The sequence below is a fragment of the Onychomys torridus genome, chromosome 9 (genome assembly GCF_903995425.1).
Source record: "Onychomys torridus chromosome 9, mOncTor1.1, whole genome shotgun sequence".
Lineage (NCBI taxonomy): Eukaryota > Metazoa > Chordata > Mammalia > Rodentia > Cricetidae > Onychomys > Onychomys torridus.
The window spans coordinates 82,841,673-82,985,851 of NC_050451.1; positions in this window are offsets into that span (position 1 = coordinate 82,841,673).

Below are 144,179 nucleotides of genomic sequence, written 5' to 3' on the forward strand. Positions count from 1 at the left end.
GCATTAGGACATCTCTTCTGGGAGCCAACAGGAAACTTTCCAAACTAGCAGTGGAAGGTTGGAAGGTGTTTTCTGTCACATATATATATATATGTGTGTGTGTGTGTGTGTGTGTGTGTGTATAATATATATATATATGTATGTGTGTATAATATATATATATATGTATATATGTATGTGTATATATATATATATATATATATATATATATATATATATATATATGACTTATGTTCTTCCCAAAAGCAAGGAAGTGTGTGCTGACAACATTGCAGCCTGAAAAAAAAAAAAAGAAAAGAAAGGAAAAAAAAAACTAAGCCAAAATTTGGCATTTTATAAAACTTTATGAAAATAGTATTTCAAATTGTATAGTGGCCATGCGTTCTAAATTATCCAAAGTGCACACCTTTCATTTGGCATCTCCAACCCCTTAAGTCTTCTATGTCTGAGCTGTTTTGGTGCCTTCTTTTTCTACTTTTCCCTCTGGGGTAGCTTTTCTACCTTCTTTGTAAGAGGCTTTTAGGCTTGGGCTCTGGCTTTGGAAGAAAAGGTTTAGCAGATAGCCTTGCAGATCTCTGTGTCTAGTCCTTAACCTTGGTTTATCTCCTGTACCATCTCCTTCTACCTTTCTTTTAGACATGTCTGTGGCAGGGAATATAGGTGCTTGTAGTGGTTTTGTGTTTGTTTTTTGTTTTTCTTTTCTGCTTTTCAGCTGTCTTCCAGCTCCCAAATAAATACACTTATTTGTCCTGGCCCACAGTCAGGACAAATCTCTCTCACCTGCCAGGCCCATAGACACTCAGACCCAACCAAGTAAACACACAGAAATTTACATTGTCTACAAACTGTATGGCTGTGGCAGGCTTCTTGTTATCTACTTCTTCTATCTTAAATTAACCCATTTCTATTAATCTATACTTTGCCATGTGGCTCGTGGCTTACCAGTACCTTACATCTTCCTTGTCATGATGGCGGATGGCAGTATCTCTCTACCCAGTCTTCCACTTCCCACAATTCTCCTCCTCTTTGTCCTGCCTACTCTATCCTTCCTGCCTGGCTACTGGCCAATCAGCACTTTATTTATTTTAACCAATCAAAACAACACATTTGACATGCAGAACATCCCACAGCACTTATTCATAGTCATGAATTCACATCATTATCTCCCTTAACCTTACCTACGTTATGCCTCTGAGATTTTTACCTTTCTTATTCTATATAGCTTTCTTCCTTCTTTCTCCATGGCTGGCTGTGTGCTGGTCCCTGGCAACTTCCTCTCATTCTTTTCTTACTCCTCCCTCTTTTCCTAGAATTTTCCTCCTGTTTATTCTCTCTTTATGTGAGAGCCACCTGTTCTTTTGCCTGCTTACCTAATGGCTGTTTGTTCAGCTCTTTAATAGACCAATCAGGTGTTTTAGACAGGCAAAGTTGCACAGCTTTGCTGAGTTAAACAAATGTAACGTAAAAGAAGGGCAACACATCTTTGCATCATGAAACAAATATTCCACAGCATAAATGAATGCAACGCATCTTAAACTAATATTCTGTAACAGTTGCTCAATGCAGGGATGCAGTGGTGAGCACATTTGGTTCATCTGGGGGGCCCTACTTGCTGTTATTTCATACTGCTCCATACAATTTTCTTATATGATTTTCTAAAAAATAAATTATATATTTTATAACTATTTATTTATGTTTTTATAATTATATCTGTCCTAAGGTAGGAAAAGAAACCATATTTTCTCCATCTTGTAACATTTTTTTTTCCTTTTTATTAAGAGATTTTTCTATTTGTTTACATGTCAACCACAGATTGATTCCCCTGTCCTCTCTCCTCCCACCCGCCAGCCTTTTCCCCAAACTGACCCCCCCATTCCCACCTTCTCCAAGGCAATGTCTCCCCTGGGAAATCATCAGAGCCTGGTACATTCTTTTGAGGCAGGTCCAATCCCCTCCTCCCTGCCCCAAGGTTGAGCAAAGTATTTCAGCATAGGCCCTAGGTTCCAAAAAGCTGGCTCATACACTTAGGACAGGTCCCAGTCTCCCTAAACAATTCAAGCTAAACAACTGTCTCATTTATCCAGAGGGCCTAGACCAGTTTCATGATGTCTCCTCAGCTATTGGTACACAGTTCATGTGTTTCTACTAGTTTGGCTAGTTGTCCCTATACTTTTTCCAAGCATGGTCTTGATATCTCTTGTTCATATAATCCCTCCTATTTCTCATAAATTGGATTCCTGGAGCTCCACCTGGGGCTTGATCATGGATCTCTGCATCTGCTTCCATCAATCACTGGATAAAGGTTCTATCATGGCAGTTAGGATGTTCAGCTATCCAATCATCAGAGTAGGTCAGCTCGGTCATTCTCTCAACCATTGCCAGTAGTCTATTATGGGAGTATCTTTGTAGATTTCTGGGGCCTCTCTGGCACTCTGCTTCTTCTTATTCCCATTGTGGTTTCCTTTATCATGATGTCTCTTTCCTGGTTCTCCCACTCTGCTCTAGACCCAGCTAGGACCTCACGCTCCCCTAAGCTCTCTTTCCTCCAACCCTTGCCCTCTAATAACTCCCCACCCCCAGTTTGCTCATATAGATCTCATCCATTTCTCTGTTACTGGATGATCCCTGTGTGTGTCCTAGGGTCCTCTTTACTAGGTAGCCTCCCTGGAGTGTGAGTTGCAGTCTGGTTATCCTTTGTTTTACATCTAGTATCCTACTATGAGTGAGTTTATACCATGTTTGGCTTTTCTGAGTCTGGTTACCTAACTCAGGATGGTATTTGCTAGTTCCATCCATTTGTCTGCAAACTTTATGATGTGTCAAACTTCTACATTGTCCAATAGGATTAACAAAGGTGGAATCCAAAAGCTTCATAGGTACCTAAAAGTTATTTCATAACAATATTTGATAACATTAATCCTTCCTTGCAGTCTTTCCCTTCAGAATTATCAGTTTTTAAAGAGAACTGTACATTTTAAAGTGCACAGTAGTGTAGGTACAAAACAATGCTTTGCCTTCATGACAATACATGGTCTAATCCAAGCGTTTCTCTTTGCCATAGATCTGGAGCTCAATTTGTAGGATTTTTCCATGTTGTTTGTTTTAACTTATATGACAACAACAGCACAAGCCCAGTAATTCTAGTGACTATGGATGTTTAAATCTGTGGCTTGAGAAAAATAATTTTCAAATTCTACTATAGAATTCTACCTAATATATATATATATATTTACCTTCATTACAAATAGTAAAAATAAAAATCAGCTCACCATAATATCTACAATTTGATAAGTTCCTAAATTTATAAAAGTCTATATTTTTTAAAAAAAATGACTCATTTATAAATTTAAAATGTGATTTGGCAATATATTTTATTTTTAGAATACTGAATATAATTATGAAACGACCTAGAACTTTAAAAAATAGTAGTGTGTTTCAATCATTGGGGGAAATTTCAGAGTTACAAAACTGCAAACATGTATTTGTAAACATCTGTCTAGGGCTAGAAATATAGAAAAAAAAAAAACAAGGTATTTCTTTTAGGCAAAAATTCACAAGATCTATCCCAGAAATGTATGGAATGTATAAATGTAATTATAGATATATCATATATGACAGTCTCCTAAATGATTAATGGTGTCCAACATAAAAGAAATCTATATAACAGTTTCCTGTCTAGGGTACTTTCCATCATCTAATTAGCTTTGTAGAGAACTAGTGTTAAGACAACCATCTACTAATATTACCACATTTTTGTTTTAAAAGAACTTTGTACCCCATTAATTTTTCTGTAAAACACGTTATTTCTCTAAAGAATAAAGATCTTTAGATTTCTGGTCATTTAACAATGTAGCTTAAGTTCTTTTTTTTTTTTTTTTTTGAGCTGAGGATCGAACCCAGGGCCTTGCGCTTGCTAGTCAAGCACTCTACAACTGAGCTAAATCCCCAACACAATGTAGCTTTTTAACATACATAATTACCCTTGAAGTAGACAGGATCTTAATATTTTTTTTTCTTTTTCTTTCTTTCTATTTTTTCTCCGAGCCAGGGATTCTCTGTGTAGTTTTGGTGCCTGCCCTGAATCTCACTCTGTAGACCAGGCTGGCCTTGAACTCACAGAGACCTATCTTGCTCTGCCTCCTGAGTGCTGAGATTAAAGGCGTGCACCACCACTGCCTGGAATAATATTTTTTTCAATACACTGTAAACAGAAACAGAAAATTATTTTAGGCAGCATTGTGATTTTTCCACATTTATTTTAATTCAGACAAATATATAAATGATTGAGATGGAATCATAGCTCAGAAACATAACAAAAGCCAATTCATCATTATTTTCTGTAGACAATAAAAAGTTGTTCATAATTTTTGTCTTTTCTAAATCTTAAATGAAAATAATACTGAACACAGCAGTTTGACAAAAAAAAAAAAATGACCCCCAAGTGAGTGACATTCTTAGGACATGTGACCTAATTGGAGGAAGTCTGTCACTGTGAAAGTGAGATGTGAGGTCTCTGTTTCTCAAGCTCCCCTCACTGTGACAGTCAGTTCCTTCAGGATGTAGCACTCTCAGTTACAGCCCCAACTCTATGGGGTTCTGTCATGTGCCCTTTCATGATCATAATGGACTGAACCTCTGAAGCAACCCCCAATTAGATGTTTTCTTTATAAGAGTTGCCATGATCATGGTATCTCTTCACAGCAATAATAATACCCTAAGACATTTACTAAATTTATAGTTGTAATTTAGATGAGCTTTCTATTGAAGACATTTAGAATTGGAAAATGGTTCTAATTTTGATAATTTTCCATGTTCAATTGCAAGAATAGAGAAATATTTCATCAACGAAAATATGAGAAATTATTGAAAAAAAACCTAATGCATTCTAATTTTAGTTGGTCATCAACTGAAGAGTCAAAGTCCAGGAACTCTCCTCCACTACTGGTGAGAATGCAAGCTTGTATAGCCACTTTGGAAATCAATACAGTGCTTCCTTAGAAAATTGGGAATCCATCTCTGCCAAGACCCAGCTATAGCACTCTTGGGCATATACCCAATGAATGCTCAATCATACCACAAGGGCACTTGCTCAGCTACGTCCATATCAGCATTGTTTGTAATAGCCAGAACCTGGAAACAACCTAGAGGCCCTTCAACTGAAGAATGGATAAAGAAAATATGGTACATATACAAATGGAGTACTACTCAGAAGAGAAAAACAATGACATCATGAGGTTTGCAGGCAAATGGATGGTTCTAGAAAAAATCATCCTAAGTGAGGTAACCCAGACTCAGAAGGACAAACATGGTATGTACTCACTCATAGGAGGATACTAGATGTAAAACAAAAATGACTAGACTGCTATACAACTCCAGGGAGGCTACCTAGAAAACGGGACCCTAGGAAAGACACAGGGATCGCCCAATGACAGAGAAGTGGATGAGATCTATATGAAAAACCTGGACCACAGTAGGAGTAATGAAGGGCAAGATTCGAGGGAAAGAGAGCTTAAGGGAGCAGGAGATCCCAGCTGGATCAAGAACAGAAAGGGGAAACAAGGAATAACAGACTATGATAAATGAAGACCACATGAGAACAGGAAAAAGCAAAGTTCTAGAGAGGTCTCCAGAATCCACAATGATACATCCTCTGTAGACTACTGGCAATGGTCCAGAGAAAGCCTGATCTGACCTAGTCTGGTGATCAGATGGCCAAACACCCTAACTGTCGTGCTGGAACTCTCATCCAAGAACTGATGGAAGTGGATGCAGAGATCCTCGGCCAGGCCCCAGGATCTGTTCCAGGAGTTCAATTGTCAAGAAAGATGAGGGACTGTAAGAGTGTGAATTATTGAGACCAAGATTGGAAAAGCACAGGAACAAATAGCCAAACTAATGGAAACACATGAACTATGAACCAAAAGCTGTGGAGCCCCCAACTGGATCAGGCCCTCTGGATAAGTGAGACAATTGAATAGCTTGAACTGCTTGGGAGGCACCCAGGCAGTGGGTCAGGGACCTGTCCTTAGTGCATGAGCCGGCTGTTTGGAACCTTAGGCTTACACAGGGACACTTTGCTCAGCCTGGAAGGAGGGGACTGGACCTGCCTGTACTGAATCCACCAGGTCACCAGGTTGAATTGAATCCCCAGGGGAGTCTTGGCCCTAGAGGAGATGGGAATGGAGGGGAGGGGCTAGGGGGAAGATGAGGGTGGGGGCAGGAGTGGGGAGGACAGGGGAACCCATGGCTGATGTGTAAAATTAAAACACAAATATAATAAAAATAAAAAGGAGAAAAAATAAAGAGTCAAAGTCCATCTAAAACAATGTCAGAAAACAGACATGAGATGCTCCCTTTTGAGTTTCCAGTCAGGATTTTCCAATAGATCCCAAATATAAACTTTTACTATTCTACTTGGTTTCCCCCATGTAATTCCATATTACTTAAGACATGATACACTTCATATACTTGGACCAGAAGCTCTGAGTTTGGACTGACTTAAATATCTTCTATGTGAGTTGTAAATTTCATGGTATGTGAAGACACTCTACAACCTTACCCCACCCCACAAAAAAAGAAAGAAAGAAAATAATCAACAGTCTTACTAAACTATGACATTTATGAAGTACAGTAGTAACTGACATGGCCCAATAATCCTAATGGTGTAAGTGTGTTAAGTATACTTTGTTGATAACCAATCAATCTCTTATTGTGTTTAAGACCTACTTAACAAGAGGGAAGCCATTCTTGGTACTGGAAACCCAACCAACTATCCAGGACTAGTGAAGCCATGAACCTTCAAGGAGAAACTATTATTACTTTTTCATTAAAAAAAGCATAATTCATATCTACATTGTAATATTCATTCTTATACCCACAAATAAATTTATTCCCCAGACCTCATCAGGGAAAATTCTCTTTTGAATAGAAAGAGACAATTGCTGAAAACTACAACAAATACATAGAGAGTTGTGGAACACAGTAACAAGGGACATATGTGTAAAACAATTCACACATTATATGTTGGGGATTATGGTAGATGAGAAAGTGGAAAGATTATAAAGCAAGAGGATCTGGGAATATAGTGTGTAATTATTTCTCCTTTTTATTTAGAAGCTACACCCACAAAGTCTTATCAACATAATTGCCTAAACATGAACAACAACCTTAAGCATGCTATGTGGATCAAGAAGCCTCAGCCTTACACACACTGCTGTAGACAACTAAGGGATGCTGGGACTGGAATAAAGTCTTCTCCAGGGATGCTCATATGAATTGGTTTTCCAATACCAATGGGTTAGTGCTGCAAACAGACATAAAAGTAACATATAGCAAATAGACTAAGTAGAATATATATATTTGAACATGTAACAACACCCATTTGAAAAAATAAGGCCATGAATTTGAAACAGAGCAGGAAAAAGTCTTCTCTAGGGAAGCTCAAATGAATTGGTTTTCCAATACCATGTGGTCAGTCCTGAAAACAGGCATAAAAGTAACATATAGCAAATAGAATAAGTAGGTTATATATACATGTAATAACACCTGTTCAATAAATAGGGACATGAATTTGAAACAGAATAAGGAGAGTACATGATAGGATTTAAAGGAAGGAAAGGGGGAGGGAAAATAATTTGGTAACAACCAAACATAACAAAATAAAATATAAGATAAAACAGAAACCATCACATTGAAGTTGGACAAGGCAATATGACAGAAAGGAAAGAGCCCTAAGAGTAGTTACATTTAATCAAGACTAATTCATTCACATACTCAGGAGTATCATAAATATACTAAGATGAAAGCTGTAATATATGTTCAGAGGATATGGTACAGACCAGCATAGTCTCTTTGCTTGCTGTTACAGTCTGTGTGAGTTGATATGAGCCTTGCACAGTTGATTCAGAGGGACTTATTTTGATGTCCTCGATTCCTCCTGGCTCTTAACACTACTTCTGCCTACTCTTCCATGGAGTGCTCTGAGCTCTAAGGGGAAGACTTTGAAGGAGACATCCCTCATTTAGAAATGTGTGTTGCAAGGACTGTCTGTGTGTGTGTGTGTGTGTGTGTGTGTGTGTGTGTGTGTGTGTGTGTGATGTCTGACTGTGGATCTCTGCAATTGTCCATGCCTCCTGCAGATGGAAGCTTCTTTGATGGTGATTGAATAAGTCACTGATCAATGAGTATAGCAGAAAATTATTAGTAGTCATTTATTGTTATGTTGTTTTTTATGTCTAGTAATATTTGGTCTTTCCCTGGGATCTGACATTTCTAATTTCTGGTTCTTGGTCACCAAACAGTGTTGGGTACTGGTTCCATATGATCCAAAAGATATTGGTTGGTCACTCCCACAAGTTCTGTGCTAACTTGACCCAGCATATCTTGCAGGCAGGGCAGACTGTAGGTCAATGGTTTATTGTCTGGGTTGATGTTGTTACATTTCTGTTTTGGTACCTTAGATAGTACCTTCCATCAACAAAGACAATAAAATGTAGGGGTGACTACTCCATGTAGGCACTGGCTTAACATTTTAATGTTCAATGAGTTGTGTGGGCCTCGTCTTCAGCAATCAAGCACTGCTGTTAGTTTGTCTTGGCAACTACAGCCTGGGTTGTTCAGGAATTTCCGTGAGATCCCCTTATGCTACAATGAAACTCAATGCAAACCAGCCTTAGTACTTAAAGCCTCATTTGGTGATAAGAAATTACCTGTTGGGACTCTGTCTCCCCAATTATTAGGAAAGCTTAAAAATAGGATGTCAGAATGTCAAGCTTGCAGAAATATATTATATAGTTTTCTTACCATGTGAGAGCATGTGTAATTCTCAGACCAGTAAGCATATGTCCTTTTAGGGCTATTAAGTTTACTAAAGGCATTTTGCTTACATTTTTATGGCAAACCAATCAAAGATGAAGAAGTTATAGATTTACATTTTAATATTAATTTATTTTCTAGAAGCCACTTTAAAAAAAAAAAAGAGTACAATTACTCTGGAAATCAGTGTCTGAGTTCCTTAGTAAGCTAAGAATCAATGTACCTCAAGATCTGGCTGTACTGCTCTTGGACACACCCCCAAGGGACTCTACACTCTCTTACAGATATACTTGATCATTCTTGGTCATTGCTGATCCATTCATAATAGTCAGAAATTGGAAATAGTCTATATGTCCATTGATGACTAAATAATAAAAAAGTATTACATTTCTAAATGAAATGTTCTTCAGCAACTAAAAATATTAAAATATGAAATTTGTAAATAGATGGGACTAGAAAAAAATCATCTGAATGAGGTAACTTATACCCAAAAGTAGAGAAGCACTTTCTGACTTTTACTATTCTTCTACTTGCAAAGTTTGATATGCCAGAAACTACAAAATGGCCTGGGGATAGACCTTGAGTGTGTTTTATAGAAAAAAGTCAATCATGTCATTATTAGGTATAATCTTGTATTTGCAATGCTATCATATGAGGAGATACCTAAGATGTGATATAATTTAGAAAAGAAGGAAATCTCTCAAAGCATTATTATAAGCTCAGCACTTGTCTCGGAAGAAAGGAAAACAATTAGAGTTAATATTGTTGAACAGATAAGAAATTTTAAGTTTTGCAAGGCAAGGATAGTATGACAGTAATTAAGGCAAAACATCAAAAGTGGTTGAGAGGAAATGTGTGCAGGGACTAAAGTCACACTGGGCCACAGTGCAGAATGCCCATCCTCACTTTACCTTAGACTTTATTTAGTTCAGTCAGGAGACCCCATCACATACTTTGGCATTAAAAAAAAATTATTAAAAATCGTTCTGTCCTTGGATGTCTTCTTATGATTCCTTTTGGTCATGAAGAGCCACATATCTTTGACAACACACACTTAAAACTATTTTCTGCTGCCCTTTCATTCACTTACTTTCATGGGGGTTTAGTCATTTTCATGCTCTTTGCAAACATGCAATCACTGTGCTATGTTTTAGGTGACACTGTGACATTAAAGAATTTATTTGTCAAGGAGCAGAAGCACTTTCTTGCAATTCCATCTTCTAGCTTAGCCTTGAATGAGCAAAGAGAGAGAAGGCTCATACATTCTTTGCTAATCTACCTGTTGGTATTCACTACTTTCCTTTCTTTTTTTTAAGCCACAGTTCTGACTGCATTGGTATCCCAGAGCTGATGCTGATGAGCCTAGCTCCTGCAGAGAGAATAGGCAACACTTGAACTCATTATATATCAAAATAAGTATTATCAGGTGTTGAAGATTGGAGGAAGAGTATGTTTTTGTGAAAGACATGTTAATAAACTCAGATAATACCTTGCCTGCTGATAATTTTTTCAGTCCCGGTATAGTTCAGGTCAAAAGTTATTTCTTGAAAGTGGACCTGTGCCTGGAAAAGGTCCTGTCTCTTGATTGCATTTTATGCATGTATCTTCAGAAAATCTATTGTTACAATTTTGAGCACTATGTTTCTTTGAATCAGTGTTCCTTCTCATGCATCAAGAAATTAAGAACCACAATGGTTATCTTTACTAAATTTTCTTCCAGAGTATAGTTTCTGTGTATGGCTCAAGGGAAAATAAATATTTTGAATGATTTTCTTCTTAACTTTTTCTTTTCTGTTTTATATAGGACCTTCTCGTACAGACAACAACTCTACTCCTTTAATTTTTTAGTATATGTTATATGTTGAATATTGAAAGGAAAAACTAAATTATACATAAAGCATTATTTCACTTTTACATTGTATATTTCTATACTCTATTTTAATTGCATTTTTTATTCATTGGTTATTCTTCTATCTACAGTTAGTCATTAAAAGTTAATGTTACTTTTTACTCACCTCTAGAAACTTTTCCTAATTAGCCTTAAAGCTAATAAAAAATAAGAAAGTTAGCTCGAGTTTTGTATTACATTCATTATAGTTTAGGCTGTATTTTCTTTGTTTTATGTTAAAGATGCTTTTATTGCTTTCTATTTGTGATTCTGATTCTTATCAAGACTCAGTAGAAGTTACATTATCCTAAGGCCTTTTTAATTAGGGCTGAGTACAATTTAACTGCACATTCCTTTTAGTTACAACATACCTGAGCCTCTGAAATGCTTAGTTGAAAGTTGTTGGCCCATTTTCTTTATGGTTGAAAAGTTCTACTAATTTAGAGAAGTACCAATTTTAACTTAAGAAATTGGGAAAGTTTTGTAATTAAAAGTGAAAATGCTGTCTAAATTTCAGTCTAACTTTGCATGAATTTCTTTTATTTTCTCAACAAAAATATAACACTATAGATTCATCAATAAGAAGTAATGATATTTTGTTTTCATTTGAATTTTCAAGCCTATTATAGTTAATATTTAAGACTTCAATTGTATTAAAGAATATTTATCAATTCTAGGTATATGTTAAAATATAAGAAAAATATATTACAAGAAACTATTTTGATATGAATGAAGATACCAATAATTTTACCATCATTACAGTATATATAACACTTTCACTGGTATTTTGAAGTAAATAAGTAAATAGATGTTTTGCAAGCTATACAGTCCTTTTTTTGTTTGTTTGTTTGTTTTTTGTTTTGTTTTGTTTTTCCAGACAGGGTTTCTATGTGTAGCTTTGCACCGCACCTTTCCTGAAACTCACTCTGTAGCCCAGGCTGGCCTTGAACTCACAGAGATCCACCTACCTCTGCCTTGTGAGTGCCTCCTGAGTGCTGGGATTAAAAGCATGCACCACCACTGCCTGGCCCAAGCTATATAGTTTAATATTACTTCTCTGAAAGGATAAACAAATAATTTAACTCTCTTGAGAAAAACTTTATCTTAGTTGAAATTTATTTAAAGAACAAGATTTCTTGAAATTAAAATAAGCTGAAGCATTCATGTTGCATCACTATTTTTATATGGTTCCTTACTACATAACTTTATAATTAGTCTGAAAAAATGTATAAAAATAAGAAAGACAGTTACACCAAGGTATGACATTGCAGGTCTTGTGAGTACAATTCAAATGTAGAGTTCATATTTATACTCTCTAGACCAAAGGAAACCTGTATTCCTATAGGCTTTATTCTTCTACTTACTGCTTACCTTATGCTGTAGCACATCTGCACTTGTTGACCTGCTTTCTAACAGGGTTTCTGTGGTCAGATTTTCTGACTAGATGGAAAGCTGAATGTTGCAAGGCCTTTATTTTTTTCCCCTTTAGTAAATTGTCTTTTGAAATCCCAGGATCTAAAGCATTACTGGGCACATGTTTAACATAATGGACATACTTATCTTGTTAAGAACATTGTAGATAGGGAAGGTCATCACCATTGGATTGAAAAGATGCCTGAAACTGAAAGAGGGTAAATGCTATGTTCATGACCCTGCAGGCATTAAATAAGGACATCACCAGAAAAATGTCAAAGGGATTAATAGAGTCCATCCTGTGAACATTTGAAAAAGTTCAGGCTACTTATATAAAGCAAACAGTCAGGTGTGTTTGTACACTTCAATTGGGCTATGATGTTAAAAAAAAAAAAAAAAAAAAACAGTTTTAAAAAACTAACAAATAATATTTCCAAGACAAAAGAATGTAAATAACCAGGGAACTTTGAATATAAAATAACAAAGTGTATGTGGATGTAAAAAATGTAGATTGACTGCTACTTATGCAAATACTGTGAAGTGGCCTTTCTCTTGGCAACACCAACAGCTGCTGGTGAAAATATTAAATCCTTTTAAATGCAGATACACAGGAGCAAGAAAGAGAATAAAGTGAATATGGTAAGTCAAAAAGTTATTATAAGCACTGAAGCAACTGTCAGCCTAGAAGGCATTTGGCAATTTTATTGAATTTCACTTCAATGTTCAAGGTGTACATTCTTAATACATAGAAGAGAGAAGCCAGTGACCCACCCAAAGTGTTTTGTGTAAGAAAAAGTTAACCATAAAGCTGGAATATCTAGTGAGAAACTAGCTGATTAAAAGAAAATAGAGGACATACAGTTCTCTTGAAGGGGAAGTAAAACAAAATAGTTTTCTCAAATTGGTGCTTAATAGACTGGATCTTACAAAAGCCCATGAAATTTAGGAAACAACTTGGCCATTCCTTTGGTTTTCACCTCAACCTCAGGGAGGTAGATGTCCAATTTCTAGTGTTATGATTTACATCATGAGCCAATGCAACTTGGGGATAAAAATGTTTATTCCATTAAACAGTTGTAGTCCATCATCAAAGAAGTTAGGACAAGTACTGAATATGGACCTGGATGAAGGAAATTAAGTTTAAAAAAATGGTGCTTACTGGCTTGCTCTCTGTGACATGCTCAATTTGCTTTCTTTATTTGATATATCAGATGCAGTTTCCCATTCCTCCTCTCCTCCAAGCCCCTGACCCTCTGTTCCCAGCCCTACAATCCACTCCCCCTCCATTTCTGCTTAGGAAAGGGAAGGTCTACCATGAGTATCAACAAAACATAGCATATCCCATGGCATATCAAGTTGCAGTGAGACTAAACATATCGCCATGTATTAAGGCTGGGGAAAGCAACTCAGTATGAGGAACTGTAGGCTGTGAATATGTGTTGCTCTGATTGGTTGATAAATAAAGCTGCACTTGCCTAAGGAAAGTCAGGAAATCCAAACATATAGACAGGAAGACAAGAAGAAGAAAGGCAGAGGCAGAGGAGACATCATCACCTATAGGACAAGAAAGATATGAAAATGACAGTAAGCAATAGCCATGTTCCAATGTATAGATTAATAGAAATGGGTCAAATTTTAAGAGCTATCTATCAAGAAGCCTGCCAAAGGTCATGCAATTGGTAATTAATATTAAGCTTCTGAATGGTTATTTTATTAGCAGCTGTGGAATCATAGGGCCAGGAGACTAGAGAAACCATTCAAGTAAAGTTCCATCCTTGAACCAGGTGTCCTTCCATGAACCCTCTTTCTTAACTAGTGTCTCTGGATCTGTGAATTGTAGCACAGTTTATTTTACAACTAATATCCACTTTACCTAGGACCAGCTGCCTAGATGTAGTACTGCGTATGGGGGGTTGGACTCTCCCACATCAATCATTAATCAAGAATATGCCCTATAAACTTTCTTGTTGGAAATCTGATTAAGATTTTTTACTCAATACAGGTTCCTCTCTTAAAATAACTCTAGCTGATAATCAGAGAGGCAACTGTGCCTGGGTCCCACCACAGAATAACACAGGCCACTCTGGGAAGACCTGACCAACTTGGCCCTAGTTTCCTGCCAATCTGTGGCAGGCCCTGTGGGAAGGCTCCCCTTTTCCAAGACTGCAGGCAGACACTGCAATCTCCACACCCTGCCCCCACACCCATTTGCCCAAAACCCCAGCCACTTCCTGAGACTCAGAGACCAGTCCCCACCTTCTGTCCACCCGGAACTCCCATCTGGACCAGAGGTGAGTGCCTGGGTTATAATCAGAGAGGCAACTGCACCTGGGTCCCACCGCTGGACACAGGCCACTCTGGGAGAACCTGACCAACTTGGCCCCAGTTTCCTGCCAAATGGCGGGCCCTGTGGGAAGGCTCCCCTTTTCCAACACTGCAGGCAGACATGGCAGTCTCCACACCCTGTCCCCACACCCATCTGTAGGAGACCACAGCCACTTCAGAGACCAGCCCCAAGCTTCCATCATGCCCTGAAACTCCCATCTGGAGCAGAGACCAGAGGAACTCCCATCAGGACAAAATAAGGAGACATCAGGGACTTCCCAAGACTCAGAGTCCAGCCCCCCAGCTCCTATCCAGCCAGCACTCTTATGTGGACCAGTGCTCCCATCTGGCCCAGAGCTTCCATCTGGACCAGAGAGAGGCTCCCTAAATCTGTCAACTCTCTCTGGACCCAGTACACTGATAAGACCAAGAACGAACACAAGAGGAGATGGGCAGACGTCAAGGCAGAAGTACCTACAATAAAATAAAGAGCAATACAGTATCAGCAGAACCTAGCCCTTCTCCAACAGCTAGACCTGAACATCACAGAATGGAAGAAGAACAAGAAAACAACCTTATAAGTAACATCATGAAGAGGCTAGAGCCTTATATAGAAGAAATCAAAAATAAAGTAGAGGAACCAACAAAAAAAATGGGAAGAACGCTATAAAAAACTAGAGGAAAGGACAATTAAAGCAGAAGAAAACAATAAGTATCTGAAAGAAAATCATGAAAAAGCAAGGGAGACAATCCAAGACCTGAAGAGGGAAATAGAAAAAATTAAGAAGACACTAGCAGAAGGAATGTTGGAAATAGAAAATCTGAGTAAACAAATAGGAACTTCAGAGGCAAGTATAACCAGAGGATCTCTGGTGTTGAAGATACAGTAGAAGAAATAGAATCATCAGTCAAAGAAAACACTAAAACCAACAAAGTCATGACCCAAAATGTCCAAGAAATTTGGGACACCCTGAAAATACCAAACCTATGAATAATAGGGATAGAGGAAGGAAAAGAATACCAACTCAAAGGCACAGAAAATATATTTAACAAGATCATAGAAGAAAACTTTCCCAACTTAAAGAAGGAAATGCCTATGAAGATACAAGAAGCCTATAGAACACCAAACAGACTAGATCGCCAAAAAAGTCCCTTGGCACATAATAATTAAACAACTAAAAGTACAGAATAAAGAAAGAATATTAAGGGCAACAAAGGAAAAAGGCCAAGTGACTTATAAAGGCAAACCCATCAGAATAACACCCAATTTCTCAATGGAGACTTTGAAAGCCAGAAGGACCTGGACAGATATAATGCAGACAATAAGAGATCATGGATGCCCGCCTAGACTAATATACCCAGCAAAACTTTCAATCATCATAGATGGAGTGAACAAGACCTTCCAAGACAAAACCAGAATTAAACAAAACTTATCCACAAACCCAGCCTTGCAGAAAGCACTAGAAGGAAAATTCCAACCTAAGGAAGTCAGATACACCCATGAAAACACAGGCAATAGATAACACCACAGCAGTAAACACCAAAGAAGAGAAGTACACACACACACTACCACCAAAAAATAAAAATAACAACAGGAACAAACAATCACTGGTCATTAATATCCCTTAATATCAATGGAATTAATTCACCTATAAAAAGACACAGACTAACAGAATGGATACAAAAACAGGACCCATCTTTTTGCTGCATACAAGAAACACACCTCGAATTCAAAGACAGACACCTCCTAAGAATAAAAGCCTGGGAAAAGACTCTCCAATCAAATGGTCTTAAGAAGCAAGCTGGTGTAGCCATCCTAATATCCAGCAAAATAGACTTCAAACTAAAATCAATCAAAAGAGATGATGAAGGACATTGCAAACTCATCACAGGAAAGATCCACCAAGATGAAGTTTCAATTCTGAACATTTATGCCCCAAACTCAAGGGCACCCACATATGTAAAAGAAACATTACTAAAGCTTAAATCACATATAAAACCCCACACATTAATAGTGGGAGACTTCAACACCCCGCTTTCACCTGTGGACAGATTGGCCAAATTGAAACTTAACAGAGACATAATGGACTTAACTGATGTTTTGGCTCAAATGGACTTAATTGATATCTACAGATCATTCTACCCAAACAAAAAAGAACTTCTCCTCAGCACCCCATGGAACCTTCTCTAAAATCAACCACATACTTGGCCACAAAGCAAATCTCAACAGATACAAAACAATTGGAATAAACCTGTGTTCTATCAGACTACCATGGTTTAAAGTTAGATTTCAACAACAACAACAACAAAACAGTATAGAAAGCCTAGAATCTCATGGAAACTGAATAATGCTCAACTGCATCTCCAATGGGTTAAGGAAGAAATAAAGAAGGAAATTAAAGACTTCCTAGAGATCAATGAAAATGAATACACCACATACCCAAACTTATGGGATACTATGAAAGCAGTGCTAAGAGGGAAATTCATAGCTGCATTCTCATGCTAGTGACTTGGCAGCACACCTGAAAGCAAAGTCTCCCAGGATAACAGATGCCAGGAAATTATCAAATTGAGAGCTGAAATCAATAAAATATAAATAAAGAGAACAATACAAAGGATTAATGAAACAAAGAATTGGTTCTTTGAGTAGATCAACAAGATAGACAAGCCCTTATCCAAAATAACCAAAAGACAGAGAGAGAGAGCATCAAAATTAACGAAATCAGAAATGAAAAGGGGGACATAACAACAGACAATGAGGAAATCCAGAGAATCATCAGGTCATACTTCAAAAACCTCTACTCAACAAAACTGGAAGATCTAAAAGAAATGGATAATTTTCTGGATAGGTACCACACACCTAAGTTAAATCAAGAACAGATAAACCATTTAAATAGTCCAATAACTCCTAAGGAAATAGAATCAGTCATTAAAAGTCTCCCAACCAAAAAAAGCCCTGGACCAGATCTTCAAAGAAGACTTAATACTAATACCCTTTCAATTGTTCCTCACATTAGAAGCAGAAGGTATATTACCAAACTCCTTCTATGAGGCTACAAATTCCCTGATTCCTAAACCAAACAATGATGCAACAAAGGAAGTGAACTAAAGACTGGTTTCCCTCATGAACATTGATGCAAAAATACTCTAAAATTCTGGCAAACAGACTCCAAGAAAACATCAAAACAATTATCCACCATGATCAAGTAGGCTTCATCCCAGGGATGCAAGGGTGGTTCAACATACGAAAGTCCGTCAATGTAATACACCATATAAACAAACTCAAAGAAGAAAACCACATGATCATCTCACTAAATGCGGAAAAGGCATTTGACAAAATCCAACACCACTTCATGATAAATGTCTTGGAGTGATCAGGAATACAGGGAACATACCTAAACATAATAAAGGCAATCTACAGCAAGCCAACAGCCAACATCAAATTAAATGGAGAGAAACTCAAAGCAATATCACTAAAATCAGGAACAAGGCAAGGCTGGCCACTCTCCCCATACTTATTCCATACAGTACTTTAAGTTCTAGCCAGAGCTATAAGACAACATAAAGAGATTAAGGGGATACAAACTGGAAAGGAAGAAGTCAAGCTCTCCCTATTTGCAGATGACATGTTAGTAAACATGAGTAACCCCAAAAATTCAAGCAAGGAACTGATACAGCTAATAAAAACCTTCAGCAACATAGCAGGATACAAGATCAACTAAAAAAAATCAGTAGCCCTTCTATATACAGTAGACAAAAAAGGTGAGAAAGAAATCAGAGATACATCACCCTTTACCCTTTACAATAGCCAAAAATGTTATAAAATACCTTGGGGTTGCGCTTAGTAAGCATGTGAAGGACCTATATGACAAGAACTTTAAGTCCCTGAAAAAAGAAATTGAAGAAGATGTCATAAAATGGAAAGATCTCCCATGCTCATGAATAGGCAGGATTAACATTCTAAAAATGGCGATCTTACCAAAAGCAATCTACAGATTCAATGCAATCCCCATTAAATTACCAGCACAATTCTTCACAGATCTGGAAAGAATAATACTCAACTTCATATGGAAAAACAAAAAATCCAGGATAGCCAAAAGAATCCTGTACAATAAAACAACCTCTGGAGGCATCACAATCCCCAACCTCAAGCTCTACTATAGAGCTACCATAATAAAAACAGCTTGCTACTGGCATATAAACCGACATGTGGACCAATGGAATCGAATTGAAGACCCTGACATTAACCCCCACACCTATGAACATATAATTTTTGACAAAGAAGCCAAAAATGTACAATGGAAAAAAGAAAGCATCTTCAACAAATGGTGCTGGCATAACTGGATGTCAAGTGTAGAAGGCTGCAAATAGATCCATATCTGTCACCATGCACAAAACTTAAATCCAAGTGGATCAAAGACCTCAACATGAATCCAGCTACTCTGAACCTGATAGTAGAGAAAGTAGGAAGTACTCTTGAACGCATTGGCACCAGAGATCACTTTCTAACTATAACACCAGTATCACAGACACTGAGAGAAACAATCAATCAATGGGACGTGTTGAAACTGAGAAGCTTTTGTAGAGGAAAGGACATGGTCAACAAGACAACGCGACAGCCTACAGAATGTGAAAAGCTCTTCACCAACCCCACATCTGACAGAGGGCTGATATCCAGAATATATAAAGAATATATTAAGAAATTAGACATCAAAATGCCCAACAGTCCAATTAAGAAATGGGCTATAGAATTAAACAGAGAATTCTCCACAGAGGAAGTTCAAATGGCTGAAAGACATTTAAGGAATTGCTCAACATCCCTAATTATCCAGGAAATGCAAATCAAAATGACTCTGAGATACCACCTAACACCTGTCAGAATGGCTAAGATCAAAAGCACAGAAGACATGATGGAGAGGATGTGGAGCAAGGGGAACTCTCCTCCACTGTTGGTGGAAATGCAAGCTTGTACAGTCAAAATGGAAATCAATATGGCGCTTCCTTAGAAAATTGGGAATCCATCTCCCCCAATACCCAGCTATAGCACTCTTGGGCATATACCCAAGGAATGTTCAATCATACCACAAGGGCATTTGCTCAGCTATGTTCGTATCAGCTTTGTTTGTAATATCCAGAACCTGGAAACAACCTAGAGGCCCTTCAACTGAAGAATGGATAAAGAAAATATGGTACATATACACAATGGAGTACTACTCAGCAGAGAAAAACAATGACATCATGAGGTTTGCAGGCAAATGGATGGATCTAGAAAAAATCATCCTGAGTGAGGTAACCCAGACTCAGAAGGACAAACATGGTATGTACTCACTCATAGGAGGATACTAGATGTAAAACAAAGATTTCTAGACTGCTACACAACTCCAGGGAGGCTACCTAGAAAACGGGACCCTAGGAAAGACCCGAGGATCACCCAATGACAGAGAAATGGATGAGATCTACATGAACAACCTGGATGACAGTGGGAGTAATGAAGGGCAAGATTTGAGGGAAAGAAAGCTTAGGGTAGCAGGAGATCCCAGCTGGATCAAGAACAGAAAGGGAGAAAAGGGAATAGGAGACCATCATAAATGAAGACCACATGAGAACAGGAATAGCCAGAGTACTTGAGAGGTCCCCAGAAATCCACAATGATATATCCTCTGTAGTCTGCTGGCAATGGTTGAGAGAAAGTCTGATCTGACCTAGTCTGGTGATCAGATGGCCAAACACCCTAACAGTCGCCTTGGAATTCTCATCCAATAACTGATGGAAGTGGATGCAGAGATCCTCAGCCAGGCCCCAGGTGGAGCTCCAGGTGTCCAACTATTGAGAAAGAGGAGAGTCTGCAAGAGTGTGAATTGTTGAATCCAAGATTGCAAAAAGCACAGGGACAAATAGCCAGACAAATGGAATCACATGAATTATGAACCAAAGGCTGTGGAGCCCCCAGCTGGATCAGGCCCTCTGGATAAGTGAGACCATTGAATAGCTTTAACTATTTTGGAGGCACCCAGTCTGTGGGACAAGGATCTGTCCTTAGTGCATGAGCTGCCTGTTTGAAACCTTGGGCTTACACAGGGACACTTTGCTCAGTCTGCAAGGAAGTGACAGGACCTGCCTGTACTGAATCCACCAGATTTAAATGAATCCCCAGGGGTGCCTTGATCCTGGAGGACATGGGAATGGAGGGGAGGAGCTTGGGGGGAAGGTGGGGGTGGGGGAGGGAGGGTGGAGGACAGGGGAACCCATGGCTGATGTATAAAATTTAAAACACATAATAATAAAGAAAAAAATTTAAAAAAAGAAAAGAAATGGTAGGATACAGATTAGAACCCAGATTTAATTGTGTGTGGCTGCAAGCATGATTTTTTAAGTGTATCATATCTTACCAGGGTGGCAATTGTCATGAAAGAATTTTTAAAAGCTAGAGAATCCTCAGTAAGGTGGTTGGTTATTGCTGATTTATGATTAGAAAAAAAAAAAAAACTCTAGGTTATGTCAATGTGATAAACTTATCAAAGTAAGTTTATTATTTGTTAATAAGCATTTATTAAAAAAAAAGCTAAAGAGATAAACTTGATGAAATTTTATTTCAGGTAAATCAGTGCCGGACAGGGACATACAAAATGCTCTTTTGTGCCTGGTGATGATGGCACAAGCCTATAGTTGGGAAGCAGAGCAAGGCGGATTTCTATGAGTTCGAGGACAGTTTGGTCTACAGAGCAAGATCCAGGACAGGCATGAAACCTACACAGAGAAACCCTGTCTCAAAAAAAAAAAAAAAAAAAAAAAAAAATCCCAAAAACAAGAACAACAAAATGGTCTTTTGAAAAACCTATGTACCACAAAAAAAAAAAGAAAGAAAGAAAAAAAGACTTAAAAGCCCTATATCACCCAAGGAAATGACATATGAGCAATACAAAGGTCTCATCTATTAATGTTGAAACTAGTGGTGTTCTTGATTTAAGAATACATCATGCAGGCTTCAGAGCTTAATGATTGTAAAAAGAAGCCAACAGGGTGAAATACTCAAGAACTAGCCATCGTTGGAATCAATAACTGATAAATCAAAAAACTGATAAATCAATGAATCAAATTAACATCCTTTAAAATTGTAATCAGTTACCTAAAGGAATAAATAACTATTGTATGTATAAAAATAAGTCAGCAGATTTACCAAAATCCTGAGAGTTGGATAACCAAAAACAAGAGATTGTTAGAGTTATGCTACATAGAGATTAAATGGATAAATTTTATGGTAGAATATTGCTTGTTGGTTTCTTCAGGTTACCAGTGTACACTGAGTAATTAAAAGCAAGTAAGAAAGTGATGTCCCTCTTGGATTGACCTCGCTAGTACAATTCCCTGCAGTTCCAGCAGAGTCACCCACACCTCTGTCTATCTGTTCTCCTCCTCCTAGAACCAGCTGTTCCTTGAGCAGAAGGAGCAAAAGCAGGATTAAGTGAAACAACAAATGGCTGAGAATAATCAGCAAGTATGTTCATGGCTTTCACCAGGAATCCTTTTCCACACCCTGAGAGATAAAGATTTTTTTCTTTTTCTTTTTTTTTTTTTTTTTTTTTTTTTTTTTTGTGTGTGTGTGTGGTGTTTTGTTTTGAGACAAGATAAGATTTAAGATTTCTCTGTGTAACAGCTCTGGCTGTCCTGGAACTCACTCTGTAGACCATACAGGCCTTGAACTCACCAAGAACTGCCTGCCTTTGCCACTGGAATGCTGGGACTTAAGGCATGGTCAAGTATCATTAATAGTACAATAAAAAAACAATATATAGCTGGGCAGTGATGGCACACATGTTTAATCCCCGCACTTGGGAGGCAGAGCCAGGCAGATCTCTGTGAGTTTGAGGCTAGCCTGGTCTACCAAGCAAGTTCCAGGAAAGACACAAAGCTACACAGAGAAGCCCTGTCTCAAACAAACTAAAAACAAAAAAACAAAAAACAAAAAAGGTCAAGTATCATAATAGTACAATAAACTATTCAACAGAAGAAGCAGCATATTGCCCAATGTAGGATGTGTTTGTTATCATGTGCTGAAATATCCCCCACTAATAAGAACTTGTGACCAGTGAAACCCTTTTGTATTCTCTTACATAATACTAAAAACTATAGGAAAAACTCCAAAGGTAAATATTCCTTTTAAACTTTTATCTCAGAAATAAATAAAATATACATGAGCAACTGAAAACTAATGGCTATCTGAAAAATCAAAACATTTAATAGGGACTCAAAATTAATAAAATAATTATATAGTAAAAAGCACTCACCCTACAATGAATGAGGCATAAAAGACAATATGGGAAAATCAATGAACAAAAAATACTGGATAAATCATGCACTGAAATTATCTGATGAGGATTTCTTCCCCCCACCGCCTTTACTGTAGTACTACAGACTGCGGTTAGTGAATGGGAAGCACGCTACTATTGAAGCATATTTCTAGTTCTGCTTTGTAATTCGACACAGTGTCTCACTAGGCTTGCCCTGAACTCACTCTGTTGCCAATATAGACCTGAGATTGTCATTGCCTTGACAATCTGGGATTAAAAGTTTGTGCAAGGACCAGCATCTAATTAGGATTTTTAAAAGAAATTCTCATAAAGATGCTTAAACAAAAACTTTTTTTTTTTTTGATTTTTCAAGACAGGGTTTCTCTGTGTAGCTTTGCACCTTTTCTGGAACTTGCTTTGTAGCTCAGGCTGGCCTCGAACTCACAGAGATCCACCTGCCTCTGCTTCCCAAGTGCTGGGATTACAGGCGTGTGCCACCACTCCCTGGCTAAACAAAAACTTTTAATATTCATTTTACTTTTGTAATTCACTGTTTTATTTTTCTCTTAAATAGAAATTATGTATGTTTGTATGTATGTGTGTTAGCAGTTTATACACATGACACAGAAGTAAAAATAAGATTTATACACTTGAAGGGATACTTCTGTAAAAACCTAGTTTTATTTCACTTGCAATCCATTCCACAACATTACCTGCTTAAATCTCACATTCATCTTATTCCTAGATACTAAGCATTTTCCCAAGCCCCTACCTACTTTTTCTTAATGTCATTAGTTCTTTGTGAATTTTGTGCAATTTGATTTAATCCTATTTACCTCTTCACTAAATACTCTGAAATTCAACTCCCTTGTTCCTACTCACCAAACTTTGAATTGTCTTTTTTTCCCCTCACACTTTCACATCCAGATTCTGCTGCCCATATATTTATTCTTGGATGTGTGGCCATGTAGTACAGTGTAGTCATCTTACAAGGGGCTAAAAAACTAACTCTCCAACCCTATTAGCTATCAACTGCCAGTAGCTCATTAGCTAATGGGCTCATCTGCACCTCCCCTCTGTGCTAAAATATTGCCTAGATCTAATGATCTAGTCATTTATAACTACTGTGAGCTCCCATGTGCAGCTGTGTTATTGTGTCCAGAAGATGTTCTTCTTTTTTTTTCTGCAACACCTGTAGCTCTTTTACTGTCTGTCCTCCAATGATCCCTAAAGTTGAGAGGGGTGTATGTGATAGAGGTCCCAGTGCTGAGAATTCTTCATTCTCTTACTCTGTGCACATTGACTGGTTATACTTCTGTCTTAATCTCTACCTACTGCAATTGGAAGCTGCCCTGATGAAGATCAATAGATTTATTAATCAATGGATGGATATACTGAGCAGTCTTAGAAACTGGATTAATACTATGTCCATTTTGCAGTATAGTAATCAATAGGTTTCCCCCTAAGATGTATGACAAATCTAGCCAGAGTTTCTTGGTCTTAATACAATTCACAGAAATCCATGATAAAGTATGTGCATGCTGTATGAATATATGTATGTGTGCATGTTGTATAAATGGTGAATGTTTGTGCACATGGTGACCAAAGGCTGATACTGGGTTTCTTCCTTGGTTATTTCACCCTATTTTCTAAGACCATGGCTTTCACTGAATGTACAGTTTACTAATTTGTCTACAGTGTCTGGCCTGCTGGTTGAGGGAATCCCCCATTTCTGTATCAGTGCTAAGGTTACAGATATATGCTGTCCTGCTTGGTCTTTTAACATGGGTATAAGGAATTTGAAACCAAGTTCCTGTTTGAAGAACAAGCACTTAAGCAACTAGGCCATCTCCCCAGATTCTGAAAACTCATTTCAAATGAAACATGTTTTCTGCCCACTTTTTGACAAAGATAAATTCATATAATTAAATAATTAGTAATGTGCTGATTTTATTGAGACTTTGTGTTAATTTATATAATAAAACTTATGATTATCTTAAAGAGATGGATACATGTGTTAATAACTAGACAATAACTAATCAAGGTGATCATTTTATCATGATAACTAAGGAACTAGCATACCTCAACAAAGAAAGACACTACATTGGTAGAGTAGAGCACATATTTTTCTTAAGTGTTTGATCTTGCTTCTCTATAAGATTTTATTTAAGTACTAGAATAAATTAAGATAATAACAATAAGTACACAGAGAATTTAGGTGAAAATAAAGCAATTGTATGTAAATAATTAAAATATGAATTCTTTCATGTTTTGGTTATAATGCCCCTGTTGCATATTAATCTACCAAAACATCTTTTGCAATATCTTAGAAAAATGTTTATTATTCTAAGGTCATTTGCTCAAAGGAAAATATGTTAAATAACACTATTTAGTTAATTGTACTTGATAGAATTAATTAATTATAATTGATGGCATAAATGACATTTTAAAAACTCGTTTCAGTTATATTTCTGGGCCAATATCTTTCTGAATAATTATACTAGGATTTTATTCATTTTAGGTTAAAATTTGAAGGCTTACTACACCTTTTTAAATTTTAGAGTAGTAAATCAACATTACTTAAAATCAGTATTTAAACATTCTGAATTCAATGTCATTCAGTTGACTATATCTTTCACATAATCAGCAGATTGCAGTTTATAATTGAAAATGTGCCTGTGTTTTCTTTATTCCTTGTCACTTTCTCTGCTTCTTACTCACTGGTCTGGATACTTCAAGCACAAGCTCACTAACCCAGGTTCATCAACTAAATGTTCAGTAGAAGACCAGAAAATGGATAAAGCAGATGTAGCATATTCTATTCTTTAGATTTTTACTGCTGTTGGGTAGTGAATATGCCAAAGCTTCTTGTCACTTGCCTTCTACATAGATGAATTTCTGACACTCACATGGTTTGATGTACTCTCTTGAGGTCCTTCAGAAACATGGGCATTGACAATAGCCCACCATTATCCATAAATATCCCAGTGACTAACTTCCACTGGGCTTCTGATAACAATGCCATGTCAAGCCCAGTATAAATTGCAATTAGAACTATTATAATAGGAAATTAAAGCCTTTTGAGACTTTAGCATTAGTATTATTAGATTCACATTAAAGTGAACTGCCAACAATCTGTCATCTCATGGGTTTTTAAGTAAAAAGGAAAAAATTTCAAATTATACTAAATATGAAGCTATTCTGATTAGGTTTTTGCTTTAACTTGATATTTGAAAAGAAATTCTTATTTAGTGGAAAGACTTACAATATAGCCTAATATATTATTTTCTTTATCATCTAATAAGTATATATATATATATATATATCTTCAGTTAAAATTATTCATCATTTCTTATTATATAATGTGATACAAAGTTAATATTCTCTTTGAGTTCCTCTCAAGGGAATCAAGGAATCTTTATATCTTGGTAAGTATTAGGAGCCATCCTAATGGTTTTGTCCTATTTGGTCTCAACCCAAATTTCCTGACATAAGAAATTATAAGACTATTTGCATATCTGGGTTGGTAAAAGTGTCCTTTTACATATGAATAATGTAAATTATGACTACTTATCTTTAGAATTATGAATGTATTCAAGTAAAACCAAGAGATGCATAGAGGCTTCAAAATATCAACACAAACACCCAAGGGCAGATGGGCTACTGATACATTTAATGATAAATGACTGCTTATTTAAATAATCAGGCTTGCATTGTGAAGACTTTCTTAATATCTTAAATGATGATATACCTAATGCTTCCAGGTCAGTGCACCCTAGCTTTACAGATGCAAAAGCATCTTTGCGTAGTTCCTTTCTAGACCCCTCCTATGCCTGTCTGCCTGCTCTTCTGCATCCATTTCAATATCCTTAAAAAATAAACATATCCAAAACCATTCAGAAACTATTGGCCTCTTCTTGTATCATTCACTCTGGAAACCATCACCTCATTGTGAGGAAGTTAAACTGCTTAGTAGAGAGGCACTCAGATAGAGGATGACCATCAGTGACACTTGACAGATATGGCTGATCTCACTTTGAAAGGGACTTTGCAGCTCACTGCAGTTGCCATAGCCAATATGATGGGACAAGAAATTATTTAAATTCATGGCACTCTGCAGCTGGAGAGGATGTGGAGCAAGGGGAACTCTCCTCCACTGCTGGTGGGAATGCAAGCTTGTACGGCCACTTTGGAAATCAATATGGCGCTTCCTTAGAAAATTGGAAATCCATCTCCCCCAAGACGCACCTGTAACACTCTTGGGCATATACCCAAGGAATACTCAATCATACCACAAGGGCATTTGCTCAGCTACGTTCATATCAGCATTGTTTGTAATAGCCAGAACCTGGAAACAACCTAGATGCCCTTCAACTGAAGAATGGTACATATACACAATGGAGTACTACTCAGCAGAGAAAAACAATGACATCATGAGGTTTGCAGGCAAATGGATGGATCTAGAAAAAATCATCGTGAGTGAGGTAACCCAGACTCAGAAGGACAAACATGGTATGTACTCACTCATAGGAGGATACTAGATGTAAAACAAAGATGACTAGACTGCTACACAACTCCAGGGGGCTACCTAGAAAACAGAAGTGTGAACCAGATAACAGATTACTGTTTGAATCCAATACATTGTAGTGCGCTTAGTCTATGCAACACAACAAAATCTAAAATATAAACTTCAGATGGGTTCACCTTCTTTGACCATTTTTCACCCCCTTTCGTGTTTTTCTTTTATTAGTAAACACCCTGCAGCAGCTTTTTTGTGTCTTTAATTTATTTTATTTTAATGAAAATATAATAACATCTCTCTCTCTCTCTCTCTCACACACACACACACACACACTCACACACACACAGATACTCCCTAGCTTTAAGCTTTCATGGACTCATTTTCTTTAATTTTTATTGTTGCAAGCAATACAAGTTATGCTAAGTATACTGTTCAAGTTATAGCCACTTGTTTGTACATGTTTTTAGGGCTGACCACTTTTTTTGTTTGATGACTAATTAGAGGAGTCATCCATCCCTGGGAAAAATTGTTTTGAGGGGTTTTTTATTTTTTTATTTTTTAAGAAAAAAGGAGACCACCACCAACAAAAATGCCTGGCAATGCTGGCACATGCCTTTAATTCCAGCACTCCAGAGGGAGAGAGGCATGAGGATCTCTATGAGTTCAAGACCAGCCTGTTCCATAAGGTGAGTTCCAGGACACACTCCAAAGCTACACAGAGAAACCCTGTCTTAAAAAAAAAAAAAGAAAAGAAAAAAGAAGAGAAATGATAATTGGCCATAAACTTCTACCTGAGAACGTTTACTGACTTCTGTCAGTGGGAAAGCACACCTCCCCAAAGACCTTGGCAAGACTCTGAGCTTCAATTAGCAGGATACCTAACTGCTTAATTATTTATGGGTGCCTTCCAGGTTTGGGCAGAAGTTTAAAGTTCTAACCTGAGCTTGGAATTAACTTCTTACCGTAGATATCCCACTAGTGAAATAGATAGGTAGATGGGTGGGTAGATAGATAGATAGATAGATAGATAGATAGATAGATAGATACATACATACATACATACATACATACATACATACACACATATGTGTATATTCATACATATATATGTAGTACAAACTCACTTTTGTATAACCCTATAAATATCAACACTCATGGAACACGTGTTTGTATTACATCAGAAATTAGAAAAAGAGACTGTATGTCTGAGTTACTCTACACTGTCTTGCAGAAACGAATGTACAGCCCACTAGATAAACTGCTGGTTGAGAAAAAACTTATCATTACATACTTTGTAGATACAACAGGGTGGTTTAAGAAACCAAAGCCCAATAATCAAAGCTACTTATACCTAGGAAGTGTATGTGTTTCAGGTAATTGCTATATTTATATTGAATGTATCATAGTGAGCAATAAGGATATAAATATGCTATGCTCAAGGAATGGAGAAGCATAGAAGAAAGCCATATCATAGATGCAGCTTTTGTGGCTTCAGTGAGCTGTAATCAATATTAAAGTTCTGGGAATCATGGCAATTTAATTCAGACTTCACTTTCTGACACATTTAGAGTTCAAGTTAAGATGTCAGTTTGTCAGTGGGTGTTTGATTCTGAAAGACAAGTTTGGATTTTGCTTAGTCATGCAGATTTCTTATGTGTTTGTATGAGATAGCCACTAGAAACTGAGAAACCAATTTCTACCCCTTAAGGAGAAACTATGGACTAAGAAGAAAAGAAATTCTTGCACAGATATTTTAGAAATTTTTGACACTCAATGTATAGAAAGATTATCATGTGATATATATATACATACACACACACACACACACATATATATATATATATAATGACTATAGCATGGGATAGAAGTCAAGAGAAAGAGGAAGAGAGAAAGAGAGCCCCCAAACAAAGGAAAGTACAAAGTAGTTGGACTCATTTGAAAGAATTGAAGCAAAGTTAGGGGAGCCTTACAAAGCATTTGGACATCATTCATTTTCTAGAAGAAGAGATTGCTAATATCACAAGGAAGAAAAACATGATAGAAAGGGTTGGCAAGTGGGAGGCATGTGAACATGTAAATGGGCATACATCACTAAGCATTTCAGGTATAAGTCTGTGTCATTCCATATCCTGTGACATGATAGAAAGGATCTATCCAGTGGTGGGCATGGGTGCAAGGGAAGGGAAAGATGTGTTTGTAGTGCTTATCTAACAAGGAAGAAAAGAAAGGTAAAATGCAGCATGTGAGCATCTTAGGTTGATAAAAGGAATGGAAGTTAAATTGTAAGTAGGAAGTATTAGATTACTTTCTGCAGTAGCTCAGCTCCATCCTGGCACCTTGATTAATTAGGACTTTGAAAGTAATACTGTGAACCCAAATCATGTACTCCATATGTTCCCATGTAGGGATCTCCAAGTGCATTTGGTGTTTTCTCCTTCCTTGTTCCAGATCCATTTTGTTCTTTAACATATATTTCAAATAGAATAATGAAATATGATAGGTCTTTACTGTTTAATTACAAAGACCTTCTCTTCCTGTTTGTTTTCTATTGCTGTGATTAAATATTATAATCTAAAACTACACAGGAGAGAAAAATATTTATCTGAGTTTGAGGTCATAGTCTATCATTGAGGAATACCAAGACAGAACTCAGTGTTACGACCTGGAGTAGAAACCGTGGTGGATAACTGCAAGCAGACTTACTCTTTGACACAGTTGACCTCACAAGCTTAGCTGGCTTTATTTTAAAACCCAGGAACACCTGCCCAAAAAAGGTGATACCTACACATGGCTGGAGCCTTCACTGTTTTGTTTTGAAATTTTCTGGGGCTGGAGAGATGGCTCAGTGGTTAAGAACACTGGTTGTTCTTCCAGAAGTCCTGAGATCAATTCCCACCAACCACATGGTGGCTCACAGCCATCTCTAATGAGATCTGGCACCCTCTTCTGACCTGCAGGCATATGTGCAGGCAGGACACTGTATACATAATAAAATAAATCTTAAAAAAGAAAAGAAAAAAGGAATTTTCTACTCACTTCACATACCACCACCAGATCCCCCTCCTCCCTCCTTCTACCCCTAGGCCTCTCTCCCAAGCCACCCCGCATCCCCACATCCCCCCAAATCAAGGTCTCCCATAGGGAGTCAGCAGAGCCTGGCACACTGAGCCTAGGAAGGTCCAAGCCCCTTCCCACTGCACCAAGTCTGTGCTAGGTGTCATACCACAGGCACAGTATTCCCAGAAGCCTGCCCATGCACCAGGGACAAATCCTGATCCCCCTGACAAACAGTTCGAGCCAAACAACTGTCTTCAGTATCCAGAGGGACTTTTCCCGTCCCATGGGGACTCCACAGCCACCAGTCCGTAGTTCATGGGTTTCCACTAGTGTGTATCAATCCTTCAAAGAAATGCCCATAGACAAATCTGATCTTAGTAATTCCTCAGCTGAGGTTTGCTTCCCAGATCACTCTCTCTCTCAAATTCATGGCCTGTTTGTATTTAACTGAAGGGTTCTAATTCTGAGTTATTAAACATTCACCATGTGACACTGAGTAGTTTATTTACTGTCTTGATATTAAGCATTTTTTATTTAAATGGGAGAAATACAGAATTTATCCAAGTAAGTTGTACATAAAGACTCTTTCAACTATATCAACTTCAGACAAATTGCTTTCTGATTATGTTAGTATGATTTCCATTTTGTAAGCTTTTACAAGTTTTGCTTTTTAAAGTATAAATATTCTGCCACACTCATTCTTTTTAAAACTTCATAATGACTTTATGTGTATGTGTATGTGTGTCTGTCATGTAAATATGTAAGTGCATGTGCAAATACATATGTATATGTATGCATGTGAAGACCAGAGGTCAATGTAAGATGTCTTCTTCAGTGTTCTCCTTTTTTTTTTTTTTTTTTTTTTTTTTTTGAGATAGTATCAATCACTGAGCCTGGAGTCCAGGTTCTACTAGGCTAGCTGTTCAGTAATTTCTAAGGATCATGTAGCTTGTACCACTAGCACATTAGCATTATATACAAGCACTCTGGAATGTAGCTTTTTTCCGTAAGTGAAGTGGATCTAAATTTCATACTTAACTTTTTCTGCCAACATTTTTCTGACTAAACCATGTCACCACCCCATCTTAGTGGCTGTGTTAAGAATTTGGACAGACTCATTGAAAATCAAGAGAAGCAGATTCCATATCTCCAAGTATTTATGGGAAAGTGGGCACTTAACTGAGACTGGTGTCAATTAGCAGTCACATAGAGCACGTTTATGTCCTTGGACTTTGGTTTGTTTCTTCATGTGTGTATCTAATACAAATTCAAGCACCCATATGAACCTGCACACAGTCAATACATGTCTATCATTCCATCAATATTTCTGAAAATGTCCATCTATTTATTCTCACTCTGGAAGCCTTCCTTCTTAGCAGCACAAAGAATATTAGATGCATACATGAATAAAAATTTTTGGTCATTAATGTTTTTCTCCTTCAGTAAGGTGTAATTCCATGGTAGACAGGAAAAGAACTGCATTACTAAAGTGCTTGACACTTTAAAGGATAGGTTGTATTTGTGAGTGCCAGCCTTTGCAAGTCGTTTCATTATTAAATGTAGAGTGATGTTTTGTTTCAGAGAATATTATGTGTCTCACAAGTGTGTCACTGTATAACATAGGATTTTGTTTCTTTTGTCTATTTAATTTGAGACACATATACATCTATAGTTATGTAGACATATTTATATATCAATATACATGTTTTATTCTTTATTTGAGGTGATATTTATTATTGTTTTTTTATTTACATTTAGAAATAACAGCTCAGATAACTTTATAATAGCATTGTGTCTGTTGAATTCTGATGCTGTAGAACAATTTGAAGGTCAGTATTTTTCTCTTGTGACTAACATTTTGAAAGATTTAGAAGAAGATGAAGAAGGAAAAAAATGTTTAAAAATCTCATTGCCTCAGGCTGTTTCTTTCTGTTTGAATTCCTATGGCCATTTGAAATGTATCAGCTTTGCTTCTATTAGTTTTATTGTGAAGAACTTGACAAAAAAGAAAGACATAGCAATAAAGAGTTGAGAATAAGCCTTGTGAAAACACCTGCTAAGAGAGGTAGTATCAAATCCCTAGACTACATTTACTCTTAAATTTGTGGGCATATGTTCAGCTTTAGATAAAAAAGGCTCCTTTCAGTAATAAAGTAAAATTTATCTAGTAGAGACCCAATGTTAGGAGTAGTTTTAGGATTCCCAAAATAAAATATGAGGGAGGGATTCTTTGATCACTGTATATCTATAACTAATCATTTTATCAGTATTTTCCAAGAAATACTATGACATTGCTTGGATTCAAAAAATATGAGTTATATATTAAATTTATCATCTCTTTATAGTTAATTAACAAAGCACCTGATTTCTATGATAAATTTATACTTTGAAAGACTATTTATATGTGTTCAATCATTGTGGCAAGTAGCAGAAACCTTGAGTATGATAGATTAAATGTACATGACTGTTTTGATTAAAGTCTATTTCTGTCTATAATATTTGGGTTAATGAATTGTATTTACAAAATCTTGTATCATCATTGCTGTAAATAATGAGCATTCTTAATGGGTTTTTATGTCACTTGAACAGTATATTAATTAAAATACTTTAGTAAATAATGTCTTAATACATGGGGTTCTTCCACTGACTGTAGGTGTAACCAGCTTGTTAAATAAGAAACACAGAATCAATTGCAGAGTTAAAAACCATGAGGTCAGAGCAAGAGCAGAAAACCTTACCTTTCACTGCTTCTGCTGTTCTTCCTCTCTGCCAGAGACCTACTGCTGTGTGTCCTATCATTTTTATAGACTTTTTGTTCTGTTTTCTCATTGGTTGTAAACCCAGCCACATGACCTCCTTGTTACTGCCTGTCTGTACAGACCTCCAGGTCTTCTATGGTTGGTATTGAGATTAAATGCATGTGTCTGCCATGCTGGCTGTGTCCTTGAACACACAGAGATCTACCTAGCTCTGCCTCCCAAGTGCTGGGATTAAAGGCGTGTACCACTACCGCCCAGCTTCTGCTCTGGCTTGCTCTGACCTCAAGGCAACTTTATTAACATACAAATAAAATCACATTTCAATACAAATAAAATATCACTATAACTGACTCTAAAACATAAGTGATGATATTATAAATTCTTTCTTTTTTTTTTTTTTTTTTTGGAGAGACTGCACTTTGTTGATGGTTTGCAATTAAAATGAACCCCCTAAGCTCCTTTAATACTTCTGAATATCTTGGATGAAGATTGTGAGTGGAATTTCTCAGTGTTTTGAAATCTGAGTTAGATGAGGAATTCTTTAACAAGAGAACTTCATTTTTCTTTGAAGGTTCCTCCTTGGTTGGATAATCCAGGGCTTATTACTATTTGGAATCTATATACATACAGACCATGAAGTCTACCACTTCATTGATATAGCCTAAGTAGTTGTGATAACCAAAAATTTTCTGGACTAAATGGTCATTCATAAATGTCAGATCCAGCATCATAGGTAGGAAAGAAGGTGAGGCTGTAAAGTCATGGGAGACAACCTGGTTCACAGTATAGTACAGAATGCTCCTACAGGACATTCTTATTCCCATTTAACCATATTCTTGATGTTATAATACTTGGCAGCTTTCTATAAGCAACAGATCAGATCCATGGCTTAGAAATGTTAAGGGTAGGTGGAAACCCATGATAATGAGCTTCTTCAGATTTAAAATGATCTTTATCACAACCATGGCAGTACTTTACGCTGATTATGACATTATTGTTTTAGGTAGCCCATAGCTATAACTACAGAAATTCCCAGGATAGGGGCATCTATGAAGTAGAAATGGCTTGGTCTATGGTCATGAATCCCTTTATGATGTTGAATGGGATGTTAAGAAGTTGTTAAGACAGAAGGCATTGATGTAAAATTTGAGGAAATTGTCTGAGATTTGGTAGTTCATGCTAATTAGAAACATGGAGGCTTTAGAAGAGGAGACAGGTGACAATGACCATTTTGGCCACAAAGTTCAAATGGGGCCTCTTATCCTCCAAGGTAATAAAGACATTGTAGATTTCACAACTTATTTCTACAACATTAGTCTATGTGATATTGGTAGACTTAGCTGTGTGAAAATGTATTTGACCTTCCTATTGAGGACAAGCTGCTCATTTCAGCCTTGACCATGTGGGTCAGCCTCTATGGTTAGAATCGTACTGGTGCATACAAACTATGTGGTTTTTATTAATAAAGTGGTCCTTGACATTGACAGCATTCACTTTGACAGAGTTGAATGTAGCCCTGCTTACCACACGATGTAAATAATCAAATAAACTGTCTCTGACAATTTTCATATAGTCAAAGAGATGAGGTTTGCAGTGAAAGAGGAGAAATGACTATCTTCAGGAAAACAGGAAGAACAGAGAGCTTATTATCAAGTTACATTTTTTTAAAGTTTGGGGAAAATTCTATCTGTGTATAAGAAAAATCATCTGTCCGTGGATGAGAATGAAAAACTCCAAATGGGTTGATCTGGCAACATGATAAGGCACAAAATGTATGAACAGCCATTTGGAAGCAAAGGGAGCTTTAGAGAAAAGAAAAGGGAAGCCCAGAGTCATAGAATAGCACATAGTAATAGGTAAAACATGGTTAGGATGTAGCCAGAAAGGAGAAAAGAGTAAGTTATGGCTTCCTGAATAATGTAGAAAAGATAACAAATTTACCAAGCTGCATGGAGTTGGCCAGTAAGCTACTGTCCCATTAAATCTGATGGAGTACCCACTGTCAATATCAGAAGTATTCTAAAAGCTTTACATATATAATTTATTTATTCATCATTTTGAATTACATAGATTGTTTTCAGGTTCTGACTCTTATGAACGATGCTGCTATGAACATAGTTCAGCAAGTATCCTTGTGGTATGATTGAGCATCATTTGGGTCTTTGCCCAAGAGTGGTATCATTAGGTCTTGAGGTAGATTTATTCTGAATTTTCTGTGAAATACCATACTGATTCCCAAAGTGGCTGTACAAGTTTGCACCCTTATTAGCAGTGGATGAATTCTCTTCTTACTTCAAATCCTCTCCAATATAAGCTGTCATCAATGTTTTTCAGCTTAGCCATTCTGACAGGTGTAAGGTGGTATCTCAGAGTAATTTTGATTTGCATTTCCCTGATGGCTAAGAATGTTGAGCAATTTCTCAAATATCTTTCAGTCATTTGTGATTCTTTTGTTGAAAATTCTCTTTTTAGATCTGTACCCCATTTTTGAATCAGTTTATTTGGTATTTTGATATCTAGTTTCTTTTTTAACTTTTTTTAAATTATATTTGTGTTTTAATTTTATACATCAGCCATGGGTTCCCCTGTCCTCCCCCCTCCAATCCCTGTCCCCACCTTCCCCCCAGCCCCTCCCCTCCATCTGATCTCCTCCAGGGCCAAGACTACCCTGGTGATTAAGCTCAACCTGGTAGATTCAGTACAGGCAGGTCCAGGCTGAGCAAAGTGTCCCTGTGTATGCCCAAGGTTCCAAACAGCCAGCTCATGCACTAAGGACAGGTCCAGGTCCCACTGCCTGGGTGCCTCCCAAACAGTTCAAGCTATTCAATTGGCTCACTTATACAGAGGGCCTGATCCAGTTGGGGGCTCCACAGCTTTTGGTTCATTATTCATGTGTTTCCATTAATTTGACTATTTGTCCCTGTGCTTTTCCAGTCTTGGTCTCAACAATTCACAGTCATGCAGTCCCTCCTCTTTCTCAACAATTGGACTCCTTGAGCTCCACCTGGGGCCTAGCCAAGGATCTCTGCATCCACTTCCATCCATTATTGGATGAGAGTTCCAGCACAACAGTTAGGGTGTTTGGCCATCTGATCTAAACAGAGAATTCTCAACAGAGGAAGTTCAAATGGCTGAAAGACATTTAAGGAATTGCTCAACATCCCTAATTATCCAGGAAATGCAAATCAAAATGACTCTGAGATACTACCTTACACATGTAAGTATGGCTAATATCAAAAACACAGAAGACAGCTTATGCTGGAGAGGTTGTGGAGCAAGGGGAACTCTCCCCCACTGCTGGTGGGAATGCAAGCTTGTATTCAGCCTCTTTGGTAATCAATATGGCGCTTCCTTAGAAAATTGGGAATCCATCTCCCCCAAGACCCAGCTATAGCACTCTTGGGCATATACCCAAGGAATGCTCAATCATACCACAAGGGCATTTGCTCAGCTATGTTTATATAAGCATTGTTTATAATAGCTGCAAACAACCTAGATGCCCTTCAACTGAAGAATGGATAAAGAAAATATGGTACATATATACAACGGAGTACTACTCAGCAGAGAAAAACAATGACATCATGAGGTTTGCAGGCAAATGGATGGATCTAGAAAAAAAATCATCCTTAGTGAGGTAACCCAGACTCAGATATCTAGTTTCTTAAGTCCTTTATATATGTCAGAGATGAGCCCTCTGTAGAGGTGGGGTTGGTGAAGATGTTTTCTCATTCTGTAGGTTTTCATTTTGTCTTACTTACCATCAAACACCTTAACAAATGGGACCTCATGAAATTTACTGATTGTTTCTCTTATTGTCTGTGCTACTATTGTTATATTTAGGAAGTGTGAATGTGTTCAAGGCTACTTCCTACTTGCTCTTCTATCAGGTTCACTGTAACTGGATTTATGTTGAGGTATTTGATCTACTTGGACTTAAGTTTTGTGCATAGCTAGAGATATCGATCTATTTGCAATCTTCTACATGTTGACATCCAGTTATGCCAGCCCCATTTGTTGAAGGTACTTTCTTTTTTCATTGTACAGTATTGGCTTCTTTGTCAAAAATTAGGTGTTATACATGTGCAGATTAATGTCAGGGTCTTCAGTTGGATTCCATTGGTTCACATGTCTGTTTTTATACCAGTATCAAGCTCTTTTTATTACTGTTGCTCTATAGTAGAGCTTGAAGTCAGGGATGGTGATGCCTCAAGAAGTTTATTTAATGCACAGGATTGTTTTAGCTATACTGGGTTTTGTTTGTTTGTTTGCTTGTTTTTTGTTTTTTTCCACATGAAGTTGAGTATTGTTCTTTTGAGGTCTGTGAAGAATTGTGTTTAGATTTTGATGGGGATTTCATTGAATCTGTAGATTGCTTTTGGTAAGATCACCATTTTTACTATGTTAATCCTACTTATCCATGATCATGGGAGATCTTTTCTTTTTCTGATATCTTCAATTTCTTCCCTCAAAGACTTAAAGTTCTTGTCATACAGGTCTTTCACTTGTTCAGTTAAAGTTATTCCAAGGTTTTTTTTTTTAAAATATATTATTTGTGGCTATTTTAAAGGGTGATGTTTCTCAGATTTCTCTCTCGGCCTATTTATTATTTGTACATAGAAGGACTACTGATTTTTTTTTTTTTAGTTAATCTTGTATCCTGCCACATTACTAAAGGTGTTTATCAACTGTAGGAGTTCCATGGTAGAATTTTTGAGGTCACTTATGTATACTATCATATCATCTGTAAATAGCAAAAGTTAGAATTCTTCCTTTTCAATTTGTTTCCCCTTAATCTCCTTTTGTTATCTTATTGCTCTTGCTAGAACTTCGAGTACAATATAGAATAGATATGGAGAGAGTGGACAGCCTTTTCTTGTTCCTGACTTAAGTAGAATCACTTTGAGTTTCTCTCCATATAAGTCTATGTTGGCTTTCAGGATGCTGTAAATTGTCTTTACTATGGAGAATTACTCAGCTGTTAAAAAGCAATGACATCATTAAATTCATAATCAAGTGGATGGAAGTTAAAAAAAAAATCATCCTGAGTGGGGCAACCCATACTCAGAAAGACAAGCATGGTATGTACTCACTCAGAAGTGGATACTAGATGTAAAGAAAAAGATAACCGACTACAACTTTCAGGTCCAGAGAAGCTAGGTAACAAGGAGGACCTTAAGGGAGATGCTTGGATTGCCCAGGGAAGAGAAAATAGATGATATCTCCAAGGTAAACTGGAGGTGGGGGTGGTAGTGCGGAGGGGATGGGGATGAGAACATGAGCGAATGGGGTGGTAGAGTTGGGGATGGAGTGGGAAAACAATGAAGAGATACCTTGACATAGGGAGCCATTATGGGATTAGTGAGAAAACTGGTACAAGGGAAATTCAAAAGAATCCAGAAGGAAGACCTCAGTTAAGACTACTAGCAATAGTGGAGAGGGTACCTGAACTGGCCTTCCCCTGTAATTACATAGGTGAATACCCTAGCTGTCATCATGGAGCCTTTATCCAGTAACCAATGGAAACAGATGCAGAGATTCACAGCCAAGCACCATACCAAGCTCTGGGAGTAGAGTTGAAGAGTGGGAGAAGGGGTTATATGATTAAGGGAGGGGGAGACTATGATGGGGAAATACATACAGTCTGTTAAATCAAGTTCATGAGAACTCAAACTCTAGACCTACAGTTGTAGAGTCTACATGGGAATGAACTAGGCCCTCTGCATATGGGAGACAGTTGTGCAGCTTGGTCTGTTTGAGGGGATCCTGGCAGGGGGATCAGGATCTGTCCCTGGAGCATGAGCTGGCTTGTTGGAGCACATTACCAGTGGCAGGACACGTTGCTCATCCTGAATGCCTGAGAGAGGGAGGAGTTGGTCCTGCCTCAATGTAATGCACAAGGCTTTGTTGAGTCCCTATGAAGGCCTTATCTTTTTGGAGAAGTGGGTGTGGTGTGGGTTAGGGAGGAGGTGGGGAGGGAGCAGGAGGAGGATGAGAGGGGAAACTGCACCAAAAAGAAGAGAATAATAATTATATGTAAAGCAGTTACCAAATCTAAAAAAATGAAGTTTCTTTCTTATTTTTGTTGCCATGTGAAAATATGCACTCCAGAAAGGATAATTGATAAATTAAACAAGAGGCCGAGTATACTCACAAATATCCAGTAACTATTGTTATGACCATATTGCTGAAAAGGGGATAATAACATTATTTTTTCTTTTGTTGATTTGTTCTTTTGTCCATTTCTTCCTTCCTTCCTTCCTTCCTACCTTCCTTCCTTCCTTCCTTCCTTCCTTCCTTCCTTCCTTCCTTCCTTCTTTCAATCCTTTTTTTCTTCATTCCATCCTTCTTAGCAGTAGTCCTGGCTGTCCTAGAACTGAATATCATCTTCCCTTGCCAAACTGAATTTTATATCACAGTCATTGACTAATGTAACCTATAATAACATCTATTTTCACAGCTATAACAGAAAAAAGATGAGGAAACATCAAGTTCTCTACCATATTGCTCATTAGAGATCAGCCTGAATGCTGCACAATGCCGTCCATTGCATGGCCACATGTGAGGGGCAATAGCTAAGAGAAACAAAAATATTTGTTCTATACTATGTAACTAGCTAAATGTTACACTGATGAAATAGAAATAAAAAAATGGATCAAACAATAATTCCAAAGTGTTTATGAGTGTCATGTATTTTAAATATTAACACCCAAGTGGAGAAATATCTTTCCACTATCTTTCAAATATAATAGTACAGGAAACAGAAAAAGTGTTTTCTTATTTTCTATTAAAGGAGATTGGAAGCAGGGCCTCTTTTACTTTTAATAGATGTATAGGCACACATTAGTTTGTGTGTATATGTGTGCATGTGTGTGTGTGTGTGTGTGTGTGTGAGAGAGAGAGAGAGAAAGAGAGAGAGAGAGAGAGAGAGAGAGAGAGAGAGAGAGAGAGAGAGAGAAGTAGGGAAGAAAGATGAATATAGCTTATACATACTAAGATTTTGAATATATCTAAGTATTTTTCAGGCAAGTAGATATGTAGCTAATGATATATAACTAAAGCTCTTCAAGAATTTAATTATGATAATAGTGTATAAAGAGCTATAGTAACAAAAACAGCATGTAAGTGCCATCAGAAACAGATTTATCAATTAATGGAATTGAGTTGAAGTCACAACCATAAACCTTCACACACATGGACAAATGATTTTTTATAAGGAAGCCTGAAAAATACACTTGAAAAAAGACAGTATCTTCATCAGATAGTACTAGTCCAAGTGGGTGTCACTATGTCCATGCAAATACATCCATACTTTTCACTCTGCAAAAAACTCAACCCCAATTAGATCGAAAACCTCAACCTAAAACAGATACACTCAAGCTGCTAGAAGTGAAAGTGGGGAGTAGCCTTGAGTACATGGGGACAGGACCAGGCTTTAACAGAAGACCATTAGAGCAGACATTAAAAACAACAGTTAATGAATAGGACTTTATAAAACTGAAAATGGAGTTTGGTTATAGAAGGAACAAGTAGGACATTTTTTTTTTTCACAATATCCTTAGCTTGTTGCCACGTGATGGAGAAATCCTTCTTCAAACCTTTGTTATTTACATGGTATTTCTTATGAAATTCTGAGGCTTCTAGCATGTTACTTATTAGTAACTGATCAATATCATCATTGGCTTGTGCTAGAGGTCCTGGCAGACCTGTATGGGATCTGATATTTCATATATATGATGTTCCCTTTTTCTTATGATTTCCTGCAATTGTATGAATAATGAAGTTAATTCTCTATTATCAGGAATAAATTCAGCAGTTTCAATATGTAAAACATATTGAGAGTCTCCCTGCATATTGAGAGTCAGTGACTATATTGAGGGGTTCTGTGAAGTCCATCAGTACCATAAGAACGGCATACAGTTCTGCCTTTTATACAAAACTGTACGGACTTTGTACCACTTTACTTAAGTCTCCTGATTTGTATCCTGCTTTTCCTGATTTATTTGCATCAGTACAGAATGTGAGGATTCCAGAAATTGGCTTTTGTTGTACAATGTGAGGAAGGACCATTCAGTCTTCTTTATGAATTCTATTCTCTTGCTTTTGGGATAATGGTTTAATCTCTCCCAAAAAGTTATTGCAGGCTCTCTGCCAGTATTCATTATCTTTCCATAGTGATGAAATTTCCTCATTAGTTAAAGGTACTACAATTTCTACTGGGTCCATTCCTGTCAACTGGCGAAGTCTTAATTTACCTTTCTGAATCAAATCAGAGATCTTTTCTATATAAGTCTTTAATTTCTTATTTGGTTTACATGGTAGGAATATCCATTCCAGTATAATATCTTCCCTCTGCATCACAATACTTATGTGGGAATGTCTGGAGGGGAATATGACAAGAATGCATTTAAAATCTGGATCCACATGATCCACATGTGCTTCTCAAATTGTCTTTTCTAGTAGTGGCAATGCCTTCTCAGCTTTGGCTGATATTTCTCTTCGACTATTTAATTCTTTGTCCCTTTCTAGAGTGTTAGCCAAATTTTGTAGTCCATCTTTGGGTATTCCCATGATACCCAATAAGTAGGAAATGCTTCCTAACAATTTTTGAAAATCATTAAGAGTCTTCAATTGATCTCTCCTTAGTTGTACCTTTTGGGGTTTAATTTTTTGTAGCTCTATTTTATATCCTAAGTAATTAATAGGATCCCTTCTTTGTATTTTTTTTAGGAGCAATTTGCAGTCCCCAGTGAGGCAAAACTTTTGTTTTTACTTCTTCAAACATGCTTTCTAATCTGTCTAATTTTGGATCAGCTAATAGGATATCATTCATGTAGTGATAAATTATGGATTGTGGAAAGTTTACACTAATTATCTCCAATGGTTTTTGCACAAAATATTGGCACAAGGTAGGGATGTTTAACATTCCCTGTGGGAGAACCTTCCATTGATATCTCTTGACAGGCTGAGAATTGTTATCATTAGGTACTGTGAAGGCAAATTTTTCTCTATCATTTTCTTGTAAGGGTATGGTAAAGAAACAGTCTTTTAAGTCAACAACTATTATAGGCATTTCTTGGGGTAGCAGATAGGCTATGGGCATCCTAGTCTGTAGGGAGCCCATTGGCTTACTTACTTTATTAATAGCTCTCAGATCTGTAAGCATTCTCCAATTACCAGACTTTTTTAAAATAACAAATACAGGAGAATTCCAAGGGCTGGTAGATTCTTCAATGTGTTGAGCATTTAACTGCTCTTGAACCAGCTGTTCTAAAGCTGATAGCTTCTCTTTTGTCAAAGGCCATTGTCCAACCCAGACAGGTTTATTAGTTAGCCATTTTAAAGGTAATGCAGTTGGTCCTTCTGAGAGTTCAACAGCAGTTGTGCCCTGTTTGTGCACAGCCTGAATGGTTGGTGACTGTTTTCTATAGCATGTTATGATATTATTCTTAGAAACATGCATTGGTCTGTATTCCTTTTCTGAGAGTGTAGGAATTTTAATCTGGGTATTCCACTGTTGTAACAGATCTTGGCCCAAAGATTTACTGCTACATTTGCTACATATGGCTTCAGACTTCCTCTCTGTCCTTCTGGCTCTATGCATTCAACCCATATCAAACTCTGTTTTATCTGAGATAGGGTGCCAATTCCTAACATTTGGACATCTACCTCTTGAAGAGGCCAATTTGGATGCCATGAGTTTGGTGTAATTATAATCAGAACCAAACCATTAATTTAAATTCTAAGCTTTGGTCTTTATACATTTATGGAAGTCTGCCAAAATATTTGTTTTATTGTGTTCATTGTAAACTGTGATTCATCTATCAGAGCTGTTTTATCATCCATTGCCATATCAGTTTTTACATTAGGCATTGGTTTATTCAGTTGTCCTGGAGAGGAATTTCTTTCACAATGGCTGGGAATATTTGATTTGGGGGCCTGTAATCTGCATTCACTGGTCCAATGTCAGCCTTTGCCATATCTTCTACATAATCCAGGAGGTGGTTGGGGTCTCCTGTTTAGGCTCTTCCTAGAAGGAGTATTACTTCTAGGAGTACCCCATGTACAGTTTTTACTTATATGACCTGGTGTACCACATTTGGTACCACGGGGCCTTCTTGCACCTCTGAGATTTGTCTCTCCTATCCAAGCCTCATTACTGTAGTTAAGAGACTCAACACCATTAGTATACTGAATCCATTCTTCCAAAGGAGCTGATCTGATCTTTAATGGTGTAAGTATTCTTTTGCATTCTACATTAGCATTGTCGAATACCAAGGACTCAGCTAATAATTTTCTTAATTATTTATCTGACACAGCTTTTGTTATAGCTGTATTCAGCCTCTGTAAAAAAAAAAAATCAGTGAAGGGTTTGTGTGATCCCTGAAATATCTTTGTGTATACCTCAGTTGCTTTTCCAGGTTCTGGAATTTTTTTCCCAAGCATTTAGAGCTATTGTATGGCATAGGAATATTGCATGCTCATCGTAAGTGGCTTGTACTTTCCTGCCAGTGAAATGTCCCTCACCAAGTATTTGATCTTTGGAGATCACAAAACCTCTGAGTTTACCTTGTTGTTCTAAATTGCTTGCCTCTTCTCTCAACCAGCTTTTCCACTGTAACTGCTGGCTATATTCAAGAACAGCTGAAATTAACTGATGCCAGTCATCTGGAATGATTCTATGTGAGGTAGACCACAGATTTAACATTTGTTTTACATATATGGAGTGTATCCCATATGTAACTATAGCTTCCTTAACATTTTTAAAGTCCCTTGTTGAAATTGGCTGGAATGTATGTCGTATATGGCTTGGATGTATGTCATCTGTTGCTTCTCATGGATGATAACAGGATAAGCCATTGTATGAGAGCCATTTGGAGATGTTACAACCTGTATGGTCTTGCCTTTCTGCTTATTAGGTCCCTTGTCATGTTTACTGAGAGTTTATTCCAGGGCTTGCAAATGAGCACCTAGGGTCTGTTCTAGGGAGTGAACCTCCTCTCTTGTAAGGGTTTCCAGATTTCTCATGGAATCATGGACATTTTTATGCTCTTTTTGAAACACATGATTCCATGGACCTTATCTTATCAATTAATGATATTTCTCCCTTATGTACTGTCTGGATAGTTAGTGTTTTATCCATTAAATGTTCACATTTATTATCAGTAAAATCAATTTTGGGTACAAGCCTGTTTTGTAAATCCTGATTAGCAGATTCCAGAGAAAGAATCATTTTCTGTAAGCCTTCATTGCTATCTTTTAAAACCTGTAAATCCTCTTTTAAAGCCTGTATCAGTCCCAATAATGACTCATATTTGTTCTTATTATTAAACCAGTGTTTGAACACTGTGTGAATTATTACAATGAATGCCAAAATGGTACAGACCAGATATGCCTTAAGGAGGTCGTATATTTCCAGGAAAATGTCATTCATCATACAGGCAAAAAGGATTTTAAATTCTTGTGAGGTAATGTTGTCAGCCATATTACAAGAATTGCTCAAAATTTGTTAGTCAGTTTTAAGGTGTAAAATTATCAAGTACTTTTACTTGAAATAAGACACTTGTTTGCCTAGCTTACCTTTCCATGGCTTTTGGGGGTTCAGTAGCCCTTTCAGCCAGTAGCAGGGCTTTGGGGAGGCACCAGGCGGGGCACTGGCACTCAGGGAGGAGGGGAATGCCTCAGTCACAATGGTTCTCACTGGTCTGGGGGCTAAGCTGGGGAACTGAGAGCGGAATAGTTGCTCCTTTTTTTCAGGAATGGAAACGTGTAGGCGTTCCCTGGTTAAATAGAACTTTGCAGGCAGGGTTAGGTACCTGCCAGCCGGGTAGGAGGCTGAGTGTGGGAGCCACCCAGGCCTTTGGAATTTGCCCTACATAAGCACCAGATATTGGTGAAATTATTAAGTCCACTCCACATAGCTAAAAGGGAGGTTTATTTTGTGGGGTAACTTACAAATGAAGGGATAGGTAGGTTGTGTCTGGCAAAGGTATGGCGCAGTCTGGTGGTGTTCTCTGGAGAACTCTGCTCAGTCTACCTCCATTGTCCAGGGTCCAGGCACCAAGAGATCCCTCTTATTTGGATCCTGGGTCTTCAGCATCATCTTTCAGCCCCGCCTTGTAGGCATGACCATTACCGAAGCCTCAATGGGGGTTGAAACTTCCAGGCCAAGGCTGGAATGGCTACCCACTACATGGAATTCTCCAAAAAAACCCTAGACTGTTGCCAAGATAATAGGTGGCTCTCTGATAATGGACAGTAAGGCTCCATTGCTGAAAGCCACACCCACACAAAGAACCTTCACCCCTGTCTTCTAGTGTCTTGGTATGGGAAGGTACTGTGCAGCCCTACCAAAAGAGAAATGTATATGCCAACTTTGGCACAAAACCTTTGCTCTTCAATGATTTCCTGCCTATAAAATATGCTAGGGCAATGGTAACACAAAGTTTGTAGAAGTAACTAATGTCTGATTAGACTTAAGGTCCACTCCATAAGATGGAACCAATACCCAACACTGCTTTGGTGACCAAGAACCAGAGACTAGATAGCTCAGAGACCTAGGACAAAACCAAATACTACTTCTGTTTTAAAAATATAAAAACGACCCTTAATGTGATTCTGCAATACTCATAGATCAGTACCTTATTTGTTCATCATCAGAGAAGCTTTGTCCTGAACCAGATAAGAACAAATACCGAGAAACACAGCCAGACATTAAACAGAGAGAGATAAAGAAAAAGAGATAGAGAGAGCTAGGCATACTGAGTTCTAAATGGGTGTCTCTATCAAATAGCTCCCCTCAGAGCACAGGGAAGAAGACGAAGAAGAGTATAGGAAGAGGAAGAAGAGTGTAAAGCTAGAGGGAATGAGGACACCAGAAGAATATGACCCTCTAGTCAACGGAGCAAAGGTGATATGAACTCAGAGACTAAAGCAGCAAGCACAAGGTCTGAACACGTCTGCACAGGTCTGTACCAGACCATCTGCATGTATATTATGTCTTTCAGTTTTCTGTTTTTATTCAACTCCTGCATGTGTGAACAGTGGATCTCTGGTTTTTGTGCTTTCACTTGGGCTCTTTTCCTTTTGTTGGTTTGCCTTATCCAACTTCCATGTATTTTTTTATCTTATTATATTTTATTTGGTTATGTTTAGTTGTCTGTTAGAAATGTGTTCTCCATTGTCCTCCTCTCATTCCCAGTTTACTCATGGAGATTGCATCTATTTACCCTTCCCAGGGTGATTCATGCATCCCTCTTTGGGTCTTCTTTATTAGCCAGCTTCTCTGGAGTTGTGGATTGTCATCTGCTGTACATCTAGTATCCACTTATAAGTGAGTACATATTATGCTTGTCCTTCTGAGTCTGGGATACCTCACTCAAGCAATGGAGGGTAGAGGGTAGGGGATGAGAACATAAGGGAACAGGGATGGAGTGGGAGAGCAATGAAAGAGATACCATGATAGAGGGAGACATCATGGGGATAGAGAGAAAGTGGGTGGCAGGGAAGTTCCTAGGAATCGCCAAGGATGACCCTGCTTGGACTACTAGAAATAGTGGATAGGGTGCCTGAACTGAACTGGCTTACCTCTGTGACCACATCAGTTAATATCCTAACTGTCATCACAGAGCTTTTCTCCAGTGACAGATGGAAGCAGATGCAGAGATCCACAGCCAAACACTAGGCCAAGCACCAGAAGTGAAGTAGGAGAGAGAGAGAGAGAGAGAGAGAGAGAGAGAGAGAGAGAGAGAGAGAGAGAGAAGAGGGATTCTATGAGCAAGGGTATCAAGATCATGATGGAGAAGCCTACAGAGACAACCAAACCAAAATCGTGGTAACTCATGAAATTTATATCAACATGTGTGGTGCCTGCATGGAACTGGACTAGGCTCTCTGCAGAATAAGACAATTAAGTAGCCTGATCTGCTTGGGGGGCCCCCTGGAGGTAGGATCAGAATCCATCCCTGGTGCATGAGCAGGCTTTTTGAAGCCCACTAACTATAATGGGACATGTTTGCAGCCTTAAGGCAGGGGGAGGGCTTGGAATTGCCTCTACTGGATGTGCCTCCACATGGGAGGCCTTGCCTTCTTGTAGACAGGAGTAGGGGGTGGGTTGGGAGGGGAGGCTCGGAGAGCAGTGGGGAGGTAAGAGGGGAATATTGGATAGGTGTGTAAAATTAATGGAAAAATGTCTTAATAAAAAATAAGAAGTCTATTCTCAATTAGGATGAGAGGAGAGGTGGAGAGAAACTGGGAGTGAAGAGATGGGAAATTGTCATCAGGGTATATTGTATGAGTAATATATATATATATACACACACATATACAGATATTGTTAAAATAAGAAACATAACTGGTAAGAGTTTGAACAAATGAAATCTGAATAAAACCATTATTGCACAAAAGTCTAGCAACCTGCACTTTAAATTGGGCTTGACAGTGTAGGCTTGCAATTCCAGGCACTGTGAAGCACAAGGCAGTAGCACATTAAAATCAAGGCTTATGTAGGCTTCAGAAAAGGTTTCTTCTTATACCAGATCTTAATAAATATCAATGCATTTAAATATAATAAAATGCTTTCAGGTGATAATGCTGAAAAAGGGATATATAAAAAGTTGACCTGTAGAATTTAAATTCGGTAAATCTTAGATGGACCCTTGCTCTTCAGAAAATATGTTTCCATACTAATCATGTAAAGTAAGAGCTTCAATTCCTGCTCCTTGTCAATAACTAGGAACAAAATCCTTGTATGTTAGCCTTATACATTACAAAAATATTTTACATAAAGCTATACAATAGTGTTTGCTAAAAATATGATTCAATTATGAGTACCTGGTTAGGAATTACACATATGATTTTACATATAATTTAATGTGAAATCAACAGGTTTATATAAGGATACAGACCAAAATAACTTGGAAGTATTGTTCTTAGTCATACTGCTGAGTTTACAGAAATAAATTCCAAATTAAGATTTATTGTATTATAAAAGTTACACACACTATTAAAATACAACTTTAAATTTTTTATGCAATGATGGGACAGAAATATTTAAAAATAAGAATGTATTGTTTTAAATGGATTTTGTTAATGCAATTAAAGATACACATGAACATGTGTGCACACACATGAACATGTGTACACACACACACACACACACACACACACACACACACACAGAGTAAGATATCCTTTTTTTGGTAATGCATTCAGCTTTCATTGTAAGGTGTTCCTGGCATGCTTGGACTAAAGATTCCTGGTCTCAGTTTTTGCTATTCCTCAGAACATCCACTCTGTCCTCTTCACCAAACAATTTGGAACATGTATTATATATTTTATTACGTTATGAAAATATTTGGGAGATATATTCATGTATCTACTGAGAATTTTTCTTGTGAATAGTCTTATTAGAATGGCTATATAGGTAAAATAATAATCTATCACAGTCTATTGTAATAGTAATACTAGATAAAGATAAAATGTTTTCTCCTATGTAAGTATTGGTCTCAAATATAATATTTAAGATTTATTAATATTAGCACATTTATTTGTACTCAGAAGACACCTGTACCATTTTCAGACATCCTTTCCTTCTGTGAATATTTTCAATGCCAGTCTGATACACAGGGCTGCTTATTTTCTCATCAGTAACAGTGATCTAAATTTCCCAAAATACAGATAGAAAAACATATGAGTTTCTGTATTAAAAATATATATAATGCTGAGATCTTCCTGAAAGCTGCACAATTGCATTCATTTCATGGTCTCCTGTAAGTTGCAATGGTTTTGTAAAATGAAAATATAATTTTATAGAATATGTACATAGAAAAATATTTCACTGATGAAATATGAATGTGTATTGGGGTAAAATAACTCCAAAAGTCTTCATGTGTGCCATCCTTTTCAGACAATGGTGTGCAAGTGGACCAATGTCTATTGCTGTGATCACATATCTCATCAAGTTATGTAGAGTTGGAATGTAAGTATCTTGGTCCTGGTTGTGTTGGTTGCTTGACTCTCTTACTTCAGTCTTATGGAGGTTGAGACCATAAAGAAATGGGAATATGATTTTAAAAAATGTCCTTTCATATAGATAAATTCCTAAATGGTCTTATTAAATAAAAATCATGGAGCCAAATATAGGGGTGAAAGCCTTAGAGATCAGGGAAATAGGAAAAGCCACCAGCCAACCTTACCTCACCAACTTTGAAGCTTCCAAATGGGAGCTATTTCCTGTCTACCCATGCCTTTATTGCCTTGCTTTTCTGTCCTTTCATTGGTTCTTAGTCCAGCTAGCTCACTTCCTGTCTGTATAGACCTCCAGTTCTCTATGGGTGGTGCTGTGATTAAAGGCATGTGTCACCATGCTTGGCTCTGTTCCCTAGTATGGTCTTGAATACACAGAGACCTTGCCTGCTAGGTGTTGGATTAAGGGTGTTTGATGCCTGACTTTGTTTACTTAAAATGGCTGGTCCTTTTGCCTTGATCTTCAGGCAAGCTTTATTTATGAAAACACAAATAAAACATTTTTTTTTTTATTTAGGAAGAAGACATTTTTGATATTCTAAATGTTATTTATAATACTGAAAATGAAATGTAATTATTTCCTTTTGAAATATTTGTAGATTTCAAATATTCCTTTAGTAAGAATGATTTCCTGCTTCTCATGAAATCCAAAGAATGTAACTAAGGAAAAGATGTTTACAAGTAATGCATGAATTGAAAAGTGTTTTACCATGTATGGCAGTGGTGGTTCATGCCTGTAATCCCAGAACTTGTGAGGCAGAGACAGGCCAATGTCTGTGAATTTGAGGCCATCCTGGTTTATAGAGTAAGTTGCAGGACAGCCAGAGTTGTTACACAGAGAAATCCTGTCTCTAAAATGAAAAAGAAAAAAAAAAAACAACAACAACTCTAGAATTAATTGTTTTGCTGTATTAGGGCAGGAAATGTTTTCTTTTTTATAATAAATTTTTTAATAGATTATGTGTTGATGAATTACTTTCTGGTAAATATTTTTCATTTTATGTAATGACACAAAGAAGTGATAATTAAATATATTTAAATAATAAATTGAAGGATATCAAGACCTGATTATACTGTTACAAATTTGTTGAACCTACCCATTTTTATCAGAAATATAACTATATATCATCATTCATATTCTTAGAAGACTTCTTCTTGACCATTTAACACTCTTTACTTGTACTAGAGAAAACACTTCCATGATAATCAGGGTTCATAAATCTAGCTTCAGTATAATCAGGGCATGCAAAGACTTATATTCACCACCTCAATGCTATCTTCATCATGGTGTTGCTCACAGGCTACCATAGCAATATATAAGATCAAATATACTGTGGTCTTTCCTTTAAAAATTGTTTGAGAGTTTCCAAAATGTATATGCTGATGATATGCTGTGCCCACTACTCTCTGTTCATTCCATGTCCAACTTCTTCCTTGTCTGTCCTATGACCCACTCTATGATTCATGAATGCTTCTTCTACAGCTAATGTTCATATCTGTTTATATATCTACGATCTCTCTATCTCTCTATCTCTCTATCTCTCTATCTCTCTATCTCTCTCTCTCTCTATCTATCTATCTATCTATCTACTTATCTGTCTATCAACTATCAAATCCACTTATATACACCATACTGAGTCCAATTATTATTAAGGGCTGACTACTTAAGGTTGGAGAATATTCCTTCAGGAAAACTGGTTCCCCTTCCCTCAGCATATAATGATATTTTGCAGCTTTTTGACTAGGGACAGGACTTTGTAAAAATTCCCTCCATCCTTGTTGCCTTGCAGACTGTCTTAGAATTTGCAGTTCTTGAGCAGGCAACTGTATGGTGGAGCTTCAATGTGTGCAGTATCCCTGTCATGACCAGAAGAAATTCTTTCACAAGTGTGCCGCTCTTAAAGATCTTTCCAGCCTGACTACTATGATACTCCTGGAATCTTAGGAGTAGGGGCTGTGGTCTCCAACTTGGGGCTGAGCATCTCAAGATTACTTTTTCTTTGCTTTTCAGCAAACTATAAATTACCATGATAGTGTCTGCTGTTTCAAAGAGAAGTTCATTTGATGAGCAGAGATATCTTTACTTATCTGTTGGTATAAGGTTAAGTTTCATCAAGCAAGTTTTAATGAAAGTTCCCTAGAGATTTACATTTTCTTATTTATTTACTTTTATTAAAATTTGTTTACATTCTCATAGACGTAGAAGTCTACTCTAATTTTCTTTACTAGAATTTAAAAAGTTGTTTAGTTTGACAATTTCCTTTTTCTTTTCAATGTCTTTTTCCTTTTCTTCAATCAGATAAAAGTGAAAACTTTTTTCAGTTGTCTCTGTAGATTTTCCCATCATGATCTTGACCTCCCTCCACCCTTGTTCATATCTCTTCAACTGGGCTCCTAGAGCTTGGCCTGGTGATTAGCTGTGGATCTATGTGTCTGCTTCTATCAGTTACTGGAAGAAGGCTCTATGATAGTAGGGTATTCACCAATCTGATTATCAGGTTAGGTCAGTTCAGGCATCCTCTCCACTATTACTAGTAGTCTAATCTGGGGTCATTCTTGTGGGTTACTCGGAATTTCCCTAGCACCAGGTTTCTCCCTTATGCAATAATGTCTCCCTTTATCAAGATATCTCTTTCATTGCTCTCCCACTCTGTCCTTCCCCTAGTTTGACCATGCTATTCCCTCCTGTTCTCATTCCCCACACCCTCCCCACTATTGCCCCCCACATTAACTCCAGTTTATTCATGGAGATCTCATCTGTTTCTCATTCATAAACTCTCAGACATTAGATTGACAACTGTGGAATCTGCATGGGACCACACTAGATTGTCTATGCATGGGAGACAGTTGTGTAGCTGGGTCTGTTTGAGGGGACCCCGGCAATGTGACCTGGATCTAACCCCAGTGGATGAAGGCTCTATGATGACAGTTAGGGTGGAGTGATCTAACAAATACCTAAGAAGTCTTTGTCCTTAAAGTTATAATCACTTTCCAGTACAATTATTCATGAGACTGATCCCTGAACAAATGATCTCTTATCTGTTATTCAATATAATATCCAAAAATAAGAGTAAATGTATCTATCTATACAGGTTATGGCTGATAAGAAACCTAAATATTTGCTAAATAGATGATCACATAAGATAGATCATCTGTTACTCTCTTGTAGTTCATCTAGGCACTCTCATACACTTGTGATGAAACTTCCCATCTAGCTGCTACTTTCCTTCAAAAGGAATGGGAGCTCCTCAGTTTGGTTTAAGATTTTCCTTTTCGCAACAAAACTCTTCCATGTCTGGTGAGTCATCTTTGCTGAAACCAGTATGAGATCAATATGGCATGAAATGAAAATGTAACCCCCTATTCACACCCCCATGTCCTTACTCCAACTCCCTACCCCAGGTTCATATTATAAATCACAGTTATTTGGACTGATCCTTGTGTATTCAACCTTGAAGGCAAAACAAGCAAACAGACATCAAAAATATCAAGAGTACCCTTCTGATGGATACAAAAACCTAAAGACATACAACATTTATAGAACCCAAAAGCAAATGTTAGAGTTTATAACTCAAGTAATAAAAATTTATTTTAAAGAAGTTGTTCTATTTTGATTAGAAAATGCAGAATTAGGCAATCCATGCAATCTTTGGCTTACCAAATCGCATATTAAACACTGAAATTTGTACATAATAAAATTATTAGTGAGAAATACACTTGATGTCATACACTTCTAAACTATTAAGAAAAAAATCTTTTCCTTAAGTGGCTCACCTTAAACAGTATTGAGTGCATGTAGCCAATTCCTAGAACTCTAATATAATCTTTGCTAATCATACATTGCTGAGGCTGTTGTCTTTAATTTCTCTACTGTGATTTAGCTTCCACATTAGCCAATATTGCTTTCCTGGAACATTTCAAAGCTTAAATTCAATACACTTTTATTTTCTTTTAATTGGATAAACTTAAATTCTATGGTAGCATTTTCTCACAGGGCTGATATACAACATTATAACAGCTATTAAATAATGGCTTATTTCTTGTAACAATTGGCATCTATCACATATTAATTAGCCTTAATGGTTTCCAGCCCTCTAGGCTTTCGCTAATATTTTAAAACCTGAATTGAATTGCATTGATATACTGTAGTGGGTTTTTGTTGTTGTTGTTGTTATTTTGGTTAGTTGCTTATTTTATTATGGGGAGTGTGAGTGGAGAAAAAGATTATTTGGGACACTGTTAAGATATGGTATGATATGGAATAATTTATAGTGATTATATTTTGTTAAAAATAGGCATTAATCTATTAGACAAATGTTTTAGAAAAAAATTTTTAAAAGGAAAGAAGTGATTGTGTATGTGTGTGTGTGTGTGTGTGTGTGTGTGTGTGTGCACGCACATAGTGTCTCATAATGGAAGGGCAGAGTCCAGTAGTTGTTCAGTCCATCAATCTATGAATGTTCAGCAACCTCACTTTGGTGACAGTGTCCTGGAGTATTTCTGGAGACATGCATAGCTTCACCTGAAGCGTGAATCTTAGTAGTCTTACCAATAAAAACCCTGAGACAGGTATAGAGTGTGAAAGCTGAAAGATCAGAGAAGCAGAGCAGCCATCCATGAGGGACTTCTTATGACTACAAAATCTTAGATCAAATGGGGGGCCCCTGTCTCTAAGAATCCTCAGACTGAATTGAGACAGACATCCTGTCCAACCTGTGGTGGGTATTGTGTTCCCTGAAATATTGTGTGTTCCCCGAAATAAACATATCTGGGGTCAGAGAACAGACAGCCACTAGAACAGAGCCAGAAATGGTGGCTAGAAAATGGGAAGAGTAAACCATAACAGAAGTTGGTCGGTGGTGGTACACACCTTTAATCCCAGCACTTGGGAGGCAGAGCTAGCCAGGTCTCTGAGTTCAAGGCCACTTTAGAAACAGCTAAGCATGGTGACCCACGCCTTTAATCCCAGGGAGTGGAGGCAGAAAGAAAAAGGTATATAAGGCATGAGGACCAGGAACTAAAGAGGAAAAAGCATGTAGTTAGTTAAGCTTTGGAGCAACACAGTTCAGCTGAGATTCATGTGGAGGAGGACTCAGAAGCTTCCAGCCTGAGGAAACAGGATGACCTGAGGAACTAGCAAGGTGAGATAGCTGTGGCTTGTTCTGCTTCTCTGATCTTCCAGCATTCACCCCAATAACTGGCCTCAGGTTTGTTCTTATTAATAAGAACTCTTTGAGATTCATACTACACCAACCACCATATATTCTTGTCTTCTCCTTCCTATTGCTGGGATTAAAGGTGTGTGCCAGCACTCTCTGGCCTCTGGATAAGTAGTGACTGGCTCTGCCTTCAGATCTCCAGGCAAGCTTTATTTGTCAGAACACAAACAAAATATCATACAACACCACTCTCTGTTGAAATTCTGAAGAGGTTATTTCTAACTCAAGTGAAGCATTTTTACAGCAACAGGATAGATGGGACTACCAATGAACAAGAGACCAAGCAGGCAAAAAGAGTTTTTCTTTCTTCCATGCCTTACATGACCTGCCACTAGAAGATCTGACCTACTTTTAGGAAGGTCTTCTAGCTTCAAATAATCTGATTAAGAAAATCCGTCAAAAATATCCTCAGAAGTCTGAATTATAGTTGATTCTAGATGTAGTCAAGTTGAAAAACAAGATTAACCAACACAACAAAGATACTCAGAATAGAATATTTTGTTCAAAATAAATTTATTTTTATAGATATCAAATTAGAGGCTAGTAAAGCATTACTGTAAAAATCCTTTCTCTGGTATGCACATTCAACTCATTTTCATATCTACCATGAATGTACCAAAAGACATGCCTTTAAAACCAATAAAGTTGGTAATCCTGTGTGGTGGTACAAACCTTTAATCCTCACCCTTGGCAGGCAGTGACATGCAGATTTCAGCTAGTTCTAAGCAAGTCAGTGCTGTGCAGTCCGTAATTACAAAAGATTTATTGTTGTTTATTGCATGTGTGTATGTATGTCTATATATGGTTTTGCTCATGTTGTTGAAGTGCCCTCAGATGACAGAAGAGCATGCCAGTAATTACAGGAGTTCTGAACTGCTTGACCTTGGTCCGGATTCTGAACTGAGATATTCAGGAAAAGCAACAAATGTTCTTAATTGCTTAGCCATTTATTTAATCCCTCCTTTGAAACTTTTGATCAAAATTACCTTGGCAAAAAAAAAAAAAAATGTCCCTGCTCAGTATGTTCTCTCTATGATGATTAATAAAATATTAGAGCTGTATTTCCATTCAGAAACAATAGAGGACTTCCATATGATATTGACATTTTTCCTCACCATTAAAAAATGTAAAATATACTGGGAGTCTATAATAAATTATGATTATTTATGATTTCTGTTATGATTCTTAAATGCAATCCAGAATTGTGCTATAGTTCAATTTTTTTATCCATAGTGAACACCTGAACACTATTTTGGGTTGTGGAAGAGTTCAATTGAGCAGTCTTCCCCTATGTGTCCTAGAACTGCATTCACACACACACACACACACACACACACACACACACACACACACGCAAACATGTGTGCAAAATCTGTAGTTATATGTTTTTCTAGTCCTGCCCAGCCCTGTGGTTGAGACGAATCTCTCCCACCCAAGTCATGCAGCTGCTTGGCCCCAAGTAAACACACAGCAGCTTATTTTAATTGTAACTGTTCAGCCATTAGCCCAGGCTTATTACTGACTAGCTCTTACACTTAAATTAAGCCATAAATCTTATCTGTGTTTAGCCACATGGCTTGGTACCTTTTCTCAGTTCTGCCTTGTCATCTTGCTTCCTCTGTGTCTGGCTGGCAACTCTGACTCAGCCTTTCCTCTTCTCAGAATTCTCTTTGTGTGCTTACCCTGTCTATATTTCCTGCCTGGCTACTGGCTAATTAACATTTTATTTATCAACCACTCAGAGCAGCACATATTCATAGCTTATAGAACAACATCCAACAGCAAAAAAAAAAAAAAAAAAATCACTTCAAGCCTTCAATCAAAACTCTATCTTGAAGCATAACTATTGGTTGTCTAGTGTTAAAAGGTCAGGTCTGAAAATATAAATATAAATATAAATAATTTATATGAAGATAACAGGTTATATTTAAGAATATATATATATATATATATATATACACACAATGACAAAGTTTAAGAAAAAGAGTCTATGGATTTGAAGGAGAGTTGGGAGGTGTATATGGGAATATATTGTCTATAACTCCAGTTACAAGGGATCTGATTGCCTCTTTTGGCCTCCTCAGGTACTGCATGCACACAGTATACTGACATACAAGTAAAAACTCATACATATAAAAGAAAAATACAAAAATCTCATATTTTAATAAATAAAACAGGATTGGAAATATAGCTCAGTTGTTTAGAGGATTGTCTTGCAAGCATGAGAACCTGATAATCACAGTGTTGGGAGGCAGCCTGCTTACTGAGTTCCAGGTTACTGAGAGACTGTATCTTAAAAAAAAAAAAAAAAAGGAAAAGGTGGACAGTTCTTGAAGAATGTCCTCTTGCCTTCAAATGCTGTGCACACAGAACCATACACACATGCACCCTCACACACAAGCATGTGAGCACACACACACACACACACACACACACACACACACACACTCACACAGTTAAAGCTCCACAGCTCTTTTTTTTTTTTTTTTGGTTTGTGATTTCTTGATTAATCCAATTTTTGGCAAACAAATAAGCTAAGCTTCTGATTTGCTTTAATCAATAATGCAAATGTTTTACAACTTGAATATTTGTTCTGGGGATGTTTCCAGTTCAAAGATTTTTCAGGTTAGCCCTTTGTCCTTTCAGTTTCTAGTGGTTGCTACCTCACAACATGGCGCCTGAGACCTAGCTGAGTAGTACATATTAGGAAATTTTTTTAGCAACAGACAGCTAGAATTACATTTATGGAACATGTTGAAGTAAATAAATCTTAAGTTCTAACCATTATTTTGAGGCACCTGAGCTAAGTATTCTCATGGTCTAAGACCAAACATTGTATCTTGTACTTGGTTGGCACAATTGTCATACTTGTTACCAATTGGCAGTAAAACAAAGAAAACAGTCCAAAGAAGACATTACATTTACAATTAAATTGTAAGTAAGTGTTAAGCTGAGATTTTAGTTTGTTTTTTTTTTAGTTTAAAAATGTATTATTCTTTTTTTTATTATTATGTGTTTTAATTTTATACATGAGCCATGGGTTCCCCTGTCCTCCCCCCTCCCGCCCCCACCCCTACCTTCCCCCCAGCCCCTCCCCTCCATTCCCATGTCCTCCAGGACCAAGACACCCCTGGGGATTCATTTAAACCTGGTGGATTCAGTACAGGCAGGTACTGTCCCCTCCTTCCAGGCTGAGCATGTGTCCCTGTGTAAGCCCAAGGTTCCAAACAGCCAGCTCAAACACTAAGGACAGGTCCTGGTCCCACAGCCTGGGTGCCTCCCAAACAGATCAAGCTATTCAATTGTCTCACTTATCCAGAGGGCCTGATCCAGCTGGGGGCTACTCAGCCATTGGTTCATAATTCAAGGGGAACTCTCCTCCACTGCTGGTGGGAATGCAAGCTTGTACAGCCAAAATGGAAATCAATATGGCGCTCCCTTAGAAAATTGGGAATCCATCTCCCCCAATACCCAGCTATAGCACTCTTGGACATATACCCAATGAATGCTCAATCATACCACAAGGGCATTTGCTCAGCTATGTTCATATCAGCATTGTTTGTAATAGCCAGAACCTGGAAACAACCTAGAGACCCTTCAACTGAAGAATGGATAAAGAAAATATGGTACATATACACAATGGAGTACTACTCAGCAGAGAAAAACAATGACATCATGAGGTTTGCAGGCAAATGGATGGATCTAGAAAAAAATCATCCTGAGTGAGGTAATCCAGAATCAGAAGGACAAACATGGTATGTACTCACTCATAGGAGATTTTAGTTTTTTAAGAATAGTATTGCTGTCGTTCTATCTTGGAAGCTAGGAGGTTAAAGAATGTCTCTTGTATGGGGCTGGGGATTTAGCTCAGTGGTAGAGCGCTTGCCTAGCAAGCGCAAGGCCCTGGGTTTGGTCCTCAGCTCTGGAAAAAAACAAAAAAAAGTCTCTTGTCTGTTGATGTGGTCTAGTACTGAACATTGGAAAATGTTGTTTATATTCTCTTCACAACCTCCATTTTTTAGCTACTTGGCCTCTTCCTGCTTCCTTTACTTTAGAGACCTAACATTTTCTCCAGAGATAGCTAAGCAAAAATGGTTTATATCTTTTACCAGTGTGATATGCATATTCAAGATCAGTGAGAGAGGTGTGGTAGGGATTAAAGGAATTCCCTATTAGGAACATGATAAAGTAGGGTGAATTACTATTTTTCTTTTGATGGAAGATTCCTAGAGCATGCAATAAAATAACTTGTGCCCAGTATGTGATGCAAGCTGAAATATCTCACTCTATAGCACTGACAGCTAAATATCTTCAATTGAGCTTGATGAAATTATCTATGTAAAATAATAAAAATACAATTTAAAGCTCAACATTCACTCCTGTGAAAACAAAATGACATAAAAAAAAATAAAATTAGCTCCCTAATGCAAATCATAGTGCTAAATGTTTTAAAGGTTGTATTTTTTTATTTGATTTCTGTCCTTGTGGTAGTGTGAATAGGAACAGCCCCTATAAACTCACATGTTTGAATTCTTAGCCCCTAAGGAGTGGCGCTATTAGGAGATGTGGCTTCCTTGGATTTGGTGTGGCCTTTTTGAAGTAAATGTGTCTCTGTGGGAATGGCTTTGAGGTCTCGTACATGTTCAAGCTACACTCAATGTGACAGTATCTCCCTGTTGCTTTTGGAACAATATGTAGAAATCTCCACTCCTTCTCTAGCACCATTTCTGCCTGCATACAGCAGTATCCCCCCATGATGATAATGGACTAAACTACTGAAACTGTATACCAGTCCTAATTAAATATTTACCTTTATAAGTGTTACTGTGGTCATGATGTTTCTACACAGCAATAGAAAACCTAACTGAGACAGTCCCAGTTAGGATTACTAATGCTGTGATGAAACATTATTACCAAAGTAATTTGGGGGAGAAAAGGGATATTTGGCTAACCCTTTGATATCCCTTTTATATCATCAGAGGAAGACAGCACAAGAGCTCAAACAAGACAGGAACCTGAAGACAAGAGCTCATGTGTCATGGAGGCTTGCAGCTTACTGACTCATTCTTCATAGCTTGCTTCTTATACAACCCAGGACCACCCATCATGGGTTGCCTCCCCACTCCCATCAATCACTAAGAAAATGTTATATAGGTTTGCCTACAGCCTACTCTTATGGAGGAATGTTCTCAATTGAGGTTTCCTCCTCTCAGATGGACATCATGTGTCAAGCTGACACGAAAATAGCCAGCGCCGTTTTGTTTTTATTTTTTGCTGGATAATATTGGATGTTGAGGAACTATTAAAGCAGAACCTGCTGCTCCTCTACTGAAAGACTGTGGAGGTGGAAGGAATGAAGTCACACTGCCTGCCAACCAGTGGATGAGAGTAGATGGAGCATCAGACCCCGTTTTCCTGCCTTTCGTTTTTTCTCTTACATATTTTTTTCCAGTAAAGCTTTGTACCTTCATCTGAATCAATACTTATCAGTCAAAAAGCCAATTAAAATAGCTTAATGGTCTGTTGACCTACATTGTAGCTCTTTTTTTAAACTACAGAATCTAATAGATACAGCCTATTATGTACATGCTGTCAAAATAAACTTCAGCTAATGCTCAAATACTAGGCCTTAACACCATAATTTTTCTCACAAATTTCATCCTAGATATGCTTAATAACTGGGGTATTCATATATGTTGACTAATTGTTACAGAGAGGAAGAGGAAAAAATAAGCTACCTTACATTATTGATAGAGGTAGTTTCATAATTTCCTAAAACTCCTGAAGTCAGCATCATCTACCAGCGTCTTGGATGATACTTCCTGCTAAATTAGAAATGACCCCATGAACCTAGATCTGGAGTCCTAGCTTAGCTTTTGGAGCTGTTTTGAAGAATATGGGGTTATGAGGATGGGGGTAGCTCTTGGAAGTAGCTGTGCCATTACTGACACGCTATTGAAAACTGTACTGTGCTGGAACTGGATTTGGAATCTCCATATAGCCACAATATGAACAGAAGCTGACTTATGCTCGCCAACCTATGAGTGGAGCTTTACCTTCCATGTTGTCTTCCCTGAAAAAATGAATAGCAAGCTTTTATTTTCTAGGTGGTGTTGGAAAATAAACTCAAGCTGACTTGTCAGGGATTGTAGCAGAGGAACAAGACAAGTTGTTAATACTGGAAACTTGGTTCTGTCTGCCTTGATATTTACAGTTCAAAGGAATGTTTTGTGAGTCTCTGAACTCATGTGGTTTTCAGTGGAATCAAATAAACTTCTCAGAGATAAGAGATTATTTTAAAAATTAAAATTCATGAAGCTGGAGAGATCAATAGTTAAGGCAGCATACTTCTCTGTCAGACTATGAGAATTCAGACTTCCTCATCCACAGGGAGTGGCTCACAAACAGCTTAACTTCAACTTCAGTGCATTCTGCACCCTCTTCTGGACTCTATTGGTACCGTCCAACACACATGCAATGCACAAAGATATATATATGTAATAAAATAATGCAAAATTGCATTTGTGAGGAAAGTACTCTAATAAAAATCTTGACAAAGAAGTATCTTATTTATATTTAAAAGTAACTTTTATTGTTATTCATTTTTTAAAATTTTCCCATGGCAACTCTTTTTTTTTTTTTTAAGATTTATTTATTATGTATACAGCATTCTGTCTGAATGTACACCTGCAGGCCAGATCTCATTACAGATGGTTATGAGCCACCATATGGTTGCTGGGAATTGAACTCAGGACCTGTGAAAGAACACCCAGTGCTCTTAACCGCTGAGCCATCTCTCCAGCTCCCCATGGCAACTCTTCTACAAGAAAGCATTTATTGGGGCTGAGTTATAGGTTCAGAAGTTTATTATCTTCATAACTGGAAGCAGGGCAGAATGCAGGTAGACACAGTGTTTGAGAAGGAGCTGAGACTTCTACATCTGGATTGGCAGGCAGCAGGAAGAGAGATCATTGGTTCTGGATTGAGCATTTGAAATCTCAAGCCTACCCCAAGAGACACACTTCTCCCAACAAAGAAACACCTACTCCTACAAGGACTCACCTCCTAATAGTGCTAGTGCCACACCCTGATATTAAAAATATTCAAGTCCATGATCCTATAGGAGCCATTTCTATTCAAACTACCACACCCACAAAATTTCTGTGTATATCTTCATATGTGTGCTTGTATATATACACCCATATATATGCTTATACATAATACACGTATTATATATATACCACAACCACATTTCTGTGTATATCTTCATATGTGTGTTTGTAAACCATCATCTATATATGTTTATATATATATGTGTGTGTGTGTGTGTGTGTGTGTGTGTGTGCCTGTGTGTGTGTATTATATACATATACATGTGAATGACTAATACGTTATGTGCATAATTGTCATTTTAGTGACCTTATTCTCTCACTGTATTTGGAAGATAAAAATTTCATTTACAAAGAATAAATTAGATTCCTGAGATAAGTGATACAGTACAGTGATAACAATGAAAAATATATTGTTTTCTGTTCTTTTGACCAGGGTGATCAGATCTTGGCTCTCAAAAATTATATTAACAATGTGATAAATATATTTTTCTCCTGGAGTTTCTATGAACTCCTTCTTATATTATAAAATAAGTTTTATTGGAAACTTTCACACATGGATTTTCTAACAAATATTTAATCACTCTGATAACTGTAAGTAATGCTATAAAACCTACATGGAAACTCTAATAATAGAACATCTTTCTCTTGACAAAAATAATTAAAGTCTAAAATGTTAGATTTAGTAATTTAATCAGGATATAACTATTGCATATATAGTACAATCAGGAATGAAAAATTATTCTACTTATACCTACAGTATATATAGTGTTCTTCAATTTCTTTCACTGTATACCACTTAGGGACTCAAATGTTACAAGACTTTACTGTTCTGGGGCTTCTTGTAATAACAAACATGTATTTACTGTTACTTGAATCCTAAGATATCTATGCCTCTTTGTTGTGAAAAACATGTATGTTATAAAACTTGTTTGAAGTACTATTGCTCCCTGATCCAGTTCAGTCCATATGGGGACTATAAACAAACAATTATTTTAACAGACAAGATGAAGAATGGACAACTCACAATAACTCTAACAAGATATTTCTATTTTGGAATCTTGAAAAAATTAGATTTAAATACATATGAGGAAATATGAAGTAAGGAAAATTGAAGGATATGACAATATTTTCCAAATGAAAAGAACATATCTGTAATAGTAAATAGTCCCAGTATGAAGGCTCCACACAATCTAGGCTATTCTTTCTCTGTTCTATGTTCCTCAGCATATAGTTCTGTAGTCTGCATTGGTTATAAATCAAACATGGGGATCTAGTTATTTCAATTGCTTCTTTTATGGGATAGAAAAAGATAAAATTTTGACAAATCTATACTTTAAAACTTGAATAATGGCCTTTAAGATGTTTTCCACAATTCCCTTTGAAGTTTTGCCACGGTTAAATAATTCATATTATTTGGTACATGGTTACAGTGAATACATTGAAGGGTGGAAATAATTTTTTTGAATTAAAAGGTGTTAAGTAGGCAATTATTTATAGACTAGGCAAATGCATATTTTAGCATTAAACGAGAAGGAACTAAGAACCCACAAAATAATTGGGGATGATCATGTTTGTGGCAATGCGTTGTTAAAACTTTCAAACATTTTCTACTGTAATTAGAGATATCTTGGATTGTTTTTTTTTCTTTGCTTGTTTGCTTGCTTCTTTGATATTATATGGTTTGTTATTCATGCTGTTTAAAAATTGTACATGCAAGCCTATGTCTTCCTAATAGAATTGTGAACTACAACTACCTCGGTGTGACAGAAAGTCTTGTCCTAAATTGGGAGCACTTATGTCCTGGTGCTGCATTCTTCTGTGTGGAGATGTATGTCCCACTTCAAAATTGCCAACAGTGACATACAACAATGTAGAATAAAAAAATTCCAATTTGGATCAATGTGAAATTTATTAACAGGTAGATTAAATCTTTGAATATTAAAATTCATTTTTTAAAACTTTCCTAACCTTCAAAGTAGAGACAACAGAACATTTGGAAAATGGACCATTTTCAGCCTGTGAAATGGACATCTTTTCTAATGAATGGTAAAATAAATTACTTCATGAAATCTTCATAAAACGTTTATGGGCCACCTATAGGTAATGTATCAAGTTATGGAATGGTATGTCTAATAGCGTATGTAAATTAACATTTGCCAAAGAGAATAGAAACAGTTTTCCATAGCAATGACTCAAACCAGGGTTTTATGTTTCTATTTTTTATTTCAATTAAAAATTCAGGTAAAATGCTTGAGGAAATGTAATAAAAACCATTCAAAATCTTCTATGGCTACTTTAAAGTCATAAAATGTGATTGTCTACTGAAGCCTCTGGCAATAGGCAGTATCAGAAGAATATAAAATATCCCTTCCATAAAAATTTATGTATTGCCCTTATTAACAAAGGTTTTACAATTTTGGAAAATGTTCCCAATTTTTATTTGAAGTTTTTCATGATGTTTATATTAAAGTTTCAGATTTCTAATAATTATAATTATATTGAATGTTTTTATGAAGCCATAATTGAAGACTAAAAATTTTTACCATAATAGTTTTGTGTATTCCAAGATGTTTCTTCAGCATTTCCACACTTACTAATATCACATTTGCATCAATGGCTATAAATAGAAGAAACTTGTTGTATGTAAGTAATATTTTCAATTTATATTGGGAGTGTATCATAGAGGTTGGCACTGTTGAGTACAGCCTGTTCCAGATTTTAAATATAGTATTGACATGAAATTTATATAATGGTTGTAATAATCTAAAGTAAGAACATTTTTTTTTTTGCTGTGTAAGTTATTATGAATGCTGATTCCTATAAATCTAAATATCTTAAGTCTTGGTAGCAAGGATAACTCTGAAAATAAATAATTACCAAATTTTATATATATACATTCTAATTATTTGCACTTATTAGGTGGATACTGAAATTTGATTTATCACATGGAATTTTCACAACATCTTGAAAGCCAGTCTCTAAAGGATTTTAATTATAATCCTACCATCATGTGCCACCACAACCGGCAACTTATAAATAATATTTTATAAAAACTTTATATTACATGAAAACATACAGATATAAATATCATACACCAGTGTGCATAAGCCAAACACATTATACGAGATAAATGATTGAGTATGTCCATGTATGTTCCAGGTAACTTTTAATCGATGTTGTAAGAGGCCTAGGAAACAAAAACTCAAAGCAAACTTAGCATCTTTCACAATACAACATGGCTGCATGAACAAGACCTTTACTAGGACAATGGCAATAGACAGGTTAACAGGAGTGGAGGATATTCTTTGGGGCCTCAATCCTAGATAAAATAATACAGACAATTCAGGAATGCTGAGACAGAGAAACAGTCTCCCTTAGTGAGGAGCAACCCAGTTGGTATCCAATACCAAGTGCTCAGCCTTGAATTAATATATACCCAAGTAAGAGCATATATACTGAGGATGTTGTACTTATATGCTTAACACACACACACACACACACACACACACACACACACACACACACACACCAAACAAACAAACAATTAAAAACATAAAGCCATGAATTTGAGAAAAAGAAAGGCTGCATCAGAAGGGCTGGAGGGGGAAAGTGAGGGGGAAATTATGTAATTGCATTTTAATTTCAAGAATTTCATTTTAAATATCTAATGGACTAGAGATGGCTCAAAGGTTACTAGCAACTGTGGAGGTTTCAGAGGACCCAAATTTTTCTCCTTCAACCCACATGTCACTTACCATCACTTATTACCTCCAACTCCTGAGAAACTGATGCCCTTATCTGACATTTGCAGGTACCTGAACACATTTGAATATACATACCTTAACTTGTATGTGTAAATAAAACAAATCTTTTTTAAAGTATATGTAAATCATATGAAACTTCAAGAAGATTTTAAATCAATTTTAGTGAAATGATCAAATATTTTAAACAGAAATACATTTTTTGTTAGTATCAATCATATGTCAGTAAGACAAAATTCATCTAGGTGATACCATATTTCTGTTTTTTAAATTAAAGAAGTACTCACATTTATATTAAAATAAGCAAGCATGCATTTATCCCTAAGATTTCATACTTTTATTTAAAAGTATTTATTTTAAAATATTTTTATTAATTCTTTGAAAATTGTATACAAAGTGTTTTGATCCAATTCATCTATACTCTCCCAAGTCTAACAAGACCCATGCATATCCTTACAGAAGATTTTTGTGTCTTTTTTTTTCAGTGAACCAAACAAATCGAACTTGTGCTGTCTATGTACTTCAAGGTGCTCAGAAGCATGAGTCTCCCTTTCCATACAGCTATCATTTATCAATAGATCCTAAGAAGTGAATACTATATTTCTTTAGTATTTTCCTTTCTAAACTTAAGAAATTATCATATATTAAATGAACCTTTTTAAATTTTTTTTATTTTTTCATTGAGATTATTATTATTATTATTATTATTATTATTGTTGTTGTTGTTGTTATTATGTATTTTAATTTTATACATCCGCCATGGGTTGCCCTGTCCTCCTCCCTCCTGCCCCCCCCCCCACCTTCCCCCCAGGCCCTCCCCTCCATTCCCATGTCCTCCAGGACCAAGACACCCGTGTGGACTCATTTAAACCTGGTGGATTCAGTACAGGCAGGTCCAGTCCCCTCCTTCCAGGCTGAGCATGTGTCCCTGTGTAAGCCCAAGGTTCCAAACAGCCAGCTCATGCACTGAGGACAGGTCCAGGTCCCACAGCCTGGGAGCCTCCCAAACAGATCAAGCTATTCAATTGTCTCACTTATCCAGAGGGCCTGATCCAGCTGGGGGCGCCACAGCTGTTGGTTCATAATTCATGTGCTTCCATTTGATTGGCTATTTTTCCCTGTGCTTTTTGCAATCTTGGATTCAACAATGCACGCTCTTGCAGTCCCTCCTCCTTCTCAACAGTTGGACACCTGGAGCTCCACCTGGGGCCTGGCCAAACAGACCATGATAAATGACGACCACATGAGAACAGGAATAGGCAGAGTGCTCGAGAGGTCCCCAGAAATCCACAATGATATATCCTCTGTAGACTGCTGGCAGTGGTCGAGGGAGGGCCTGATCTGACCTAGTCTGGTGATCAGATGACTAAACACCCTAGCAGTCGTCTTGGAACTCTCATTCAATAATTGATGGAACTTTATTTTTAATCCATATGTATATTTGCTTAAATATTGATAGAATGTCATTACATTAGGAAAAATGATTAAAAATGAGGCCATTTATATTTATGTTTAATGTACTCATAATTACATTAATGTGAAATGATTTTTATTAACTTTATACTATTAAACATGTTTTCCTAGGCTGATCTACTACATTAGTTATATATGATTTTTATTTTGTACTATAATATTTAACTTAACATATTACAATATGATTCTTATAATCATTTTAGTCAACTTATTGTGGCTGAAATATATGTTCCAGGATATAAGAACTTTGTTACCTGATACTTGGCATGCTATCAACAAAGAAATGTAAGCACTAAGCCAGCCCCAAATCCTTTATCTAAAATTGTTCATTACCACCAAGATATGCTAGGGCAATGGTGACATAAAGATTATGGGAGTAAGCAACCAAAGCTGATCTAACTTAAGGCCCACTCCCCAAAATAGAACCCATGATGCTTTGGTGATGAAGACCTTAGATTAGATAGCTCAGTGACAGAACAAAACCAAATAATACAGGTTGAAAGACAGGCAGGAAGGAAGGAAAGAAGGAAGGAAGGAAGGAAGGAAGGAAGGAAGGAAGGAAGGAAGGAAGGAAGGAAGGAAGGGAAGGAAGGAAGAGGGAGATAGAGGGAGAGAAAGAAACAAAGAAAGAAAAGAATAAATGTGGTGATAAAATGTGTCCTAATGATATTCTGCTATAGTCATAGATCAGTGCCTTATTCAACTTTCATCAGAGAAGTTTCCTCCTGCAATAGATGGGAATAAATACAGAGGCCTTCAAACACTCAGCCCTAAATGTGATGTCTCCATCAAATCCCTTCTTTCTGAGTTGAGGGAACCCAGCAAAAGAAGCAGAAAGAGTGTGAATGCCAGAATGTATGTAGGATACTAAGGGAACAGGATCTCTAAATCAACAGAGAAAGTCTTATATGAACCCTCAGAGACCGAAACAGCATGCACAGGGTCTGCATGGATCTGCACCTTATATTATGGCTTCTAGTTTGTTTTTTATGAGATTTCTCAGCACTCAAATAAGCATCTCAGACTCTTGTGCCTTCTCTAGGGGCTCTTTCCTCCTGTTGGTCTGTGTCTTCTAACTTTGATGTGATAGTATTTGTTTTATGTCATTATATTTTATTTTATTATATTTTTAATAAAATGAAAGAAGAAATGAATGCAAACATAGCCACTAGTGTGAATATTAGCAATGGAACTGTCATTTTATACCTGCTTGGAGAAGAAATTAGTTTTTCCTCAATGGAATTACTATGGGAATACTCTTAGGATAAAGAGTGGTTGACCAACAGATAATCAACTACACAGTTTTGTGTGTGTGTGTGTACTTCTATTTGGTTACAGTTTAATGTTTTGTTTTTGTTTTTTGTTGATGTTTTGGGTTTCTTTTCTTTTTGGTGATGCTATATTTTGCTTTCTAGGTTTTAGACAATTGAACAGAAGGACAAATATGATCAAATATATTATAATTTAAAAAAATAATAAAAGTATGAAAATACAATAAAGTATAAAATAATTGTAATTATTCTTACCTGAAACATGAGAGCTGCAATTAAAAAACCAAGTCAACAAAACTGAAATTCTAATTCAATGATCTCTTATTGTCTTCTCTATAGAATTTAAAAATAGTTTTATTATTTTATTTCATAAACAAAACACTGTGCTTGAAATTATTAAATAAAATTTTGAAGCATATAATCTGATATTGATATTGATTCTTTCACTAGGATAGTTTTCTTTCATACCTCCTTGCATTTTTACAATAAGCTAAGAATTTTAGTTTTTTAATTTAACTGAACATCATGGCTTGTGTCTGTTAGTCATGTATCTGGAGTGTAGAGAAATTTTTATTTCTGTTTGAGATAATTTCTCACTGTATGGCCCAAAGCTGCACCTTCTTCCTTGATGCCTCAATCTCACACCATCCTTTGCTGGTACTAGATATTTGTACCACTAGATACAGTCTAATTCATTTGCATCTGTTTTGAGAAAATAAACATCTGGATGATAAAGTCTACATTAAATAAAACACATTGACTTTGATTAGCCAATAGTGAAATGATGTGGATAACATAATGATTAAAATCCATCAACATTTCAACAAGTGTAGAAGTCTGTGTCTATAGTTAATTATTCAAACCAGAAGGTCAAGGTTTGTAAAGTATGTCATTCAGGACATTTAATGTTTGAATGAGTTATTTGTTTAAGAACATAACAAAGCAGGAATTTTTGTTCCTATTCATTCATAACCGGTGATTTTTACTTCTGTTACTATTTCTGCTATTAAATATTTTCAAATGAACATTTTTGAGACCAATACCAGTTTCTAGCTCAGATATCAATACTAATGTTGAATGATTTCTTATTAAAACAATTAAGACATAATTAAATTTCAACAAGACATCATTTCTACTCTGAAACCTCGTTAGTTTTATTTTTTCCTATTTTACACATGGCGTAGCCCTGTTTTAATGTTCTTTGAGTGTTTGTGTTTAGAATCTAGTTAATTAGAAAAGATAGGTCCTCTAACACAGAACAGGTCTTATCACTAGTAGCAAGCAAATAAAATCAATAATAAATTGTAATTGAGCAAACTAAGTTATCTGATATTTATATTGTTATGAACTTATATTGATCAATTACAGGACTATTCTTCATGAGGAAAGTACAATGAGCCCATAGGAAATTATAAACTTTTTGTTTCATATTGTTTTGCAATACTTATAACCACTTGATGAATATATTTCATATAGATATCTACATGAACGCATAACTTACCATATTTTTGTTTTTAAGAGTTTCAATAAATCTTTTATAATGTTCTTCTAAAAAAATAACAAAGCACATATGGTTGTAAAACAGATAGTTACTAAGGACCATGTAGTGTACAACTTGCCTATCAACCACCTGTCTAATCAGCCATACAGTGTCTTGATAATATTCCCTATTCAAATGTCTAAATAATGTGCCTAATCTCCTATATTTAAAAAAGAGAAAATTTCAATGGAAGTGTGAGTAAGTGGGGAAAATTCTTGCTATAAAACAGCAAAGCTTTGGAAAGAAACACAGTGACATTGGACGTAGAGTTTCCTTACCTTGTTCCTAGGCATCAGCTGAAATGTTGTGACACAAACTCATTTGATGGATGGTCACTGCATGAGCATAGAAATAATGCAGAGGACATAAAACTATTCATTTTTCTCAGCAAATTTAGTCTAGCAGAATAACATATTTTAAACAATAATACACTGCTCAATACATAAAAGTGTAGGTACCTATTAATTTTATATTATGATATTGCATCCTTAACACATGTATACTTAAATTAACATTTTGCACAATATTTGAGAAATTATTTACCTATTTACTTATGAATTTCTTTATATTATGATGTGAGGTAGGACACAAAATATTTGTAGACCAAAACTTTATTAGCAATATTATTATAAGATGGAAATGAATAAAGAAGTAGAATAGAATTTATAAACTATAGAAAATAGCAACAAACAAAAGTAAATTCATAAATTCTACCCTCTCTCAAATGATCTATTATCTGCTAAAGGAAACCATGATTTCTAACTTGACATTCTATAGAAGTCAGAGCAAGACTCCTTGTTTCTAATACTCCAAACAAAAAGCCTTAACCACTTGTCCTGGAAAACCAAAACTAGTTCACTGAAGGCAGAAAGCCTTTTACTCCAGTGAAACAATACAAGGAAGAATAGGAAGAGGTCTGATTATATGAAGTCTGTCTTTATGGTGGTACCATATTATACTGTGTTATGGTTTCACCTGCCCCAGTTAAGGACTCTTGGCTTGGCTATGCTCTTGTTGAAACTATCTCGATGCATTAACTAAGGATCTGCCATGCAGAGCTTTGTTCCTTTCGAGAAGGCCACTGTTCCTGACAGTATAGTAACAGTTCTTGGTCTTTGTGTCTTCATTATTCAGGACTATTTTCTCTGAGTCCCATTGTCAGCATAGACAGAAGCAACTTAGGAGAGATCACAAGAAAGGAAAGAACATAAGTTTGAGTCAGAATCAAATTGAGTCTGTTTGGTCAGTGCCTGGCATTGCTTCAGCTGTGCCTAGAAATAATATTATGGTTTAAAAAAAAATAGATAGTGTGATTTTACATCATGGATTTTACATAATGTGGAGATACATGTTACGCTGTGTTATTATGTTTCTAGCTCTTTTGAAATGTAAAAGTGCTTTTTGGGTGAATATAAAGATATGAGTGATAATAATTAAAAGCATTCAATAGAAAATATTTTTGTAAGAAATATTTAAGTCTGAATGAATTTTTTCAAGAAATTTAATTAAGAATTGTTTCTGGTTTAAAGTCAATATATTTTGAAGCCCCACACAAGAAGTAAAAATCCCCAAAATGTTAGTTAGTAATACTTTTACATTGTAGACTAAAAGTGTAATCTGAAAGTAAAGATTGATGGGAGGGTTCAGTGGGGAAAGTCACTGGCAGCTCTTCTAAAGGACTCCAGTTCAATTCCAAGAACCTATACAGCAACTAACGATTGTCTCTAACTTCAGTTCCAAGGAGAGCTGAAACCCCATTTGGCTTCCAGGGCACATTGCATGCATGTGGTGCACAAACATAGACACAGGTAAAACACTCTGACACAAAAATTATATAAAGGTATCTCAAAACAAATGAATAAGTAATTTAAGACTGTGGTTGTAGTAAAATAATGAAAAACGAAATGGCTTGCACAGCTCTAGTCTACCTGACTAAAGCATCTTATCATGGCTAGTCATGTTTAAATTATGATTTTCTAAATTTTTTAAACTCTAAAATTAAATAACTTTACACAACAGAAACTTAAGTCTTGATTTAGATGAAACAATATGTTGCTACTTAGAGAATTAATTTTATCAGATTAATCTTACTGATGTGAAAAGTTATTAATTTTAAGAAGTTCAGGAAGAAATATGAATATTTCATTCCTATGATGTTTCAGCCAACCAACCAACAAAATGCATTGGTGAACCAGAAAATGTATTTATTTCAAATACAATTCTCTTCTCGTTTGAGTACCTATGATTTTTAAGGAGTATGAAGTTTACATATGTTCATATTTATTGTTTATGCAAGTGTGTAGAATTTACTTGACTGTGCAAGAAAGCACAGAAAATTCCAAACATCTATTTCCATACTATTCATCAGAGAATTTTCAAACTTTTGTCCAATAATCAATATACAATTAGTTTCATAGCTTTATAATTGTGCAATAAAAAGCTGTGGGATGAAGTTACTAGTGTGGGTCTGAGGGTGTCCATTGGGATGGTTTTGGAGTCACTAATAGGCTTAATGTAACCAAAGGACTTATATTTTAATCTAAGTGGCAGATTTTCACATAGTAACTGTGCTTATTTGCTAAAGTGGTTGTCAGTTAATCTTTATCAGACACATGTAGGAGTCCTAATGAGAGGAAGGTGAGAGGCTAATTGCAGGAACATGAAGGGAATAAAATATAATAAAAGTTTCATTTCCATATATTTCTCTAAAATACTAGCCAAAATGAATGAAGCAATGGATATTCATTACATTGTACAATATAAACACAAACATTTTTAGCTTATTCTTGTTTTAACTGTTTTTCCTTATGGGCGATTGTACATGACAAAAGGATTCTAGATAAGATTTTGGTTGTAATAGTTAAAAGTAAAATTGGGATTTGCATTACTCTAAAATATATTCATTGATGACATTTGTTTTCCAATATTTTTTTCTGACATTCTACCTATATGTGTCCTCTTAATCAATGTGAATCAATTAAAGTTGTGAAATATTTGATTACATTAAAGATGACATTAATGGAAGTCCAAGGAAAAATAAATGTTATTTCTCAGTGACATTTCTCATTATCTTAGTTGTCTGTTTGCAGATGACATGATAGTATACATGAGTGACCCCAAAAATTCAACCAAGGCACTGATACAGCTTATAAACACCTTCAGCAACATGGCAGGATACAAGATCAACTCAAAAAATCAGTAGACCTCCTATATACAATAGACACAGTCTGAGAAGGAAATCAGAGATACATCACCCTTTATAATAGCCACAAATGATATAAAATACCTTGGGGTTACTCTAACCAAGCATGTGAAGGACCTATATGACAAGATCTTTAAGTCCCTGAAAAAGAAATTGAAGAAGATGTCAGAAAATGGGAAGATCTCCCATGCTCATGGATAGGCAGGATTAACATAGTAAAAATGGTGATCTTACCAAAAGCAATCTACAGATTCAATGCAATCCCCATCTAATTACCAACACAATTCTTCACATATCTGGAAAGAATAATACTCAACTTCATATGGAAAAACAAAAGACCCAGGATAGCCAAAAGATTCCTGTACAATAAAACAACTTCTGGAGGCATCATGATCCCAGACCTCAAGCTCTAAAATAGAGCTACTGTAATCAAAACAGCTTGGTTCTGGCATAAAAACCAACCTGTGGAACCAATGAAATCAAATTGAAGACCCTGACATTAACCTGCACACCTATGAACATATAATTTTTGACAAAGTAGCCAAAAATGTACAATGGAGAAAAGAAAGCATCTTCAACAAATGGTGCTGGCATAACTGGATGTCAATATGTAGAAGGCTGCAAATAGATCTATATCTGTCACTGTGCACAAAACTTAAGTCCAAGTGGATCAAAGACCTCAACATAAATCCAGTTACTCTGAGTGGGATAGAAGAGAAAGTAGGAAGTAGTCTTGAACACATTGGCACCGGAGATCACTTTCTAAATATAACTCCAGTAGCACAGACACTGAGAGAAACAATCAATCAATGGGACCTGTTGAAACTGAGAAGCTTTTGTAGAGCAAAGGACACGGTCAACAAGACAAAGTGACAGCCTACAGAATGGGAAAAGTTCTTCACCAACCCCACATCTGACAGAGGGCTGATATCCAGAATATATAAAGAACTCAAGAAATTAGACATCAAAATGCCCAATAGTCCAATTAAGAAATGTTTATAGTATTTTTAATGTAATATTTTATTACAGTAGCTCAATAATGTTGTTGCAAAAATAGTTTATTCAATATTTAATATCAGTATTAAAATTAAGCCAAAATGAGCCTGCAGTTCCTGATTTCAGATTCATAAAAATATTCTGACAATATATGAGGTAGACAAGGATTTTCAAGTTTGAATTTTTGTTTGCATAGAAGATAATAGTATTAATTGTTGCTTAACAAAATACTTCATTCCTCTGTAGAACTTAAATAGTACTAAATATGTTTAAATGACTTTATAAACAAATAAAATTAAATATAAACAAAAATCTACTTCATCAATCTTTGATGAGAATTCTCTTTCATTTAACAAAATTTGTATCTGGAAATTAATATTCTCAAAATACATTTTTCTTTATAAGAATATATTGGTTATCATGATGATATTTACTACAAAAGTAACATAAATATCAAGTAATAAAATATATAATCTCATGTCAAAACATGTATTTAAAAGTAAACAAATTGTCATTTGTTTTTAAGAGAAATGATGCTCAATATCATACTTTGAAAACTAGATTGGATTCTGCCAGTTCATTTTTAAATGCATTCATAGATGTATTGGAATATTCTGAAATAAATTTCACAAAATTATTTTGGTAATGAGAGGAAAGAGAAAAGTAAGTAGAACTTACTAAATGCAAATCAGAAATAATGGGTAGCACAAAGCAAATCCTACACTAGATGCATTCTTACTGTCTTCAGTACACCACTGTTTGAACCTCCAAGCATTCCAAATGCTGACAATGTATCTATTTACAATTCCAAGAGAAAGCCGAAAACTGAACTCCAACTCATTGATCATTTCCAAAATAAATTCCATGATGGTAATCATGACTCTTGTCCCTTATTTTTATCATGTGAAGCCTGTATTTATCTGTACATCAATATTCAAATAATGCATAACAGAAAAACAAAAATCTATACAATAAAGTATTCTTTTCAAGGCACACATTTCATGGAGAGGAATGCTGGTTTCCTTCTTGAAGTTGTAAAAATAGTCTTTTTATGCGACTATTGTGTTTTATGAAAGAAGAATTGAATTATCACTGTTGAGTGAAATAGTGATATTAAAGCATTGAGATGTGGAGTCATCATTGCACACTGTAAGGAGTGTGTCTCCCTTGTGACCATTTGTCAGTTCAATTTCTTCTGGTTTATATTTCCCCTATTTTCAGGCTATTTGTAAGGACTTATTTTGTAGTGATTAAAGTGCTTCTGTTTAGTGAATTCATTAAGGGGAAAGTGACTAATTAAGAACATTAACAGTAAAGATTATGGGAAGGGCAACATATTTCACCGTGCATGAAGAAACTGCTGTCATGAAGTTCTAATCTGAAACTAAGGAATATAAAATGTAACAGATAACATAACAAATATTCACAAAGAAACACAGGCTATTCTCCTAGAAAATTATTCGGAAATGAGACAGGAAACGGTGAGTGAAGAGTTTACATTATACTGCTCACTCTTGAGATGTTGTTAGAGGACAGATAACAAATACTAAAACCATGTACTTCCCAAAGCATTGCTACACAGCTCAGCCTCCAATGCCCGGCTCTGCTCTTCTTCTACATGCTTATTCATTCATTAATGCAGAATGCTGGGGTGATTTTTTGAAAAGTATATTTCACAATGTCCTACTTCATCATCTCCATTTCATTTTTTTCTTTAAATAAGAAATACTGTTTTGTAAGCCAACTTATTCATAGAATTTATTATTATATGGATGAGAACTAAATACTGACCAATCAAGGAATAAACACTGGTGTTATGATATTTGACACTAAGATAGGGTTTTGATTTGTGTGCAAATATCATCTGCTGTAAGAGACAAGTCAGATAAAAATACTATTAGAAAAGTATAAAATGTGGCTGAAGTCCTAGTGTATTGTAAGGAAACAATAAAATATGTTTTCCTAGGAATGTGTGCAGTGGTATGACAATTGCAGAAAAAAAATAGTTCTCACAACCGAACACTGCATCTCAGTGAGATGATTTGAAAGTTAAAAATAAACAAACAAGGGTATCCCAAGTGATAAAAGGCAAACATAGGAATGAATAGCTACTTATTAAGAAGAAATTGGGTCTTCCCACCATATTCAAGAAAGAATGATAGACTAGCATATTAAAAAGAAGTTTAGAATATAACCCATTGAAGGAGAATGATATAACACACTAGATATTACCTTTGTGTTACAGTGAGGAGATTGGCTAGTTAGAAGTAAGAGTGATATTTAGGAGGCATATTTTAAATGGTTTTTTTTAAAGGAGAGGTAATAATATATTCTAAAGAATATACAGTAAACTATAAGAAAGATAATTTACAAGGTATTTCAGGACTCTGGACAGGATAAACAAAAACATAGATTTTTCCAAGAAGTTAGGTGTACAGAATGTGAAGAGAGCAATTTTATTAGAAATGAAGGGCCAGTGGTATTGGATAATATGTAGAAGGGCTGGAGACTCTGTTTTCAAATTATATGATTCATTTTCTTGATGAAACACAAAGAAGTCATTGCTTGAGAGCAGGACAATGATAAAAGTAATGAATTCAGGAAAGGGAAGAGAGTGTAAACTAATGCTTTTGTAGAATAGAGAATGGAATACACAGATGCAAAGCATCAAATAGGCTACTTTCAGCAATCATTTGTACTTGTCAGTGTTGCAGCTAAAGACAGGGAAGAGAGGGAGGTGAGCTAATGTCTTTCTGTTCCTATTGTGCCTCATGCACAGTCAGAATAAAGATTAAATATAAGTATAACATGGTATTTTCCAAGAAGTAATTTCACAGAAACATGGGCAACCAGTCTAACAGTATTGAAAAGGGAAGTATTCTCAACCTTGACCATAATTTACACTATGCATATAAAAGAAAGTAGTATTAAAGTCTGGGTTTTGGGTGAAAAGTGCAATTTTCCAATTTTTCATTTCAGGAACCACCCTTTTTAGCTTATCATTATAGGAAATGTATTTGTGTCTAAAGTTGGTTAGTGTTACTGCACTGAGGGGAAGAATATACAATGATAAACTCAAGCATCCATATTGATGAATTCATTTAATAAAACAGTGAGTTAAAATCTGCATATATACTTTTCATTCTTATAATGCTTATTCTTCAATAAATATTTTAAATAAATATTAATAATGTAAATAATGAGTATTATTTGGTTTGTTTAGTGTGACCATATATCTGTGTTTTTAAACATGTATAGTGAAGGTGAAGCAGGAAATACAAGGAATCCTAAGTCATAATTTCCATGTTCCTGACACTTCGTTTAGATTTGTGCCTCAATTATGTAAACATTCAGTGATATCTTTAGAATGTACTTATTGATTGAGTTAACAAAGTATTTGTTTCAAAACAAAACACAGTGTTTTTTATACAGAAACAGGAAAAGTAAATGTTTCTATTCTGTATTCGGTTTGGAGAAAGAGGATGAAAAATATAATCTAGAGGACAGTATTTCTTTCAAGTTAAAGGTCACAATTTACTCAATAGACAAGGGAATTTCTTCTTCCTCAAAATTCATTTTTTAAGCTTAGAGACCATGAAGAGCTGTGATTCATGTTGCTATGGTAGACTGGATTGTGATATATCTGAATTTCATCAATATATAGTAGAACTAATCCAGAAAAGTAAGTTACAAACCTTGGAGTCAAACTGCAAACAGCTTTCACTTGGGAAGAAAAAGAAGAAGCCACAGAAAAATAAAAAATTGTCCACATGAAATAATTAAATACTAAAAGTCAACCTTATTTGTCTCAAATGAATGAGTGCATGATTTTTTTTAACAATTTCTAAAACTATTCTAATACTTAAATATGTGTTATATTTCTGTTATGGACTCAAGTTGCTATTAATCAATTGAACTTCTGATACAATAGCATTGTTTTTCATACCAGCTAATCCACTTAATCCAAATAAAGTGAAAAGAAAATAGTTCCAGTAGAAGAATTTAAACAAAGAGGGATTGGAGGAGAGCTGATTAAAGATCTGTAAACTAAAACAAAAATCACTGGAAGTTTTATATCATGTGCTCACAATGACATTTCAATATTTTATGTAAATAACTAAACATCCTATTGCATTGGTTTAAAAGCCAAAGAAATAAATTGTTACACTATAAAAAAATCCAAGTGATGGGTTTAAGCTATATTTAATTTAATTCTGTAGTGATGCAACATGTAAGAAACCCTATTTATTTCCTTAATATCTAGATGTTGACTTCATCTTTGTATTTGTGTAATGACGGTAGCAAAAGTTCCCATTACCAAGTTTATACATTCTATTATTCAGGAAAAGAAAAAGCAGATACAAGAAATAAAAAAATAACCTTTCCCCCAGAATCCTTCCTTAATATTATTGCACATTCAAGGAAAATGTAGAGTATCCTTGCATCAATGATTCTTTACTGGTTTACTGGGAATATCTGGATGTATATGGAGAGCTATTCTGGTTTTCATAACAAGGATAGCACTGCTAGTATCTCCTGGGGAATAGACAAGGATTCTGGTAAACAACCTACAAAATGTAGATCTCTTTCCTCTCTACAGTAAAAATTAATTTTCTCCAATTAAAAGTGATGCCAAAGAGAGAAAACTCACTTTAGACAGATCAGAACCACCATTGACATAGGTCTCTAAGAGACCCATGGAAAAGTGAGAAATCAACACAGCAAGAAAATATCATCACTGTAGGACAGAATAAGGGAATCAGCAAAAATGATGAAACATTTGTCCCTCATAACAAATTAGTTCATAGTCTCATACTGACCTGCCAGGAATCATCAGACTTCCTGCCATCTGGGATCAGATTTAAAATTCCTTAATGAGTGACCTCATATTTTCATATTGATACTGAATGTTTGATGCATAGGTCATAGAATGGTATTTGAAACTATTTGGAATTTTCAATATTCTTTCTATCTCTGATAAAAATATTGTCATTTGGGTCAAAAATATATTGTTTCATTTTCAGTTTTAAACTGGAAAACTATACTTATATTGGTGGTCACGTGAAATTTAAATGTTTAGTCTCCTCTATGAGATTATGTTTCCTGAGATATGGAACTCTTAATTTTTGCATCATCCCCTACTCTATAGATTTCTATAATATTCATATAAAATATTACATAATTGCATCTGTAATGTTTTTTTAATTGTACATTCACTTTCTTTTAAGTAAATTAGAAATGATGCTGTAACATCTCTGAGATGAAGAAAGCACGCTACCTGATTATAATTCTTGTGTTATTTCCATTGTGTTGTTGAGATAAAGTGTCATGAAGGAAAGATTTTGCATCACCTCACCACTTGAGAGGGAGAATCCTTAATAGTGGGGAAGCACAGCAGCAAGCAGCTGAAGTACAAAGCTGAGAAATCACATATTCAACCTCAAAAAAAAAAAAAAAAGCAGAACAACAATGTAGCATGGGAGAGGCCTGGTACTGCTGGCACGTTTAGTCAGCAAGGCTCCATCTTCTATAGGTCCAGTAACCTCCACACTCAGTGCCACCCAAGGGCAGCAAGCGCTAAACTATATGAACCTATGCAGGACATTTTTTTTTTTTCATGAAACTTCCACAAGTATTATGTGTAATGTCTACCACACATTCCGTATAGTTTTGAACTGAGAATTTAATACAAAACCTACTCCTATTAGATATAAAACCATACAAACATATTTGAAAACCAGACAATAAATGTTTACGTGGGATAACTTCATTAAATTGAGCAGGACAGTGTGACAATCTTAAAACCACTCTTTTAAACCTACTGTTCCAGTGTGCTTTATATCCCTTTGTGGAAAAAGATGTAAAAGATGTAAATAGCAAGAAGGAAGGATTTTTCCCATATCACATTTCAGAGTACTTGTAGATGAATATGCACAGTGCAATGTGCTCGGTCTTTAATGATGGCAATGATGCTAGACTTGCAGACCTAATTAAACAACTATAATAAATTATATGCAATATTTCCCACAGAGTCGACTCACAAATTTAGCAATCATACCTCCCCAGATTACTGTTAAGATATGAAATTATTATTTTTACATGACAGGTAAATAACCATTTTCCTCTAATTAGACTAGATTAAGAGAAGTGGAATGCTTTCCAACTAGTAATGGAATATAGTGTAGTCTTTCATCAAGAGCAGAATCATGTTAATGTCTTATGCTGTCTAGTTACCATGACAAATAGGTTGCGGTACATGCACACTTTAATTATTAACACAGAAATCTGCTGAAATTGAAGTATTGCTCTTAGTCAGAGCTATTACTGCTGAAATGACCCACTTAATAGTGACCACGATATCAAAGTATGGGCTTAAGTTGTTAATTAATAATAGTACATCTCTGAAAATGTTAACACAGAAGTTCAATAAAAATGCTAACTAGGTATCAAATACCACAGACACTCTATTGACATATGAATATGTATAACTCATGCTAAATGCTTGGTAGATTTTAACATAAGAAAAAGATGACAAGAATAAAAGCATGTCTTAGCAAGCCTGAAAGAAATCAATTGAACTCATGACTTAATTTTTCCATATAACTCAAGGCTTAATTGTACATATAAAATTCTTAGAGAAACATTTTTTTCACAACTACACAAGTCCAAAATATGGAAATGCGAAAATGGATGTGCAATGCATAGCATGACACTTTATAAGGAATTGTTGAGGAATATTCAGTGGGTGGTAGGCTACAGATCACTTGTTCTAAGACAAGTACAATAATTACTTCCCCCACACTTTTTCTTTTATTTTCATATTTTTCCAAATGAGTACTATGTAAATTGCTGTAGGGTAATATGCTAATTAAACTGTGAAATAGAATGATAATTACCTTATAGTAGAAGAAACAATCAAACCTTTCTTGGGGTTGTCTTCTACAGTCACCAAGTGAAGATTGGAATTCATTCTTTGCTTCCTAAATTGGCTTAATCTTCTTTCTGTGTTTTATTTTACTTTTATATTTTATTAGTTCTTTATGTTTTTTACAATATTTTGACCATATTCACTCTTCCAGCTTCATCCCAAATCCTTATTTACTCACCTAAATTTGAGTCCACTTTCTGTTTTTTATCTATCAGTTCCAATTATCTGTGCCTATCTTCTTGTACGTGTGGCCTTCCAATAGAATACAGTCAAATTACCAGTGTCTCCATGTGGACAAAATGGACGGACTCTCTCTCAGTAACTTTCAGATTTTAAAAAGACTGGGTGTAAAATTTCTTTCACAACTCCACTCTCTGTGCTGTGATTTGCTTTTTCCTGAGCTTGAACAGGTTGTGTGCATGCTGTCACGACCATTTGAATTCATCAGGGCAGATGGAGTCAGTTCTATATGGCAACTTAATTGTAAACAACCATGTCAAAATGTGGCTTAAAACTGATTATCAACTTCTAAATGCTGCAGCACATATTTGAATTTAGACTTTAATTAATACAAGTGTATTATAAAATGTCTTTTTATACTGACTTTGGTCAAAACAATAATGAATAAAATTATTGTTAACTGGAAGTGTAATTATTAATTTATCTTTAGGGAACTGACTATTCTCTATTCTTTTCTTTTAAATTGTCTAAAATATTGATTACTGTTAGTCAATGTTCTCAGAGAATGTATTTCCATTTACTGATAGGTATCTTTATCTTTACTGTCAACTTTCACAGTGATGGAGGGAGTTATTCCTACTAGGAGAGGAGAAAGTACTGATCAATGTTTCCCAGCCATGAAACCCACAAGCTACAGCAGAAGCTGGCCTGGCAAGACTAATCTATTGTTCCAATAATGACAAGGTAAACAACCACTTTCTTGTTGTATTAAAGGCCTACTCCACAATATGCATGACAGCTCCATTAGGCCAAGAATCTCCAGAAATATAGGCCATGAACTCCAGGGAAGAAGAACATAGTACTAAATGGATATAGCATTCCACCAGCTCCTAATGATTTATTGTTATAATCATGCATTGATATGAACTGCATCAACTCTCATCAGAGAAGTTTCTATTTGCAGTACATGGTGAGAATTTCTACTGTAATTTTAGTCACAGAGCCCTTCAACTGCCCAACACACATAGAATAATGAGAGAAAAGAGGTGGATTCATAGGGAAGGCAGATGGGTAGGAAATAGGGGGAATATAGGTAGGGGAAACTATAATCACAATATATTCTATGAGAAAAGAACCTGGTTTCAATAAAAGGAACAAACGAAAGATAAAGAAAGAAAGAGGGATACTATAGAAGACACAGGTCAAAGAGAAAAATCTCTGTTCTATTCTGCCCTTCAAAGCCACACAGATTTTTCCAGAAAAAGCTTCAGAAAGAGAGTGTCAGAGGTGGTGGATGACTACAAGGAAATGCATGCAATGAAGAAACAGCTTTTTTATAGAAATCTCTGAGTCTCTTTATTACATACACGAATAGCTATTGTACATCTAATCAATAGGATTGTATGACTGGTGCCTTTGGGAAAATCCTATTGTAGGCATTATGCTGAAACATTTATTAAATATTTGTACTATATCATCTTTGGGTTTTGAAATTTAGAATATTAAAATTAGTTCTGAGTGTAAGATAATTCTGAAGATATATAAGGTCTGAATTCAGCTTTATTTTTAGAGTTATTTTTAATATGTTTGTATGAAATATTTTATTTGTTAATGAAGGATATATATATATGTATGAAAATTTAATAAAAACTAGAAACCTAAATTATTATGTTCAAAGAGCATTTATAACTTTGTTTTCCTTCTGATAGTAATCCACTACTCCATAACATTTGGTATTTTCTGTTTGTTTTTTTAAAAACTTTTGTATGTGCGTACTGCTATCTTCCTTTTCTTTAGGAAGAATTTTTCAAAATCTATTTTTTTTACTTTAAAAGTTTAATATGGTTATTTTTAAGGTGTATTAAAATAAATTTCTGTTTTAAAATAAAATCTTAAAATATGGCAAAATGCCATGAGATTGTGCCTCAAACTAATATTACTATTGTACACAAATTGTTACATATTTTGATGGTATTTTATACACAAATTCCTTCCATTAAAATGTTTCATAAATAAATGACATATTTTATTAATTGTGATCCTTGTAGATTATAGTATTTTATGTTTTGATTTTTCTCTATTGTTACAGAAATTCATAATTTGTGTTTAGCAATGTCACTTATAACTGAATCACAAATTTCTTATTTCACTACCTGGGAATTATTTGTGGTATCAATCTTAAGCAGAAACATCAAGTTTTATTCAAACTCATCTATGCTATGATACATTGTAGGACTGAAAATCAAATATTCCCAGTACAAAGAAATAATAATTATATTTGGATTGTAATTCTCTCCATTGTCACTTCCAAAGAAAAAAGCACACTTCAATACAAATTCAATTTTATTTTAATTAGGAGGATTTCATTTAATAAATATGCATAAATTTGCCAAGTTTTGAAAATTATATTAAACTTAATTTTATAAAAAGATGTTTAAAGTCAATGTAAATTACTTTACATTTTTATTAAATTTACATATAGTTACTTAAATATCATTATGGCCTTTCTAGACATATGAAATCAAACTTTTCCCTCTAATTCAATTCTTTGTTACAGCTTCGAATAATGATTCATCCATATATAATGACATATATGTCTTCTACTTAAAGAAAAAAGCTAAAATTTACATTGATCATTCTCTTTACATTCATTCATCTAATAAAAATATTTATCCATTTCTCTGCAAATATTGTTTTGTTCTCATTATTTTTCTTATCAATCTAAAACTTAAATCACAATGTTAGTAGGCAAGTTTACATTCTGATCTATGTGGATTCACATACATATAAATACTTCATTTTTTACTTTCTTTTGCTTCATTTTGAATGTTTTGTCCTCAAAGTACATTTCTGCTAACTAATTATCTCAACATATGTTGCTAATATGCTGTTTATTCCAGTTAATAAATGGCCTCAACTGTTAATTCTTTGGAATTTTCTGGTTTTCTGTTGGTAAAAATTCTCAGTAATGTATTTTGGTCCATACAAACATCACTCAAACCTCATCAGAGAAGCTTTGATTTGCTATAAATGGCAATTAACACACAGATGCACAGCTACTGAACATGTAGAAAATAATAGACTGTGTATTGCATAGTCTTAAATGGAATATTTCATGCCCATCACATCCAAGACTCAGGAGTCATTTCAAAAGAGAAAGTAGAAAGATGGTAACAGCCAGAGCTGGTGGATAACTGTAAAGAAACAGGGTCTTATGGTCAAAGCAAAATGGCTGTACAAATGAACTCATAGTAGGTGTAACACCATACACAAGACTTGTACAATCCTTAGCCAGACCAATTGACATTGGGCAAAAATTTCAATCCCTAACCAAGAAGATATTGGCAAATGTTAACTGCTGAGACACGAAGAGTTCACTTTTTCTAAAAATGAAGGCCTATATAACTTGATCACAATCCAGTACAATGCCACATGTAGCATTGCAATCGTACAGTTAAAAAAGAGAGATAGAGATAGACAGAGAGAGAGAGAGAGAGAGAGAGAGAGAGAGAGAGAGAGAGAGAGAGAGAGAGAGAGAAATGGTTGGGTATTGGAAAAGGGGTTTTTAATACAGGAAGAATTGTGTAGCAGGATGAATACAAGTCAAACATATTATATTTAGAATTCTCAAAAAGCTAATAAAATGTATTTTAAAAGAATAAGTGTTTCCCATGAACAGTCAGCAGAGACTGGCACATTCAGTTGAGGCAGGTCTAAGCACCTCCTCACTGCACCAAGGCTGTGAAAAGTGTCTCACCATAGGCACTAGGTTCCAAAAAGCCTGAGACCTTGCCTTGGAAGAGGTGGGAATGGGGGATAGGTTGGGGGCTAGGGCTTGTGAGGAGGGAGGACAGGGGAACCTGTGACTAATATATAGGATGAAATAAAAAATTTTTAATTAAAAAAATTAAAAAGAGTAAGTGTTTAATTCAATTTGTATGATTATTAATTTATTTATTATCTTTATTTCTTATGTCATTTCTTTATAAAAAGTTTCATTATATTCCTGGGTAATTTTTATCATGTTCCACATACTTTATGTATGAAAATAAAAATAATTCGTCAAAGAACTATTCTGATTTTATTTCTTTGAAAGTAGTTACTTGTATGACTGACAAAAACAAGAGGAGTACTTTCCAAGTAGTTTTGTCTTTGTCTGAAATTGAAATATTTGAAGCTGAGCTTCCCTTTCTTCATGTTACTCTACTGGACAAACATGGGTTTTCTTATATGATCCAGGAAGTTGTTGCAGAATTCGTCAATTTGTCAACACAAAATCAAAATATTTGTGCTATGTGTATAATAATAATGATTGCATACAATCTCTGGTTTCTATTAATGATATTCCAAATCAGAATAGAGAAAAATGAGATTCTTGTCAGATTTTTAAAATATGCTTTTTAAAATATGCTTGTTTTATCTTTTAGGGGCCTTTCTTACAAATTTTTTTACTTTCAATTTTTATTTCAATACCATTGCTTTTTGTTTTCACTAAATGTATCAGCTTTTTCTCAGTGCTAAAGCTCACGCTAGTTACTGAGTTCTCGTCCATGGATATTCAAATTTTTGAAATTAGGAGATCTAATTTTTGAAATCATAGAAATCTGAGAATTATATGAGTAATATCATAATGAGTGCTATGTTAAGTGTAGAGTCGACATGATAGGCACAGTGGCATGAGCCAACACTCAAAGTTGAAGATATCAAACTCAATGACACCTAAGGCTACTTAGGGAATAGTGTTTTCCAAGTGTGTGTGTGTGAGGGGACAGGCATCATAAAGAACAAATTTTGTGGGACAAAGAATGAAATACAAAGTGCATAACCCTTTTGATGGCTTCTACAATGATACAGTACAGAAATGAATAGTCCTTGAAAAAGTATAATGTTAAGTAGAAAACAAAATGGCTTGCTTCCAGAAATATATTTGATTATTGTCAATGAATTCAGTAAAATCTTTGGATTTGAATTATAAAACAAAAGGACATGTTCAATGATAACATTAAAAACTTTGAAAAAGTCAAGAAAATTGCAAATATGAGTTGTGGATGAATTACACCGCCATCTTTTTGGATTTGGTTTTGTAAGAATATAATATAATAAAAACATGCAGTGGAGTTCTAATAAATTCCACATTAGAAGCTGGAATTTGTTAGAGGATTTTGTCTATATATAATCTAGAGAGATGTCAGTGGATGCATATTATTTAAGATAGTACAATTGAACCAAAAGAAGAGAGTTATGATAAATCTTATGAGTAATGGGTCCAGTTGTTTCATCATTTCCAAGAACTGCAAATGACTGGAGACTCACAATAGATGATGATGAGGATTACAGAAGTTAAAGACCATAGAGCTAGAAGCGATGCCAAGGTGTGTTTCTGCCTAGGTCTAATTTTAATAGCAGGAGCCTGATATTGTATGTCAAAGATTGTCAAGTAATGGATTAATTTCTTACTCAATAATTTGGCCTATTTTGTCTTTCAGCCAATTAGCACACAGAACATCATGTAGTGCCATTTGCTTTCCCCAGAATATTATTTACTTTTTTTGTTTGTTTACTGTTTCAAATTACAGGCAGAAGCAATTGAGTGGGGAAAGAATTGTTTGTGCTCACAGTTTGAAGGAATACATTCTATTATTACAAGGAGGTATATAAGAGCAGCTTGTAAAAGGAGGGAAACTTCTGATTGAAACTTGTCAAGTTATGATTTATCTATGAACAGAGAATAAGCTGGGTATCAAAAGTGAGTATAATCATTAAGGAATGCTAAACTGACCTTTATCTGTCAGAAAGTTATATCCTTAAAGTACCATAACTTCTCAAAATAGCAATTTTATATATGGTTCATAACACCATATAATTACATCCATATATTAACAATACATACATACTTACCCAATGTTTAGATATTTTTAGAAGAATTTTCTGTTTTCACTTTCAAAATAATAAAGGAACAAATATTTCAACAGTATTGTACATTTTTTGCCATTTTCAAAGTGTAATTTTTCAGAATCATAGAAGAAAGCATCAAATTGCAGAAATAATGAGGCTTTAAGAGGAAAGGAGTCTGTTGCCACCTGTTACAAGGATAAGGATTGCAAGCATAAAGATAGACCCAATTCTACAACAGGACATGAGTTGTCAGGGTAACATTTTCTGTCATCTGTGTGGAGTAACTTAGAAGACAAAATTTCTGCACCAGAGTTTGTAAAACTCAAGAAATTGTAATGAGCTTTCTATTAAACACTTACATTTAAAAGTCCAAAACCTAGGCTGAGTGTTCTGATGTTCTTCAAGGAGGCCATGTATATATCATTTAAATACCATCCAACCTGTAATTTTGTCAATTTATTTCCATGCACATTAATTATGCAGATGATAGGAGTGTGTCAATTTGTAGCCAACCGCCACCGTAGAACTTATCAGTAGACTCCACTTTATATCTTATGCCTAGAAGGGTACTTAAAATCAATAATTACTACTGTTTACAGAGCATGTTGATGAGTAGCACCAAGAAAAAAAAATGATGTTGTGTCTGCCAGAGCAAGTGCTGGAACATAGCAAAAGAAGCCAGTCTGGTCAAGGGATATGCTGAGTCTATCTGAGGAATACAGAACAAGAACAAATAGTCAGTGCTCGGTGGACCCTGAATCTGGATACGGCCTTACACTTTGTGTTTGTGTTCTCTGCTATATATAATCTATAGTGCATGTGAGACAATTGTGTTTAGTTTATCCTGAAAGAGCTTGGGAAAGGGCTGTTTTGTTAGTATTTAGTATGTGCTTGATTAACTTTTATTCACATGCTTTTCTGAACTCAAATAACTAACCTTGGATCAACATCTTCCTCATTGCATTCATGTAGAAAATTATAGTAAAAGCAAAGTAATGGTGTCTGCGCCATTAGACTGTGGTCTGACACATTTCCTTCATCTACATTATCCCCAGATCCCCTCCCTCTTTGACAGGAGATAATTATCAAGCAGCACCTGAAGGGGACCCTCAGACAAAAGCATACACAGACCTCTGCAGAAAGAAGTAAGACAAAATAATGAGGAATAATCAGGTAAGCCCACTCCTTATGTTGAGTTAGTACATCATTGTTTTATTTATTAAGGAGTTTTTTTAATTCATTTTACATACCAATCAAAGATACTCCCCTTCCTTCATCCTGCCCCTTTAGCTTCCCCCTCCAAACACTCCCTCATTCCCTCCTAGAAGAAGTTAAGGTCTCCGATGTGCAGGTAAATTTAGTAGAGGCAGGCCTGGTGGTGGTGGCGCACGCCTTTAATCCCAGCACTCGGGAGGCAGAGCCAGGAGGATTTCTGTGAGTTCGAGTCCAGCCTGGTTTCCAAAGCGAGTTCCAGGAAAGGTGCAAAGCTACACAGAGAAACCCTGTCTCAAACACACACACACACACACACACACACACACACACACACAAAAAAAAAAAAAAAAAAAAAAAATTAGTAGAGGCAGGTCCAAGCACCTCCCCCTACTTCAAGGCTGTGCTAGATGTGCCATAATAGTTAGTGGGCTCCAAAAAGCCAGCTCATGCACCAGGGATTTTCATCCCACTGTCAGGGGGGCCCTAAGCAGATCAAGCTACACAACTGTCTCACTTTTGCAGAAGACCTAGTCCAGTCCTACGCAGGCTCCATAGCTGTTAGTCTAAATGTCATGAGTTCCCACTAGTTTGGTTTGGTTGTCTCTATAGGTTTCCCCATTGTGATCTTGATGTCCCTTGCTCTTAGAATCCCTCCTCTCTCTCTTTGACTGGACTCCTGGACCTTAGCCTGGTGTTTGGCTGTGGATCTCTGCATCTGCTTCCATCAGTTACTAGATGAAGGCTCTATGATGACAGTTATAATATTCACTGATCTGATTATTGGAGTAAGCTAGTTCAGGCACCCTCTCCACTATTTCTAGTAGTCTAAGCTGGGATCACTTTTGGAGATTCCTGGGAACTTCCCTAGCACCCTGTTTCTCCCAATACCCATGCTGTCTCCCTCTATCAGGGTAGCTCTTTCATTGCTCTCCCACTCCATCCCTATTCGAGCAATACCATTGTGTTCCTTTATGTTCTCATCCCCATCCCCTACCCTCCATTGCCCACTCCTCATCCCCAGTTTACTCATGGAGATCTCATCTATTTACCTTTCCCAGGGTGATCCATTCATCCTGTTGGGGTCCTCCTTGTTAGCTAGCTTCTTTGGAGCTGTGGGTTGGGGTCTGGTTATACTTTTTTACATCTAGTATCCACTTATAAGTGAGTACATACCATGTTGGTCCTTCTGAGTCTGGGTTACCTCATTCATGATGATATTTTTTTATTTCCATCTGTTTGCATGTACATGTCATGGTCTCATTGTTTTTCACTACTGAGTAGTAATCTGTTGTATATATGTACCACATTTTCTTAATCCATTCTTCAGTTGAGGGGCATCTAAGTTGTTTCCAGATTCTTGCTATTATGAATAATGCTGCTATGAACAGTGTGCCCTGTGGTATGATTGAGCATTCCTTTGGTATATGCCCAAGAGTGGTATAGCTTGGTCTGGAGGAAGATTTCATTGATCAAAATGTCAGCTTTTGTGCCAATACCAAGCTGTTTTTACTAAAGCTCTATAGTAGACCTTGCGGTTAGGGATGATGATGCCTTCAGAGGTGGCTTTATTGTACAAAATAGTTTTAGTTATCCTGGGTTTTATTATTTTTCCATATGAATTTTATTATTGTTCTTTCCAGGTCTGTGAAGAATTGTGTTGGTATTTTGATGGGGATTGCATTGAATCTGTAGATTGCTTTTGGTAAGATTGCCATTTTTACTATGTATTCCTTCCTATTGATGAGCATGAGAAATCTTTCCATTTTCTGACATCTTTTTCAATTTCTTTCTTCAGAAACTTAAAGTTCTTGTCATATAGGTTGTTTTTGTTTGCTTGTTGTTGTTTGTTTGCTTAGAGTAATCCCAAGGTATTTTAAATTATTTATGGCTATTGTAAAGGGTGATATTTCTCTGATTTCTTTCTCAGCCTTTTTATCATTTGTATATAGGAAGACTACTGATTTTCTTCTGTTAATCTTTTTTCTGCTACATTACTGAAGGTGTATATCAGCTGTAGGGGTCCCCTGGTAGAATTTTTGGGGTCACTTATGTATACTATCATATCATCTGCAAATAGTGAATGTTTAACTTCTTCATTTCTATTCTGTATCAACTTGATCTCCTTTTATTGTCTTATTGCACTAGCTAGAACTTGAAGTACTAAATTGGGTAAATTTGGGTAAAGTGAACACCCTTGTTTTGTTCCTGATAGTGGAATCTCTTTGAGTTTCTCTCCATTTAATTTGATGATGGCTGTTGGCTTGGGGTAAATTGCCTTTATTATGTTTTGGTATTTTGCTTGTATTCCTGATCTCTCCAAGACCTTTATCCTGAAGGGGTGTTGGATTTTGTCAAAGGCCTCTTCATCACCTAATTAGATGATCATGTTTTTTTTTTTTTTTTTCTGTCAGTTTGTTTATATGGTGTATTACATTGACAAATTTTCATATGTTGAACCATTCTTGCATCATTGGAATGAAGCCTACTTGGTCATGGTGAATAATTTTTGAAGTGTTTTGGAATCTATTTGCCAATAATTAATTGAGTAGTTTTGCATCAATGTTCATGATGGAGATTGATCAGTAAATTCTGTTTCTTTGTTGCATCTTTGTGTGGTTTGGGTGTCAGAGTAACTGTGTTATCATGAAAGTAGTTTGATAATGTTCCCCTGTTTCTATTGTGTGGAACATTTTGAAAAGCATTGGTATTAGCTCTTCTTTGAAAATTTGTAGAATTCTGTGCTGAAACTGTCTCACCCTGGGCTTTTGAGTTAGGAGATTTTAATGAGTTTCTTTTTTCCTTAGTGGTTATTGGTATATTTAAATAGTTTATCTGGTCTTGATTTAACTTTTGTATGGGGTACCTATCCAGAAAATTGTCCATTTCTTTCAGATATTCCAATTATGTCGAGTATAGGTTTTTGAAGTATGACCTGATGATTCTCTGGATTTCCTCATTGTCTGTTGTTATATCTCCCTTTTCATTTCTGGTTTTGTTAAGTTGAATGCTCTCTCTCTGCCTTTTTGTTAGTTTGGATGAGGGCTTGTCTATCTTGTTGATTTTCTCCAAGAACTAACTCTTTGGTTCATTGATTCTTTGTTTTGTTCTCTTTATTTCTATTTTATTGATTTTGGCCCTTGATTTGACTATTTCTTGGCATCTATTTCTCCTGAGTAAATTTGCTTCTTTTTGTTCCAGAGCTTTTACATAAGCTGTTTAGCCACTAGTGTGAGATTTCTACAACTTCTTTCTATGAGCGTTTAGTGCTGTTTCCTCTTAGCACTGCTTTCACAGTGTCCCATGAGTTTGTGTATGTAGTACATTCATGTTCATTATATTCTAGGAATTTGTTAATTTCTTTATTTTCTCCCTGATCCATTGGTAATTGAGTTGAGCATTATTCAGTTTCCATGTGATTGTAGGCTTTCTTAATTTTTGTTATTGTTGAAACCTAACTTTAAGCCATGGTGGTCCAATAAAATACATCAGTCATTCCAATTTTTTGTATCTTTTGAGATTTGATTTGTGACCAAGAATGTGGTTGATTTTAGAGAAGTTTCCATAGGGTGCTGAGAAAAAGGTATATTCTTTTTGGTTAGGGTGGACTCTTCTGTAGATATCTGTTAAGTTCATTTGAGTCATAACATCAATTAGGTCACTTATTTCTCTGTTAAGTTGCAGTCTGGCAGACCTGTCCAGTGGTGAGAGTGGGGTGTTGAAGTCTTCCACTATTAATGTGTGGGGTTTGATGTGTAATTTGAGTTTTAGTAATGTTTCTTTTACATATGAAGGTGTCCTTGTATTTACAGCATAAATGTTCACAATTGAGACTTCATCTTGGTCAATTTTTTCTGTGATGAATATGTAATGTCCTTTAAATATCTTTTTTAAGTACATTTGATTACAAAGTGTTTTCCCTGCTTTTTACTCAGAGAGTGTCTGTCTTTGAAGTTGAGGTGTGTTTCTTGTGTGTAGCAGAAGGAGGGATCCTGATTTTATATCCATTCTCTTTTCCTGTGTATTTTTATAGGCAAGTTGTGTCTTTAGTAATGAGGGATATCAATGACAAGTGAATATTAATTCCTGTTACCTTTTTTTAGTAGTGTGTGTGTATGTCTCTTCTTTGGGATTTACTGCTGTATGGGTATCTATTGCCTTTGTTTCCATGGGTGCATTTGAATTCCTTCAGTTGGAGATTTCCCTTTAGTGCTTCTGTAGGGCTGGATTTATGGATAGGCATATGTTAAATCTGTTTTTTTTTTTTTTTTTTTTTTTCGTGAAATTTCCTATTCACTCCATCTATGGTGATTGAAAGTTTTGCTAGGTATTTTAGTCTAGGCTGGTATCTTTGGTCTCTTAGTGTCTGCATTACATCAACCCAGGAACTTCTGGCTTTCAGTCTCCATTGAGAAGCCAGGTGCTATTCTGACTGGTCTGCCTTTATAAGTCACCTTTATAAAAAAAAAATGTAAATTTTTCCTTTGCTGCTATTAATGTTCTTAATTTATTCTGTATGTTTAGTGGTTTAATTATTATGTGATGAGGGGACATTTTTGGAGGTCTAGTCTATTTGGTGTTCTATAAGCTTCTTGTATTTTCATAGGTATTTCCTTCTATAAGTTTGGAAAGTTTTCTTCCATGATTTTGTTGAATATATTTTCTGTGCCTTTGAGTTGGTATTCTTCTCCTTCTTCTGTCTCTATTATTCTTAGGTTTGGCCTTTTCATGGTGTCCCAGAATTCTGGGACATTTCATGTTAGACATTTTTGGCTTTGTTGTTTTCTGATTGAATAATTGTTTCCTCTATTATATTATCTATGCCAGAGATTATTTCTTTTATCTCTTGTATTCTGTTGGTTTTGTTTGCATCTGTAGTTCCTGTTTGTTTACTCAGATTTTCTATTTCTAGCATTTTGTCAATGTATCTTCTTCATTGTTTCTATTTCAATTTTCAGATCTTGAATTGTTTCCTTCACAAGTTTAACTTTTTGTGGTTTTCTTGGCTTTCTTTAAGGGATTTATTGATTTCTTACAATTTTTTCTTTGTCTTTTCTTCAATTTATTTAAGAGAAATTTTCATTTCCTTTTTAAAGGACTATTACCTTTATAAAGTTATTTTTAAGGTCTCTTTCTTCTGCTTCTTCTACTTTGTGAGGTTCAGGCCTTGCTGTTGTAGAACTGCTAGGCTCTGGTTATGCCGTATTGCTCTTTATGTTGTAATATGTATTTTTGCACTGGCATCTACCCATCTCTTCCTCCAATAGGTGCAAGACATGCCTGTGTCTGAGTGAGCTTCTCTTTGTCTAATCTGTGTTTGTTGTGTCTGTGTCTGAGGAGGCCACTCTGGGTTTAATCTTAGCTCTTAGTCTTATTAGAGCTGGCAGATTCTGTGTCTCAGGAAGCCACTGGGATGACAGAGGCATGGATATGTTTGGGGTAGTGTGTGAGTCTTCTAAATTGCAGGGTCCAATGAGGGGTTTTGGTGAGGGAGCCTGCCCTCAGGGGTCTTCCCTGCTGGCTGGCACCTGGGGCAGAGACATCATTATTTTAAACCATAGCAGAGCTCAAGTCTCTAAGGCATAACTGTTAGATAAAAAAATCACTGCTTTCCCCATGAAGGGACATTAGACTTAGGTGTCTGGGAGGAGGTAAAACAGAGTTAACCAAAAGTTCATCAGCAGGGTGAGAAAATTCTAAAATAATTTTGGGCCACATGAGCACCAGTAAGTGTGGTTATCACTGGGATATACAGAGAAGATGAGAACAAGACAGCTGAGAAAGAGATGACAGTTTCCTTACAGGACGGTCAATTAGACAAAGAAATATTAAAACAAATAAAATCAGCAAAATAGGATTATCAGTATGCTGCCATCCTAAAACAAAAACTGATGCTCCAGCCAGCCTGTGGCCCCATCTCCTTTAAGGCCTCCAGGGTGATAGCCTCCTCTCCCAGATGACACACATTGGGACAATTTTGATGATGAATTGAAGACAAATTTTCTGTACCTCCCAGAAGATTAATCTCCTCTACAGATGAGGATAATATACATATATTATAGAATTAGTTTTTAAAAGCCTTTAAAATGGTAAACAATTTTGGGAAATTCTTCTGTTGAAAATCAGTACATGGATTTAATAAAAACTCTGAATAAAGGATCATGTATTAAGATAAAAACATCTACATTAAGAATGTTTCAAAAACACATACTCATTGCTACTGTTTCAACTCAAGTGGGAGAGCAATTCTTAAATATAAAATATGGAAACAAGTTTTGAAGTCTTGAAATAGGTTCAAAAAAGAGGAGAAGGCATTTCTATACCTAAAAAATGGATGGTCTTTTTGTTTACTTATATCTCAGGGTTTAAAGCCATTGCAAATTGAATAAGAAAAAAATAGATAATAGAAATAATGAGATAGATAATAGGTACTGAAATAGAAAAAGAGAAGGGCAACAACAATAGTTAGTCTGCTGCTGATGTCTTTTCTTTTTAAGACAGAGTTTTTCTGTGTAATAGCTCTGGCTGATCTGCAACTCACTTTTTGGACTAAACTGGCCTCGAATTTACAGAGATCTACTTGCCTCTGCCTCCTGAGTGCTTTGATTACTGCTGTGAGCCACTACAGCCCAGTTGTCTTATCGCAGTCTTTACCATCCACTCCAGCAATGCTTAGAGAGTCAACTGAACAAAAGAAAACAAATATAGATCAGTTTAAGGATAGGACAATAAGCATGAACCAGTCAAAATATTAAAGCTTTATGAAACAGAAATTGATAGTGAGTCTATAAGTTCTAAATCGGAAGATAATGATGTGTAGAAGTCAATATAAACAATTGCTTATTGAAATTAAACAATTAGTTGCTAATATGCATATTTTAAGATAAATAAGAAATGTAGGGTTGGGGATTTAGCTCAGTGGTAGAGTGCTTGCCTAGCAAGCACAAGGCCCTGGGTTCGATCCTCAGCTCAAAAATAAATAAAAAATAAAATAAAATAAATAAAAATAAAAAAATTAATAAGGAACACCATGCATATGATAAATACAATTTGGCCGGGCAATGGTGGTGCATGCCTTTAATCCTAGCACTTGGGAGGCAGAGCCAGGCAGATCTCTGTGAGTTCAAGGCCAGCCTGGTCTACAAAGCTAGTACCAGGAAAGATGCAAAGCTACACAGAGAAACCCTGTCTCAAAAAACCAAAAAAGAAAAAAACAAATGTAATAAAGGTCCTCCTGCTTATAATACTTACGAGAAAATCAATAAAAACAAAGTCTAAAAGGACATCTTAAAGCATTCCCTTTATGACTCAAATTCACCAACTCTGTATCTTTAAATAGAATACAAAATAATGCTACTCCAATAGCTTACAAAATTTTAATAGATTTAAAACAGGCAAACAAGCAATAATCTCTTGCGGAATACATTCCCCTTACATTAAAATAATTTTACAAGGACTTACAACTGAATACTAGTTAATCCCATGATGGAGGGGGCTTTAAAGAAGACCATCCTATAAGCTGGAGTCTGGACTTATTTACAACTCAAAACATCATGGCAAGACAAAGATAGTAGTTAAACGAAATTTAAAAAAAAACAAGGAAATAATGTTACTATTATTGCGAATCTATTCAAGAAATGCTCTGCTGACATTCAGGTCACCCAGGGGCACCCTTGGCTATCAGTTTGTTGTTTTGGCTGAATAAGAGCATGATGTCCAGCCATTGCTTGTCTGATTATTATTACTACTTGTATTTGTTCAGGTGAGGTGAGTCCCAGCCAGGACTCCCTCAAGACTGTGGTTGTCTTGTCATGTTTGTCTCTTTGTGTATGTTTTGTTACAGCTCTGTCTTACAGCTCCCTCCTGGTGTTTGCTCAGTCTCTATTCCTCTTTGCTGTTTAGTGAACTCTGCTGTTTAATCCCACAAAATCTGTTGTCTCTGAACTTTCTTTGTTTTCTCGAAGCCTTGGTCCCTCCCTCGGGTCACTTAATTCAGTTTTTCAGAGATTCAGATATCTTTTTGCAATGGATGATATTGTTTTATGATCTTCTATTTCCTCAAATGGCTGGCTCTGGAGGTGGGTTATGGTCTATCCTCTCCTGACCAAAGCATGCTTGATTAAAGAGTTTCCTCAAGCCTCTATCCTTGGTTAAAAGGCTATTTAACTCTAGCACAGAAACAAGGAAGACAGTGCAGAATAGCTCAGAAAAAGATACTGTGTGCTTTAAAACAATTAAAAGGTAGACTATTTGCTGTAAATAATACTATTATACACTGGATTAATGAAACTCTGATTGGCCAGTAGCCAGGCAGAAAGTACAGGTGGGATAAGCAGACAAGGAGAATTCTGGGAAGATGAAGGCTAAGTCAGGAGACATCAGCCTGGAATCCAGGGAGCAGCATGTAATGGTACAAAGGTAAAGCCACAGGAAATGGGCTGAGTTTAAGTGTGAGAGCGAGTCAGTGGTAGGCCTGAGCAAATGGCAGAGCAGTTTTAATTAATATAAGTTTCTGAGTGATTATTTTATAAGCTGACCACAGGACTGTGAGGGCTTGTTGGGACCCAGAGGAAATATCCAACTACAATTATTCTCAATAAACATGATTCTTGTTTATATCATAGTCCTTTTCTTGACTTTAACTCTCTAAAATTTTTGCTAAAATATAAACTGTCTTACCTCAAGATTTGTAGATTTATGGTATATGGTTAAAATACATAAGACCTATAAAAAAATGATAACTTCTTGGTCCTGGTAGACCCTATACTTAACATTGTATCACCTTCTTCAACTAAGAAGGAAAATGAACAAAAAATAATAGATAGCTTACATAAATAATTACACAAATCATTACATAAGAAAAATAATAATAATATTTTTTAAAGTGAGTAGATGCTATTCTATTACTAAATCTCAAGCTCTTGATCAAACACTAACTTTATATATATACTGATGTAGTTAATTTATAATTGCTAAATATTCTGATGGGAAAAAGTATTTCTCAGGTTTGGTAATACTGAGAAATACTTTTTATCTGTCCAAAAGGCCAGACAGACAGCTATTTTTATGGTCTTGGCAGATGTTTTTCAAGACCTTATGAACAATTATATTGTGGTGGATATATTGTGTACCCTAATAAAGCTTTAATGGAGATCAGAGAACAGAACAGAATAGCCACTTGATTAGACATTGATACCAGACCATGGTGGCATACATGCCTTTAATCCTAACACTTGGGAAGCAGAGATCTATCTGGATCTCTGTGAGTTCAAAGCCATACTGGGAACAGAGCCAGGTATGGTTGCATACACCTTTAATCCCAACACTTGAGATCTCATGTCTTTCCTTGGGAAGGACATATGCCTTTGATCCCAGGAAGTGATGGCAGGAAGCAAAAATGCATATAAGGTGTGGGGACCAGGAACTAGGGGGCTTTTAAGCAGTTCAACTGAGACCATCAGGGGTGACAACTCAGACACTTTCAGTCTAAGGATTCATGGAAACAGGATAAGCTGAGGAATTGGTGAGGTGAGGTTGGCGGTGGCTTGTTCTATTCCTTTGATCTTTCAGTTTTTACCCTAATATCTGGCTCCTGGGTTATTTTATTAAGACTGTTTGGCAATTTGTATTATATTATATGCTTCAAACAAGACATATTAGCTACAGATAACCATAAAATGAATTTTTTAAATTATATCAATATTATGAAAAGCTGATTAGACATATCTATGAATTTAAATACATAAATTATTTTAGAAATGCATATATAAAAAAAATCTATAATTTTGATCATATATTTTTAATATTTCAATGCTGCTAATTTGACACTTAATCTTTGTACATGATTAATTATTTTATTTCACAGCATTTACTTTATTTCTTTTTTTTTCAAATTTTATTTTTTAGAAAGATATTTGTGTTTTAATATTATATATCAGCCATGGGTTCCCCTCTCCACTCCCCGCCCCAGCCCCTGCCTTTCCCCCAGCCTCTCCCCCACATTCCCATCTTCTCCAGGTCAAAGACTCCCCTGGGGATTCAGCTCAACCTGGTAGATTCAGTACAGACAGATCCAGTCCCCTCCTTCCAAGCTGAGCAAAGTGTCCCTGTGTAAGACCAAGGTTCCAAACAGCCAGCTCTTGCACAAAGGACAGGTCTGGGTCACACTGCCTGGATGTCTCCCAAACAGTTCAAGCTATTCAATTGTCTCACTTATCCAGAAGGCCTGATCCAGTTGGGGTCTCCATAGCTTTTGGTTCATAATTCATGTGTTTCCATTAGTTTGGCTATTTGTCCCTGTGCTTTTTCCAATCTTGGTCTCAACAATTCTCACTCATGCAAGTCCTTCTCTTTCTTGCCAATTGGAGCCCTGGAGTTCCACCTGGGGCCTGGCCAAGGGTCTCTGTATCCTCTTCTACCAGTTATTGGATGAGTGTTCTAGCATGACAGTTAGGGTGTTTTTGGCCATCCCATTACCAGACTAGGTAAGTTTGGGCTTTCTCTTGACCATTGCCAGGAGTCTACAGTGGAGGCATCATTGTGGATTTCTGGGGACATCTCTAGCATTCTGCTTCTTCCTGTTCTCATATAACACCAGTAGCACAGACACTGAGAGAGACAATCAATCAATGGGACCTGTTGAAACTGAGAAGCTTTTGTAGAGCAAAGGACACAGTTAACAAGACAAAGTGACAGCCTACAGAATGGGAAAAGTTCCTCATCAACCCTATATCTGACAGAGGGCTGATATCCAGAATATATAAAGAACTCAAGAAATTAGACATCAAAATGTCCAACAGTCCAATTAAGAAATGGGCTATAGAACTAAACAGAGAATTCTCAACAGAGGAAGTTCAAAGGGCTGAAAGACATTTAAGGAATTGCACAACATCCCTAATTATCAGGGAAATGCAAATCAAAACTACTCTGAGATACCACCTTACACCTGTCAGAATGGCTAAGATGAAAAACACTGAAGACATCTTATGATGGAGAGGATGTGGAGCAAGGGGAACTCTCCTCCACTGCTGGTGGGAATGCAAGCTTGTACAGCCACTTTGGAAATCAATATGGTGCTTCCTCAGAAAATTGGGAATCCATCTCTCCCAAGACCTAGCATATACCCAAGGAATGCTCAATCATACCACAAGGGCATTTTCTCAGCTATGTTCATATCAGCATTGTTTGTAATAGCCAGAACCTGGATACTTTATTTCAATAACCATTAATTCATAGATTGTTTGCTTCTCAGCGCTGAATTTTTATTTTTTTAGTGAAGCAGATTTTTTTTTTGCAATTCTTAGTACACAAAAACTTTTTTAAAAATTTTATTTCAAATTTTATTTTTATACGGATATTTCTGTTTTAATTTAACATATCAGCCATGGGTTCCCCTGTCCTCTCCCCTCCCACCCCTTACTTCCCTCCAGCCTCTCTCCCCCCATTCCCATCTCTTCCAGGGCAAAGAGTTCCCTAAGGATTCAGCAGATTTTAACATAAAACTTATGAGAATATAGTACAGAGGCCAATCTACAATCTATTATAGTTGTCTTTTAAAGCCAGTAGAAGGACCTAGAAAACATAGTATAATGAAATACCATCATAACTCTTAAAGTAATTACATTCTGATAATGAAGTACAAAATAAGAAGCAAATTAATTTAGTTGAGTTTGTACAGTATGATTTCTGGTTAGACGTAGCAATCATATGCAAATCATAAAACCCATGGACTCCCATTAATAGGAAAAATAATAAATATGTAAACAATATAAAAATCTAAGAGAAAATTTAAAATAAAATACTTGACATATCTATGCAAATATTTATATTTCACACTTTGCTATTTCTTTTAAAGATCTTTAGGCAAGAAGCATATTAGAAATTATTTAAACACATTTGTCCCACTCTCATGCCTTTATTTAGTGATAGAAACATGAACTCTGTATTAGTATCTATCATTTATTGAATGTTAGTTGTATTTGTATATTTATCTTCCATCTATAGAAATATATGCCATTCCTCTCCTGGAACAGGAGGTATCCTGGTGAGACTCCATATCTCCCATTACCAAAAGCATTCTACAGAATCATTTCAAGCATCATAAAAATTCCAACACAGTTCTTTACAGACCTTGAAAGGAGGATTCTCAACTTCATATAGAAAAATAAAATAATCAGAATAGCTAAAACAATTCTAACCAGGAAGCTTTCTCCCTGCAAGCTGGTTTTCATAGTACCAGAAGGTATTATGTAGGCACTGTAAGAAAAATGTCCTCAACATTCTTTTTCAGATATGACACTTGTGGGACACAATAATGACATTCATACCAACATATACCCATAGGCACAATGGTGGCCCTGAATGTTTTGGGAGTTATCAATTAAGTTCTAATTGAATTAAGTTCTATTCTGCAAGAGGAATTGCATTTACAGCACTGTGAATGTGGCCACAAACCTGTAGCTGGGGAGTTCTAGAAACCAAGGGTAGACTTACTATTATTATACCAAATGAAAATAGTATCTAACTACCTTCTCCATTTAATGTCCACAGATCTATACCTTACTCAGATCTCCTTTATGCTAATTCTTTGTGCAGTGGATGGTGGTTAACACAGAAACTCATAACTAGGTAACATATAGAGAAAGTGTCAAGTAAGTTGTAAGTCATCAGTCACAAATTTGACATGTATATCAGCTTCTACCCTTCCCAAGGTAAACAATCCATTACACAAGTAGGAAGTAGAAAGGCTGTATGAGCCAGAGGTAGTAGATGACCAGAGTAAAATGTGTCTTCTATGACATGACGGATAACTGTTTTACTGCTGTGCTTATGACATCTGTTTTTGCCAGCAGAAGACCAAGCCAGTCAACATTCTAGCATGGAGACTGTGGGAAGTTTCATATTCCTACCAAAACTGAGAAATTACTAACAAAAAACTAATGTTCTTTTAAGGAAAGACAGTTTCCTTTAAGCTTGTGGCTCCTGGCAGCAGGTGGATCATACTACAGTGGAAGGTTGAATATCCATGAGTATGTGGGTAGCTCAAATTGAAGTTCAAGGGTTAATAAAAAAAAAAAAAAAAAAGAAAGATGTGGAATAAAGAAGCCTCAGGGTTGAAGAGATGGATCATTATTTAAGAATATACTATTCTTACTAAGGGTTTGTGTTTGATTCCAAGGCCCTTCATTTGTTGGCTTCTAAGAGCCAAATGCCTATAAGTCTAACGATACTGTTTTCCTGCTTCAGCATTTACTGTACTTATACACACACCCACATTCAGACATACACATAAATTACAATATGAAAGTCTTAAAAATAGACGTGGTAGGGAGGTGGAAATTGATTTGCAAGGGATTATGGGAATCTATTGGAAATGAATATGATCATAATATATTACATGCAATTCTCAAACTAATAAATATTAAATTATATATATATATATATATATATATATATATATATGTGTGTGTGTGTGTGTGTGTGTGTGTGTGTGTGTGTGTGTGTTGCACTTTGAGTTCTATTAAGCATCAATAACTTTAGCAGTGCCGCATGTCAGTATTGGTATATTGATTAAAATATTTCTACTACTTAGTAAGTGGAAAGTAGGATCAGTGTTTTATGAAAATGCTCGTATAGTGAAGGTATATATATATATATATATATATATATATATATATATATATATATATATATATATGTATATGTATATGTATGCCTTCACTATATATGAGATCAGAGAGTAAACTAGGGACAAGTAACCTTCTGTGGTGTGTGTATTTCAACAAAATAGAGAGTGTCACAAGGGGGAGAGAGAAGCATACAAGTAGACAGGAAGAAACACAAATTGGGGAAAGCTTTAACAGGGAGTTGTCTTTGCAGGCAACAGAAATCCAATTACTTTTTTCATACTATAAAAGTTTGTAACATTCTAATACCCCCCCATTCTTAGTGAATTTTTTGTTTTTCAATCAATAAATATTGTTATATAACAATCCCTATGAAGAATTGGAAATAAAATACAACCCTACCACACAAATACGCTGTATATTAGTAGATTTTATTGTCTATTATATCTTCTAATTTATCCTCAATTATGATGGTTTTATGTTGCCTTGATTTTCTTCCTGTTGGTATGATGTAAAGCACTAATCTAAACAACTTGTGAAGGAAGTTTAGTAGCTTACAATTTACAGTCCATCATCAATGGAAGCTGATGCTTGAATGCAAGCAGAAACCTAGAGACAAGAAGTAAAGAAACCATGGAGGATAGTTGAGTACTGCCTCACAAACTCTGGCTTGCTCAGCTATCTTTATAAAGCCCAGCTCCATGTGCCTAGGCATTACAATACCCTCAATGGCCCTCCTATGTCCATTAACATTTTTAAAGGCCTTATAGACATTCTTACAGAGCAATTGGATGGAAACAGTCTCTCACTTAAGGTTCTCTCTTTCTAGGTTGCCCTAGTGTGTTCAAGTTAACAAAAACTAACCAGAACATATGCTTTATCAGTCTTTATCCATCATACATATTTGCATGTGAATAAACTGACAAAACTGAATGTGAATTGTGAATGTGTTTGTGAATTGATATGTTTATATGTGTTCAATGTGCATATTTTTGAACACTACACATTTATGTATACACATGTGTGCTGAACTCAGGCTGTTTGTAATGGTGAGCCTGACAAGTTGCACTGCTTAACATTTTCCTAAAATGTTATATGTTTTTAGCAATTTTATACTTGTATACTCCTTTATAAACTCTGTAGGCTCTCTAATATCCATTTGCTTGTAAGGCATTTCTATATATTTATTACTTAGTATTATAAAATTCATAGACTTTATAATAAAATCCATTTAATTCTAGATTAAATTATCTAACTAGTATTCATTTTTGTAAATAATAGTTTTCAAATAAATGTAATTAAAACACTCTTCCATTTAAATAAGGTTGTTTGGCATCTTTATATGTATATATGTGCATGTATGTATGCACATAGCAATATTCTATAGTTTTAACTGGAAGTTGCTTTTGAATTATCTCTGCTAGCATGTTATCATTGCCATTAATTTCCTCTGCCTTCTTCATTATAATTGTTATAGCCTTCATTATTTCATTCCATTAGTCTTTCCTGGATGTCAATAGATCCAATGTAAGTGTGAACTTTTCAAGCCTGACCTTTTGATTTATTTCTGGAGGCAATGAAGAGATCTTCCAGCTTGCATTCTTTGAAAAATATAAAATGATTGAAATGAAAGTGCATTGATGTAAAAACAGTTAACCTTTTGCTTTGGAAAGGGCTGCTGTGTCATGTGAGAGGAGCCTGTTAGACTGTTTCTGTGAATTAACTAAGGATGTACCAAAGCACTCATTTCCTTTACCATGTAAAACTAAACTAAAGAATACATTAAATACTAGTCTAATACTTGGCATTTCAAATGTCTCCCGAATTAAACTAACAAATGCTAATAAATTTAAATTATTCATTACATTAAAAATACACTTGATAAAAAATGAATTTCAATATTTTGCATTCATACTACGTACTAGTTAGTGTCAAGGACTTCTAAGCACATGGGTATTTTTTCACTGGCCGAAAACAAACAAACAAACAAACAAACAAAAAACCCACTGAAAATAACTATTTTAACAGTTATCTTCTAATTCAACAATTTAAATAAACTCTAGTAGAATCTCAAATCCATAATAAAATAGCACAATTATATTTAATAAATCCTCCAACAATTCCATTTCATAGAAGTGCACCTATTAGATTCTTATTAGGTAACCAGTGCTTAGTAGTGATAATTCTCATCTGAGAGATTTCTATACCAGCTCGCTGTACATTGAATAATTAAAATTTCTTGAGAAAAACCTCTCTGTACAATATGTAATAAAACCATTTATGTCTAGAACTTATTTTCTTTGAGAAATCTGTAGTGAACTTCCTACTGCTATAAATTTTTTATAACATTTCACTTCATCTCATCTTATGTTACCATATCTTTCTTTGATGCCAGTTCCTGCTTTGTTTAAATTTCAAAGATTGGCTTCTTTTTTTTAACAATTCAAATTCATTTTTATGAAAATTCAAATGAATTTTAAAGATTATCCAGGAAGAATATCTATTCAAATTATGAACAATTTTTCCAATAGATCTTCACTAGTTTTTTTCTGAACTGTGGAAAGTGGATTGAAGTAATAAACCTAATATGTGTATGTTGAAAATAGTGTTGGGGCCTGGAGAGATGGATCAGTAAGTATTTGCCATGGAAGTGTGAGGACCTGAGGTCAGATCTCTAGAATCCAAGTAAAAATGTTGGATGAAAAGGCAGGTCTCTGTAATCATTGTTTTGTGGGCAGAGATATGAGACAGAGGAACCCCTGAACTTGCTTGCCAGTCAGTCTAATTGGATGTGTGAGTTTTCAATTATGAGACCCTGTATCAAAAATATAAGTGCAGATTAATGGAGCAAACACTTGACATAAATCTCCTGTCTCCACATGTGCACACACACACAAGCAAGAAAGCAAGCACGCGTCCACGCGTGCGTGCACACACACACACACACACACACACATACAGAGAGAGAAAGAGAGAGAGAGAGAGAGAGAGAGAGAGAGAGAGAGAGAGAGAGAGAGGAAACATATATACATACATATCACACACACATATATACACACATAATAAAGATGTGTAGATGTGAAAATATAAGCTAAATTTCAGACATCGATCTGATCTTTTCATTTCCTGATTCTTACACCTCTTCATGAACTTTGTTTTTGCTAGACCCTTTTCTTCTGAACATGCACTCTTTCACCTCAGCCATCAACTCATTTCAACCAGAGTGTCCAAATATATTCAAATTAACTGACCCAGTACATCCCTGCTTGATGATTTAAATATGAGCAAAATTAAAGTGAACTATTCCCTAAACTACTTGCTGAATCGTTTGGAGCCTTTTTATGCTCAAATATTTTATATCTAATTTGAGAAGAGATTTTAGCATGAAAGTTCTTGTAATTTTTTTCAAATGATTTTTCTTTCATTGGGTAACATAATATCCTTGATCATTGCATTTTTGCTATGTTGAAGGTTTTACAAAGTCTCACCATGTAGCTCAGCTCAAGTTGATTTTGCAATTATTATGTAACACAGCCTGGCCTATAATGTATGATCATACTATATCAGTATTCCAGATTTCTGGGATCACAGATACATACCAGGATGCTGTAAAATAGTCTTATTGAATTTTCTACCATGCAAATAGACAGTAAACAAAATATATTTGGGTTGGTTTTGTTTTTTCATACATTATATTAATTGTATTTTTATAATGAGATACTTTACAGATGGCATGAATGTATTCTAGTACATGTTTTCCTTATGTTTTTCATTGTTTGTTTGCTTATTTGTCTACAAAGCCATGCATGAGCACATAAAGATCCCAAGTATGCCTGTCTTTGAGTCCCTAATGCACAATTAAAGGCATGTACCACAAAACCCAGCATGTTTTGCTGTTTTTCTTGTATACACCCATGTCTGCCTCATGACTGCGGCACACTATCCTATACCAAGTTCTGAAGTTTTCATTTGCAACATCTTGTCAGTGCTGCAAACTTTTGGAATTTGAGAGGACTTGGTAAAATTAAGTGATAGTAGTAATTTTAGACAAATTTGAAATCTTTTTCTTCATGAGAATTCAATAATCCTAAAAGGCTTTGTAATCTAAGCAGGTCACCTAAAACTACAGAACATAACTATTTCTCAGAATCACAGAAAGTTCTGCTGAAAGAAAACAATGAAGACTGAAGGGTGGTACAATAAGAACTCAGAATAAGTAAAGGGAGGGGAAAGTTATCAGAGGAGTTTGTGAAGTTGTATATGGGAGCTGTGTGGCATATTAAAAGGACTGATTTGATTTCTCACGGTGATGCCTTTATTGAAGCCAGTGACACACTTATTAATGACATAGGCTCCCATTATCTGATTAAATGCTTGACTTTACTGGCCTGGTACATTACCTTGGAGACGTTACTTCCTACCTGGCTAGCACATCTCTCACCACGTTGAAAGGAAAGTCAATGCTAATCAGAACACTTCCACAAGGTTATGGAAAAAGCTGGCAGATCTGGAAGCTGCTTTTTTTTTTTTTAATGGAAACATGTATTTCTCTGGTTTTCAGCGCTTCTAAAAATGAAGAGTGAAAATTGTTTTTAAACGAAATTCAGGAAGCAAAATTTATGTGTGCTAATTTTATTTTAAATGTGGACAAGATGAGAAGGTCTGATAAGGCGGTATGAAAGCCCTTTCCTCACTTCTCAGTGAATCTGACTCACCAGCAATTTATAGCAACTCATAGGGTTTTAGAAGTGGCTGCAGTCACAGTTAACAGTCAAACTATTATAATTCAACCTGACTAAGATGCCCTGAGAGAACACATTTTACAGGAAAGCTAAAATTTATCGAAGAAACAATGTGAGTTAGATTTTTCATTCATTGTATTTCCATTCCTAAGGAAAGCATGGTAATAAAGCTCGTTAAGCCAGCTCCTTGCTTGACGGTTTTGCAGTGCAAGTTAAAGGTTCAGTTTCATCAAGAGAATACAAGTTCAGAATGATGCTCCTGTTCTGTTTACATCACTAAAAGATATTCAATTTTTTATAACATTTCCCAGTGATGAATATACATGTGCCCTTTCCTGTCCTTGTGGAATATTTTCAAATACCTAATGTAAAATATTATTTTAAAATATTGTTCATGTCATAATTAGCTTTCGGTGGTGTATTCAGGTTTACCTGATAAAAAAAACAACAGCAAATAACAATGTGATGCTACGAAATTTTAAATATGAATTAATTAGCAGAATTCATGTGTTATGAAGTAGAAGGGGATATTTTATCACATTTGTTACTAGGACTGTATGTTACAAGAAGTATTACTTTTGCATTCACATGTTTATGTGTTATAAAAGTAGGTGTGTGTACATGTGTGACACATGTGTTCACATGTGTGTGAAACTATGAAATTGACACAGTGTCTTCCTTACTTTCTTTCCATAGTATCTATGGAGGCAGGATTGAAGCTAGCTTGTCACCAGAATCCTTTCTCTGCCACTTGAGAATTGGAATTACAGAAGGGCTGCCACACCCACTCAACAGTGATGTGGTAATTTGAAAACCAGTCCTCATGCCTGAGCAATAAATACTTTTTCCACAGTGCCAAGTCCTCTGATATACAGAGATGGTATGGGTGAAAATGAAGAATAAATGTAAGAAAACACAATATCATTTAATATTTGTATTTTGATGTATCTGTCCTAATTTGAGTTCATATATAAATTGACATTGCAGTATGGTAAGTGTGAGAGGATCTGAGATTATATTTACTCTAGCATCATTATTCTTATTGCCCCTTTGAATCTATTCTAAACTGAAAATTTTTTAGTAAATTACACAGCTCTATATTCATGGGGTACATCTAAAGATTCAGTCAGTGTTTTCTTTGACTTGAAACTTCAACACCAGTACCTAGAAAATTTCATGCCTTCTTTGAGGAGCCATGCAAATGTTGAAATTGTTCAACAAAAAGGGCAAGTATGAAATATTGTTTTTTCTGTATCAATCAGAATTAAAAAATAAAAGACAACTAGAAATAAATTGAAAATATTATAAAATTAAGATATTTTAAATTGAAACTTTAAAAAGAAACTTGTTTATCCATGAATAGTGTTAATTTACATATCAGTCACTTGCCTCCACTTATATTTATAATATTCCCATTTTTATCTTTAAGTCTATAACACAAACATTTAATTATGTGTATTATTAATAGTCCTTTAATAAATCTATTTATTATTTACAGTTCTGTTTCTATTACCACATAACTGACAAGGAACAAATTAAGGAAGGAAGGGTTCAAGTTTGGAGTCATCTGAAGCTCTTGACATATTTACACTGTTTGACCAGAAGTTAGCATTCAAAGTTTGGATTAATTCTAAAGTGAGAATAGAATGTGGATTTACCTTAAGTTTTGACTTTCACTTCATTCCTTGTTTACCTAGATCCTGAAATTATTCAACAAAGATAAAATTTCTAAATAATATAGACAAATAATTTTTAAGATATTGGAATGGCGCAATTATGTCTGATGGGATCTTCAAAAGTTAAAAAGCCAGTTCAGATGCTTGGCTGGGATCCAGCAAAGCTGGGGTGCATTATGGCTACTGTACCACTTTTGGTTTTTATTTCTGCCTGTTGCATTCTTAGGAGACTTATAATTTTTGCATAAGTTGGGGATATGGGATTGATGGAATATTTCTCATTAATCATTTCTGCCTTCTCCCAGGAGTACTGCTTCTAAGCCTCCAAGGAAAACCCTGAATGTATTGCCCTTCTTGCTTCCAGGGATATATTATTTACTTGAGGGTCTTCCTTAGGCCATAGAGGTTGTGACACATACAGAGAAGCCAGAGGTTCATGTCTCTGTGACAGTTATATTTGTTTGGAAACAGATAAATCATTGACAACATAGCTATCAAAGACAAGATTTCAAAAAATAATTTGGATCTATAAGTTGAGAACACCTACTTGAATAAAACATGTGAAGATGGTTAAAAAGACACAGAGAATGAGGGATTGACACATTTTTACTTGGCTATCAGAATGTGATTCTTCTAAGTTATACAAGGAATGTCAGCAAGCTGCCATTGTCTCCAAAACAATTTAGATGAAATCCCTACCACTATTGGTTAGCTCCAAAACTGAAGAGCCAGAACCAGAGGTACTCAAGTCAGGGATAGTAAGTTGGATGATGTTCAAAGCATTTAGATACATCCTTTTGTTACTTGGTCAGTATTAATTGTCAATATATTCACCCATTCTTGAAGAGAACCACCATGTATCCTTTGTGTTTGCATAGGAATGGTCATCTGTTTTAGATGGTTGGTGTCCATTTTCTATATAATTGTGGCCCAAGAACTTCCATAAGCAGTTTTCTACCACATGCCTACAAAGAACCCTTGTTTATTACTGTAGTAATGAGACAAATACCCTTTACTTCTTTTTCCATATGAAATGCGGTAAGAGTCAGTCAACATGATAAAGTGTATTCTCAGTTTTTACAACAAAGACTGCTTAAAATGAAGACATAAAATGCAAGGGAAGTCCTTCAAAAGTTAAAAGCTAATAATACAAGAAAGGAAGAAGATATTGATGGAACCCAAGTATAATTCATGATCCTAATTAGTCTTATTAAATAAAAACCCAGAGTCAGATATGGAGGGTGAAAGCTGAAAGATCAGAGAAGCAGAGAAAACACAGTCACTTCTTACCTATATCAAATGGCAGGGCTCCTATCTCTATGAATTCTCAGATTGAATGGGCCATCCCGAATCCACCTGGCTTATATTACTCTCTCCACCCCCAATTGTGCTGAGATTAAACGTATGTGCCACTACTACCTATCTCTGTTTCTCTTTTAGACTGATTCAATCTCATGTAACCCAGGGGGGCCTTGAACTCCTGATCTTCCTGCTCCCTCCTCATGAGTGCTGGGATTAAAGGTATGTGCCACAGCTGCCTGTTCTCTATGGTTAACTAGTGGCTAGCTTGCCCTCTGATCTCCATGCAAGCTTTATTTGTCGGAACACAAACAAAATATCATACAACATGAGTAGCCAATGCCTCAAAAATCCTAACATATTACTGGTAATTATGGTTTTGTTTGATAGCATATGACACCTGGTTGGGTATTATCTTCCCCCTCATATGGTAATTTCATTTAAACTACTTTTTATATGTATATATTTTAGGAAGCTTTTTACTCTAATGGGTTTCCATATTTTTAAAGGCCTTTAGTGTCAGCTATTTCTATACATATTCCCTCTTCATATAAACTCAAAATATTACAAGCTGTTGCCAGTGTGATTGGTTAACCCCCACAACTTCTTAGTAAGGCATTATCACTGAAGATACTTTGTAAATGAATCATGGAACTTGGGAAAAATTTATCCAGTACTGAACTGAAATTTTCATCCCTACTTGTCTGACATTAATATTGTTGAAATGTTATACACATTTTATCAGAGAAGAAAAGTAATTACTAATCCCAAACAGCTAAGAACTGTCTTCTGCAGTAAGGACCTGCCTCATGATATGTCAAACTGGTATGTTAGAAGCACAGAGGTATTAACCAAGCACAGTTGGATTTGATTTAAGGTCTGTTTCATGAGTAGGGACCCATACTTATTGACATTGTCAATGAGTCCAGGATTTGTGGCTAAATAGATCATGGATCCCAGTGAAAAATTACCTTTACTATTCTGCATGTAATTATACCAACAAAATAAATCCAACAACATACTGCTGTACTTACAGAGCAGTTCATCCCTCAAACCTCATGAGAGAAGTGTCATTGTGAAGTAGATAATAATTAATACAAAAAGCCACAAATGGTTGATATTCAGAGAGGAGAGAGAGAGAGAGAGAGAGAGAGAGAGAGATGATAGATGGATGGATGTATACATATATATGTAGATAGATAGATAGATAGATAGATAGATAGATAGATAGATAGAGATATATGTAGATAGGTAGACAGATGGATCACAGAATGTGCACATGTATGTGCAGATGTACTTCCCCCTGTTTACAGATGTGAAGACCAGAGTCGACTCTGAAAACTATGTTCCACATCAAGTATCTTCTTCAATTACTCTCTCATTTTATTTCAGATATTGCCTCTTTGTAAACCTTGTGCTCAATATTTCACTTGCAATACTTGTCCAGAGGTTCCATGAATCCTTTCATTTCTGCATCTCTAGCATCAAAATTACACACAGATGATGCTATATCAAGCTTTCATTTAGGGTTAAGTATACATACTCAGGTCCTCAGGCTGACATTGAATGAACTATGTCAAGTTACCTATCACCCTATCTACCCAATGTTTATATTTTGCTTCTGAAATATTTGACAGACCTAGAACACTTACATGATGGGTGATGTTATTCTGTATGCTGTGAACATGTGTTGCTCTGATTGGTTGATAAATAAAGCTACTTGTCTAATGGTGAGGCAGAATAAGGTTAGGTGTGACATTCTAACTAGAGAGAGAGAGAAAAGGCAGAGAGGAGAGGAGATGCTGCCAACTGTAGCCAGGAGAACCAAGATGTAAAGAGACTGGTAAGCTGCAAGCCAGGTGGCAAAGTGTAGATTAATAGAAATGGGTTAATTTAAGATATAAGAGCTAGCTAGAAAGAAGCCTGACATGGCCATTGTTTGAAAAATAATATAAGTCTCTGTATGTTTATTTGGGTCTGAGTGGCTGCCAGACCTTGCAGGACACAGGAAACCTTATGGCTACACCTGCACAGTTGATTTAGTATCTACCACTATTCATTAATCTAGCAGATGCAAATTTTTCTATGCCCCTATATTCAGCACTCTAACATTATTTCTTACCTTACCCAAATTTATTGGACTTCCTTTTATTCTTTCACTTTGTACACTCCACTTTCAAAACTTGTTCTCAGATACTTTAACCACTCGCAACTCCTATTCCCTCTCTTGCGGAGACTTGTGATCTGTTCTGTAATTATCATCTCACTGTCTTTACAGATTTTATGTCAACATAACACAATGAAAAAGCATCATAAAGGATGAAATCTCAATGGAGAAAATACCTCCACAAGATCCAGTGATAGGGCATTTTCTTAATTACTGATTGATGTGGGTGGGCCTAGTCTATGATGGGTGGTGCCATCCCTGGGCTGGCAGATCCATTCTATAAGAAAGTAGGCTAACTAATCCATGGAGCAAACCAGTAAGCAGCACATCTACATGGCCTTGCATCAACTCCTGTCTCCAAGCTCCTGCCCTCTTTGAATTCCTGTCCTGACTTCCTTCAATGATGGACTAGAACATGGAAGTCTAAGACAAATAAATCCTGTCTTTTTCAACTTGCTTGGGGTCACGTTTTTTTTTTTTTTTTTTTTTTATTGCAGCATTAAAATTCCTAACTAAAACAGCTGCCATTAACTTTCCAGTGAAGACTGAGTGTCCACCAGAAACAAAAACATTTGTTTTTATTTTGACATTGATGGTCAGAACAAATGTTGAATATTCATATTGCATTTACCTGTATAATCCTTTAGAAATAATGGTTCTGGCATACATCTAAAATCAGAAATGGACATATTAATTTTAACAACTTTTTTTTATTGAATAATATAATTCTCATGAATATATCCTGACTACAGTTTCTGCTTGCTCCACTCCTCCCAAATGCCCTTCTCTTCCTTTTCCCAGATCCACTCCCCTTCTATTTCCCTTCAGAAAAATGCAGACAGACTTACAAGAGAATACAGTAAAACATGACAACGTAAGATACAATAAGGTAAAGCAAAAGCCCTCATATCAATGTTGGAAAAGGCAACCCTATAGGAGAAAAAGTCAGAGATGCACCTCCACCTTTAGGAGGCCCACAAAAACACTGAAGATAATAACCACAACATAAATGCAGAGGACCTGGTGCAGACCCATGCAGTCCCTGTGCTTGCTGCTTCAGTTTCCGTTAGCACATATGAGCACTTTTTATTTAATCTCGTAAAGTATTTCTTTTTCTTTCCTTATTGGAAGGCACCTACATTTTATAATGCTTATGAACAACTCTGCTTGTATTCTATTTGTTTGTAAATGTGTACATCCAGGAAAAATTGCTATCAACAAATCTGAAGTCCTAGAGAAAAAAATCTATTAATTATTCAGGCTTCCTCATTTCAAATTTTTGGTGTGTATGTTTGTGTGTGATTGAATCTGTGCATGTGTGTGATTATGCTATACATGTTTATAGTACATGTTCACGTGTCCAAGGGTGTGTGTGTGTGTGTGTGTGTGTGTGTGTGTGTGTGTTTATGTGTGTGTGTATGTGTGCCTATGCCTGTGGATACTAGAAGAGGTCATTTGGTATCTTGTTCTATCACTGTCCATTTTATACCTGTGAGGTGCTGCTTCCTCCTTTTCTTTTCCTAGCTTCCTAGAAGTCATTCTTATTTTCTTGTCAATGTTCTTCAGGAAAGCAAAGTCCAATTTGATATTGCCAACAGAGAGAAGGTGTAACAACTGGTGCTAATAGAGCCTTTACATAGCACAAGAATTTCCTCCTCTTTTGTTTAATTTTCCTACATTAAAGTCACACACTTACTGGAATATTCAAATAGAGATTTGAAATCAAGAACGTTCATTGGCTTCTTAAAGCTCCTTTGGATGAACCAGTTTCTTTCTTTCCTTTTTAATCTTTTCATTTATTTTCTTTTTCCTTGTTATAATTATAGAACTTTTACTTAGCACGCACACACACACACACACACACACACACACACACACACACACAAACTCTACTGAAAACTAAAATCCTAAACTATAATATCTAAGTTAACTAATGGGTCAATTTTAGGATTGTGCTTATTATCTCAGAAGATGGGTAACTAGCAAAAATTCATGTTTCTTTTGTATAACTCCACCTCCATATTGCCCTATAAAAGAAATATTGTTCAGGGTACCTCTTAAGAAATAAAACTCCTTATAGCATTTCTCTCTCTCTCTCTCTCTCTCTCTCTCTCTCTCTCTCTCTCTGTATATGTATTATATGCATATATATGTATAGATATATATGTGTGTGTATACATATATATGTAAATACATATATACATATAAATTTATATGTGAGTGTACATACATATACAACATGTATTCCCTCCACTTATTCATGTATTTTCCCAATTTGTGTGTTGTTTATCAATATATGTTTAATTTAATAATCCTGTAATGTCTATCTTATATTAAATGTTAGCCTACATATCTAACAATGTGATTAATATAAAAAAAAATCTGCCTTAAAAACTATGCTTCTTACAAACAGTGCTTACTGTACTATCTTTTATAACAAATGGTAATATTACATACATATATTTGTATAAATGTATATATGTGCTATGTGCATATATATATATACACATATACATATACATATAAATATACACACATTTTTAAGTGAAGGAAATACCTGATACTTTGAACCTAGGAACAAATGTACAGCCATAAATTCTCAGAGATTTCCAGAGTACAAGTTATTTCTTTGTACTAACTTCCATTTCCATTGATCAAGGACACCACAATCCTCAGATTCTACTGACACTAACTCATACCATAGCCCATACCATCTCCTTTCCTGTGGGAGATGATTAAAATATTAAACTAGAAATGTATTTCAATGTCATCTTCATTTGGCTATCATTAAGCACATATGTATGATTAAAGAATTACTCTCCATTCTAATAGCTGTCAGTTTAAGGACAGTTCCTGGCATAATGTAATTTGGAATAACTTCTTTTTGAATTAACAAAATTTTATTTACCAATTTTCTGTAAAATACAAAGCAATATTCTTGGATTCTGACATGCAGCAGCATAACACATTGCAGAACAAAAGAAGCAAAAGTATTAACGAAAAATTATCTTTTAAATCTCTGACAGATAAAAATGCTTCAACATGTTTGTCTGTCATGTTTCCCATATGCTGTCAATTAAAAATTGATTTAGAAATGTTTAGTGAGACATATCTATCACATCAAGTGTCTAAAGAAATAAGTTTGTATGGATATGCTTTATTTTACTCTTGCATATTTAAGCTAAAATAAAGTTAATTTGTTCAAGTTTTGCTTTAATTATTAGTTTTGGAAAATATTTTCTTTTCAGTAAAGTGTGAGTATAATTCTGATTAATATTTTGTGAACAGTTGATATAAGATAGATAACATACTATAGTGAATATGGAATTATTTTTCTTTCCATTTTAATTTTTAAATTTTTCATAAAGCTACATGTAAATGAAATTTGAAAAAACTAATTATTTCAGAAAGTGGAAGTTATGTATATTAAGATACATACATTTTAACGGTTGTATTGAATTACATATGTATAAGTTGTGCATATTTTCTACTGTAGGATACCCTCAATTTAATATATTTTTAAATGATAACATTATGATAAAGTAATATTAATTTAGATGCTGAACCCAAGAGGAAAATTAAAGCTAGGTATAACTGATGCATGTTGAAAAACATTCTGAGGACATTTTCTTTTCTTTTTTTTTGTGTTTTTTGTTTCTATTTTTTTTATCATGAAATTTTCTACTCACTCTACCTAGCACCCAAAGATCCCATCTTCTACCTCCTCCAATCTCCCAGCCCTCCCTCCTAAGCCATACCACATACCCACATTCCCCAAGTCAAGGTCTTCCATGGGGAGTCAGCAGAGTCTGGCACACTGAGCCAAGGCAGGTCCTAGCCCCTTCCCACTGTACCGAGGCTGAGTAAGGTGCCACACCACAGGCACCAGATTCTCAAAAGCCTACCCATGCACCAGGGATGGATCTTGATTCCCCTGCCTGGATGTTCTTCAAACAGTTCAAGTCAAACAGCTGTCTTCCATATCCACAGGGCCTAGTCCAGTCCCCTGGGGCCTTCTCAGATACTAGTCTACAGTTCATGGGCCTCCAATACTGTAGCTGGTTATCTCTGAAGCCCCTGAACTGAAGAATGGAGAAAGAAAATGTGGCACTTATACACCATGGAATACTACTTAGCAGTAAAAACAACAACAACAATGATATCAAGAAATTTGCAATCAAATGGGTGGAACTAGAAAATATCATCCTGAGTGAAGTAATCCAGACTCAGAAGGACAAACATAGCATGTACTCACTCATAAGTGGATACCAGATGTGAGGGAAGGGATAACCAGAGTGCAACCCACAGCTTCAGAAAGGCTAGCTAAGCTTAGGAGGGACACATGGATGACCCAGTGAAGTGGATAGGACCGACATTTTTCTGGAACAGCATAATCCAGATTGGATTTTAGTCAAAGCATTTGTATAGGGAAATAGTAAGTACCATATCCTAAGTTTCTATAATAGTTAGATTGAATATTTAAATACAAACCAGGATAGAAAGTCATCCTAATAACCATGAAATTTGGCCTTGAGCTGTGAATGGAGTGCCTAGTAAAACTCAAGAGCCACAACTCTGACCGAACACAAATATTCAAAGAAAAATTCTAAGGAAAAATCAAAGTAATGTTTTACAAATCGTTCACCTCTTTCCATGAGCATACAAATAATCAGACAAAACAGAGTGGATGATGGGGAGTAACCCATTTGGTGACAGAGAATTGATTACTGTGAAACAGATTCATTATCATTAACTTACATCTTCATTTCTTCATCACGCACACACTCCTGCATTCCTCCAATTTGTTTGTTGCTTTTCAATTATCTAAAGACATATATGTATCATTAAATAATTCCATAGTGTTTATCTTACATTAAACATTAGCCTATATACTAACAGCTAATAAATACTAGGAAACTTCTTTCAAAAACTATGATTAATACAAAAATATTTACTTCACTATCTTTTACAGCAAGGGGTAATATTGAAATTTTCCATAATAAAAGAATCTGGAGTGATGATTGATATCAATGAAAAGGTTTTCAAAACAGATACAGAAGTTGAAGCACTCTCAAGTTATGCACATTTTACAGATATTTAAATTATAACCTAAAAACAACAAAATGAAGAGAAAAAAAGAAAGAAAGGGAGGAAAGAAGGAAAGAAAGAAAAATTCTTTGATCTATCCAGCTAAAGTAAATAAATATCATTCATTTGTTTTGTTTTATACTCCTTTAACATCAGGAGGGAATTCTCACTACATAGGCCAAGTTAGATTCCAACTCATAGTTTTCTGTTTACTTCCAAAGTCACAGAGGTGTAGTCATATTACATTGTCTGACACTATCAATTTTGTCTTTGGTAGGCTTTGTTAAATAATTTTAACATTTGTTAAAAATTCTGTTTCATTAAAAGAAGTTAAAGTTGATGTTTTAGAATTTCCAAGTAAATCTTATTCTGAGCTACTATTAACATTATAGTGATTATTTATTTTTTTGTTTAATTTTTGGGCACTCATATTTGTATGTATTATATTTGAATATGTACATTATGGTCTCATAATGTGGGTACATCTTTCATTGGAGGAGTAGATGAATAGTTATGTATGAATGAAGAAGACATATTTGAGATCTGATGTCTTTCTCAACTTTTGGCATCTTACTTATTGAGGCAGGGTCTGTCATTGAATTCAGAAACCACATTTTTCTATCTAGGTAACTTCCTTGCCTTTAGTAGTCTAAAGTAGTTTAGTAGCTCTTTGAACTGCAGAAGTCTACCATACATGACCAACTTTCATAAAATCTTAACATAAATGATTTATCCACATAGATATCTCTCCAGTATATAGACTTGCCTTTTATTTTTATTTTTTATTTTTATTTTGTGGAACAAATCAGAGATTTTATTTCAAACATTTTTTAATATTTGAAGTAAAGAAAAAACTATGTTTTGTTACAACTACTTACTTGTAGTTTCAGCCATGGAATTTCTAATATATGATAGTTAATATCCACAGCATTTCATCCAGTGCTTTTTCTAATTTAATTTATTCTTCTCACATATTTTATATCCCCACTGCAGTTTCCACTCCATCCTCTCCTCTTCTTAAACTCCACTCATATTCATTCTCCTATCCACTCCTCCTTTCCCTTCAGAAAACGTGGCATATCAAGTTGCAATAAGACTAGATATCTCCCTTTATATTATGGCTGAAAGAGGCAATTCAGTTGGAGGAGAAGGGCACCAAAATCAGGCCAAGGGTCAGAAATAGCCCCCACTCCCAATTAGGAGTTCAACAAGAAGCTCAAGCTGCACAACTTTTTCATGTATGGAGAGGGCCTGGTTCAGTCCCATGTAGGCTCCCCAATGTCAGATCAGTCTGTGATCCCCTTGGAGCCCAGGTTAATTGATTCTATAGGTATTCTTTTGGTGTCCTTGACTCCTCTTGCTCCTTCCTTCCCCCTTGTTCACAGGATTCCCCAAGTTCTTCTGAATGTTTGATGGTGGGTTTCTGCATCTGCTTGTATCAGTTGCTGGGTAAAGCCTTTATAATGAGAATTATGCCTGGCTCCAGTCTACCGCTATAGCAGAATATCATCAGGAATCATTTTTTTTCCAGTCATGTTTGGTTCTATTCTAGGTCTCTGGGTTGTCCTAACTCTCATTCCAGTTCTCCAGGCAGTAACAGTGGTAGACTCCCACCAGTCATTAGTTGGCCACTTCCACAATTTCTGAACGGCCTTTACCGCAGTACTTCTTACAGGAAGGAGAAATTATAAGTAGAAGGTTGTGTGGCTGGGTTGGCAGCCTAATCCCAATACTGGAGGCCTTGCCTGGTTACAGGAGATGACCCATTCAGGCTCCTTATCCCTTATCGCTAAAAGTCTTACTTTGAGTCATTCTTATAGATGACTGAGAGTTTATATTACACTCGGTTTCTAACTTATTCCTGAGATGCCCCCAGTTCCAGTTTTTCCTCAAGTACTCTCCCCTCCTATCCTCTCCCATCCTGATTTTTCCTGTTTCCATCCACACATGTCCACAGTCTAACCATAAAATATATTCTAGTTCCCCTTCCCAAGTAGATTTATGTGTGCCCCCTTTCCCACTTGAGCTCTCCTCTTTACTTAGCATCTCTGGGTCTGTGGATTGTAGCATGATCATTCTTTAATTTAGAGCTAATAAGTGAGTGCATACCATGTTTGTCTTTCTGGGTCTGGCTTATCTCATTCAGTATGACCTTTTCCTAACTGGATTCACTAGTCTACAAAGTTCATAAGTAGTACTAAATTGTATGAATGTATCACACTTTTTTATCAATCATCCTGTTGAGGGACATCTAGGTTGCTTCCAGTTTTTGGCTATTACTAATATGAGAGTAGATGAGCAAATGTCCTTGTGTTAGGATGAAAGATCATGGAGTAGTATATATACCTGGGTCTTGAGGAAGGCCAATTGACAGTTTTTTTGAGAAACCACCATATTGATTTCCAAAATGACTGTAAAAGTTTTTATTTGCACCAGCAATGGAAGAATGTTCCGCTTGCTCCACATCCTTGTCAACTTGAAATGCTGCTTGTGTTTTTTATCTTAGCCTTTCTGGCAGATGTAAGATGGGATCTCAGTATCATCTTGATTTGCATTTCCCTGACGGCTAAGGATGTTGAACATTTCCTTAAGTGCTACTCCATCATTTAAGATTCCTCTTTTCAGAATTCACTCTTTTGATCTGTACCCCATTTTTAACTGGATTAATTGGTTTGTTGCTGTCTAGTTTCATGAGCTCTTTATGCACTATGGAAGTCAGGTATCTGTCAGATGTGGGGTTGGAGAAAATCTTTCACCATTCTGTAGGCTGCCATTTTTGTCCTATTGGCAAAGTCTTTGCCTTACAGAAGATTCTCAGGTCCATGATGTTCCATTTATTAATTGTTGATCTTAGTGCTGGTGATACTGGTGTTCTGTTCAAGTATTTGTCCTCTATGCCGGTGTGTCCAATGCTATTCCCCATTTTCTTTTCTCTCAAGTTCAGTGTACCTAGTTTTATGACAAGATCTTTGATGCACTTGGACTTGACTATTGTGCATTAGACCTGCTTTTGTTGAAATAGGACCTGGACTCAATCTCTATCCAGAGTACATTGGGCCCTCATTCAAATGATGCATTGATAAATCTCAAAGGCATGATTTAACTTAAAAATCCTTACATTTTACTAAATTTGTATGTTCATGACTTAATTCATGTTTATTTTTAACAACGTTATTTCCTTTTAAAAATTCCTTTTAAAACTTTAGAAATATAAGGCCCCTATTAGAGGCTAAAAAGATTGTCAGTGTCCATGTCAATGCCTATAATTATCAATTATCTTCATTAAATTTATGGGTATGCCTACATAATAAAAATGTAATAAAGTTACCCTAGAGTTATATCAATTGTCATCAGACACCATCATGACTTACATCTGTTTTTGTTGTAAGATATGAGAAAAGATTCTCATGACTGCTCACACAGACTACTTACAAAATAAGTTTGTATTTGCCCCTGATATCTAGCTTAATGCATTGCTGTGTCTTTTTACTAGTTTTAGTATGAGCCCAGTTTTTTCCCCAAAGGTATTTAAATGTGTCTTCAGAAAGAAAACTGCCAATATAATGCTTTGAGTTTTCATAATTTTACTGAAATATCTAAATTCCATTTCTTTCTGCATGCCAGGCAGGATGTCTGACAGAAAGTGAGAGTGTCTGCCAGCAGAGAACTGGCTGAACAGTCATTGACAGCTAAGGTGAAAGTAAATGGATTCCCAACACAAGATCTGGGGCTGTCAGTGCTGTCAGTCTTCACTTCCGTGATGTGCTACCCGTTTTCCACTCTTGACAAGTCTTTTCCTCGCCTTCTACTGGCTTTATTTAATCTCATGGTGTCATATATAAATCAGGCCCAATGAAGAAGTATGCAATAAGTTTAACAACGTTCTATTCTAGAAACAATGCTTTTCCTACCTATCACAGAAATTGTAGTGATCCCTCATTCCTAGGAACCTTACATGAAGACTCCCTCCAGGTTCAACTCTTCAATGCTTTTTAATGTCAACTATATTGTTTAAAATGTTGAAGGAATTTATGAAGTATATGCCATTCAGTGCTACTAGAATGTGAATGTATTTTTGTTGTTTTAATTCAGCTTTCAGCCTTTAACTTGGTTTGACGATGTACAACTTTTAGCCTAAGCTCTCTGAGACACTTCGGTCTCTTATCCTTTAAGAAGACTCACTCTCCTGATTTTCCATCTCTAACTGCCCCTCATGCCTATAAAGATATGTTATCTTTTCTCAGATAATTAGTTTGCCTAGAATATGAATACATTCAGAATATGATGGAATCCAAATCCTTGTATTTACAAGATTACAACCAACTGCCTGCACACAGTCAAAAGCAGAGCAAACACAAAACACACATTTAATTACTGACCATTACACTGTATGTTTCTTGTACTCTTTTCTCATTTTGTTAAATCTTTAATTCTCAGATTTTCTTCTTTCTCTTCAAGCACAGTTTACTTCCCCAAACATTTCTCCCAATTATTAACTTAAATTTGTGGTTTAATAGGGAAATAGAAATTACCTGATGATACCATAGCTTTTACAGAAATTAGCTGATATTTCTTTATTTAGTCACACAGCCTGCCTGAATTCTAAGGACAGAGCTTCACCTACTTGTGTTTGTTTGTTTGTTTGTTTGTTTGTTCCATTTAGAGAATCACTGGTATAGAGGATACTATAGAGGAAAAAGATTCACTAGTCAAAGAAAACACCAAAGCCAAAAATATACAAAATGTCCAGAAAATCTGGGACACCATGAAAAGGCCAAAGTTAAGAATAATAGGGATAGAAGAAGGAGAATGATACCAACTCAAAGGCACAGAAAATATATTCAACAAAATCATGGAAGAAACTTTCCCAACTTAAAGAAGGAAATACCTATGAAAATACAAGAAGCTTATAGAGCATCAAATAGACTAGGAACCCCCCAAAATCCCCTCACATCATGATAATTAAACCACTAAACATACAGAGTAAATAAAGACTATTAAGAGCAGCAAAGGAAAAAGGCCAAGTGACTTATAAAGGCAAACCTATCAGAGTAACACCGGACTTCTCAATGGAGATTTTGAAAGTCAGAAGGTGCTAGACAGTTGTAAGGCAGACACTAAGAGACCATGGATGCCAGCCTAGACTAATATACCCAGCAAAACTTTCAATCACTATCTAAGGAATGAACAAGAATTTCCAAGACAAAACTAAATTTAAACAATACCTATCGATAAATCTAGCCCTACAGAAAGCACTAAAAGGAAAATTCCCAACAAATGAAGTCAGATATACCCACAAAAACACAGGCAATAGATAACCCCACAGCAGTAAATTCCAAAGAAGGGAAATACACACACACTACCACCAAAAGATAACAGGAATTAACAATCACCTATCATTAATATCCCTTAATATCAGTGGACTCAATTCACCTATAAAATGACACAAGCTAACAGAATGGATAGGAAATCAGGATCCATCCTTCTACTGCATACAAGAAACACATCTCATCTTCAAGGACAGATTTTACCTCAGAGTAAAAGGCTGGTAAAAGATTTTACACTCAAATGGACTTAATAAGCAAGCTGGTGTAGCTATTCCAATATCTAACAGACTTCAAACTAAAATCAATCAAAGGAGATCAGGAAGGACATTACATATTCATCACAGGAATGATCCATCAAGGTGAAGTTTCAATTCTAAACATTTATGATCCCCAAACAAGGGTACCCACATATGTAAAAGAAACATTACTAAAGCTTAAATTACACATCAAACCCCACACATTAATAGTGGAAGACTTCAACACCCCACTTTCAACACTAGACAAGTCTTCCAGACAGAAACTTAGTAGAGAAATAAGGAACCTAAGAGTTGTTATAACTCAAATGGACTTAATAGATATCTACAGAACATTCCACCCTAACACACACACAAAAATATACCTGCTTCTCAGCACCCCATGGAACCTTATCTAAAATCAACCACATACTCGGTACAAAGCAAATCTTTACAAATGGAAAAAAAAAAAAAAAAAGGAATAGCCTCCTGTATTCTATCAGACTACCATGGCTTAAAGTTAGATTTCAACAACAGCAAAAAATTAAGAAAGCCTACAATCTCATGGAAACTGAATATGAATAATGCTCAACTGCATCACCAATGGATCAAGGAAGAGATAAAGAAATAAATTAAGGACTTCCTAGAATTAAATGAAAATGAATGTACCACATATCCAAACTTATAGAACACTATGAAAGCAGTGTTAGAGAAAAATTCATAGTACTAAATGCCCACATAAAGAAATTAGAGAAATCTCACACAAGGTACTTAATAGCACACCTGAAAGCTCTAGAACATAAAGAAGCAAATTCACCCAGGGTCAATAGACTCCAGGAAATAATCAAATTGAGAGCTGAAATTAATAAAATAGAGACAAGGAGAACATTACAAAGAATCAATGAAACAAAGAGTTGGTCCTTTGAGAAAATCAACAAGATAGACAAGCCCTTATCCAAATTAACCAAAAGGCAGAGAGAGAGAATGCCAATAAGAAATGAAAAGGGAGACATAACAACAGACAACAAGGAAATTCAGAGAATCATCAAGCAGTACTTCAAAAACAACTACTCCACAAAATAGGAATATCTAGAAGTAACAGACCATTTTCTGAATAGGTACCACATACCAAAGTTAAATCAAGAACAGATAAACAATTTAAATAGACTAATAACCCCCAAGGAAATAGAAACAGTCATTAAAGGTCTCCCAACCAAAAAGCCAACACCAGATTCACAAAGCAGAGCTAATACCAATCCTCTCCAAATTGTTCCACACAATAGAAAAAGAAGGAACATTACCAACCTCCTTTAATGAGGCTACAGTTACTCTGATTCACAAACCACACAAAGATGCAACAAAGAAAGAGAACTACAGACCAATCTCCCTCATTGATGCAAAAATTCTCAATAAAATATTGACAAAGCGAATCCAAGAACACATCAAAAAATTATTCACCATGATCAAGTAGCCTTCATCCCAGAGATGCAAGTCTGGTTCAACATATGAAAATCTGTCAATGTATTTCACCATATAAACAAACTAAAAGAAAAAAAAACCACAATCATTTCATTAGTTACTGAAGAGGCCTTTGATAAATTCCAACACCCCTTCATGATGTAGGTCTTGGAGAGATCAGTTTTGCAAGGAACATATCTTAACATATTACTGACAATTTACAACATGCCAACATCAAATTAAATGGAGAGAAATTCAAAGTGATTACACTAAACTCAGGAACAAGGCAAGGTTGTCCACTCTCCCCATATGTAGTGGGAGAGCTTCTCTCCAGGTTCCACCAAGCCCCTGCAGTCCCACAACCCACATATAAAATAATCATACAGACACATATTATTTAAACTGTTTGGCCATTAGCTCAGGCCTACCATTGTCTAGCTCTTACTCTTATATTTAGCCCATTTCTGTTAGTCTATACTTTGCCACATGGCTTGTGGCTTACTGGTGTCTTTACATGTTGCTTCTCATGGCAGCGGCTGGCAGTGTCTCCTCTCAGCCTTCCTGTTCCCAGCTTTCTTCTCTTCCTTGTCCCACCTACCCTATACTTCCTGCCTGGCTATTGACCAGTCAGCACTTTATTTATACAGAGTGATATCCACAGCACCCATACTTATTCAGTATAGTACTTGAAGTTCTAGCTAGAACAACAAGACAGCAAAAGGAGATCAGGGCATACAAACTGGAAAGGAAGAAGTCAAGCTTTTATTGGTTCCCACATCTTCCACCCAATAGTGGGCAAATTGTTTCTGGAATTGATTTTTTTTTTCTATTTTAATGAGAGCTTCTTCTTTACAGCATATTTCCTTCATCTAAGACTGTGATTCATAGCATACTCTCAAAAAAATGAAAACTAAAACCATCAAATAAAATTCCCCAAAATAAACCAAATTATATCAAAACCATTTTCTGAACTCCTTACCATCTTGGACTTGTTGCCGTTTCCTTTCTCCTTTAAAAAAAAAAAGAATAAAAAAATTTTCAATCTAGTTATTATTGCTCCTATTTTTTCTCTCTCATCAGTATTCTGAAAAGCATTAACATTATGAATCCTAATACTTAATTTTCAAATCTGACTTTGGAAAGGAACATAATATGAATTAAGAATTTCACTTTTCTCAAAAAAGTATTTGATTCTAGGTGTTGGGTAGTAAACCATAGTTCTTCTAAAAATTAGTTGTCAGTTTTTATCATAGCATTGAATGTATTCCTAACTAAATATTATTCTTTCAATGACACTATGACAGAACTCAATTCTTGAAATTCCTTGTCCCCCCCCCTTTTTTTTTTTTTTTTTTTTTTTGCTTCAGCAGGCAATGACTGCTTAATTTACATCTTTCTATACAATATCACCAATCACATTCAGGATTTCATTGTCTCTATTTGTTTCAAGATAAGACATTATTTGTAAGTTGCCTTTCACAAAACAATATTACAAATCATTTAGTACATTTAAATATACATTACCAGACTTCTACATTCTCTGATCAGAAATGATACATCTTTCTGTATTTTTCCCAAAGTAGATCTTAATGTACTCTGACTGCAGGGTTCATTTTTTTTTTTTAATGCAAGTGTGTGTTTTGCCTGAATGTATCTGTTCATCATTTGAATGTCTTGTGCCTTAAAAGGCCAGAATGAAGCAAAACATCTGGAACTAGAGTTAAAAAGTTTATGAACTTTCATGTGGAGGCTAGGAATCAAACCTGGAACCTCTTGAAATGATACCTTTAACCACTGAGCCATCTGTATACACCATCCCCTTTAAAAGGCATAGTAAATATTCAGTAGTAGCAACAAAAGAGGTAACTCTGAAACAAACACTATGTAAGATTCGTGGACAGCATAGGATGTTCAAAAGGTCTCTGAAAGGAAATCTTGTTGAAACTGAGTGAAAAAGTATGTCTTGGAGTTATCACTTTTATAAGGAAAAATGGAAAATATTTTTGCACTATGATTTAGTAGGACATGGGATGAGTATTGTGCTCCAGAATACTTTTCATTCTGATTTGAATGGGTACTAGAGTGAACCAGAATTAAATAATTATAAAGCAGACAATGATGCCACACTTTCTTTTATTTTTATTTTATCCTTTTATTTTGCTATTTATTATGAACACCATCAGATTTTGACAGGATGTCACCAAAGAAAACTAAGCTTGGGAAAGCTTTGTCTTCATAAAGATTAAGGAAATTTCCTCTAGTTAATAGAAGCTAGCTATTAAAGTTTAAAAGTATTTAAGCAAAGTAGATTTTTCCAAAATAAAATATTTGATACATGAGTATATATATATATATATATATATATATATATATATATATATATATATATATATATGTATGTATACATATATGAACCAACAGCATATCTATATTTTTAATATGAAATGTACATAAAGAGTAAGAGAAAAATGCAGATTTTTAATGTGATAGATGCATAAATAGTTTTTGGTAGGTATGTATCCTAATCACTTCAAATGGCCTCATTATTTAACATAATACAAACTAAATTAGTCACATGAACAATGATAATAATATATAAGTTTGTAGTTGGAAGAATAAAGGTGATATTTAAAACAGTTTACAAAAAGGATACAAAGAACAGGGATATATTATTAAAATAAAATACTTTCATATCTTTCCTCCACAAATAGAATCTTCATAGCATGTGTCTGTGTCTGCTTTTGTATGAATTATCTAACTCTCTCTCCCTATGAAATCAACTATTACATGAAGAGTACTAGGTTATGTTCAATGCCAAAATCTATGCCTGAAATAAAACTGGCATTCACTAGAATTAGTTGAACTATAAAAAAATATATACAAAATAAATATGACTAGAAGAATTCATTTATTGACACTTTTAATACATTTTTTAAATAAATTGAGAGCACAGTAAGTCATGTGAGCAGCCTAGGACTATTGTAAATAAGGGAGAAGAGAGAGCACAGGGGCACAATACTGTCTTTCCATGTAAAATTATTAAGTGCTAAAAATAGAGTAGTGAATAGCCTTACCTATTTTACTGACATTGACTTTATCTGATGACATTTTTTGACAATGACTGTCAGCCAATGTCTGATTCATCTGAGATTGTAGGCTAGGTGGGTAGGTGGTCCTGTCATTGGTGATATTGTATTAAATGTCTCTGAATATTATATTTTTATGTTTGTATGTTTAACAGTGGAAAATAAACTTGTAAAAAATGCATAAAAATTTCTAAGACGTTTGATTTTTTTAAAAAACCCTTAAAATTATTTGCAATATAAAAATAATTTAGATACTATTAAATTTTAGGCTAAGCAATATATTATACTCTTTTTTAATTTCAAAACTAATTTTAGGTAACTTCGGATCTTTGTATGTAGCAGTCCAATCTGCTCTGGAACAAATAAAATGCTTGTCTTCATCACCTGAGTTGTGGGACTGTACCTCTATACCCAAATATTTTCTTACAAATCAAATAAAAAATATATATAGCTAAAATATTACTAAATATTCAGTGCTCTACATTTCATAAAGTATACTTTAAAAAAAAACAGCTTCTATTCCAGTATTTCCAACTATTTGTTTTTTTTAAATTTTTTTTATTTTTTAATTAATTAATTTTTTTATCATTATATTAGTGTTCCAATTCTACACATCAGACATGGATTCCCATGTCCTCCCCCCTCCCACCCCCTTTCCCCCTCCCCCACTCCCTCCCCTCAATTCCCATCTCCCCCAGGGCCAAGACTCCCCTGGGGTTTCATTTAAACCTGGTGGATTCAGTACAGGCAGGTCCAGTCCCCTCCTTCCAGGCTGAGAAAAGTGTCCCTGTGTAAGCCCAAGGTTCCAAACAGCTAGCTCATGCACTAAGAACAGGTCCGGGTCCCACAGCCTGGATGCCTCCCAAACAGTTCAAGCTATTCGATTGTCTCACTTATCCAGAGGGCCTGATCCAGCTGGGGGCTCCACAGCCTTTGGTTCACAATTCATGTGCTTCCATTCATTTGGCTATTTGTCCCTGTGCTTTTTCCAATCTTGGTCTCAACAATTCATGCTCTTACAGTCCCTCCTCTTTCTCGACAATTGGACACCTGAAGCTCCACCTGGGGCCTGGCTGAGGATCTCTGCATCCACTTCCATGAAATCCACAATGATATATCCTCTGTAGACTGCTGGCAATGGTCGAGAGAAAGCCTGATCTGACCTAGTCTGGTGATCAGATGGCCAAACATCCTAACAGTTGTGCTGGAACTCTCATTCAATAACTATTTGCTTTTTTATGCTGACTAGATTAAATGAGAACATGAACAGTATCATCATATTCCATTTGATCACAATGAATTGGATTTATTTTTATGCTAAACCAATTAAGATAGCCAGGTTCCTTATTGGACATTGAAAACACCCACTGATATATTCAGAAGAAAGTAACTAAATTAGCAGTTCACAGAAATGAATTTTACCCTTACTACTACAGGATTTTTATGTATCTAAAGGATCCAGACTCTCCTTCCATTCTTATTTTCCTATCACTTTGAATCCTAAGAATACATAACAAGTGCTTATTAAGTATCAAATAAATATATTTATTTCTTTTTTCTCCTGTTTTTATTTATTATATTTGTTTTTAATTTTACACATCAGCTATGGTTTCCCCTGTCCTCCCCTGCCCCCACCTTCCTCCCAGCCCCTCCCCTCCATTCCCATCTCCTCCAGGGCCAAGACTCCCCTGGGGATTCAATTCAACATGGTGGATTCAGTACAGGCAGGTCCAGTCCCCTCCTTCCAATTTCTAAACACTAGTTTTCTTCATACTATTTTCATAAGTAATACATGCATGTCAGTGTTTCAACATTAACTTTTGTCAGAATAAAACAACAGAGCAGTCACTTTACATTACAATAACCTACTATTTTTAAACTAAAATTTTATTTCTGTTTAAATTTTAAACTTTAAAGTAAGAGATATAAGCTGGGCATGGTAACACAGATCTTTAATCCCAGCATTCAGGAAGAAGAGCTCCTGTCTTTCTTGGGTTGGTGTTTTGTACCATGGTTTCTCTTGTCTTCTCTCATTCTTGGAAGAATGTGAGACTGTGTGTCTTCCGGTATAGAATTCTTCTGGGATCATGCTAGGTGTGACCCCTGAGGGGTATGTCTAGAAGCTGACACCTAAGGGTGGGTATTTTTAGAATGAAAATAATTCTTTCATTTTTCAAGATTATTTTTAGAGATAGGATCTCAAATAGACCACCTTGACCTCAAACTTGATATGTGTATAAGGATGACCTGGAGTCCTTGATCCTCCTGCCTCCACTTCCTGAATAGATTACAGAGATTTTAAGGATGTGCCATCATGCTCAGCTTTATGCAATGATGGGGATCAAACCCAGGGCTTTGTGAACTTTAGGCTAACCACCCCACTAACAAACTACATCTTTAGCCCTAACTTACATAGTTTTTATGAAAATGTACATTTATTCAAGTGATTTAGTTCAATGTATTCTAATTATGATGGGCATATATTAAAGTTTCTAAGGTAATTATAGTTTCAGATATATACTCAGTTAAAAAAAAAAGAATGGGGATGGTCTAAAATAGGGGTTCTGAGGTGGTCGACATGACGGAAGAAGGCAGGATTTTTCACCAGAATCTGTTTAGTTCCCTGGTAGCAGAGGCATAGACTGCAGAGGAGCCATAACATGTATTCTATTACAGAGATGCAAATGAAAATGGGGAATTATATTTTGAGGAGCAGAGGGAGAGTCAAGATCTAAATGTCACATACCCACTTTTCTGACCTACTTGCTTCTCTGGCAGGCTTGCCTGGTGGGTTTCCAGGGAATGCCTGCTGGTACTGGAGATTGGAATATCAGGATGAATGGAGGAAAGGAAGGTTGGAAGAGAACGTCTATGCCCAATCTTCTGCAGATAGGGCCAGAAGGGAATGGGAGATCACAAGAACTGTTCTGCTATAATGCTGAGCATAAGACTGAGGAATCAGATTTTTAAGAGAGGAGAGATAGGTAAAAATCTCTAGTTAGCCTACGTGTTTCTCTGGACAGAGTTCCTCAGGACATTTCTGGTGGAGTTGGGGAAGAAATATCAGAGGTAATGATCTGTGTGACCCACTGGAGATGGGGCTACAGAGGAGTGGGTGCAGTATGTGTCCTGCTACAGAACTTGGGGTGACTCTGGGCTTAATTTTGGAGGAAAGGGTAGAAAGTGAAGATCTGGAGTTGGCCTACTTACTATCCTGGCCTTAGTGGCCTATGGTTTGCCAGTGCATGCATGTTGGAATTTGACACTGGAATAAAGCCATGAGTAGTAGGGAAGAAGGTTGGAAGGTGAGATATGTGTGATCCTCTGGGGATGGTGACAGAGAGCCAGAAATATTCTTTGAAGTAGTTCTTTTAGTACTATTATATGTGCACGAATAATATGCTGAACTCTACTTAAATTTACCATTTTATACTTATATACTGATTTTTATTAATCTGATCTCTTTTACTTAGTATCACCAATTCTTATTAATCACACATTTACATAGCAAATTAGCTCATGTGTGTATATATACATGCCTTCAGGTTTTTATTACGTGTGCCTTTATGTACGGATACATGAGCATATGTACACATGCTTGTGAAGGCCATATACTGAAGTTGATTATTTTCCTCCATCATTCCCTTTATTAAATTCTGAGACCAGAGTTCTTTAGAAAAGCAGATCTGGCCAAGTGGCTAGATTGTCCACAAGTCTCCTAAGTCAGCCTGTCTCTGCACTTGCAGCACTGTAGTTGTAGATCCATGCTCTACACTTGGCTTACTGTGAGCCCCAAGGATCCAGCTCAGCCCCTCCTCTTGATTTCATAACAAACCATTGACTAACATAACCATCTCTATCCCTTCAAATTAGTCTTTCTTTCATCAAGTCAAATATAATATTGGAATTTGCATATATAGTCATGTGACTATTTATGTAAGTTTTTACCAACATATCCATTATTTACTTATAAATATTTTACCATGAATGCTTGTTTTAATCACAGATTTTATTCTTGCTATTTTCATGAGAATCCAGTATTTTTCAATTAGATCATGTGGGTTTGTGTTTGATCCATTTTATGTATCTCCCTTTCCTTCTTACGAAAACCTCATAAGGAAATTGAAATTGTTGTAGACTTTATCTGAACTTTCCCCACTTTGAATCTTCTAAAACACAGTATGCTTGCATGTGTCTGTGGTTGACTGTGAAAGAATTATGTTTCTCTCCTCTGAACTGCAAGTTTTCTATAATGATTTACATTGGAATCACAGTCAACATTTCCTCACCATGTCTAATACTAATCAACTTCCATTTCTTAAATCTCCATTGTATGTTGGACATTGTTTTTTTTTTTTTCATTTTACAGCAGATATTGAACTACTCCATTAAGACAGTGAACATGTCATATCTAGATAAATACAAACATCCTACATTTTAATCTAGGCTATGATATAACTCCTTTAAGTATTCTGGGATAAAATTAATACTGTACACAAGAATTCCACAATATCTTTTCTTCTGCATACTACCATGCTGTCTTATCTCATAATATTTCATTCTTATACTACAGCATGCTGTGCATCCCCAGAGTCTATTGAATCTGATGAGTAGACACTAAGATCAAGATATAAGACAGTTAGAAGGTAAGCAAAGTCCTGCTTCTTTTCTCAGTGATGCCACTTGTTGATTCTTCTCATAGTTTAAAAGCTGAACACTTTATCTTCACATGACTGAAGGAAAAACAGAACACTTCTATCCATTATGTATTTCCCAATCTTAATAAAGTAGAATTTGTCCTTGTGGTTTAATCACTTAATCTCTTCTTAATGATGACAAAATAGTGATTAGTTCTCAGCATAAATTTGGAAGAACACATTACAACTATAATATTGCATCCTATTGTTAAATGTATGTAAAGTTAAGGTGCAGTAACCTCTCAGTTCAAGACATGGTACTTTTCTAAACTTTATGAAAATGAATAAATATTGACTAGAGTGTAGTTTCTTGTAGCTAAGCAATGTTTATTATTTTTAACACTTTAAAGTCATTTTTCTGTTGTTCTAAACATCAAAATGTTTAGTACAAAATTATGTGATTAAAATAAAATTCAAATTCATGTTATCTATCACCTATTTATCTGTCTATCTTCCACTTAGCCACTGTCATCCATCTAATCTTTTTATTTGCTTTCATAAGTTAAGACACATTACCATGTTAAGAAAATCTGCTACTAGGTTTTATGGAAGGAGAGTATTATAGAAAGTTGGAAATGTAATTTAACCTCTTTACTCCACAAGTTTCATTTAACACATTCTTTCCAATCTCAAGATTTATTATTTATTATTAAATGTTATAGAAAAGTTTATACTCATTCTCTCAGTTCTGTTCTTTCCCTTGATATGTGCATTATTTTATAAATATCTTATCCTTCAAAAAGTTATTATATATACAGCCACATGATGGCTAAATAGAGATATTGTATCTTCTCCCTTTCTTATGTTCCATTTACATAAATACAGTGAATTTGCTATTTATAAATTTACCTCTCCTCCTTGAAGGTGGGCTGGAATGACAAAAACATCAAAATTCATTCTGCTTTTTAGAGGCAAAAAAATGATTAAAAGTAGACAGATACAAATGATCTTCATGCTACTTCCAAATGAAAGTAAGAATTTAGTAATATATTACACAGTAGTTGCATGTATATTACTACACACATAGCATATATTTATCTGTATTTCTCATAGGCCCAATGTCCTTAGACTTTGAAACATGACAAAATTACCTGTGCATCCTTTAAAAAAATATATGTGGCTTCAGCATGAGAATTTTACTTATACATACACAAAAGATGCTCACAGTGATAATATCTTTATAACACTTAGAAAATTAATATGGAGCATACATATAACATTTGAATATGTACATCATCTGAGATCAGGGAAATGAATGGAGGTTATATTTTAATGAAGATTTATGTCTGTGCCCTGCCACCAGTGGGTGTCATGATTAATAATATTATTTATTCTTTGCATAATATGTGACATTTGAATATTTTCCTTCTCTTCATAAATAGACTTCAAATTCATGAATGTGGTTAATTAGTTCTACAACTCTGGTTAGAACAGACAGAGATATTTCCATAAAGTATACAAGCGTCATTTTCTATTGTCTTTTATTTCTCCAATGAGCTTAAAATCTTTTGTATCTGCTTATATGGGTAAATAGACAAGTGAGCTTTGGATCCTCTGAAATCACACATGCCAATGTAGAGAACTCTGACTGATTTGATGGTGTCTACCTCTTGACACATCAAGTTGAAAACCTTTCTGCTTGTATATCGATCTACACATTTAGATGAGTTTGACAAGTATGCTATTTTAGCAAGAAACAATACAAAGAAGGAAAAATATCCTTCATTGTATTTAAGCCTGGGGCTGTTCAGGGCTGCAGCCTAGTGAAATTGGCTTCTTTATGGGATGCAATCATTGTCTAATCTGAAATCTCCAACATACCTGGAATTATTTTCATTTACACTAAATTGGATATGACCTTGTGGGAGAGTTATAAGTGGATAACTGATTGTTATTATTATTTGAAAAAGACACAAAAACACTAGAAATTGCAAGTAAAATGAGTTGAATATAGGAAATTGGACTGTTATCTAATACTAAAAATAAGACAGTACTCTATATGTCATTGTTCATTCTAGTACTATCTCTTTGCAGTGAGATTAATTTTATAAATTTATGTGTAGGTACTTTGTTCTCAGTTTTGATTGGACATTCTTTTACAGTTTTAATATAGCACTGATTTGAAATATTTAAAGTCTGTTTCACAATTGATAACACTTGTTTATTCATTTTATGTTTACTTCATGTGACTGAATGTTTTGCCTGGATGTATGTCCTTTTATCCTATGTAATCAGTGCCCATATATGTCAAAAAAGGGTGTCAGATCCACTGGATCTAGAGTTACAGACAACTGGAAGCCACCATGTGGGCATGTGGGCAATGGGAATCAAATGGATATTCTCTGAAAAAGCAGCTACTACTATTCTAAACCTCTGAGCAATCTCTCCAGCCTCCATGCAATGATCATTCACTTAATGTACGTTGTCTGTATGGTGAATAATAAATTTTAGCTATGTCCAGGTTTTTATCCATTACTTGAATTTTATAAATATTAATTTAACCAAAATTATTTCTGTGCTATCAGAAATACATGTTAGTAAATTTTTGTTGTTATTCTGATATATTCAGCAAAATACTAAGATTTAATGTCAGATTATGTGGAATAATTATGAGTAACTTATTTTATATCTTATAGAGTAATAGAAGTTTTTAAAACTCATTAGTTATGAAACAACTGATAAAATATGAGTTTTTAAATGCAAATATAGGTGTATGTTTTGATAAAACATTTCAACTTTTTAATTTCAATGTAACTAACATTTAGTCAAATTCTAGTGATTCTGTCTGTCATTTTCTTCAGCAGTTTAACAAAGTCTAAATATTTTAATGAATAATATTGATTCAAAAATCTAACATTGTATATTATATTTCATTACAATCGACTAGTTGTACTATCATTTTAGGTTAGTGAAATTGCTACTAGATACAAATATTTCAGCAATAATTTTCTAAAAGTTTTGATAGTTAATACACTTTTGCTTTGCTATTGAGATGAAAGTGAATAATCTATTTTACTAAAAATACTGTTGAGTCAGACATAGTGGCATACCCTTTAACCCAGCACTCAGGAGACAGAAGCAAGTAGATGTCTATGAGTTCCAGGCCAAACTGTCTATAGATAAAGACCTTTTCTCAAACAAACAGACAAACAAAAAAGCAGCTATATAGTATCAACTCATTTAAGTAAGAATGTATTTAAGTGAAGGGACATTTGCAATGGATAACATTTAAAGTTTATTATTGCAGGGTCCGATGGGGGGTGTTGTTAGGGAGGCCTGCCCACAGGAGTCTTCCCTGTTGGCCCACAACTGGGGCAGCAATGGGTAGTGGATGGCTGCTTGGATCTTCCTCAACTGAATGTTCCAGGTTTTGCTGACTCCCCATGGCAGGCCTTACCTTTTCAGAGAAGGAAATGGTGGTGGGGAGAGTTGGGGGGGAGTGAGAGGAGGAATGAGAAGGGAATCTTTGGTTGGTATGAAAAAATGAATAAAATTTTTCTTAATAAAAAAGAAAATGTTGAAATTATAAAAAATAATAATAGAAAATATATTATTTATAAATTGTTTCAAAATATATCTCCGTAGCTTACCTTGCTAAGTGTCATAATATGAATGCACATATTTTGGCCAGTGCATGGCTCACCCTGTAAAGGCTCCCTCTGTCAATCATGATGACCTGTGTTTAATTCCAAGAACTCATGAGTTGGAAGAAAAGAAAGAACTCCTACATATTGCTCTTTATCTCTATATGTACCATATGGCATGTGTCCACTCCAAATATACACAGAATGAGATAAATGAAAATATGAAAAATTTTAAGGCTTCATCTTGCAAAATGATTTAAAGTTGAATACCATATATATGTGTATATATGGCATGTATGTATACATAAGTTGTCATTAGATTAATTGATTAAATATGTGTAAAATAAAATGATCTTTCATGGTTTACTGATTTCAGTGGTTCTTACTAATTGTGGCAATCAAGAAGACTCACATTTGGGCTTGATGTTGCTTGCATACAAGCATAGCCCTCAAGAGACTTTGACAGGAAATATCAATGGAAATTTTTGGATACTTTCAGGCAAAGTTACCATTTTCCTTTGATTAGTAATAACACACCCATTTCAAATAATATTGTAAACTATTAGGATATCCAAAAACATGCCTTTATTGCAAGGAACAGCCATATTTAGAGAAATAATTTGCATGCTCATTGTCCAAAAAGACACAACTGAGCCCTGTATATGTTTGATCCTACTGAAAACAATCAATATTAACTTTAAGAAGAGTAAAACCTTGAAAGAAAAAGTATGTTAGGTGTCCCTAGCTGGCAAAATTCACCTTAATTTTCACCAACAGTCAAAACGAGTTCTATACACAGATAGGATATAAACATGGTGTAGTACCAGTACTACCTGAAAAATAATTATTTGTATACAATGTTTAATGTTTTAAGCCATATAAGAACTCAACTATTGAGTGTTTCTGATATTATTATTTTAATAGCTTAATAATAAATAAATACAACAGACAGTAGACAATATGCTTGTATGGAAACAATTTATTTCTATTTTTAAATAATCCTTGTAAAATAAAATGACTTTTTACTTCCTGGTTGATTAAATCATGAATGTTCTTCCTTGTCTTTGAAGCACAAATTTTGGGACTCTACCTACAGAATGTTAAAAAAGAACAAAAAAATTAGTTCCATAGAACAAACTCTAACTTCATTTCTACCTATTTTTCTTTATCATAGACACAAATAGATATTGTTCTTTCTCCAACCATCTTATGTCATATCTATCCTTTCCCTGGATAGGGGAATGCATGAAGGCTAAGGTATGTAGGTGTTATATATATATATTTCTTTTTTATTATTATATTTGTGTTTTAATTTTAAACATTAGCCATGCAATTCCCCTGTCCTCCCCACTCCTGTGCCCAAGCCCACCTTCCCCCCATCACCTCCCCTCCATTCCAATCTACTCCAGGGCCAAGACTCCCCTGGGGATTCATTTAAACATGGTGGATTCAGTACAGGCAGGTCCAGTCCCCACCTTTCAGGCTGAGCAAAGTGTCCCTTTGTAAACCCAAGGTTCCAAACAGCCAGCTCATGCACTAAGGACAGGTCCCTGTCCCTCAGCCTGGATGACTCCCAAACAGTTCAAGCTTTTCAATTGTCTCATTTATTCAGAGGGCATGATCCAGCTGGGGGCTACACAGCCTTTGGTTCATAATTCATGTGCTTCCATTCCTTTGGCTATTTCTCCCTGTGCTTTTTCCAGTCTTGGTCTCAGCAATTCACTCTCTTACAATCCCTCCTCTTTCTCAACAATTGGACACCTGGAGCTCCACCTAGGGCCTGGCTGAGGATCTCTGCATCCACTTCCATCAGTTATTGGATGAGAGTTCCAGCACGAGTGTTAGGGTGTTTGGCAATCTGATCACCAGACTAGGTCAGATCAGACTTTCTCTTGACCATTGCCAGCAGTCTACAGAGGATGTATCATTGTGGATTTCTGGGGAACTCCAGCACTCTGCCTATTCCTGTTCTCATGTGGTCTTCATTTATCATGGTCTGTTATTACTTGTTCTCCCTTTCTTTTCTTGATCCGGCTGGGATCTCCTGCTCCCCTAAGCTTTCTTTCCTTCAAACCTTGTCCTTCATTACTCCCACTGTCGGACAGGTTGTTCATGTAGATCTCATCCATTTCCCTATCACTGGGTGATCCCTATGTATTTCCTAGGGTCCCGTTTTCTAGGCAGCCTCCCTGGAGTTGTATAACAGTCTAGTCATTTTGTTTTACATCTCGTATCTTCCTATGAGTGAGTACATACCATGTTTGTCCTTCTGAATCTTGGTTACCTCACTCAGGATGATTTTTTTTCTATATCCACCCATTTGCCTGCAAACCTCATGATGTCATCGTTTTTCTCTGCTGAGTAGTACTCCATTTTGTATATGTACCATATTTTCGGGATCCATTCTTCAGTTGAAGGGCATCTAGGATGTTTCCAGGTTCTAGCTATTACAAACAATGCTGATATGAACATAGCTGAGCAAATGCCCTTGTGGTATGATTGAGCATTCCTTGGGTATATGCCCAAGAGTGGTATAGCTGGGTCTTGGGGGAGATGGATTCCCAGTTTTCTTGGACATTTTGGGTCATGACTTTGTTGGTTTTAGTGTTTTCTTTGACTGATGAATTTATTTCTTCTACCATATCTTCAACAACAGAGATCCTCCCTTCCATCTCTTGCATTCTATTGGTTATACTTGCATCTGAATTTCCTGTTTGTTTACTCAGATTTTCTATTTCCAGCATTTCTTCTGCTAGTGTCTTCATTTTTTTCTGTCTTCAGATCTTGGACTGTTTCCCTTGGTTTTTCATGATTTTCTTTCATGGACTTACTGTTTTCTTCTGCTTTAATTGTCCTTTCTCCTAGTTTTTTAAAGTGTTCTTCCCATTTTTTTGTTTGTCTGTTCCTCCACTTTGTTTTTGATTTCTTCTATATAAGGCTCTAGCCTCTTCATGATGTTACTTATAAGGTTGTTTTCTTCTTCTTCTTCTTCTTCTTCTTCTTCTTCTTCTTCTTCTTCTTCTTCTTCTTCTTCTTCTTCTTCTTCCATTCTGTGATGTTCAGGTCTAGCTGTTGGAGAAGGGCTAGGTTCTGGTGATGCTGCATTGCTCTTTATTTTGTTGTATGTACTTCTGCCTTGACATCTACCCATCTCCTTGTGGGTTCGTTCTTGGTCTTACCAGTGTACTTGGTCCAGACAGAGCTGACAGATTTAGGGGGCTTCTCTCTGGTCCAGATGGAAGCTCTGGGCCAGATGGGAACTCTGGCCCAGATGAGAGTGCCGGCCGGATAGGAGCTGGGGGGCTGGACTCTGAGTCTCAGGAAGTCCCTGGAGTCTCCTTATCTTGTCCAGATGGGAGCTCTTCTTGTCCAGATGGGAGTTCCTAGGCAGATGGGAGCTAGGGGCTCTCTGCTCCAGATGGGAATTCTGGGGCGGATAGGAACTGGGGGCTGGTCTCTGAGTCTCAGGAATTGGCTGGGGTCTCAGGCAAATAGGTGTGGGGGCAGGGTGTGGAGACTACAGGGCCTGCCTGCAGTCTTGGAAAAGGGGAGCCTTCCCTCAGGGCCTGAAGAATGGCCGGAAACTGGGGCCAAGTTGGGCAGGTCCTCCCGGGATGGCTGGTGCCCAGGGGTGGGACCCAGATGTGGTTGCCTCTCTGACTACAACCCCAGGCACTCACCTCTGGTCCAGATGGGAGTTCTGGGGCAGGATGGAAGCTGGGGCCTGGTTTCTAAGTCTCAGGAAGTGGCTGGGGTCTCGGGCAGATGGGTGTGGGTGCAGGGTGTGTAGGTTGTAGGCTTCACCGAACTATCTTGGAGAGGGGAAACCTTCCTGGTGTGGATGGGGGTTCCTGCCCTATGGCCAGAACCTGGGGTCCAGTTGGACAGATCTTCCCCAGTGTGGCTGGTGCCCAGATGTTCTGTATGTCAAATGTGTTGCTCTGATTGATTAATAAAGAAAACATTGATTGGCCAGTAGCCAGGCGGGACAAACAGAGAAGAGAATTCTGGGAAGAGAAAGGCTGAGAGGGAGAGACACTGCCAGCTGCGAGGAAGATGTATGGTACTGGTAAGCCACAAGCCACATGACAAAGTATAGAGTAATAGAACTGCGTTAATTTAAGATAGAAGACATAGATAACAAGAAGCCTGCCACAGCCATACAGTTTGTAAGCAATATAAGTCTCTGTGTGTTTACTTGGTTGAGTCTGAGAGGCTGGGGAGCTGGCGGGTAAGAGAGACTTATCCTGAGTGTGGGCCAGACAGGAAAACTCTAACTACAAAGAGAAAACTCTAGCTACAGCATATTATAATTCACCATATTTTTCATTTCATTAGAGAACAATTAATATCTACATAGGAAATGTGAAATGAGCATTATGTTTTTGCACAACAGAGCAATGTGTGTATATATATATATATATATATATATATATATATAGTTATGCAGTGTTATTTATTTATATATGTACAAATAAAACTGTATAACTATATAACTATATATATAACTAAATAACTGTATAACTATATAACTATGTATATCACATTAGATTCCATAAAACAGTTGAATTTCATTTCAAGAAAAATTGTTACCACAGTTAAAGATGATAGAAAAAACAGAACAATGAAAAAAATAAATAAAAGAAAGCAAAAATTGCCTTCTAACCTCTGGTTATGAAATAAGAGTTTTTAAATCAAAGACTTAAGCCAGTAACACAAAACAATCTACTGTTCACATTATTAATAAGAATTAATTTGGCCTGTCCTTCTCTGAATCAAGCTGGGGGAGGAGTGTATTGGAGGGAAGGGAAGAGGGGAGGTGTGAAGAGGACAGGAGGGAGTGGAAACAGCAGTCAGGATATAACATGAATAAATAAATTTTAAAGAAGAAATTAACTCCAACTTGATTATCTTGTTTAATGTCAAAAAATCCACTGTAGAAAATTAACATGACAATACTGATGACCTGCATATGAAAATAAATATTTTTGTTTGGTTGTTTTTCTTACTTTCTATGATGATAAAACTGTATACATTCATCATGTATAATATGTACAATGGTATTTTGAAATGTGCATACATTTTAGAATGAGTAATTCAAATTAATTAACTTAGCTCACTTTATACAATTATTATTCACTTAGAAAAACATGTAAAATTTGTTGAGCAATTTGGATGAAAAGAAGATATTTTTTCAGCTATAAATTCAATTGCTTAACACTGCAAATAGAAGCTTCTTATGGGAAGGGTGAGAGATGCATTGTAAGAGTAAGGATAAAGCTTTAGTAAATGGTTGAAAACTATGTCTGTTTATCAACATAATGATTGTAGGTTCTTTTGTAGGTTATGTGACCCATGTAGTTATGTTTTTGGCCCAAAAATGTTGTCAGGTATGAGTTTCATCTGATGGAGCACAGCTTAAATCCAATCAGAAAAGCCTGTTATTCACATAATATTTTTGACCATATTATACCAGTGGGTATGTCTTTCTGAGACTGTCATTTTTGTAACTTTCAGGATTCACAGCTGAGTAGGATCTATTATTACATTTTCCTCCAATGGCATGTTTAATCCCAACAAGTGCTTTGACTGTAGCTAGTAGGCATGATGCTTCTAGGTCAGTACCACCTTGATTTTTGTCATCTTCCATATGACTGAAGTAAGTGGTGTTGTTTGCAAACACGCAGGCCAACAACCTCAAAAGAAATAACCCATTCACTACTAGCATATCAATGTGAATATGTGCATAAAGAAAGCTGTACAAGTGCATAATACATTGCACATGTCTATCTATATTTGATATGTATTAACATCACAGGTTTAGAAAACATTTTCTAAGATAAAATGCTGAGAAAAGTGAATGGACAGAAAGATATACTTAATAAAATTGCCTTAACACAAATACAATAACTGTTTTAGAAGGAAAGAAGAAAATGAAATAAAAATTAGCCAAAAAGACATGGCATTTTTCTCTGAATCCTACATTGGCCTCAAAATCACTACAGTCTGCCTGCTTCTTGTACCCATGTTTTGGGAATTAGACACTAGCAACTAAGCCTGGCTATAAATTTCTTATTTATAACAATATATCAACAATATGTGAAGAAGAAATGGTACAATTAATAAATTTCAAGGAGGTGACAAAATCCCAGGGAGGTATTTGTCATTCAACTAAAGGATGTTTGTTGAAGAAACAGAAAATTCTGATCTTATCAACACTACTGCTGTTCCATTCTGTCTGTAAGAAATACCACATAGGCTTTTCTGTCAAATTCCGTAAAACTTGTTTTTAGGGAAAGTAATTAAGATCTTTTTGGCTCCCCTGCCTTTTAATACTTCCAAGTATTTTAATCCTCCCTACCAAAAACAAAAACAAAAACAAAAACAAACAACAACAAAAAAAACTTTATTTACTCTAAAGATCATTGTTCTATTGTAGGATTAGCCACCCTTTCTCCTCCCTCCATTTCCTATGTGTAAATTCTTTTTGGACTAACCAATTGAATAAGATTGTGAGGTTGATCCCCTGGCCAATGGTAAGTGGAGACATCCTCCACCTTTACTAGAACAAAGCAGAAATACACTTCCTGTCTCAGTGTGTGATTCTTATTCCAGAGTACACCTTCTTGATCAAAAAGAAAGTTTGCCTTGTCAAGGCACTACAGTGATAAAGACAGTCTTTCTTTGGGACCCCAAACTTATTCTTAAGGTGTATAGATTTGCAGCCAGAACATTTCAGTGAAGGTGAAATGAATACCAGCATCTAGCCAATGAGAATGATGGCAGGTTCTCAGTAGAAGAGATCCTGGCACAAGATGTTTCTTTAAATAGCCTCCTGTTGATATTGAACACCGTGAAAGAACAAAGGGTATGTATGACAAGCTATGGCCACAGTTGCATTTTTATTTGTGTCTATAAGTATAAAAGCTTTGTGTTTTTTCTTTGGCCTTGGAAAACCCTCCTAGACATGTGTTTGAAGTTGTCTAATAGTCTCAAATTATCACATACGGTTTTTGTGGCTTTGTCAGTGACATATTAGAAAAAAGTGCCTTCATTTACAATTTGTCATTCTGGTTCTTTTATTGTGTGTTAAAAACAGACACATTGTTTCAGTGATATTTGCAAAATTACGGTTTTATACTATATAATGGAGAATTATCTTATTGTACAAATTGTGAAAATTCAATATTCTTACTTTCCTTTCAATGTCAGTCCCTAAATTTTTTCACCCACTTGAACCTTATACATTCCACCATTCCTTGTGCACTTATTAATGGATATTTTACTATAAACTAAAAACTTATAGACAGGCATAATGACTTTCTTCTATATTCCCAAATCATGGAAATTTGAAGCAGGTAGATTATTATGAATTTGAGGTCAATGTAGAGTTCAGAGTAAACCATATCTCATAAGTAAATTGATAAATAAATAAATTTGATGAGCCCCTTAAGTTCATCTTCTGTGACAAGATCCGAGATAAAATATTAAAGATTGTGCAAGTGAGATGCACATCCATCCAGTCCTGGACAAGTTTGATCTCAACTGCTATTTCACATTGATTCTCTCAATTGAGATTCAATGGTTTGAGTTGTTCTTCCTTACTATACTAAAGGTGGTCCCAAAAGTGTTTAGAGCAATGCAAAATCTCTTTGCAGGAGACAAGTTCCTTCCTGCTCTGAGCAGTAAACTCCTTGCTCATCTTCCCAATGAGCTACATTGTGTGGTAATATTTTAATTGTGCTGAAATGTGATTTTGTTTGTATATTAATAAATAAAGTTTGCCTAGAGATCAGAGGTCATAGTGAGCCAGGGACAGCAGTCAAGCAGTGGTAGCCCACACCCTTAATCCAATCACATGGCTGGCAGAGTCTTTGTGGGGTCAAGGACATAGTCAAGCCTGGTGACCCTTGAGTCTTTAATCCCACTATCAACCATAGAGTCCAGGAGGTCTGTGTAGACAAGCAGTAATGAAGAAGTCATGTGGCTGGGCTTAGAGCCAATGAGAAGGCATAACAAGAAAGTAATAAAACACAAGACACACAGGAAGAAGGTCTCTCTCTTAGGGGAAGGATGACAGTGATTGGTAAGCTAAAGGTAGTTGTGGCTCTTCCGCTAATCTCTTAGGTTTTAACTATGTATTTGCTTTGTGTTTCTTATTTCATAAAACCATTTAGAATCTAATCTACAAAACTGAATACATATTTTTCTGATTTGTTACTATTAATTTGTCTTCTTTAGGTGGCTTCAAGGGTGAGTGGCAAAACTTAGCTTTTTGGGTACACACAGTGACGTAAAATGTGTTGATAGTGCCAGTCACCATGTTAGGAGATATTTCAGCAGCTCATGCAAAGGCATCCAATGCATGATAATGTCAATAGTAATATAGTATAGATACATATCTGAATTTAAAATGTCTGTTACCATAGACACCGATGAGGAGAGATAGAAATTGAACCCTAATCTATTATCCATTAAAATAGATATCAATATTCTAAAACAGTGCACCAACTTCCCTTCTAGTTCCCTCTCTACCCAGTAAATAAATATTAGTGCTGTACCTCTTATCAGGTAGTCAGCCTTGCCCCTTACATCCTCTCCTATCATTTCTGCACATTTGTCTCATTAACATCTCTCTGTGCCATAGTAGTTTGTATTCTCTAAGGCTGCTGAGTTTTGCATGCCTCCCAAGGTTCCATCCACACTACAACTAGGTTTAAGATTAACCTAGAACAAATAATTACTAGTGTATACTCATTGGACTACATGCAACATATAACAGAAGTTCTTTTTCCTTTTTTTTTTTAATATAACATAAATGTCAAATACACCCTTATAATATAGAATAAAAAAATTAACCTATCTTTCCATTCTCTATACATCATCATGTATGTATACTTAAGGTAGTAAATGTTAAAAAAAAAATCTGGTCTACAAATTTACACTAAGTTAAAAGTGGAATAATCATTAACTTTAAATTAAGGCTATGTTTAATTCTTAAATATAATTTTATATGCCAATGAATAGTAATAATAGTGATAAAATCCTTGAAAAATCCTATGAGAAACTGCATAGAAATAGAGTATTGAAATCTGGAAAATTAATGGCCATATCAATTATGTCTCTTCAAATGTTCTTTCCAACAAAAAATCATGTGTGTTCTACTTCTGCCTTACTCTAAGCCTAAATCAAACTCTCAGTCATTATTCTCCTATCTCTCTATCTATTATTGAATTGTCCTACAGATCATTGCAACACATTGTCACACAAGAAGGGTAACTCAAACCACTGTGCTAGCCCTGGGAAGCCAGCTTGGACA